General features: G+C 47.2%; 6 protein-coding genes and 1 pseudogene across 8 annotated transcripts; 3 read left to right on the forward strand and 4 right to left on the reverse strand.

The window, feature by feature from the left end:
* Window positions 1–3,045: 3,045 nt before the first annotated feature.
* LOC136660487 (C-signal-like) lies at window positions 3,046–17,007 on the forward strand. Of its 2 annotated transcripts, XM_066637692.1 has the most exons (6): window positions 3,046–3,248; window positions 7,367–7,418; window positions 9,015–9,202; window positions 9,538–9,696; window positions 11,805–11,915; window positions 16,301–17,007. In XM_066637692.1, exons 1-6 carry the CDS (start codon window positions 3,102–3,104, stop codon window positions 16,418–16,420), a joined length of 777 nt encoding a protein of 258 aa, XP_066493789.1. In that variant the 5' UTR covers window positions 3,046–3,101; the 3' UTR covers window positions 16,421–17,007. The 2 variants fall into 2 exon arrangements, with proteins under 2 accessions (XP_066493789.1, XP_066493790.1); XM_066637693.1 differs by lacking the exon at window positions 11,805–11,915.
* A 3,804-nt stretch (window positions 17,008–20,811) lies between these two features.
* On the reverse strand, window positions 20,812–27,698 carry LOC136660434 (C-signal-like). Its single transcript, XM_066637612.1, has 6 exons — window positions 27,555–27,698; window positions 27,208–27,259; window positions 24,831–25,018; window positions 22,915–23,073; window positions 22,569–22,679; window positions 20,812–20,925 (listed from the first exon to the last, which is right to left on the reverse strand). The coding sequence occupies exons 1-6, from the start codon at window positions 27,696–27,698 to the stop codon at window positions 20,812–20,814; spliced, it is 768 nt and encodes a 255-aa protein (XP_066493709.1).
* Window positions 27,699–30,493: 2,795 nt separating this feature from the next.
* AARS1 (alanyl-tRNA synthetase 1) lies at window positions 30,494–54,493 on the forward strand. Its single transcript, XM_066637316.1, has 21 exons — window positions 30,494–30,563; window positions 33,948–34,111; window positions 35,907–36,095; window positions 36,830–36,975; window positions 37,587–37,778; window positions 38,516–38,660; window positions 39,120–39,265; window positions 40,231–40,339; window positions 40,451–40,601; window positions 41,375–41,499; window positions 42,489–42,633; window positions 43,610–43,788; window positions 45,268–45,381; window positions 46,193–46,399; window positions 47,156–47,340; window positions 48,513–48,621; window positions 48,903–49,016; window positions 50,737–50,856; window positions 52,129–52,215; window positions 52,753–52,866; window positions 53,699–54,493. Exons 2-21 carry the CDS (start codon window positions 33,968–33,970, stop codon window positions 53,882–53,884), a joined length of 2,907 nt encoding a protein of 968 aa, XP_066493413.1. The 5' UTR covers window positions 30,494–30,563; window positions 33,948–33,967; the 3' UTR covers window positions 53,885–54,493.
* Window positions 54,494–59,862: 5,369 nt separating this feature from the next.
* On the forward strand, window positions 59,863–60,714 carry EXOSC6 (exosome component 6). The gene has a single exon (XM_066637990.1). The coding sequence runs from the start codon at window positions 59,863–59,865 to the stop codon at window positions 60,712–60,714; it is 852 nt and encodes a 283-aa protein (XP_066494087.1).
* A 3,199-nt stretch (window positions 60,715–63,913) lies between these two features.
* Window positions 63,914–92,231, reverse strand: LOC136660400 (RNA-binding Raly-like protein). 2 transcript variants are annotated; one of them, XM_066637549.1, is made up of 7 exons: window positions 92,009–92,231; window positions 89,435–89,516; window positions 75,858–75,902; window positions 75,551–75,699; window positions 67,592–67,705; window positions 66,247–66,401; window positions 63,914–64,260 (listed from the first exon to the last, which is right to left on the reverse strand). In XM_066637549.1, the coding sequence occupies exons 1-7, from the start codon at window positions 92,214–92,216 to the stop codon at window positions 64,222–64,224; spliced, it is 792 nt and encodes a 263-aa protein (XP_066493646.1). In that variant the 5' UTR covers window positions 92,217–92,231; the 3' UTR covers window positions 63,914–64,221. The 2 variants fall into 2 exon arrangements, with proteins under 2 accessions (XP_066493646.1, XP_066493645.1); XM_066637548.1 differs by having other exon boundaries at window positions 75,858–75,905.
* Window positions 92,232–117,935: 25,704 nt separating this feature from the next.
* LOC136660508 (dipeptidase 2-like) lies at window positions 117,936–141,412 on the reverse strand. The gene is made up of 11 exons (XM_066637725.1): window positions 141,009–141,412; window positions 136,420–136,707; window positions 134,373–134,499; window positions 131,761–131,890; window positions 130,038–130,179; window positions 127,982–128,051; window positions 126,095–126,271; window positions 125,003–125,090; window positions 123,016–123,091; window positions 121,006–121,141; window positions 117,936–119,744 (listed from the first exon to the last, which is right to left on the reverse strand). Exons 2-11 carry the CDS (start codon window positions 136,596–136,598, stop codon window positions 119,559–119,561), a joined length of 1,311 nt encoding a protein of 436 aa, XP_066493822.1. The 5' UTR covers window positions 136,599–136,707; window positions 141,009–141,412; the 3' UTR covers window positions 117,936–119,558.
* LOC136660703 (5S ribosomal RNA) lies at window positions 123,239–123,358 on the reverse strand (annotated as a pseudogene).
* Window positions 141,413–141,458: the final 46 nt, after the last annotated feature.

The raw sequence follows: 141,458 nt of genomic DNA on the forward strand, positions 1-141,458 counted from the left end.
ATTCTCTCGATACTGAGCTAAACAAGCGCATTGGTAAAGCAGCTACCACGTTTTCCAGACTCACAAAGAGAGTCTGGTCCAACAAGAAGCTGATGGAACATACCAAGATCCAGGTCTACAGAGCTTGCGTCCTGAGTACACTTCTGTACTGCAGCGAGTCATGGACTCTTCGCTCACAACAGGAGAGGAAACTGAGCGCTTTCCACATGCGCTGCCTCCGATGCATCCTCGGCATCACCTGGCAGGACAAAGTTCCAAACAACACAGTCCTGGAACGTGCTGGAATCCCTAGCATGTATTCACTGCTGAAACAGAGATGCCTGCGTTGGCTTGGTCATGTCGTGAGAATGGATGATGGCTGGATCCCAAAGGATCTCCTCTATGGAGAACTCGTGCAAGGAAAGCGCCCTACAGGTAGACCACAGCTGCGATACAAGGACATCTGCAAGAGGGATCTGAAGGCCTTAGGAGTGGACCTGAACAGGTGGGAAACCCTGGCCTCTGAGCGGCCCACTTGGAGGCAGGCTGTGCGCATGGCCTTTCCAGTTTGAAGAGACACTTGGCCAACAGTCTGAGGCAAAGAAGGAAGGCCCATAGCCAGGGAGACAGACCAGGGACAGACTGCACTTGCTCCCGGCGTGGAAGGGATTGTCACTCCCGGATTGGCCTTTTCAGCCACACTAGACGCTGTGCCAGAACCACCTTTCAGAGCGCGATACCATAGTCTTTCGAGACTGAAGGTTGCCAATACAAGTTATATGATCTTTTCTTGTTTTTAGCTACTGTAATTCATGTAAATATGTTTTTTGGAGCACTTGAAGCTCCCTTAAAGTTATAATAAAAATCTTATACATGAAAATTGAGTGCAATAATTGACCAAGGAAATGTATGTTGTCCATGTCCTCCTGTCCAGGGCAGGAGGTCTGGTCTAGAGGGTAGAGCCTCCATTTGCCTGAAGATTAACATCCACAAGGTCGCCAGTTCGAGGCCACCGGCACCGTGCGACCTTGAAGCAGCTGACAAGCTGCAGCTGAGCTGTTCTATCTGCTCGGAGCGTGGGAGGATGGAGGCCAGAATGTCAAACCAGATCGGAGTGTAACACCTTGAATGTAGTGGTTCTTGAAAGAAAGAACCTTCTTTCAATTTGTAAAAATCCCTGCGTGGATTTAATAAGCCTGCCTATGTAAACCGCCTTGAATAAAGTCTTGAATAAAGACCAAGAAAGGCGGTATATAAATACTGTATATTATTATTATTATTATATTATGTTAATAGGACCTGGGGCTTGAAGGAAGCAAAATAGAAAACATTGCCCTTGGGGGTTGGTGGAGGAGGGTTAAATCCTGCATGACTTGGGACCTTCCCTACCCCAAGGGTGATGTTTGTGACAGTCTAGTCCATCTATGAGGCTGAATGGAACAAGTGTCTCAGGCAGTAGACTGATGGGGAACATCCATCTCTGTCTACCTACCTGCCCCTATTTCTCCTACTTCTTTCTACTCCCTGGTGTGAAAAAGGAAGAGGGGGATTGAGAGCAAATTTGGAAGGGACAAGACTGCTGAACTAGAGCATTGAAGAACGGGAGGAGCAGAGGCTGCACATCATTGAGTAAGAGGGCAGCATTTGGCACAGCTCCTGAGGTATCGGGAGGTCACGATTCAGCTCTGCATTTTTCAGTGCTCCTAGGCCCCTCCTGCAACTGCCTTTTTCTGAACTGAACATCCCCAATCTTGTACACTTTTGTTGAATGGAATGTGCTCTAGCCCCTTGTAGTGGAAATGAGGAAGATTTTCCCCGAGGAGATAGTGTGTGGGGTCAGCAGTAGCCCCTTGTGTTGACAGGTCTGGGAAGTATAGAGTTAAAGCCAGGATTTTTCTTGCAGTTGGTGTGGTTTACAGCTGTAACCTAGTAGGGATAATAAGGTCTTTGGAGGTAAAGGTGAAAGAATCATTACCAGAGGATGTGGGGGCTATAGTGAGAAAGATGTGTGGGTGGGACTGCTACAGTGCGGACAAGAGAGATTGCTAGAGACTGTTGTGTGGCTGCTGAGCACAAGACAGTGGAGAGCCAAGGAGTTGCTACTGTGGCTGGAGAACCTGCTGACTGGAACAGGGAAGCAGAAGGAGGGCCTCTGCAGCTTTTTGGGTTGGTCAGTTGTGGCGGAGAAAGAAAGCTGTAGCAGGAAAACCTAGAGGGGAGGAGAAGATGCAGACTGAGTAGATCCATATCCTTCTCCATAGAGAGAGCTTAGGATAGTGATATTGCTCTCTAGGTGCTAGATCAGGGCTGTCAAACATAAGGCCCAGAGGCAAGATGTGGCCCCTGCAAGCTCTTTATTTGGCCCCCACCTTCTCCCAGCACCACCATCAGCTGCAGCAGTGCTGAGGTGTCACTGCCTGCATGATAATTGGTCTCTCTCATATCTTGAAAAAGATTTGCATATTTTTTCACATCTGTCATTTACAGCTAATGAGTTCTAAAGTGAGAAAAAGTACTTATCTCTGGTCATGGCCTGCTTAACGACATCACTCCCTGCTTAATGACATCATTTATAGCAGGCATCATGAATGCTATTTTGCTCACTGTATGAAATGGGTTTGACACCCACCATTTTAGTGGTGACCTTTTCCCTCTTGTGTTTCTACTGCTGCGACTTAACTGATGCCTGCTTGGTGAATTTACTTTCCTTAGCCTTGATCTAGGTCTTAAGCCTTGTCCTAGGTATAATCCTTCAACTTTGCTAGTTGCCAGTCTTCTTTGTCTGTGTTCTTGTTTCACTGGGCGTGGTGTGGGTGCGGAGTCCTCAGGGCAAAGGATTTTGCTAACATAACCTGCTTTGTGGCTTCCATAGGGCACCTGGAGTGAGAGCAACCAGCACAGGTTTGCAGGCAATCAGTCTCTCCCCCTCTCCCTTTCTCTCTTCTGAGTTAGTTATTCAGGTCTTTGCCAGTTGGCCAGAAGCCATCCTTCCCCAGCTCTGAACCAGCGGAGCATTGAAAAATGCAGACTCTGAGCTGATGTAGGAGCTAGTAGATTACACAAACATTAACAGAGAGGTTGCACAGAGGGTTCTGCTAGTCGATCACAGGACTGTGAGAGAGATGGCAGCACTGGAGCCACGGAGCGTTCTGGTAACTGGAACTAACCAGGGTATTGGCTTGGAGCTGGTCAGGCAACTGGCTGAGAAAAAGAACCGGCCAGAATGGATCTTTGCCACCTGCCTGTACCCAGAAGGACCACGTGCTCAGGTGAGCCCAGGTAGTTGAACCTTAGGATGGGTGCCTAAAGAAGGGAATTTCTCTTGGTGCCAAGGAAATTGTGCCCAGGAAAGTTGAGTTCTCTTGCAAGTCTCCTTCAATTCCCATTGGTAGACAAAGTTACCCTATCTTGGAACACTGATGTAGAAAGGATTTGGATGGTTGCACTGTGTTTTGGGGAGGGGAATCGGGTAACTGAGTGGTAAGTCAGAAAAAAACCATCTAATCCAGCCTGAAGTGAACACCTGGATCAACCGACACAATAGCCTTATATGGGCATTGCCTGCCACATAAGTATGTAAGGGGGGAAGGAGGCTCTGTGAGGTAGAGCAGTTGCAATATTCAAGGGCATTCGATGCACACACTGTTCCCTTATTCATGAGTAAAGTTCCTATTGGGTTGATACTCCACCTATGTATGTTAGTGGCCACGCACCAGGCAAATCTACATATTGGGTGTCCAGCAATTTTGCTAAAATCAATGTTCTTTGGTGATCTTATTCCCAGGGCAGGAATGATACCCCGGGGGAAATGTTCACAAGGTCATATAAACATGGATCAATTCCCCTTGATGTGCTTTGTTGCTTTGTCAGTCTCCTAGACAAGCAGCAAACAAGCGTTTAAAAGGTGGAGAAGAGACTGACCAAAGTGATCTGTGGGCTGGAGCACACACTCCCCCCCTTAGGAAGAAAGGCAACAGCGTTTGAGACTCTTCAGTCTAGAAAGAAGGCACCTGAGGGGGGGGGGTATGAGTGAGACATACAAAATTATGCAGAGGATCAATAGAGTGGCTAGAGGGTGTTCTTTTTCCCTCTTGCCCAACACCAGAAGCAGGAGACATCCTCTGAAATTGAGTGGTGGGAGAGTTAGATGAAAGGAAAGCATTTCTTTATCCAGCATGTAATCTGTGGAGCTGCTTGCCGCTGGGTCCCTGACTGGAGATCAGAGGGTCAAGCAAACAAGTACAGTGACCGTTCCAAGAACCTACAGATCATCTGGCCAGGAGTTCCACATTTATGATCTTGCATTGGAACCATTGGAAGGCCCATAGCCAGGGAGACAGACCAGGGACAGACTGCTCCCGGTGTGGAAGGGATTGTCACTCCCGGATTGGCCTTTTCAGCCACACTAGACGCTGTTCCAGAACCACCATTCAGAGCGCGATACCAGAGTCTTTTGAGACTGAAGGTTGCCAATACATTGGAACCATGTAATAACTCTCCTCCACACACACACACACCCCTTAAGTGATCTTTGGAGCTGAATACTTCAGTAAATAAGGGCACAATCCTAACCCACTTTCCAGCAGTGGCATAGCTGTGCCAATGGGGCATGTGCTGCATCCTGCAGTTTGGGGGCAGTCACCCAGGTGTCCTCAAGGTAAGGCAATGCTTGTTCCCTTACCTCAGAGTTGCATTGCCCTTAACTTGCAGCTGGAAAGTGGGTTAGGATTGGTTAGGACCCTAAGCCTGTTAACTGATTAAATGCTAACGTGGTTTTCACACCTCCAAAAGGAAGGTGAAGCTTTCCAGCTCTAGATCCTGCTGGCTCAGCAGATTTAATAGTTTGTGACCCTGGCCACTCCTCCCCCCTCCCATCTCCTACTCTCTGTTCTAACTGTTTTCCTGAGGCTCCATCATGTCTGCATGTCAGCAATACAACTACTTAGAGCCCAATCCTATGCATGTCTACTTGGAAGTAAGCCTCATTATAGTCAATGGGGCTTACTCTCAGGAACGTGTGGAGAGGATTGCAGCCATTGTGTGGTAGCATTACAGTTCAAACTCCCTGTTTTAGTTCTTAAGAACTCTTTAATAAACTTTGTCACTCATTAACTTTTGCCTGGGTCATTTCCAAAGTACTGTATATAGACATGCTTCGACACAGGATCCCTGCATGATTGCTCACCCCATAGTGCACAGGTGTTCCAGAAGCTTTAAGAAGTGCACCTGGTAACATCTTCAGCAGTCTACACTTTTCTTTGCACAATTTGGGTGGTTAAAATACAGGAAAGGGGTTAATTCTCCTATTCTTCTGAAGAGCAGTTACAGGTTTATTTTCATGGGTGTGAGGAAAATAAAGAAAATACCCTGATGCAACCTTCTGAAATACGTAAAGGGGATATGTGACACTAAATAGTGTCATTGAATTTGGACTTACTTTAGAGTAAACATGCTTAGGATTGCTGCCTTTGATGCGAGGGAGGACACCAGGATGCAGGTCTCCTGTTGTCTTGAGTGCTTCCTGAGGTATCTGGTGGGCCCCTGTGAGATACAGGAGGCTGGACTAGGTGGGCTTTTGGCCTGATCCAGCCAGGCTTTTCTTATGTTCTTAAAAGGTACTGAAGAAATGGAGGGGAACACTCTCACAGCTTGGTAAGGGGGAATGGTTGAGTATTAACTGATTGTTGGAACATGCTCAAAGCATAAGGCCAGAGTTCCCAAACTTTACAGGAGAATTGTAAGCACCATAAATAGTTGCAGGGGAAGGAGACAGCAGCAACAGCACTTCCAAGATTACACCACTGCCGATAAAAAGGGGGTTTCCCACGTATGTGGGGGTCATGCTGGCCCTCTGGAGGATGCAGGGGTCCTGTGGCCACCTCTGCAGGCCTCCCCACCTCTCAGAACAGCTCCCTGATGTGATCGCGAGCCACTTCCAGTTTCACAATGAAAACCTGAAGTGGGTTGTGATCATGTCAGGGAACTGTTCTGAGGCATAGGGAGGCCCACAGCGTTGGCCATGCCTTCACACTCTCCAGAGGGCCAGCACAACCCCCAGGTAAGTGGGAAAGCCTCCCTTTTTCTCGGTCGCAGAGTGATCCTGGAAGTGTTGTTGACACCATTGTGACGTCGCTATGCACCTAAGGGGATAGCGCCCAGTTCCTACTAGCTGAGGTGTCATGATGTCCCAGTTTGGGAACCTCTGCATTAATGACTATGCATACCAGCCCATTGAGTGGGTAGGTTGTGCTTTTGCAGAGTTTTTTTTTTTCCCCAGACTTTGTTCTCTACCAAATCAGTTGCACAATACGAACGCTGCCCACTCAGAGCAAAGCCACTGTCAAACCTTGAGGTTGAGCCCAAAATACTTTCTGCAGGATATTCTTGTAAAGTCACAATGTTGACGAGACACACTCCAATTTGACCCCTAGACAAATTCGGTCTGGCAACATTCTCAATCCTTCCCCCGTCAAGCTCTGTTTGTGTGAAATATGCAAGCTGGTTAGAATCAAGGACCACAGAAAGCAGCCAGAACTGGCTAAGCTGGGACAGGTGCCAGTTAGAGGGTACTTGCTGAAATTATGTTGCAAGTAGGGTACAATGCTAACTGAACTATATAATGGAACTGCTTATGCTCTCTTATGAGTTCCTCACCCTGCGGGGAGGGGGAACTACCTTTGAAAAAAAAATACATCTTTCCTTGCCAAATCCACCTTTCGACTCAGCCTTCTTTATTTCTGCACATCATTTGTGAATGTAGGCTCAGAATTGGGGGACTTCCCTCTTTCGGCTATAACAGCAGTGCAGTAGACATACGGTGTGGGGACACAAGCACATAAATAATTGGGTGAGATTTAGAGCCCAGTCCTATCCATGTCCTCAGCAGTTAGTCCCATTATAGCCAATGGGGCTTAATCCCAGGAAAGTGTGGATAGGATTGCAGCCTAAGGGCCCAATCCTATTCAATTTTCCAGTGCAGCCATGCCAATGGGGGCATGCACTACATCCTGTGATGGGGAGGTAGTCACAGAGGCCCCCTTAAGGATGGGAATATTTGTTCCCTTACCATGGGGTTGCATTGCAGCTGCATTGGTGCTGGAAAATTGGATAGGATCGGGCCCTTAGGCCCAAATCCTAACCAACTTTCCAGCACTGGCATAGCGGTGCCAATGGGACGTGTACTGCATCCTGCAGTTGGGTGGCACTCACAGAGGCCTCTTCAAAGTAAGGGAATGTTTGTTCCCTTATCTTGGAGCTGCGTTGCCCTTATGTTGCTGCTGGAAAATTGGATAGGATTGGGCCCTTCGTCACCTTCAGTTTTCCATTTCATCTCACTGCAGTTGTGTCTGCAGACTTGCATGACAGTGTCTGTTTTTTGGATTTTCAGGAGTTGGAGAATTTGGCTGCCAAACATCAGGGTGTGGTGATCGTCCCACTGGGTATGTGGCTACTGCTCTCCCTGCCCCCCCCCACTGACATTGTGTACATTAGTGGGGGTAGGAGGTGAGATATGGGGGGGGCTGAGTCACACTATCAGTTCAAAGTGTTCAGAAAAAGAGTCTCTTGAGAATATTATTTCTTTACATCTTATGACTCTTAATATGCACTTCTGAAATTAGGTTTAAAGGACTTCATTGTGTTCTTGTTTATCCATCCCTTCCCCTTCAACATATTCCTTACGCTTCTAATTCCTGGAGGGGGGCAAAATACATTTTCCAGGCAGCTAAACCCTGGTGTGAAGCAGCCCCTTCCCCTTGGTGGCAGAGCCATTCAGGCAGGAGCAAAGTGGAGGAGAAATTGCTCCGCTCAACTCTTAAACTTAATGTTTTTTGCCCCCGAACACCAGTGACATCACTACAATTACTTCCGAATTTTGTCATATGGGGAGGTGTCAAATTTTTGGTATCCCAGGGAGTCAGATGCCTTAGCTATGCCACTGCTGTGGATATGAGAAGGGAGAGGGGAACACAGCAGAGATGTAAGTGTGGGGGAGAAGAGAGTGATGAGACAGAACATCTCCTGGAGAGTATAGAATAAATCAGGGCTACTTCATATGTTCAAGAGGAGCATTGACATTTGCCACTGTGTTTACCCAAGAGAGGGAGTCACAGCATGTCTGTGTATAATACAAATTGTACAGCCCAACATATGTGTGTCAATGACATGATTTCATTAGCATACATCAGGGGTGCCCAAACCCCAGCCCAGGAGCCACTTGCGGCCCTCAGGGACTCCCAATCTGATCTGAGGGACCCTCCAGTCTCCAATGAGCCTCTGGCCCCCCCAGAGACTTGCTGGAGCCCGCACTGGCCCAACGCAACTGCTCTCAGCATGATGGGGACTGTTCAACCTCTCACATGAGCTGTGGGACGAGGGCTCCCTCCACTGCTTGCTGTTTCACATCTGTGAAGCAGCAGTGGCAGCAAAGGAAAGGTCGGCCTTTTATAGGCCTTGAGCTATTGCAAGACCTTCATTCATTCATATAAGTTCCATCTCTAATATATTCATTTATTCAAATTTTAATTGTAAATTAATCCTTTTTTCCCTGGCCTCTGTCACAGTGTCAGAGAGATGATGTGGCCCTCCTGCCAAAAAGTTTGGACACCCCTGGCATACATAAATACATACATAAACCCTCGATGGCAGAGAGGAGTTGCTGTCAAGTGGAGCGTGGGAGGCGAAGGGCCAGAAAGAGGCCAGACTGGGAAGGAATCCAGCTGGAAGGAGGAGTTCTATGAAAGTCTAGAACTATTCAATTGTAAAAATTCATATGGGGGTTTAGAACAGCCTGCCTATGTAAACCACCTTGGATGAAAGTCTGAGGAGAAATCTGAAGACCAAAGAAAGGCAGTAAATAAATACCTGTATAAATAAATAAAATAAATAAATGCAAGTATGCCTAAGAAAAATGATGTGTGACATTCACTTAAAGTCCAGAGAGCCAAGAGTATAGTGAGGCAATAGTGTAGGTTGGATGGGTTCTGGGTAAGGATAGCAGATTCTGATTGCTGCTGAAATGTTCTGTGCTGCTGTAGATGTTTCTGACCCATCCAGCGTCAAGGCTGCTGCAGCCCGAGTCACTGAGCAACTGAAAGGCGCTGGGCTGAATCTGCTGATCAACAATGCTGGGATTGCAAAGTCATCTACTGTGGAGACCGAAACACCAGAGAACATGTCTGAGGTGTATAAGATCAATGCAATAGGGCCCATGATGGTGAGCCAGGTAAGGGAGTCCCGAGGAAAGTTCTCATTGGCTTACAAGTCACAGGTATTCTCACAAAGGACAATGTGGCTGTTCCTTTAACAGCTGCATGACAGACAGAAATTCAGCAGATGATGGTTCTATTGTGCAGGTGAATTGTTGAGAGAAAGTTGTACCCTTTGAATCAGGATTGCTAGCAGCTGCCATGTGGGTGATCCACATGAGACTCTTGGCACCACACTGGCAAGCAACTGCTGAACTTACATTTGGATTCATAGCTGATGATGGATTGTCCACTCCTCCGACCCCTGCCACAGAACGATATGACTGCTTGATTTGTTTCTCTCTGTCTCCAGGCCTTCCTGCCCTTGCTGAGGAAGGCAGCTCAAGAGAGCCCCCAGAAAGAGATGAGCTGCAGCAAAGCTGCCATTGTGAACATATCCAGTATTTGTGGCTCCATCAGCAGCATCTCTACATTGGATCCCAAAGCTCTCACTTCTTACCGCTGCAGCAAAGTATGTATATATTGGGAGTGCAAACTGTGAAGGGTTAGCTACCCTGACAGAACCAACGCACAAAGAAACTGTCTTTCCATTACATTCATTTGTTCCACTTTTACCTAAATTATTCTTCTTTCTCCTCATTGTCTGTTTTTCCCACTGTGAAGAGGAAGTAAATTCATACGGGCAGGTTTTTTTCTTCTCTTTATGTACACTGATGCTGCTGTAAATTATGGACCTTGCTTCAATAATAATAATAGCAATTGCTAACAATTCAGAGGCAATTCACAACATCTGTCGTGAAAAACTTTGTTCAGGGCCATATATACTTACTTACCATATATACAGGATTATGGGATCCTGTGAAAAGCAGCCAATGATGATCTTACAACACAATCTTATCTTATGCATGTCTACTCAGAAGAAAAATCCCATTGATTTTAAGGGAGCTATTCCCAAGTAAGTGGAAGATTGCAGCCTTGGACCTACAATGTCAGCCTTTAGGCCTGCAGATTTTAGTGGTTGTGTTAGAGCCCAATCTTATACACACCATGGTGATCTCCACAGCATCAGTCCTCTTCTTACGCTGGCGCTGACTGCCATAAAGCAGTCAGTACTAGTTGCAAAAGGTGCTCCATCAGCACGCAGCTTAGTGCACTGCCAGCACAAACTCTCTAGGAGTTTGGAAACTGCTGTAAGTTTTTGCAGGGGAGGGGCAAAGGTGGTGATGCAGTTGCCAGGATCAGGCTGCTGCCAGGGACAAAGGGACACTTTTAGCTATCATGACCCACTTCCACTTTCGCAAACCAGAAGTGGATCATGATCACTATTCTTAGCTATCCCAAGACTTGGGGAGCACTACACAGATAGGCTCCTCATGGGTTCCCCACACACCCTGGAAGTTTAAAAAAAAATGAAACCAAGGTCCCTGGCAGCAGAATGATCCTGGCAATCACATCACTGGTTTTGTAATCACCCCACCCTTAAGGAAACAGAGACAGGGCTTCCCTGGTTGGGGTGGCACAACCCCCTAGTCTGGGAACCTCTGGCCCTTCCCACCCCATCTTTGATTCTCCTGTGGATCACTGATGAAGGTAAGTCAATGGGAGAGGAGGGTGGTGGGAGGGAGGAACAGGAGCAGGGAGGGGTAAAATTGGGCAGTGGGCATAGGATGGGAGGATCAGCCTGGGAGGGAGGCAGGACCGGTGTTGCCAGCTCGACTGATATCATATCCTAACCTCCTCCTAGACCCAATCCTGAGGCACATCTGCACAGACCTGTGCCAGTTATTTAGCTGTTGCAGGTCTAAATAACGCCCCCCCCCATGCCATGGGATTGGGGCTTACCTCTGGGTAAAGGAACAAATGTTTCCTTAGCTTGAAGAGAGCTTTGGAATTGCTCCCCACCATAGGTCACCATTTGCTCCCCACCAGTGGTCACCATTTTGGCACAGCTGCATCAGTGGGGGAGGGTAGTAGATAGGATTGGGTTGTCAGTGTGTGTTTTATTTTAAAGCTCTCTGTAAATTCATTTTGAAAAGTGTCATTAATACATGAAGAGAAGAGAAATACAATAAAAGAGTTTCTCACACACACTCTCTCAATCCTTGATCAACTGAATTCAACGTCTTTCCCCTGCCCCTGTTGTTTACCACCACCACTGTCAGAATGTACTAGATTCCTGCTTACCTCATCAGAAGGGAAAACATGAGCTGCTTGATGGAAGGGACCCACAACCCAATCCTAACCACAATTTCCTGGGAGTAAGCCCCATTGACTGCAATGGAACTTACTTCTGAGTAGATATGCAGAGGATTGGGCTCCCAGTCTTGGAGGGAAGAAGAGGGGCTCACAAAACTGCACAGGCACAGACTTTGTAGTTATTTCTCAATGTCTGTATAAAAGCAGACATTGAGGGCAGTGCTGAAATTTAAATTTGCTTTTGTAAGTTAGAAATGGATATCTTAGTTCAATGACATGTATACCTCTTCATGAGATAGAAAAAACAAAAACCTGTCTGTAGAAAGTGTCCCAAATAAACTCTCTTGGTCTCCTCGAGTTATCCTTTGATCTGCTGTCTTCTCATTGAACTGGGATGCATCATTCTGCTATGTCTCCCCCCAGACTGCTCTGAACATGCTCACCCGGTGCATGTCGCTGGGCTTTGCAGTAGACGAGATCTTGTGCATAGCGTTGCATCCTGGGTGGGTGCAGACAGAGATGGGAAACTCAGTGGTAAGTGATTCATTATGGAATTTATCCTGACATTAATGCAATCAAATCTATTTAACTGCTTGAGCCAATGTCCAAGTAATATTTCAGAAATATTTCCAAACATTTAACAGATTTATTTTAAAACCTGCCACAAATGTTGCATCTCAAGCCTAGTAATCAATTGACCCAAGCAGCCAATTCCATCTTTCCCAGTGTTCACCTCTTCTTTTTTCCCAACTGACACTTCAACATTCTGAGTCTATTGGGGGGGGGGGGGCAGGGGATATGAAGGTTTCCCTTCTTTCATTTACTAAAATATCCACTTCTGCGTACTGAGGGTGTAAGTATGCGATTCTTCCTGAATGTGTAGAAAGCACAACTATGTTCGTAAGTGGCTCTGTTTTACTTGCGGCACTCAACCGTCTGAGCTCCATGTTCGTACCCTAATATGCTATCCTGTCTATTTAAAAATGTCAGAATTGCCTTTAGTCTGATCCAGCAACAAAATCTACAACCACTCGCTCACTGGCCAGTATATAAGACAGAGTTTGGCGTATTGAAACACATTTTTTGAATTCTTTGGAAAGGTCAACAGGCATGTGGACACAGGGGAACCTGTTGATATATATGTAGAATTTCAGAAGGTGTTTGACATGGTCCCTCACCGATGGTTCCTGAGCGAACTCCACAATCAGGGAATAAGAGGGCAGGTCCTCTTATGGATTAGGACCTGGTTGAAGACCAGGAAACAGAAAGTGGGTGTCACTGGGCAATTTTCACAATAGAGAGAGGTGAAAAGTGGTGTGCCTCAGGGATCTGTCCTGGGACAGGTGCTTTTCCATTTGTTCATAAATGACCTGGAGTCAGAAATAAGCAGCAAGGTGCCAAGTCTGCAGATGACACTAAACTTTTCCAGGTGGTGAAGACAAGAAAGGATTGTAAAGAGCTCCAGAAGGATTGTTAATTGCTGTTCGCCACCTTGGGTGCTCTCCAGGGAGAAAGGCGGGTTATAAATTGAATAAATAATAATAATACATAATAAAATCTCTCCAAAATGGGAGAATAGGCAGCAAAACGGTAGGTGCGCTTCAATGAAAGAAAGTGTAAAGTAATGCACATTGGGGATAGAAATCAAAATTTCACATATGCGCTAATGGGTTCTGAGCTGTCTGTGACAGATCAGGAGAGAGATCTTGGGGTGCTGGTGGGCAGCTCAATGAAAGTGTCGACCCAGTGTGCAGCGGCTGTGAAGAAGGCTAATTCCATGCTCCAGTCCAGATCATTAAAAAGGAATTGAGAATAAAACTGCTATATAATGCTGTCGGGGTTCCCCTCCTCCCCCCGAGTCCCCAGCTTACCCAGGGAGGAGGCCTCTGGACCAGAGCAGAGGCAGCAGCCTTCCCAGCCCTCTCTGGAACAACCCTGGCAGCTCCAGGTGAGAGGAGGTGGGAGGGAAACGGAGAGGAAGGGGAGGAGGTGTGGTAAGCCCAGGGGAGGGCAGGCCCTGAGACAGGCCCTATTTGTACCCTCCCTGTGAGGGGAGGGGCCAAAGGGGAGGGGTCTGCCCTACATAAACCTGGAGGCCAGGGATGACAAGGCAGTTGGGAGTTAGGAGAGCAGGCAGGAGGATCTGCTGCTAGCAGCCCCTGCTCCTGACTAATGAATGCTGCCAACCCAAAGAAGGGGAACCGGGTGACGCAACCCCCCCTTCTTGTGGGGAACGAGTCTGAGGCCTCCACAAGGGGTCTCCCTCGGAAAGGCCGGGCGGGCCCTCCCCTCCCCCACAGGGAGGCCTCACAAATGCCATTGTACAAATCATGGTAAGGCCATATCTGGAGTATTGTGTGCTGTTCTGGTCGCCACATCTCAAAAAGGATATTGTGGAACTGGAAAAGGTGCAGAAGAGAGCGACCAAAATTATTACTGGGCTGGGGAACCTCCCTTATGAGGAAAGGCTACAGTGTTTGGGACTCTACAGCCTAGAAAAGAGACGCCTGAGGGGGGACATGACTGAGGCATATAAAATTATGCATGGGATGGACTGAGTGGATAGAGCATAAGAACAGCCCCACTGGATCAGGCCATAGGCCCATCTAGTCCAGCTTCCTGTATCTCACAGCGGCCCACCAAATGCCCCAGGGAGCACACCAGATAACAAGAGACCTGCAAGGCCTCCTGGGAATTGTAGTTAAGAACATAAGAACAGCCCCACTGGATCAGGCCACAGGCCCATCTAGTCCAGCTTCCTGTATCTCACAGCGGCCCACCAAATGCCCCAGGGAGCACACCAGATAACAAGAGACCTGCAAGGCCTCCTGGGAATTGTAGTTAAGAACATAAGAACAGCCCCACTGGATCAGGCCACAGGCCCATCTAGTCCAGCTTCCTGTATCTCACAGCGGCCCACCAAATGTCCCAGGGAGCACACCAGACAACAAGAGACCTGCAAGGCCTCCTGGGAATTGTAGTTAAGAACATAAGAACAGCCCCACTGGATCAGGCCACAGGCCCATCTAGTCCAGCTTCCTGTATCTCACTGCGGCCCACCAAATGTCCCAGGGAGCACACCAGACAACAAGAGACCTGCAAGGCCTCCTGGGAATTGTAGTTAAGAACATAAGAACAGCCCCACTGGATCAGGCCACAGGCCCATCTAGTCCAGCTTCCTGTATCTCACTGCGGCCCACCAAATGCTCCAGGGAGCACACCAGATAACAAGAGACCTCATCCTGGTGCCCTCCCTTGCATCTGACATTCTGACATAGCCCATTTCTAAAATCAGGAGGTTGCACATACACATCATGGCTTGTAACCTGTAATGGACTTCTCCTCCAGAAACGTGTCCAATCCCCTTTTAAAGGCAGCCAGGCCAGACGCCGTCACCACATCCTTTGGCAAGGAGTTCCACAGACCAACCACACGCTGAGTAAAGAAGGATGTTATTTTCCCTCTCACAACACCAAAACCAGGGGTCATCCACTAAAATTGAGTTTCAGGAAAGTTAGACAAAATAAAATATTTACCCAATGTGTAATTAATCTGTGGAACTCATTGCTACAAGATGTGGTGATGGCACCTGGCCTAGATGCCTTTAAAAAGAATTGGACAATTTTTTGGAGGAAAATTCCATCACAGGTTACAAGCCATGATGGGTATATCTCCTGGATCTAGGATGCAGGTAATGTTGTTCTGTGGACTCCTTGAAGCATCTGGTGGGCTGCTGTGAGACACAGGAAACTGGACTAGATGGGCCTTTGGCATGATCTGGTGAGGTTCTTCATATGTTCTTATTTTTATTTCAGCTCTGTGCTGCATCTCCGAGTGTGACTTGAGAAATGCTCTTTGGAAGTTTGCAAGTAGCTGTGAAAGCAGTGACCATCCCCTGTTATTTGACACCAGCATGAAGCCTTCAGAGATATACTGCTTTTGGATGAAGAGGCTCTCTTCCTGGCTGTAATGGCTAAAATCTATTTCTCCAGGGCCATGCACCATGTGCCACACTGCCAGAAAGTGGACTGTCCTCCAATGGGAGGACAAAAGTTTACAGGGATAGAAAACATTTTGAAGCTAAAATCTAATGTTGAGCCTGCAGGCCAGTTCAGGTCAATCAAGTTCTTTGCTGAGGCAATAGGCAGCTGTCCTCCGCTCCCATTGCCAAACACCTGTCCCGGGAGACAAAAGGCAACCTGCACAAGTTATGCAGTGCTATTGAAAGGACAGCTGGTGATGGGGGTGGGGTGGGGAATCTGAGTTGGCCAAGGGAAGCAAGCCCTGGGATCAAGTGAAATAAGGGTGCATCAACCCATCTCCTCTTGCCACACGGGTCTGAGAAACTGGTCAGAAGGGATCCCAGAGCACCTCCAATAGCCTCAATATTCACACTATTTGTAGCACTCATGAATTTGTCTCTGTGCAAAACAAGGTAGGCTTGTGGTCAGCAGAAGAGTGCATTCCAAATACCTGGAAGGTTTGCTTCATTTTGTCTAAAACAGGGATCTTCAAACCCCAGCCTGGGGGCCAGATGTGGCCCGCAGCGAGCTCTATCTGGCCCGCGGCCAGCCTCTTGTCCCCAGAAAGAGAACTGAACACTCAACTGAACATGACCAGAGCTGTGCTTTGATTGCATCTGGAGGGTGTTCTGAGGGCCAGAGAGGCTGAGTGAATGAGTCCATTCATTCATTTATTCATTCATCTATGTTCCATCCCTAATTTATTTATTTAAATTTTATATTTAAAGTTTTTTCCAGCCCTCAGCACTGCGCCAGATATTTCATGCAGCCCTCTGGCCAAAATGTTTCGAGACCCCTGGTCTAAAAGATGCTTAACTCCCTGATCACCACTCAGCTGAGCTCCTTCATTTTTGGTAACTCTTTGCACAATTCTTGTGTCATCTTCTTTCTTTCCAGGGATTGGCCCCACAGAGAGTGGATGAAACTGTGCAGGGGATCCTGACTACCCTTGGACGTCTCTCTGAGAAAGACAATGGCACTTTTGTGGATTGGGAAGGGAATGTCCTTCCCTGGTGAGACACCAGAATGCCCGCTTGCATGCACTGCAGAAGCAAACCTTGCTAGGTCGTGTGCAAGCTTTGAGCATTTGAATGAAGCTATGCAGCAAGCTCCTGCAAATTACTCAAATGAACTGGACTTTGCATGTCGCTTTGAGCAGCTTCTGAGGTCATCCTTTTGATCTTCTAATGATATTTTTTCAACATCAATTCAAGTACCCAAGTCGTTAACCTCTTTTCAGAAACATCTATAGGTCTTCATGGCCAGCACACGACTTCCCAGCAGTCACTGGATCACAGGAGGAGGAGAGGAAGCGTCTTAGTTCATTTTCTCAAATGGATGCCCAAGGTCTTTAGGATTCCTGACAGAACCTCCCATCCAAAGAGTTTCTTGGTCATTGACATTTGCTGACTTGCTTTGGGCCATTCCATGGAACTGGGTAAGCATAGCTTCAGGGCTAGACTCTTGAGCTGTGTTCATTGACAATATGAAATCACAACTGTACCTTGTAGGTCTAATAGCATCTGTAAGCAGAAACTTGAAGTATTAGGGGGATCCATTGCAGGCCCTTCATGTTGGGAAGCTTTGGATATTTTGTGTTCATGCCTACACTGTGATCTACATGATCTTGTGCTTTGGAATGGCAGAAATTATGGCTTTTGTTAAATTCTTTTACAATAAATGACAACTGCTTTGCAATGTGTAAGTTGTACTCCATGTACATTTAACAACAACATTTCCTTATAATTGTAAACTGTGGAAGAATCCTGCACATCAGAATTCGTATCCCAAAAATTTGGGAACACTAGGTTTAAGAAACAAGCAAGTGCAAGGAATCTACCTTAGCCTCATATACTTAGGGTATATTTTCCAAATACTGGGAAACTTCCCTGCCTACTTGGAGAAGAAAAGTAGCCTTGCTCAACTGAGATGGGGATTGGACTGATGAAAGAAACATGATCTGTAGAGCCAAAGTAGGTCTGTTTGAACTTTTAGCAATAACTGGGAGTAGGAAGCCATAGGATTTGATACTTGATGTGATGAACACACTAGATCAGCATTTCTCAAACTGTGGGTCAAGACCCACTTGGTGGGTCGTGACCTGATTTATAGTGGGTCCCGCAGAGACCCCCAATGAAAACATGGGTGGTGGAAAGATCAGATAATGAATTGCCTCAAGCCCTGAGGCTATTCAAAAATCGGATTGCTGCTAACTTCCCTGCAAAGAGCTGAGCTCCTGCAGTTTGCAAGCTTGTATAAATATAGGGATATCACTGTTTGTCTTTCTTCTGGTGTGCTTTTTTCCCCCAAGTCCATCAATGACAGATACTGGAGGTAGGAGAAGGCTGGATCACATAACTAAGCCCATCAAGCCTTGAAGCTATTCATTAGGGCTGCTCATTATGATAAATAGATCAAGTTTTTTTGCAAACAAACAAATATTATTTGTAAGTAAATTTCTTTCTAGATTACCTTTTTAAAAAAAAGTCTCATGAAGACGTAGGTTCCGCTAAAGTGTCATTTTAAAAAGTGGGTTCCAGTGCTAAAAGTGTGTGGGAACCACTGTGCTAGATTACTGTCGTCCCCCCCCCCCCCCCATTCCCTTTATGGTAATCCCTAAGAAGGTTTAGACTCAAACTAGCTCAACTGAGCCTTTCTGGGCTCCACCTGTAAGACTGGCCACATGATCTGTCAAAACATAACCAGTTTATTAACACTTATTAACAGCTATTCATTTTCCAAGGAAAAGGGTAAGAACATAAGAACAGCCCCACTGGATCAGGCCATAGGCCCATCTAGTCCAGCTTCCTGTATCTCACAGCGGCCCAACAAAGGCCCCAGGGAGCACACCTGATAACAAGAGACCTGCAAGGCTTCCTGGGAATTGTAGTTAAGAACATAAGAACAGCCCCACTGGATCAGGCCATAGGCCCATCTAGTCCAGCTTCCTGTATCTCACAGCAGCCCAACAAAGACCCCAGGGAGCACACCAGATAACAAGAGATCTCATCCTGGTGCCCTCCCCTGCACCTGACATAGCCCATTTCTAAAATCAGGAGGTTGCATATGCACATGATGGCTTGTAACCCGTAATGGATTTTTCCTCCAGAAACTTGTCCAATCCCCTTTTAAAGGCGTCCAGGCCAGATGCCATCACAACATCCTGTGGCAAGGAGTTCCACAGACCGACCACACGCTGACTAAAGTAATGTTTTCTTTTGTCTGTCCTAACTCTCCCAACACTCAATTTGAGTGGATGTCCCCTGGTTCTGGTGTTATGTGAGAGTATAAAGAACATCTCTCTATCCACTGTATCCTTCCCATGCATAATTTTGTATGTCTCAATCATGTCCCCCCTCAGGTGTCTTTTTTCTAGGCTGAAGAGGCCCAAATGCCGTAGCCTTTCCTCAAAAGGAAGGTGCCCCAGCCCAGCAATCATCTTAGTTGCTCTCTTTTGCAGTTTTTCCATTTCCACTATGTCCTTTTTGAGATGTGGCGACCAGAACTGGGCACAATACTCCAGGTGCGGCCTTACCATCGATTTGTACAACGACATTATAATATTAGCTGTTTTGTTCTCAATACCTTTTCTAATGACCCCAAGCATAGAATTGGCCTTCTTCACTGCCGCCGCACATTGAGTCGACATTTTCATCGACCTGTGCACCACCACCCCAAGATCTCTCTCCTGATCTGTCACAGACAGCTCAGAACTCATCAGCCTATGTTTGAAGTTTTGATTTTTTGCCCCAATGTGCATGACTTTACACTTACATTGAAACACATCTGCCATTTTGCTGCGCATTCTGCCAGTCCGGAGAGATCCTTCTGGAGCTCCTCACAATCGCTTTTGGTCTTCACCATTTGGAAAAGTTTGGTGTCATCTGCAAACTTAGCCACCTCACTGCTCACCCCTGTCTCCAGGTCATTTATGAAGAGGTTGAAGAGAACTGGTCCCAGGACAGATCCTTGGGGCACACCGCTTTTCACCTCTCTCCAGTGTGAAAATTGCCCATTGACACCCACTCTCTGTTTCCTGGCCTCCAACCAGTTCTCAATCCATGAGAGGACCTGCCCTCTAATTCCCCGACTGTGGAGTTTTTTCAGTAGCGTTTTTTCAGTAGAGTTTTTTCACGGTGAGGGAATGTATCGAATGCCTTCTGAAAGTCCAGATATATAATGTCTACAGATTCTCCTGCATCCACATGCCTGTTGACCTTTTCAAAGAATTCTAAAAGGTTTGTGAGGCAAGGCTTACCCTTACAGAAGCCATGCTGATTCTCCCTCAGCAAGGCCTGTTCATCTGTGTGAAGCAAAATGGGAAAGGTGCAAAGGAAGCAAAATGGGGAAGGGGAACAAGCCTGGGCTTGTCTAGGTGGCTTGACAAAACTGGATGAAGTAATTTGTGACACCCACCAGGTGAAGCCAGCAACTATTTGAAAGAAAAGCACAGGAAAAACAACAACACCTCAGCTGCTACATGGTAGGAGGTTTCCAGGTTGGCCTGGAGTCAAAACAGCAACCTAAACAAAAGGGCTTCAGATGGTGCAATCAATGGCAGTTTCACATCGGGGGCCACTGCAGAGAAGGCCATGTTCTGTGTTTCTCTTTCTTTGTGTCTCTTTTCCACTAACGCTTTTGGCATTGGCCAGTTAAACAATGTGGTGTTCTGGGAAACAAAGGACATAATGATGTCAGCAGAACATTACATTTTTTGCAGACAAATGCACAGGTAGGCAGATATTTGCATCACATCAAGTGAGTTTTCCCTACAGTGCAAACTACTGAACCAATCAGACCTACTCCTGTTGAATCAGAACAATGGCTCTGGAAGACATATTTGCCTTTTTAATCATATGATATAAAATCTAGAATGTACTATAAGAAACAAATTATCCTTCTAATTTGTTTCTTTTATTGGTAAACATTCTTTTTGCCCATTCCTGTTATGTGCTGTTATCTCAGACTAAATCTAACCTACTCCCTGCTCGACTATTCTTAGGATCCAATCCTATCCAACTTTCCAGTGCTGAAGCAGCTGCAATGCAACCCCAAGGAGGCCTCCACCCTCCCATCACAGGGTGCAGCGCATGGCTACATCAGGGCTGGAAAGTTGGATAGCATTTGGCCCTTAGTCCTACTAGAAAATGAATTCAGGCATGATATAGGTCCAGGTTGGTAAAATGAAGAAACATGGATGTGACATGCTGTGCATTTGTTTAATTGTGGGAAGTCTTCATGTTCCTCTGTGCCATGCTCTAAGAATGCAAATAACAGAAACCAGCATTTTAAAGATCAGGCACTTCTTAATAAGTTGTCAGGATTTCAAAGTCAAAACTCAAGATTCATGAAAGCTTCTGGTGCTTGGGGACTTGTGGGCCAGCACTGGATTTCTGACCAGAGCCCTCTCACCAGGGTATGTTCTTCCCTTCCCAGTCCAGAAAGGCTCCTGATGAGGAGGATGATAACTTAGCAAGCACCTTGAGGATGCCCTCCACGCTGCACTGCACGGTCAAAGGTGCCTGTGGGAGGAGGGGAAAGAGGGCAGGATTACTGTTTGGAGGAAAGAGAGCTTTAGGGACTGTGCAGATCACCCAGTCTGCAGAATGACTATTGAAGGAGCTCCCTAGCCCAAATCCAGCACTCTGTTGCAAAAAACATTCACTGCCCTCATTATTCCAACCATGGGATGCCTCTGATTAAATCCCTACACTGGCTTCCTAGCTGCTCCTGGATCCTCCACCAGCTTCTCATCTTCAAAATTCTCTACAGCCTCACCCCCCTCTCTATCTGCCTACTCTTGCATCCTTCCCTATGATGGTAGATCAGACTGTTCTGCATCCCTCAGTTGTCCCAATATACCCTGCTTCCTTAAACGACTCCACCCTTTCTCTCATGTTGCCCCATAGGCCTGCAACTGCTTCCTGGAACATCTCCACAAACATCTCCTATCTCTTCTTGACGTCCTTGATGACCTTTTCCTTGAACCTTTAGCATTAGCCCCCTTGTCCCCATACTGTGCTATGACTAAACCTAAGTATATATCCATGAAATCATCACATATTCCACCCCAAACTATCCTTTTTCCCACTTCCTTCTTCCCCATTGTACCATTTGTGAAAGCAAACCTAACTGCGCTCTCAGCTGAAGACATAGCTGCCTGTGCTACCCCACCAGTGTTGCATCTAGAGACCCAGCTGCCAATGCAAGCAAGTAAGGCACCAAGGGGTACAGGGTGTGGGGAGGGTGGTAGGGAGGCAGGGAGGGGTGTTTTGGGGCAAGGGAGCAGGCTGCCCTACGGAGCTTCTCAGATTTGAGCCAGCTATTTAGCAGGCACAAATCTAGGAACCCTGGTGTAATGCCAGGAGGGAGGTTAGGACAGAGTGGAGGAGGTCTCCTTAAATACCCCATTACCCCAAGTAGACCTCTAGCTTCCTCCTAACCTGCACTGAATACAGCACAGGCCATGCAGCCTGGCTGGGCCAGCACAGGTTAGGATTGGGCTGTGAGAATTTTGAGATTGTGAGTCCGTTGAGAAAAGGATCTGTCTTCCCACATTTTTTCTCTCTCAAAAGTAACAATATTGACCACCATCATTTGCCCCACATCTATAAAATCTGGAGCCTGGAGCACGTGAAACCAGTCATGAGGTTCCTGTCTTCGCCCAGTCAACGCATATTCATGATCCACAAAGTCAAAATTGGAACAAAGAAGGACAGACCAGGTATGGTAAAAAATAATAATAATAATCCAGAGTAGCTCCAGGAAATAAAGTGACTTTATACTGAAACTTAAGTCTAGTTGTCACAAATAGGAGATGAGATGGTGGTAAACTCCTATATGGACTGTACCACTGCAGGTCTGGGATCATTTGATGGAATGCTCTTTCATGTGAAACTATTTCCATGCACATATAAAACTTAAATGCTAGACAGAAGGTTATTCCCTGACATGCAAACTTTTTTAAATGTGTGGGATTGGTTTTATTTAGTTTTGTGGGTGCATTCCACAGAGTCCCTGTCTGTAGTTGGAAATGGTATACTTCAGACACAGACATACCACCTCATCTGCTGTTTATGAGAGTGAGGCCTCAAGGTCTTTTCAACACCATGGCTTCTGGGGCTGTCTACAAATATATTTCCCCTTCTAGAACCCCCAATAATACCTGCTCTGTTCCCATGTCTGTTTTTACCCAACCAGGATGAATCGACGTGCACAAGATCCCATCACCTTTTAGTTCCTCAGCCATGCATACAGTTACCATGTTCAGAGCAGCCTGCAACATGAAAACAATCTTTAACCTGGACAACTCTTGGCACCACTTCTTTCTCTGAAGTGCACTACTGAATCCTTGATCCACTGGCCAGTTTTAGCTCTCAAAGGCTCTCAACTGATCGAGGGATACTGGAGCTAAGGGTTGGCCAACTGGCTGGCTGACAATGGCCATTGCTCCCATGGGGTGACTATTTACAGCCAATGGGATGTCCCATCTCCTTAAAGAAAAGGCTTACCTTGCTCGTTCGGTACGGGTACATTGAGAATGGCCAATCTTTCAAGCCCCTTTCAAGGGAGCCTGCTATGGAGGACATGTTGATGATAGCTGCCTTGCTGCAGCTCAGCTCTTGTGTGGGTGACTCCTTGGCTGCTTTCTTCAGTAGGGACAGGAATTCCTAAAATGCACATTAAACAGCAGGCCACAAAAATTAGGACTCTGAAACACTTAGTTTAGAAAGCTCCTAGCTAATATTAACTTCATACAATAACGCCATTTCTGCTAAACGTGGCATATACGCAACAGGGACCAAATGTGTATACCTGTGGGCCGGGCAAAAATGGGTTAACATATGTATTTCATTAGCTTTATACTAATCCCCACCAATTAGGGCTGGCATCAACCACATCAGTCACTGACCAAGGGGCCAGTCCCATCAGAGAGCCTACCTGGTCAGGCTAACCCATGAACCCCCAGCAGTGGTAGTAGTGATGGCAACCAATATATCACCAGAGACAGAAGAGGGGCACCACAGAGAGCCAGTGCAGGGCTGACCCCAGGCTTCCCAGCACCTGATATGATCCAGCTGATCAAGACCTGATCCTATTTCTGTTCTGCTACATCCTGGTCCAGCATCACTCTCCCTCTGAACTTTTTCTTATCCCAACCGCAGCCTCACTCCGATCCTGTTGACTGAGGCCTGGACTCAACAGTACTTTGATTAGTTTCTTTTCACTCCTGTTGATTACTGACCATATGATATATCCCCTGTTGCCTCTAGCATACCTGAGGGGGGCAGGGAGGACAGGGCCCCATGGCGACATGCCTGGGGGGGCAGCATCCACTGCTCCCTCGCAGGCACTTAGAGTGGCCTTTTCCTTTTTTTTGTGCTTAGAAACAAAAACAAAAGAAGCGGGTGACTGTTCAGAGCTGCGCACAAGCATTACAAGTGGCCGTGAGGGTGGCAGTAGGATGTGCCCCATCACAGCCATGTGGAGTAGTTGTGCATCGCTCTGAGCAGCCACCTGCTTCCTTCACTTTCTTTTTAAAGCAAAAAATAAAAAAGCAAACAGCCACTCAGAGCAATGCGCTAAGAGCGTCCTGGGAGGAACTGTGATGACATCAACGTATCAGAGCCAGGGTGGTGTAGTGGTTTGGGAGGTGGAGGTGGATCCAGGTCCAAATCCCCCCTCAGCCACAAAGCTTCCTGGGTGACCTTGGGCCAGTCACTTTCTCTCAGCCTCACCTACCTCACAGGGTCGTTGTGAGGACAAGAAGGACGGGAGCACTGTGTACACCGTCCTGAGCTCTTTGGAGGAAGGGCGGGATAAAAATGTGAAAAATAAATATCACCACAATTACTTCCAGGTCAGGCAGGGGGTGGCATTTGAAGGCATGGCCCCAGGCGCCTGCCCGCCTCTTTTTTCATTTCTCATGGCATGTCACCGTCTCCAAACCTCCTGAAAACTGTTCAGTCCTAGACCTGTTCTTGCTCACCATTATTTATTTATTTATTTATTTATTTATTTATTTATTTATTTCCTGCCTTTCTTCTTAGGGCAATCAAGGCAACTTACAGAATTAAAACAACAACAACAACAATAAAACATTAAAAAATTGAAACAATAAAAACAAAACAAACCCCAATGGATTAAAATTACATTTTGATTAAAATGCCAGCCCACCAAATGCAAATTCTATCAAATTCATCTATCAAACGCAATTCTAAATTTAAAAAATCTTAAAGCCCTGCTCAAAGGTCTCCAGGGAGGGAGGGAATTCCAAAATAGGGGTGCCACCACTGAGAAGGCCCTATCCCTTACCTCTGCTACCAATGTCTCCTAATCTTCATCTCTGGTACCCTTTAAGTAGCACACAACTCAGTTTCCTACAAATTTCCCACTGCCCCGAAAAGGAGGAAAAAGATACTTTCACCTTGACCAAGAGGATGGGCCCCACTACATTGGTGTTGAACACTGACAATAGCTCTTGTTGCTCCACAGTCTCCAGGTTGGCCATGGAGTGAACACCCGCATTGTTGATGAGCAGATTCAGGCCTTTATCTTTCAGATGAGACCCCACCACTGACACAGCAGCTTTCACACTGGATTGGTTTTCTACCTCTGACATGAGCAAACAAGAGCAAATGAGGAAGGGATCAGACTGAACATGGAAGGAAAGAAGAGCTATTCAAAATTCAGCTATACCAGGGTAGACCTGCTAATTGGGTAAGAGGCACTTTGTCAAGTGGGTGCTCCTCTTTTTAGCAGGGGGAGAGTAACTGGCCCACCTCACCCCAGCAGTGTCTTTTCTAGCCAGCTAGAAAGTGTCTTTTCTAGCCAGCTTTTCTAGCTGTCTGCTGGTGTTCTTTTTGCATCTTTTTAGATTGTGAGCCCTTTTGGGACAGGGAGCCATTAGTTATGTGATTTTTCTCTGTAAACCGCTTTGTGAACTTTTAGTTGAAAAGCAGTATATAAATACTGAATAATAATAATTAATAATAGACCTGTGTAGCCAGGAACAATCATTGTCAGTCGGTACCTGTGTACATTTATTCACACATCCCATTCAAATGTAACTGTAATCTGTGTACAGTGCACCTGGATTGTTGATTTGTGAAAATGAAGAAAGGTACAGACATTTACACAGGTATATTCTGTACCTGGGTGCAGCATAGCATGAGAACAGCCTTTATGCAGTACAGTGGCAAGAGTGTTAGATTTAGATGGGTGTTCAAAACCTAGGCTTATATCCCCATGAAACTATTTCAAACTTCCCATTTTTGACTCAGGTGGCAAAGTGCTCATGTTTCATTATCTGGGACCCGGGTACCTCATGACTGATTTCTTCTACAGGAACCTACCTGCAGACTGACATCACCTATGAGAGTCTTTGCTCCATGTTTCACCTCTATCAGAGGTGTGGATGAAGATATTTTCACTTTTAGGCCAGGCTGGTTAAAATTAGTTTGTATTTTGGACTTCCCATTTCAAGCATATGTCAAGGGAGTAGTTTTTGGTCACAATTCCATGCATGTGTATGTGTATGTGTATGCCATAGAAACCTTTGAACATGCCTATATGTGATGCGGGAGGCAACATCCATAATCCCTCCCCCAATGATGAAATGTTATTCCATTTTTGTTTTCTTATGTTTTACTTTTGCAAGACACTTTTGGAATTCATGTTGATCAGATAGTGGATGAATGAATGAATGAATGAATGAATGAATGAGTGAACCTTTATTAGGCATAGATAGAGAAATCATAAAAGCAAACATAATTAGTCCTAATCCCGTTTATCAAAAACGGAGTTAAGATACTAAATTACTAATAAAACATTTACAGTTCAACATAAAATATCAACATTTTTGACAAATTACATTAAGAAGGCTTGGAAATCACCAAAAGTAAAAATTTAGAAATTCCCTCTAGCACATCTGGTGAGCAGTCATTTAGGAGACACCTCAGTTTTGCCTCATCCGAAAGCCCATTCATTTTGCCGAGAAGTGGAGTCATGTAAGTGTGGCGGGATCTAGTGTGCCGAGGACAATAAAAAAGAATGTGTATGATTGATTCAACATTTCCCAAATTACAAGGGCAGAGGCGTTCTTTATATGGTATTTGCCTATATCTGCCTTCTGTGACCTTGGATGGAAACACATTGAATCTTGCCAAAGAGATTGCACGAAGTTCAGAGGGGTTGATCAGAATACTCAGATAAGGAGCCATTTGCCCATACTTTAGCAGGATAGAGAAATTAAGAGGGGAGCAACTTCTAGAAGCAAGTTCAAAGAGGTTTTGTGCCTCAATGTCTACCATTCTTTGCTTTACCCTTTGATAAACTTCAGGGAATGGATAGAAACTTAAAAAATCCAATGAAAAACCAATTGATTCGATTTTTGATTTAATTTGGCTATACCATTTAGAAGAACCAGACTCAGATAGCATTCTGGATAGGAGACTGCCTGGTTTCACGTTATAATGTAATTGCAGCCAATAGCGTATGGTTAAAAGCCATGCTCTTGATACTAAGAGCGATTGTCTGGTCTCCAAACATAATGCAGAGTATGGTACAGATTTAGGTAAACCCAGGATAGCCCTCAAAAATTTAGCTTGGATACTCTCAAGGGTCAGATAGTGGATTAGAAATATCTCAAATACATAAAAACGCAAATAAATACATGTGTGTCTGGAGCCATAGCACTTATGCATTGAATGGCCAGCTTTCTCTGCATTAAACAGAAATTGAGTATGGCATTCAAGAGGATTGGGACCCCACTGGGGCAGAAAGGGAAGGGATACATTCTGTACCTAATTTAATCACACAGATGCTGGGATGCTTCTTAGCCAGTTCGTGCAGTGCCTGGAATTGGAAACGGAAAGATAGTTGAAAAAAGAGCAGAAGGTCAGAAGATGGACAGTGGGAAACCCCTACTTTTCATTACATTGATGAGGCCTCCATGACTGCCCCTGCCCCAAAGCGGAATACAGTGTTTACCCCATTGGCATGGCTTCATCAGCGCTGGAAAGTTAGATAGGATTGGGCCCTGTGTCAGAAAGTCCTTTAAGGCCTTTCACTAAGAAACTCTGACTGCACCAGGACACACCAACCAAGATGCATTCTCATGCCCTATTGCGTGCTTTGACTTTCTACAGACCTTTACTCGGGGTCCATCAGGGTCACGGCAGGTGGCAAAGATGTGTTCCGGAGGATTCGTCACCTCCACCAGCTGTCGCACCAGTTCCAGCCCAATTCCCCGGCTGGAACCTGTTATGAGGACACTGAGGGCCAGGGGAGCCATCCTATTGCTTAAAATGTCTGCCAGTTACAGTCCCTTGCTCCCTCTCATCAACTGCCCATCACTTTGGAACCAGCCAGAGCATCAAATTCTGTTTCAGGAGGCTCCGCCCACAAAGGAATCTCCAACTGCCTCCCAGCCTGCTGCTGTCTTCCCTTCCTGCATGGATGGAAGAGGCTCTTTGCATACTTGTTTATCACTGTTTGCAGTTTAATAATGATCCAGGACATGAAGGCATGCTGTCAATCACAAGAATACAGAGGAGGCTGCCTCTTCTTAGTTCAGCGATTAGCACTGGGCCAAGCTTATCAAACCCCAACTCAGCCATGAAGCTTTACTTGGACCAGTCACTGTCTTCCACTCTAACCTTCCTCACAGGGTTGTTGTGAGAGTAAAAAAGGGGGGGGGAATGTACACTAATCTGAGCTCCCTGGAGGAAAAGCCAGATATACAGGTTGAGTCTCATTATTCACAGTGGGCTCCATTCCAAGTGCTCAAGTGGATAAAAAAAAAACACACTATAGCAAATCAATTTAAAAAACCAAGTTTCTTTGCTCCAGTGATTGAAAAACAGCCTTGCTGACCTTTTGACTCTAAGATAAGAGTCATTAAGAAGACAATCCATCAGCACTTCACTCAGCCCCTCCCTTCAACAATGCCAAATGATCACGTTTCTTTCATGTGCTGGGGAAGGGAGTGGTCCAAAGGAGAGAGAAGGATTGATGGAGCCTGCTGCTCTCTCTCTCTCTCTCTCTCTCTCTCTCATTAAGGAGGCTGTTGTTAAAGGACTGTTCAGTTTTTAAAACTGATTTTAAAGGGATGCATTTTTCCCCTTCTCCAGGGATCAGCACATTCCTTCTCATTTGCAGGGGCCATTTGTGTTGAGTCAAATCCATGTATAAAAAATCCATGTATAAATAGGCTGGGCCTGTACATGTGATAAACATGTCACGCACCCATTTGGGCCACCTGCCTCTTGTAGCCTCTCATGAATGTTCTGAGACAGACTTAGGCCTTCTTATCAGGGTGGCAGTTTCTTCAGCATCAACATCATTCAGTCCAGTAACTGCTGTAAATAAAGCCCATTGCAAAATGATGTAGTAAAATGAATGAAAAGATGGTTTCAAATAAAACCTGCAAAAATAAAATAAACCAACCATCACTGGAGGAAAAAAGTGCTATACTGGGGTGACTTTGACTTAGAGGTCAGTTACTCTTGCCCCTAACTCCATGATAAAGTGCATACAGTCCTATACATGTCTACTCAGAAGTAAGTCCCATTACATTCATTGGCGTTTAGTCCCAGGAGAGTGTTATGGGATTGCAGCCTAAGTTTGAAAGACTTTTGTTAAATTGCACATCCACTACAAAGGTTTAGTTTCACAATGATACAGTGTAATGATTAATGAATCCCTGGAGAAAGCAGATAGTAGGGACACTTAGCATGGGGGAAAGACCTGTCCATCAACATTGCACCACATCCATTGGCAGGTTTGTAATGAATCAAGGATTAAATAATTTTTCCCAGTATCATGGGCCTGCCCTGTTCAATATGAGGTCTATTGCACTGGGTAGGTAGTGGCAACTGTTACCCTGCACATGGCCAATCTCTGATCTTGCACATGCCCATGTCTGCACATGCCCATATCTGATCTTGGAAGCTAAGCAGGGTCAGGCCTGGTTAGTACTTGGATGGGAGACTGTCTGGGAACAGTGGGTGCTGTAGGCTTATACCATAGTCTTTTGAGACTGAAGGTTGTTGGGCTGGGTAGGTAGGGTGTGGTGTGGTGTGGTGTGGTGTGAGGCTCTGTTGTACTGTGTAGGTAGGGGGCAGTGTGGTGTGAGGCTCCGTTGCTCTGGGTTAGGGGATAGCGTGGTGTGAGGTCTGTTGCACTGTGTAGGTAGGGGGTAGTGTGGTGTGAGGCTCTGTTGCTCTGGGTTGGCAGGGGTAGTGTGGTGTGAGGTCTGTTGCACTGGGTAGGTAGGGGGCAGTGTGGTCTGAGGCTCTGTTACTCTGGGTTGGTAGGGGGGTAGCATGGTGTGAGGTCTGTTGTGCTGGGTAGGTAGGGGGCAGTGCCATGTGAGGCTTTGTTGCAGTGGGTAGGTGGGGGCAGTGTGGGGAGGCGGCATTGCAGACCTTTGCATAATGTGGGGCAGATCTGTAACTGGTGTGCATTGTCAATTGTCAAACAATTGATGGTGTGTCCTGAAAATGTAGCACCTTGTTGGTGTGTCGGGAGATTAAAAAAACGGTTGGAAGTCACTGGTTAGGAGGGTTATTTTTTATTTTTAATAAATGTTTATACTGATTGTAAACTTTTAATGTAGTTGATTGACTGATTGATTTGATTTTGTGTTAAAAATTCTCCTGCTTGATGATGTCACTACTGGCTATGACGTCACTCCCAGGTTAATGACATCACAAATAGAAGTATTTATTAGCTTCTCACAGGAAGAAAGCAAAAGGGGGTCTTGTTCTTGTGGCACCAACACAGGCTAAGCCAGAACCAGCCTTGTTAGCCTTAGAGGTGCCTCCACCTTCCCTATTTGCTGCACCGACTCCTGCCAACTCCTCCCCTCAGACTGTGCCCTTCCCTTAATGGCGGCCCCCAGGTCGCCCTCAGCCCTTTCCCTGGAAACCACGTGACTTCGTTTCAGGGCCGTTGCATCAGCCGCTCTGAGCGCCCCGCCTCTCGGTGACGTTAGCAACTCGGCTGACGGTCAGCGCCTTGGACCAATCGCAAGCCGGCTCTGAGCCTGACAAATGGGTAGGGCTAAAAAAAATCCGCAGTAGGTTTGGTTGCGCGGTGGAAGCAGTGCTGCAGCTGAGGCTGGTAAGGCTGCGTTGAGAGGGGAAGTAGAGGGAAGGTAGGTATGGTGGCTATGGATGTGAGCTGTATATATGAATGAATGAAGGGAGGCTGGCTGGCTGGCTGGGGTGCCTTTTGAATGCTTTCCTTTCATTGTAAGGTCAGGCTCGTCCCCAGCTAGCCAAAGGCTTCCCTTGAGGGCCACAGCTGCCAAGGATTCTGGGAGTCTGGTTCATGGCCAAGAGGTCTTGGTGGTGACTTGAGGGCTTCACAACTCCACCCAGATATGGCCCATTTGTGGGGGCTGGAGTGGGGTGTGTCTCTAAAGTAGGGACATGCAGTGGGTGGGGAGGCAGGTTGAGGCAGAGCCCACCAGAGTCACACTCTGTGCATGGGTTGTGACTGCTTATGCACCTCACATGGTAGCAGCGCTTTTCAAAGGACTCCAGTGGGATGCGTGGTGGTTGGGGAGGCAGGTGAGGCAGAGCCTCCCTACCAGAGTCCTTTGAAAAGCACTGCCGCCCTGTGAGCTGCGCAAGCAGTCACAACTCACACACAGATCCCAGACCCCACAGAGCTCATGGGACACCCTGGACCCGAGACCCCGCAGAGCATGTGGGTTGTGGGTGCTTGGGCACCTCACACAGCGGCAGCACTTTTCAAAGGACGGGGGGAGGGCTCTGCCTCACCCGCCTCCCCACCCACCACACATCCCACTGAAAAGCGCTGCCGCCATGTGAGGTGCATAAGCAGTCCCAACCCATGCTCAGAGCATGACCCTGGACCCCAGATCCTGCAGAGCGCATGGGTTGTGGGTGCTTGGGTGCCTCACACTGCGGCTGTGCTTTTCGAAGGACTCTGGTGGGGAGACTCTGCCTCACCTGCTTCCCCACCCACTGCATGCCCATGCTCTCAAGACAGTAGGACATGCTTGTCACTTGATTTCATTGTGGCACCAAGGCAGAGACGGGTGCATGCCTGGGGGAACACAGGGGACTCCTTGTCATGTCGTAACTCAACCACAGTGTTTCTGTAACTCCTAGGCAAGCTGGTTGTCTTTATTCCCTTGCCATGTGTGGAAGAGACTCTTGTTGCACTCCTACAGCTGTTTGTTTCCAATTAGTAAGATAGGGGATTACAGCCTCAGTCTTACTTTCAAACACTTCTACCGATTGGAAATTAAGTGGAGTGATAGAGTGGTGAGTTTCTCCTTACCTCTGAGCAATACAGACACGTAGTTTACTAAGCACATCTTATGTGTGTATCATGGTTAAATCACTGCCTGGAGAATGGCCTTGTATATTCATTCACCCAGTGAAATCTATTTTTTGTTTTGGTGCTTCGGTTGCAGTTTAGGGTCATTCAGGATGGCTTTTTTTTTCACTTGAATGTAGTCTTATTTTCCCATCCCTGCCACTTCTTGCCATGGGAGAAAGAAAAATCAGAAGCAATAGGTTAACTGACATTGACTTACACAACAAATTTTCCCTTATGATGACTTGCAGGGTGGATTTAACTTACTGTATAATCATATCTGATGTGCTTCTAGTATTTGGAGATTACGAGGGACCCCTTTCAGTATCTATATGGGATAGTACTAGTAGGGAGCCCGTGCTTCACTGGAAACATGGCATGGATTTTTGCTTGAGACATTAGGAGCTGTTTCAGTTCTATGGGTGCTATGGGCAGTGTGACCTGGGAAGTTTGCTGCCTTTGGCTTCATTTGGTAAGCTCCAGCACAGACAAAATCTGTTTTCATTGTTTATTCTTCCTGCTCTCCTCCCCTGAATGGTGCTGTGTAACTGTCTCATCTTCTGCATAGGCATCAGGTAAATAGCTGCAGTGTATGGCAAGAAGGGCTAAAGAGCGATCAGGGATGTCCCACCAGAGCCATGACTGGCTGTCAAGTTATCATAGCTGTTGCAGAAAAGCAACAGTACCTGCAGCGTGCTGTCTGGTTCTTGATCACTAAGCTACAGTTTGTCCCTTGTTTGCTGTTTATTTTGAGAAAATGGTGCCTATATGGTGTACTTATGTAAATTTTCATCCAGTTCCCATACTATTGTTAAAACAAATGTCCAGAGCTATGCAATGCATCATCATTGATCATCTGTGAAATTACAGTACATTAAAACCATGCTAGTGGCCCCACTCAGTCTTGAGTTTTGTGTCCTCTGGCTTTTTAAATATGTGTGATATGCAGTTTTAGCTGTTTGTTACCCTTAAATTTGATTTGTTGTTAGCCACCTTGGGAATCCCAGCAATGGAGCATAGGCCTATCCATGGCTACTAATCATGTTGTCTACGTGCTACCTCTGATTCAGTGGCAGGGTGCTTCTGAATATCACTTGCAGGGATCAATGGCAAAAGAGAAGGCCTTTTTTTCACCTCCTTGTGGGCTTTCCAAAGTCAGCTGATGGGCCCCTGCAAGATATAGGATGCTGGACTAGATGATCCATCAGGGTTTTTCTTATCTAATGCAAGATATAAGCAAGGTGCAAATATTTTAAATAAATGTATACCATAAAAGTTCTACAGTCTGTCCCCTAAAATGCTAGCCCCTAAATTAAAATTGTGGCAGAACTTCTAGGAAGTGCATTGATGATACAAGAGTAGAGAATTTCAGTGTTGTGGAGGTGATATCAAGGATGTATCTTTTATGCATCCTTCTTTTTAGAAGGACTAGGTTCACAAATTGCATAGACTGGAGGATGCTGTTAAGTTGACTTGGAGGTGATGGGGAGGAACTCCCTCTCTGGGAACAGCCTGATTGGAGATAGGTGGTCATTAGCTTCAAATTGTGCAAGGGCTGTTGCAACACCTTGGCAGATGCAATTGGAGCAAATGCTCTGGGCAGCTGTAGTGACCTCAGTTTGTTGGTTTTATTTATAAAATGTTAGCCTTTAGGAGGCTTATGTGGCATCAGTTTGAAAAAAAAGGAAAATAATAATAATAGTAACACGGTATTTATACCGCCTTTCTGGTCATCGAATTACTCCTCTGACTTTATTCAAAGCGGTTTACATAGGCAGGCGTTTCTAAATCCCTCAAGGGGATTTTTACAATCATAGAGGTTCTCTCTTTCAAGAACCAACAACATTTCAGAATGGGTCTTCCTGGTTTGGCCTCACTTCTGGCCTCCAGTTCTCCTATGCAGGAAAACACAGTCCATACAATGAAATCCACAATAGTTGCATGAAATCACAATAGTAGTTCCAGCTGTGGCTGTTGCAACTCCACCTTATAAAGGAGTTTTATTTATTCTTGCAATTTATCACCCTGCCTTCCCCCTCCAGAATTAGGCACTTGAGGCAGCTTATCATAAAAATACAATATAAAAGAGCCTCTCCAATCAACCACAAGAGATAGGCAGCCCCATATACATGGCGTTTAGTGATTCCTTTGAGCCTTGCAATTCCTTGTTCATCCTTTTCACTTCCAGTGCTGAGTGGTGATTCCAAGATGGAGACAACGTTGACAGCCAGCGAGATCCGGCAGCGGTTCATCGACTTCTTTGTCAAAAATCAGCACACCTATGTTCATTCTTCTGCCACTATCCCCCTGGATGATCCTACTCTGCTTTTTGCCAATGCTGGCATGAATCAGGTTAGAGATAATATAGATTTCTATAAACATGACATGTATATAGGAACATGTCTGAGGACATGACTGAGGAACTCTCTCCCTCTTGAGGCCCACGTAGCCCCCTTCATTGTCAGCCTTTTGCCACCTACTCAGAACTGTTCTTGTTTAGGCAGGCATTCCATTTGATGCCCTCCCCCCAATATTCTGTCATATTCTCTGTACCATGAACTAGTTTTTAATCTCTCTTGGGAATGGTTTTTAAATCGTGTTTGAAGTGTTGTGGTTTTCTTTATTTTTTCATATTATTTCCTCTCCCTTGGATATTTTTTAAACCAACTTGAGGGTCACTTTGAGGCAAGAATGGTAAGGTTAAAAATCCCTGGATGGATAGATGAATTCAACAAATACCCTGGCTTTTTCACAAGCTTTTGTACGAACAAGCTAGGATTTGTCAGGTTTGGACAAAATAGTAAATCCTGGTTTGTGTCAAAGCAGGAGTGGGAAGTTGCAAATCTTCTCTTGTGCACAAAGGGGAAGGAAGAGCATGTGAATCATGTTTGCTATGTAAACCGCTTTAATTATTTTTTATTGAAAAGAAGCATATAAATAATAATATATGTGAATTATTATAGCCTATGTATGATAGCACTAGCTGATGATATTGTTGCTTTGATGCATTCTGGGGAACAGTGGTAGATTGTGATTTGCCTAAGTCCACCCACTCAGTCTGTTGCAGAGGCAGATCTTGAACTTGAGCCTCCCATTTCCAAACTTGGGTTGGTTTCAAGGTGGCTGAGTGGTCTACGATGCCAGGCTGAAGGTACAACCTTGCTCCCATTGTGACATTCTGGTCTCCGAAGGGAGGTGTGGTCCGTCCTGTTCAGGGTGGAGCTATAGCTATGGCTCCAGGTGGACAAGGACTTACTCTGATTGCTGAAGGCCCCAGGTTCATTCCCTGTCACCTCTAGGTATGGCAGAGAAAAATTCCTAACTGAATTGCTAAACAGATGCTGTCAGTCAGTGCTGAGAATCCTGTGTTGGATGACCCAAAGATCCAACTCACTTCCTATGAGTTGGCAACCTTCAGTCTCAAAAGACTATGGTATCGCGCTCTGGATGGTGGTTCTGGCACAGCGTCTAGTGTGACTGAAAAGGCTGATTCGGGAGTGACAATCCCTTCCACACTGGGAGCAAGTGTAGTGTGTCCCTGGTCTGTCTCCCTGGCTATGGGCCTTCCTTCTTTGCCTCTTTGCCTCAGCCTGTTGGCCAACTATCTCTTCAAACTGGGAAACATGCTGCACAGCCTGCCTCCAAGCAGGCCGCTCAGAGGCCAGGGTTTCCCATCTGTTGAGGTCCACTCCTAAGGCCTTCAGATCCCTCTTGCAGATGTCCTTGTATTGCAGCTGTGGTCTACCTGTAGGGCGCTTTCCTTGCACGAGTTCTCCATAGAGGAGATCCTTTGGGATCCGGCCATCATCCATTCTCATGACATGACCGAGCCAACGCAGACGTCTCTGTTTCAGCAGTGCATACATGCTAGGGATTCCAGCTCGTTCCAGGACTGTGTTGTTTGGAACTTTGTCCTGCCAGGTGATGCCGAGGATGTGTTGGAGGCAGTGCATGTGGAATGCGTTCAGTTTCCTCTCCTGTTGTGAGCGAAGAGTCCATGACTCGCTGCCTATTTTCTCGTTATTTAGCTATCTACATTGGCCCAGGTGCACTAATAGGCAGGTCTCTCCTTTGAAGTTTTAACCTGCCTGGTTTGTATGGAATTCCTGAGAGTTAAAACTTGTCTGATGTCTTGCCTCTCTATCAGTTCAAGCCCATCTTTCTGAACACAATTGATCCCTCTCACCCCATGGCGAAGCTGACAAGAGCAGCCAACACTCAGAAGTGCATCCGGGCAGGAGGGAAGCACAATGACCTGGACGATGTCGGCAAAGATGTCTACCATCACACCTTTTTTGAGATGCTGGGCTCCTGGTCTTTTGGAGACTACTTCAAGGTACATCTGGGACTTTGAGGGGTGATGGTGCAGGTGGTGTATATCTCTTAATTCGAACTCCAGGTAGCTGGCTGATTGTATTTCCTTCTTTAACAAAATTGTAGTAAGATGAGGATAGACATAAACAGATATAAATATAAAAAAAAAGATTGCAAACCAGACATTCAGCTTAATGTTAGGGAGTTCATAAAATATTATTATTAACAGTATTTACTATGTATTGACATATAGTCATACAGGCAGGCCCCCTTATCTGGGTTCAGTTATTCATGGATCTGGGAACGTCAGTGGCTGTCAGTGTTGACAATCCTTAGCTAAATGGACCAGCAGCTTCCTACATTGCTATTATGTATTTCCTTTCCTCCCAAAGGCTTAGGGCAGCATACCTGACTCTTCCCATCCTCTGTTTATCCTAACAACCCTGTAATGTAGGTTAGACTGAGAAATCTTGACTCGCCCAAAGGCACCCAGTTGAGCCTCATGGTTGGTGAGGTTTGAATGTGGCTCTTTCCAACATCTTAACCAGTATAGCATGTTAGCTCTCATCCACATAGCTACAGAGAAGGGTGTGTTTAATGTTTCAAAGTGTTTGTCAAAACCTTTCATTCCCTGGTTCAGTTTACCCGAGTCAATGCCTTTGCTGACGACAGCGGAGTTTGGTGAAACGAGTCATTTTTAGAGGATGGCACCATAAATCCCCCCTTTCTAAAGCTGTGCTTTTTTTCTTCACTTAGGAATTGGCTTGCAAGTTTGCTCTTGACCTGCTCACTAGAGAGTTTGGCATCCCTGTTGACCGATTGTACGTCACATACTTTGGCGGTAATGAGGCAGCTGGTTTGCAGCCAGATTTAGACTGCAAACAAATCTGGCTGGATCTAGGGTGAGTGTCTGGGTGTCTGTTCCAGGGGTGCAGAAAGAGATCTGTGTCTCGGAGACTGTTCTTCCAAGAAGAGATGGGACACCACCAGGGCAACCCCTCTGATTTTTCTGTTATCTTGCATAGAAAATGGGAACAAAGAAAGGCAAGGAGGTGCAAACAAACTAATGTTCTAAAACATCTTTTGACCATCTCCAATGATCCTCTTTGGCATATTCTTTCTTCCAGGCCAGGCAACAATCTGGTTCAGTCATGTAAACCAGAATCAACTTGTGGATTCTGTAAACCAGAGTTTATACACTCTGTGGAACTGTGGCTTGTGTCAAAGCAAAAGTACAAGCTCTCCTCGTCCTCCCTCTCATATGTGAACAAGAGGGAGCGGGAGGGAGTCCACAGTTTGCAGAGATTCGTTTTTGTAGCAGGATTCCATAGTTTCCCGCCGTCTGAACCAAGCCAATGTCTTACAAAGCATCTCGTCAGTGTGGTGCCTGTTTGAAAAAGTAGAAAACAATAGAGCATCTCGGCATTGTTTTCTCCTTTCAAGGAGCCTGGTAAATAGCCCCTTCCCTCCCTTGTGCTACCCTATCGCCTAGTGGGCATTTCCTTCTTTGCAGTCTTCCAGAGAGCAGAATTCTTCCAGGCAGCATGAAGGATAACTTCTGGGAAATGGGGGACACGGGGCCATGTGGACCTTGCAGCGAGATGCATTATGACCGGATTGGGGACCGGGATGCTTCACACCTCGTCAATGAGGACGATCCCAACGTGCTGGAGATCTGGAATCTGGTGTTCATACAGTTCAACAGGTGATGCAGGAATTTTTTTTTCCTTTGCCCCTACGTGTTCCATTCCTGTGTGTCTGTTCCCCTTTGCCTTGCTTTCAGTGTGAGCACAATGCAGGATTCTGCTCTTGCCCACCCAACATCTCTTGTGTCTCCAAGCATCTATTGAGCAACTTTTTGTATCTGCCTGCAGGTCTGGGTGTTGAAGATAATGGATCATGATGCTTTATTTTTCCATTGTTGGTTTCAAACAGTGATCTATTCGAAAACTTTGAAATGGTGCTAAAATGGGGGGAAAAATCCCTTCCAAGGAATGTAGCAGAGTAGCCTCTTCTGGGTTACGTTGTTCCCTGCAGTTCTTCCTCAAATATCAGTAGATAAGTCCTCCAAAACCCTTATTTCCTTTTTCATTCTTGTTTATCTGCCCCAGAGCCTGACATCATGTTGTCAGCAGAGCTGACTGCTTTGTCGTGAGGTGTCATAAACCATATTTCATGATCTTAGGAGGCTCACCATGGCAAAGGTCAAATGCATCTTGCCCTGGAGTTCTTGCTCCATAGGTCAGGTTTTTCTTGTAAATATCCAAGGAGAGGGGAGGCTGTTTTGCACTGTGTTGGCTTTGATTTTCAGCTTCCTTACAGTTCTCCCAAGCCATACATATTTGTCAGTCCAGTGTTGTTGTTGTTGTTGAAAGTGTGAAATCAGGGGAGAAGTGGATCCCATTCACACATTACAATGGTGTATTTTTCTTTCGTGTACAGAGAGGCCAATGGGACCCTGAAACCTCTTCCCAAGAAGAGCATTGACACTGGAATGGGCCTGGAGAGGCTGGTGTCTGTGCTGCAGAACAAGATGTCCAACTATGACACAGATCTCTTTGTCCCCTACTTTGAGGCTATCCAGAAGGTACTCACCCAGATGCGTTGTGGGTGAATAAGTCAATATGTGGATTAGCAATGGGTGATGACTCCCTAGTTGCCTGGAGAGCAAGTCCTGAGGCTAGATCCCCTTGGCTGGAATGGTACTGACTTGGCTTGCTTGCCTTCCACTTCCCCAGGCAAATCCTTCCCAACTCTGTATTATCTGCTAGTTTTAATGTTATTGTGGTATTGCATTAAGTGTGTGCGTTCTCATCAGTTTTTTGTAAACCACTTTGATCTCTGGGGAAACATCAAGTTCTAAATATCTAAACATCAAGTTCAATTTAAAAAGAAATTGGCACTACTGTTGGGAGCTACGAAGTCAGAGAACTTCATGAAAAGCATCAATTTCCAGGTGTCTTCTGGAATGCTTCCTGATCTTTGTTTGTCCTAAGCTGCATGTTTCTCCCCATCTCTTTCATGCTGCTGTCTTTCTTCTTCACAGGGCACTGGCTGCAGGCCATACACTGGTAAGGTTGGTGAGGAAGATGCTGATGGCATAGATATGGCATATCGGGTCCTGGCAGACCATGCGCGAACCATCACTATTGCCCTTTCGGATGGTGGAAGGCCTGATAACACTGGCAGGGGGTGAGGGTGCTTCTGATTCAGCTATTTGGTGTGGGGCTCAGGTGTCAACAGAAGGCAGGGTTGGGTGAAAATAGTGCATTTGGCTTGGCAAAATAGGGTTGATGTTAAGGATCATGGAAATATTCGTCCAATACAGAATCCTTATAGAATGAAGCATAAGAGATTTCTATTTTAGATGCATTCTCCCAGGGTGAGTCTTTCCATGAATCTGACTTTGGTGGCCACCTAGACAGCAGATTGGTGGGGAAACTTACTACCTTCACCCACCTGCTGTTCTTTGCATTTCCTGGATTTGAAAAGAAAGGGGGGAACAGAGTGCATGTGGAAGTGCAGAGGATAGGAGAGAGGTGAGCTAGATTGTCTCTAATGTACGATGAAGAAGTATGTTAGAGGCACTCTAGCCCTCCACTCTCTTCTCCACGCTTCCTCTGCCACTTCGTTCACCTCTTTTTGAATACAGAAAATGAGAGAGCGAGAAAGACCATTGCTGGGTGAGGGGTGTGGTATTTGGCATAGTGAAATTCTGGGAAAGGGGGGACAATATATGTTGTACCATGCCAGGAGGGTTTGGGTAGACTGCATTATTGTGAGGTAACAACTCCTGTGTTTGTGAGCTAAGAATTCCAGGTGTATCAATCATGGTTTGATTGTCTTGGGTCTCTGGCATGCCATTGTGTGCCTTTTTATATCCAAGTGTGACTCTACCGACTAGAAGTGATATTGTTCACATGTCTGAACATGAAACGGGTGTATCGAGTGCTCTTGATCTTGCCAGGAGTCATCAGCTTTCAAGTCACTTCAGAGGTTGTTGTCCCAGGATACTAGATGGTGTGAATGTCCTTCAGTTGTTTAGCAAGAAGATGGGGTTAGGCATTATTGGTGAATCCTAGTTTGGATTCAATGTAGATTTCACTGTATTGGCTATAAATGAGACCAACCCCCTGACTTATCTTCCCTTTGTGAAGGTATGTTCTGAGGCGTATCCTTCGACGTGCCGTTCGGTATGCTCATGAGAAGCTCAATGCCCCCAAGGGGTTCTTTGCCTCACTAGTGGACGTGGTGGTACAGTCTCTGGTAAGTTCTTGATTGCTTTCTCTCACTGCTGCCTTTGAGGCTATCAGGTTGCACAGGAGGGAATTGAGGGAGGGTTTGTTCACACTGGCCTGATGACTCCTGTCCTGTCAGGGTGGTGCCTTCCCTGAACTGAAGAAAGACCCAGAGATGGTGAAAGACATCGTCAATGAAGAGGAGGTTCAGTTCTTGAAGACGCTGAACAGAGGCCGCCGTATCCTCGACAGGAAGATTCAGAGTCTGGGAGAAAACAAAACTATTCCTGGTATGAAATCGAAGGTCCATCACACAGTTTTCCCTGCTAACTGAGCAAAGCAACACTTTTAAACAGTGATGTTATAACTCTGTCCCTGCTACATATTAGAGAACAATCTGTTTCCTATGGGTTTTTTGCTGGTGTGATATGGGGGTGTTGTTTCATGTCTCTCTTAAAATGACAAGCAATGGGATGGGACTTGGATGGGACTTGGAACCATCTTATCATTTCTTTTGCTCTGTAAATTACTTGGTGAACCATATTTTATTGCTGAAAAGCAATATTAAATATTCTTATACATAAGAAGGATATTTTACTTCAGGCCGCCCGAGCAAGTGAACCAGGCCACATGCTGCCAGGAAAGCCGTGCCCCACCGCCACCCAATCTAGGAGGAGAGTTCCTTCCTGGCTTCAAATATTGTGATCAGTGGAGTCTTGAGCAGGAATTATCTTGGCCAAAGCTACTGGATTGGAGGGCTGGGGGGAAAAAGAAGCTGATGCTTGATTCAGGTCTGTCCCAGCCATCAAGAGGGAAGTTCTTCCTTAACTGTCAAATATAATAGAGAAGAGCCATCTCTGTGGGTCACTTGGCTCTCTCTGCAACTCTGAGCATGCATCAGAAACCAAGTGGCCACATGACGTTGTGTGCTCTTTTGTTTGGGTTCCTTTTTCACTGTACTTTAATTCCAGACCACAAATTCCACAAAAGAATTTGAGTTGATCTGGTGTGGTCTCTCTCTCTCTCTCTCTCTCTCTGATTCCCCCCCCCCCCATCTCTCCAGGAGACACTGCCTGGCTGCTGTACGACACCTATGGTTTCCCAGTGGATCTCACTGGGCTCATTGCAGAGGAGAAGGGCTTGAAAGTTGACCTGGAAGGCTTTGAAGAGGAGAGGAAGACTGCTCAGGTAGGCCTTGGTGATCAATAAGAGGACAATATCAGGCTTGCTAAGTGGCTGCCATAACATGTGATTCATCCTTTGGGTTGAATTTGTAGACCTAGATAGTTTTATTCCAAACGTTGAACCTAGTCAGTTTGGAACTGTTAAAATAAAACAAACTAAAACACAGAAGTGGTAAACAATAGATATAAAATTATTTAATTATAAAGTCAAGTATTGTGAAACATAAATACTTAGCAGAATAAGCCAAATGATGTGGATCCAGGCATGTTAGCTTTTTCATTTGTTGTCTTAAAAATCACCAGTTTTGCTTACAGGCCCCTCCAAATAAGAAAGCTGCTTGCATAGATTTTCTTGGCCACTACTGCAGGGAACGTTGCACTATAATTCACAGTGCACAATTCTCTTCTTCAAAAGCCAGGAGTAGGTGAAGTGTTAACAGGATACCTGTAAATGGTCTGGGAACACAAAACATTGTAATACTGCCAAACCTGAGCAGACGTGGATCTGATCAGAAGTCTGGGTGTAGGGTAATATCTTTCATTTGGATTTTTGTCTTATGGAGCAGAACACTCTGTGTTTGTTTTGGGGTGGGTGGATAAATGTGTATTCCTTTGTGCCAGTCTGTGGGAACCTTCATGTTTACAAGGAAATAAGTCTTGTCTAAAAACCGACCATTAACTGCCCTGTATCCCTTCTTCTATAGTTGATAGACAAACCTGCCATGCTGTAGCGCTCCCAGCTCAGAACAGCTTTCAGTTCAGAAATATCCAGTTTAGATTCATTTGCTGGTCTAGTTTCTTGGCAATTTGTGGAAAACAAAGATGGGCGTTTGAAGCTCTCTTGCTGTGAATGTCCAAGTCTGGCTTTATTAGTCAAATGACCCAGCTTTTCCAGTTCATTAACTGGGAAAATGCAGAACGTGTCAGAGATATCGGTGGCATACAAAGGACTCTGTTGCCCCCTCTCATGCTTGGGTTTGTTGCTGTTCCCAGTTAAAATCCCAGGGCAAGGGAAGTGGTGATGAAGATTTAATCATGTTGGACATTTACGCTATTGAAGAACTCCGCTCCAGGGGACTGGAGGCCACAGATGACACTCTCAAGTACAACTACACATCAGATTCCAGTGGCACTTATGGTAGGTTCTCATTCAGCATGTCCTCTCTCACTGTATTGGCACAGTGTCTATCTCTGCCTGGCAGAAGGAACCGGTTTCCAGTTACCAAACGTTATATAACTTTTATCGGAAATCTGTGCCTCGTTGGCAATATGGACAATGCTTGAATTAGGAGATTATACGTTTGAATTTCTAATATGCCAAGCTGAGTGAGAAGACTTGGCTTTAGAATGTTACTCTTAAATCTGCTCTTGTCTGTAGTTAAGACAGATGTTTTTAAGGGGGGTGCAAACAAAGAGTAATGCTTGAAATTGATCCCATTAATGGATCTCCATTAGTCAGTGTTTTGACCTATTTGTCTCAGAGTTCTTAGGAGTTCTCTGGTGATGCACAAGTCCCTGAATATTCAGAAGACTATCCAAAAGGCAATAGATTACTTGCTCGCACTGAGGAGCAGTTTCTGTAGCTATGGCTTTAGAAGACCTAGTGGAGAGGGATTGGCCTTTGGGGATCAGCTGATGGAATGCTACTGCAGACTAGGTGGCACCTCTGAAGCATTGAGTTCAATCTGCCAGACATAGTGGGCCCTCCTTATCCACAGGCTCAGCATTTGCAGATTTCAGTAGGCCAAAAGGCACTTACAGTTCATGCCGGAAACTTCCAGTCACGCGTGGGATGCCCTCTGAGGCCCAACTGCTGACTTAATAATCTGCAGAATTTGGTATCCACAGAGGGTCCTGTCATGGATCCCCTGTAGATACTGGTCGCACTGCATGAGGTTGACACAGATAACCGGTGGCACAAGCACGAATGTGCCAGAACCTGGCTGGGAGACATGGCTATAGACTCGTGTGCTCCAGTGTCTTCCAGAATATTATATTTTGTCAACAGAACTCCCCTCCCCCATTGCCAGTCTCTGGTTTTCCACTTCTTCTGGCCTAAGCATGCTAAAGAGGCTTTGGTCTCCTCTACCTTTTTTTTTCTTCCTACCCTACAGTGTTTGATAGTCCTGTGGCCACCGTGAAAGCCCTCCGTCGGGACAAGAAGTTTGTGGAGGAGGTGTCTACAGGCCAAGAGTGTGGAGTTGTGCTGGACTGCACCTGCTTCTATGCCGAGCAGGGAGGACAAATCTACGATGAGGGCTACCTGGTCAAGGAGGACGAAGGCAGCGACGATGTATGTTGCATCTGCTGGTACCTTGGTGCTTGGTGATTCATGAGAGCTTGGGCCTGGCACGAGAGCTTTGCAGGCCCTGTGGGCCACTGAACATTGGTGCCCTCAGAAGGGTGCTGGTGGCTGTGGCGTGTTTTGCTTATTTAAAGGTTTACATCCTGCAGTTTCCCACCCCGAGTGGGTTCTCGGGCAACTAAAAAAAAAACACAGTTTAAAACAGCTAAAGTGTAAAAACGGACAGAAATGATAACAAAAGGGGAGGAGGCAACAAAGGATACAAATACAGGTAGAAATGAGGAACCCAGTGCTGAACAGAAAAGCCTTTAGTCAGTCCCAAAATTTCACCCAGGGAGGCACCAACCTTGAAACCTTGAAAGTCTATCTGCTACCACCTGATAGACTTTTGCTGCTGGTGGTACATGTAAAAGAGCCCTCTCAAAAGACCTTAAGGGGGATGGACATTCTGGTCCTAACCTGTTTGTGTTGCCTGTTTCTACCCCAGTATAGTGGCTGTGGTCCATAATAGGTTCTGAAACCTAGTGCTCACCAAATTTCTCTCATTACTGCCAGTCTCCTTTATTAGGTTGCCCAAGGTTTAAGATCTGCAGCAGGGCCCCCCTTTTTTTTGGAGATTAGCTGGGTGGTGGCCAGAGGAGAGGCCTTCTCGGTAGAAGTGCCTCCTCTATGAAATGCCTCTAATGTATGAAAGGCATTAATTCGTACTCCAGATCAAGTTGTCCTGTTCTGCTCTTGTTGATGTTGATAGTATTTATATACTGCTTTTCAACTAAAAGTTCACAAAGCAGTTTATAGTGAAAATCAAATAACGAATGGCTCCCTGTCCCAAAAGGGCTCACAATCTAAAAAGATGCAAAAGAACACCAGCAGGCAGCCACTAGAAGACACGGGTGAGGTGGGTCAGTTACTCTCCCCCTGCTAAAAAGAGGAGCACCCACTTGAAAGAGTGCCTCTTACCCAGTTAGCAGGGGTAGCTCTTATGTCAATTGACTGCTGCTTTGCTATCAGTTCATTGCTGTTTGGTGCTGGTGGTATCTGGCTGGTGCTCTATTAATTTTCCCTTTTCTGTTCACCATGGAAAACAAAAATTGTCGAATTTTGTGTCTTTATCCTACTGCCTAATGCACTGTAATACATGTGTTATACAATTGCATAGCATTCATTATGGCTAAACTATTGATGCTATGCCAAAAATAGGGGCGTTTTTTAAAATTCTCACACCAAAATTAATATATAAACATCGGAATATTCGGATAAACACAACGTTATGCATAAGAATGCAGTGTTTTTAATGTGGATTTGCAGTATTGATTTTACTTTCAAATGTCACTCAGTGGACTAGAAAGAGGTAAAACAGGATATAATCTTTGCAGCTGCTTAGATGACTGGTTGAAAGGGCCATTTTCTCAGACTCTCTTCTTACTCTTGCCAACCATTGGTTATTGCTTTTTTTCTTTTTTGCAGAAGACGGAGTTTACGGTGAAGAATGTACAAGTGCGTGGTGGATATGTGCTCCATGTTGGCACAGTGTATGGGAGCCTGAAGGTGGGGGACACAGTTAAGTTGCACATCGACGAGGTGAGTAAATGGTGACAGCAGAGAGAAACTGCATTGTTTAATACTGACTTGATCCTGACATAGTTCAGAGAATTTTCAGCGAGGCCAAGGTGGCCAGTTCTGTATTCTTACCAGCCACTTTGATCTTCAAACAACAGTTTAGAAGTTGCAAATATATTGCGTTATCTAACTCTGGTCGCAATCCTAACCCACTTTCTAGCACCAACATATGGGCAATGCAGCCCCAAGGTAGGGAACAAACATTCCCTTACTCTGAGGAGGCCTCTGGGCCACCCAACTGCAGGATGCAGCACATGTCCCATTGGCACTGCTATGCCAGTGTTGGAAAGTTGGTTAGGATTTGGGCCTCTGTCTCCTTGATGGATGGCTGGTCTCTAGTCTGTTTAACCCATAAGAACTTCATAGTTATGGAACATTACCTAGAATACTCAAAGAGAGTTGTAACATGGAAGTAACCTTCAGCCTCATTCGGACATGCATGTTTCTTATCACACGTGTATGTTACTTTTATGGCTGGCAGCTGATTGCACCAAAAATGATTAAGGGCAGTGAAATCCAAGCAATATATTATCTCCTAAATTCTGAAAACAATAGTTCTCCTTACTAGTAAGAAAGACTTGATACCTTGATTGAATCATCTTTAACATTTGTTGAGGCCACCAGAAGTTTAGACAGTACTGCTTATTGGGCCAGATTTGATCTGCAGTTGACAGCCTGAAGTTTGGGCTACACATAACAAGTCACTCTTTTTTTTTTTTTCCTTCTCCTCTTTCCCACCCCTTACCTATTTGTGCCCATATTTGCCTTGCAGCCCAGACGAAGGCCAGTCATGAGTAACCACACTGCAACTCACATCCTCAACTTTGCCTTACGTGCTGTGCTAGGGGAGGCTGACCAGCGAGGGTCCCTGGTTGCTCCAGACAGGCTGCGATTTGACTTCACCGCCAAAGGAGCCATGTCCACTCAGGAGATCAAAAAGGCAGAAAAGATTGTCAATCAGATGATTCAGGAAGCCAAGGTATGGTTGAGTAGAGCTGGGTTATGGTTAGTGGGTTAGTCTGCAGAATGTTCTGCAGCTGTCCTGCACCATGAGGGTGTGAAACAGTTGGAAATATACTGCAGGTTTTGATCTCATGACCTTAACAGTTTTGGGTAGCCTCCTGTTCCTCAGGGTGTTTCACTGCCATGTATAAGCAGGCACACGTATATGTGACAAAGTGGGCCCCAGACCATAGAAGCTTCTGCCACAATATATGTTTTAGCCTTAAAGGTGTTGGAAGATTGTTTGTGTTTGATACATGTTTACTAACGTGGCTACCCTTCCAGAACCACTTACCCTTTCTCAAGGCTTGTTTTTAAAAAATAGCTTTTGAAAACATGGCAAGTAACTGCAAATATTTTGATTCAGTGTTGTAGGTTTTAAAACTTTGATTTCATATGAATTTATATAGATGTATGGCATTTAGAGCACAATCCTATGTGTATCTACTCTGCAGTATCTATTTGTAATTTTTTGTATAGGATTACAACTTCAGAGAAACAAAATTTTTATAAAATCCTGAAAAGGGGGGAAGCTTTGACTTCACACAAGTCAAGGGTAGCTCATGCGTAGCACATGTAAAATTGGGCTTCTGATTGGTCGTCTGGAGCATGCACATTGGCAGAGAAGCACCTTATCCTCTGGACACTTGGGGGGACGACGACACTCTGTTTCCCTGGACATAGTTACTGAATTGCCCTTTAAAATGACCACCTCGGCCCTTACTTTGCCCAGGTTGTGTATGCCAAGGAGTGTGCCCTAGCAGCTGCCAAAGCCATCCAGGGCCTGCGTGCTGTCTTTGATGAGACCTACCCTGACCCTGTACGTGTGGTGTCGATTGGCATACCAATTGAAGACATGCTGGCTGACCCCTCCAGTGCTGCAGGTGCCATCACATCTGTGGAGTTCTGCGGGGGAACGTAAGTACAGCTAAAAGGCAAGCAGTGAAGAGAGGATTCAGATCCAGAGAGTGAGAGTTCTGTTTCAAATATGTGCAGCTGCCTGTAGATATTCAGAAGCTGAGGGCCCGATTCTATCCAACTTTACAGCACTGATGTAGCTGTGCTAATGCGATGGGCGCTGCAGTCTGCAGAGAGGGCAGTCATGGAGCCACCCTCAAGATAAGGGAATGTTCGTTCTCTTACCTTGAAGCTGCATCAGTACTGGATAGGATTGGGCCCTGAAGCTCTTGTTTTCTAGTTTTGTGTCAGCATTGTTGTGGCTTGTAAACCCACTAGGGTAGAGACCTTGTCACCACTGTGTTCTAGGGTGCCCTGCTGAAACTCATGTTTTTGCAATAGTGGTGGTGGTTGCAGTGGTAATTTGCTTCTGTGTGGTTTATCCCAAGTTGTGGTAGTTATCTTTTTAAAAGCTAAGCAGCTTGAACCTGGGTATTTTAAGCTACCTCCCTAATAAGATCATCTGGAGAAATGTTGTTCCATGTGCTAACACCTGCAGAGGTTTTATTGGCAATTGGGATAGAGCCCTTTGGTGACCTCACCCAGTCTATACTACCCTGTCTGCCCTGGTTAGTCCAGTAACTCTTGACAACTGGTCTGATCCACCAGGGATTTGGGGCTTGGTGGTTTTGTTTATTTTTGGGCTGGTCTCTTTGTAGATTTGAATGTTTTCTATTTTTCATCTGTTCACATCCTATTTATGTTAATTTGCTGCTTTGGGCAACACCTAGTGATAAAAGCAGCTTTAAAGGTTAAGGCATAAATAAGGTATCTTAGGGCAGCAGAAGCCCAGATGCACTTGTGTATCAGCAGCGTAACTGTGACAACTGGAAGACTGCCCCTCTTCCCCATTTCTAACAGAACTCTCCCTTATTAGGCCACTGCAAGGAAATCGGTGCAGAGCACTTCCAATGAGGTTTTAAAAAAAAAAAATTAACCCAAGCTGACCCCATTACTGAAAACGACTTTCTTTGTAAGAAATGCCTTAAAAATATGGGATGTGTGTTGGAAACCCACTAGCAGAGCTCCAGCATGCTTCCTTTTTCCCAGGGGAAGTGGCAAGTTCTGAAGCCATGCTTCCTTAATTTGCTGGAGGAAAAATGCTGAATGCTCTCATCTAATTGTTTTCACAGCCATTTACAGAACTCTGGTCATGCTGACCATTTTGTGATTGTGTCAGAAGAAGCTATTGCTAAGGGCATCCGAAGGATAGTGGCAGTCACTGGAGCAGAAGCCCAGAAGGTGAGTGGAGAGAAACTGAGTAGGGGTATTAAGATGGGTCAATATCAGGCTTGAAAAACGTACTTACGATACTGCCCATAGTGTTATACACAAACTGAAAATCCAACATATTGAGCCTGTTTAGCTGCAAGGCTGAGAAAGCCAGCTCTTTTCAGTCAACACCAGAGTGATGTTAAGCACTTTGATGTTAAGTTACTTTGTTTAGAGCATAAAAGCTGGTTTCTGTTTAATTGCTATTGAGAAATTTTGAACTCTTTCCTTTTTTCCCCACTTTCCCCAAGGCGTTGAGGAAAGCAGACAGCCTTCAAAAGCTCCTCTCTGACTTGGAAGCCAAGGTGAAAATCCAAACCTCTCCCAACAAAGAAGTCCAGCGTGAGATTGCAGATCTTGGCGAGGTAGGAGACGGCGTTGCCACTATCACCCAGATAGTGCGTTAAATAAATAGGCGTTGCCATTATTGCTGTATCTTACCCAGAATTCTTGGTTGTTTAAGGGCCACAAAGGCAGTACCATTTATCCAAAGGCTTATTTTAGATCTCATTTTTTTCTGTGTGTTTATGCTTCAAAGTGGCTTAAAATTCCTCACCTAGAAAAGCCATATTGTTTAAATGAATTAGTTAGTTCTCTTTATATGCAAATTTGCTATATGCAAATTCACTTACTTACAAGGGGTAGAATAGCTACCTTCTCTTGTTATCCACGCCTCTGTACTCATTATCTGCTATGCAGACACCTTCCAGACGCTGCAGCCACCTTCAGACTGGCACTGACCCCTTTAAAGTGGCTGGTGGAAGCTTCTGCCAGCTATTTTAAAGGGGTCCACACTGGTTGAAGGTGGCATTATGAAGGTGTGTGCAGCATCTGCAAGGTCTCTGTAGCATTCAAAGATCTTCTGGCACTTTCTACTGCACTTTGCTGACTTCGTGAGGGTGTCTGCTGGATTCTTCTGATGGCAGGTAGGGTAACCCGCCTAACTTTTACCTAACTTCATTGATCCCATAGTATCAGTGGTTTGTTATCTGTGGATTCGCTATCCACTAGGATTTCCAGGAGCCTAATCCTAGTGGATAACAAGAATTAATTGCACAGAAGGTGATCATTGTATTACTGCCAGCCATAGAAAAAAGAAACAAGTAGCTATGCAAAACCCTAAAGCAAGGGTCTCCAAACCCCGGCCCGGGGGCCAGATGCGGCCTGCAGCGAGCCTCTATCTGTGCTGTGGTGAGCCTCTTGACCCCTGAAGCCTCTGGCCCATTCAGCTGAATGTGACCAGAGCTGTGCTCTGGTTGTGTCTGGAGGGTGTTCTGAGGGCCGGAAAGGTTGAATGAATGAGCCCACTTATTCACTCATCTAAGTTCCTTCTCTAATTTATTTATTTAAATTTTATAGTTAAATTTTTTTCTGGCCCTCAACACTGCGCCAGATATTTGATGTGGCCCTCTGGCCAAAACGTTTGGAGACCCCTGCCCTAAAGCAAGGGTATCAAACTCGTTTCATACAGAGGGCTGAAGTTAGCATTCAGAGTGCCTGCTGAGGACCAGAAGTGATGTCATTAAGCAGAAAGTGACATTAAGCAGCTGATGGCCAGAAATCAGCACTTTGTTTTCATATAGAAGCTTATTAACTGCAAACGGCAGGAGAGAAAATATGCAAATCTTGTTCGTATTTCAGGATATGGGAAAACCCAATTTTCATGTGGGCTGCTGTTTCAACAGTAATACCTCAGCACCACTCAGCAGCTGAGAACCTGAGGGCCAGATAAAAAGCTTCCAGGGGCCGCATCTGGCCCCCGGGCCTTATGTTTGACACCCCTGCCCTGAAGCATATGCTTAGTGTTGTCCTTAGGCCCTTGAAGGGATTTTACTTAGTGCTTCTCAGCAGTTTTCAAGCTTACTTGTACTATGGTTTCTAGAACCGTAAGGGCTAGAAACTTGTTTGTTTTTAATGAATGCTGAGATTCTCAGGATCTTCATCTCTAGTGTCAAATGCTGCCCTTGTATGCCATGATCACAGGTGTGTGCAAAATGTAGAGCCTTGCTTGCAGGAATGGGAGCACATCAGGTCGGGTGACACATCAGGTCAGGCTCCCACTTCAAGCTCTTCTTCCACTTGCAGAGCCTGGCCACTGCCCTCATTCCCCAATGGCAGAAGGATGAATTCAGAGAGGCTCTCAAAGCACTAAAGAAGGTTATGGATGATCTTGATCGTGCCAGCAAAGCCGATGTCCAGAAACGAGTGAGCATGACTTTGTTTTCTCTCCCTCCCTCCACATCATATGTGAAGAGTGCATGTGTATGATTGCTCAGTTTCCCTTTTGAAAGCTGTGCAAACGATGTGCAGGAAAGGACTTGCCTCCACTTGTGTAGTTTCATAGGCACTGAGGTTATTCAGACAGCCTGCATTTTCTCCTGCCCCTTCTCTCTGGAGTGAGCTGCATCACCAGCTGTCAGAGGAGACACCATCCACATCCCTATGTGTCCTTAATACATTGTACCTTTATAAGAACAGCCCCACTGGATCAGGCCATAGGCCCATCTAGTCCAGCTTCCTGTATCTCACAGCGGCCCACCAAATGCCCCAGGGAGCACACCAGATAACAAGAGACATCATCCTGGTGCCCTCCCTTGCATTGGCATTCTGACAAAGCCCATTTCTAAAATCAGGAGGTTGCACATACACATCATGGCTTGTAACCTATAATGGATTTTTCCTCCAGAAACTTGTCCAATCCCCTTTTAACCTTTGGCTCATTTTTAATTGTCAGCTGTTCTAGGAGCCAGTCTTGGCTAGAAAGCAGGGTATTTTGTTTACTCACTCCATTTATATCTAGCATTTCAGTCACAGACATACCAAAGCAACTTGGAGCCTAATCCTGAGCTCTTCAGTGCCAGCAGTATGCTTGTAGATACCCTGCTTCTGGTTACTGTGAACTGCCAAAGTTGCCCTGCTTCTGGTTATTGCCAGCTGCCCTTCTGAAGTGGAGGGTCTGCAAGCAGGGCCTCTCTGGCTGATCTTAAAACCTGGGCAAGTGCATAGTTGAGGAGGCAGTCCTTAAATATAGTGGGGCCCTTGGTATCCATCAGGGGATCTGTTCCAGGACCCCCTGCAGAAACAGAAATCCGTGGCTATTCAAATCCACAGGGAGGCCTTTGGAACACCTCTTGGACATGATTGAAAGGGTTATGCCTGGAGGCTTCTGCTGTGGGTCAGCACCTAGTTAGTCAAATCCGCAGGTGCCAAGCCCACAAGTAAGGAAGGCCAACTGTATAATGCAATTCATGTTTCCCCAATATACTTGCAATATTTACCATGCTTGATAACTTGGTCACAACAGACATTAATACCAGAATATAAGTAAAAAATAAAAATGTAATTTGAAGAGGGACTCTTGGCATCTGACAAAAACTTGAACACTGGAACTGAAAACTTGAACACTTGAAAACTTGAACTGGAACACTGTCACTGGCATTCTGGCCTCTCTGATTGAATATTTTCTTGTTTCCTCAGGTTTTGGACAAAACAAAACAACTCATTGAGTCTCACCCCAACCAACCGCTGGTCATCCTAGAAATGGAAAATGGTGCTTCTGCAAAGGTACCCTAACCACATGGCAACAACAGCCTTTCTCCTTTTCTATTGGGAGCACCTCCTGTGAGTTGAGTGGGTGGCAAGAGAATCTGCAGATTTGTTCACATGCTTCCATTCTGGTGCAAACTGTTACGTAGGCCTGGCAAGATGAGAATGCGGTGGAAGTGCAACAGCTTCTCCATTTTTGATCTGGGAGTGTCTTGCTCCTTTTTGGCTGAGTATAGTTACATCTGTTGATCCAAGGACATGTAAGTGGCATCTGACAGTGGACTTCTGCAGAAAGTGCCCTGTGAAAAGGCAATGCTTCTCATCCCCAGGATCCCCTGGCACTTGTCATGGAGAAGTGGAGACATGCCCTCCACTGGTCCCTGGCAGCCATTGATCCCAGTGCAGAGGTTCACACATTGGCTGCTGCACACAGGCAGGAGATTCTGTTGTGGGTCAATTCTCCTCACCCGGTTCCTGCCCTGGATTCGGATACTAGGCTCATTCCTAGAAAGCTGGCACAGCCGCTTCTGTAACTGTTTACTTATCCTTCTACAGGCACTGAATGAATCCCTGAAGCTGTTAAAAACACACTCTCCTGAGACAGCCGCCATGCTCTTCACGGTGGATAATGAAGCTGGCAAAATTACTTGCTTATGCCAAGTTCCTCAGGTAAATGGGGGGAACCCAAGTTTGTGGGGCACCAGATAGAAAGCCGTTTAGGATCACTCAGAGGGGGAATGGCTGTGTGACTATATTCTCTGTCTGAAGTGTGCAGATGGTGGATTTTGCCACCACTGCTTTGTTCAGATGGCGGAATCTGGATTTGGGAATTGCTTATTGTTACCTGCCTCTTTGTTTTGTGGCCATTATAGAATTTGGGTATCTGGGGGCTTTGTACTGCAGAGCCAGCAACATTGTTTTCTCCATGTTCTCAGCCTATAGATGATGAATGAAAGGAGACACCTGCTTGAGGGGGGGGGGCAGTACTAGCAATGAATGGTTGCATTTCTGCCCCTCTTTTCCTCCAGAGAGCTCAGAGTAGCCTACAAGGTTCTCTTCCACTCCATTTTATACAAACAGTTCTGTAAAGTAGGATCAGTCCAAAGGCTCTTGTACTCTTGACATCCTGCTTTCAGCCTCAGCCTGCCAGATGCTTCGTGCCCTGTTTGTGAGTTTCCTGGAGGAAACACCCCTTCTTCAATATTTGCATTCCAGGAGCTGATATGTAGTGGCCTCTTAATCTTGGAGGTTCCATTTAGCTGTCTGGACAATAACCCATAATAGACCTTCTCCTTCTCCATGAATATGTTAAGGCTTCCTCCCTTAAAGCCACTGAAAATAGTGAGTCATCACATCTTGTCACAGGAAATTGCAATAAATTTAACTTGTAAGTTGTTCCCTCCAGGATCCCTTCTCCATGTGCTACGCCCAGTCAGACCCAGCATTTGGATTAAGCACAAAACTCAGTAATATGCATTCTCTCTCTATCTCTCTCTCTCAGGAAGTTGCCAGCAAAGGACTGAAGGCCAGTGAGTGGGTGCAACAGGTGTCCGGGCTGATGGATGGCAAAGGAGGTGGAAAGGACCTCTCTGCTCAAGCGACAGGCAAAAACACTGACTGTCTCGAGGAAGCCCTGAGGCTGGCTACAGACTTTGCCAAGCTCAAACTGGGAGACCTGAAAAACTGACTCAAGTCCTAGGAGCACATCTGTAGAGGGAATAACTTGTCGTCTTGGGCCATAGGTCAGGAGTTTAATGGCATCTGTGGAGATGGAGACTACACATTATTGTCTCTAAATTCATCCGCTCAGGCACTAACCAAGCAAGGCGGCAGTGTCCAAGCATAGGACAAAACAGCCCAGGACTGCATGAGTTTTATTCCAGACATGGGGTAATAACTGACCCATCTTAGGTTGCCCATTGTTGACTAACTGTTGCCCCACCTCTCTGTGCACAAATGTTTGGTCACATGCTCCCTGCTAGTCTCAATTTACTGCTCAATGCTGCCACCATTGTACAGTTTTAAAGGATCAAAACAGGGACTGCACATGAACCCCCTGTCCATGCTCAAGCACTTGAGCCACTCTGTATAAAGCGAGTGTGTGCAGGGGCGAGCATCGGAGCTGCTCATTGTCCCTCTTTTTTCCTTATCACTGTAGCTGTGGAAACTCATCTCTTCATTCATAGTGTTAACCCTTTGTTTTGTAGCAGTAAAGCCTTAGCTGGGCAGATTTGCCGTGGCATAAGGAGTACTGCTGAAATAGGTTCAGTGCTAAATAAAAAGAACAGATGCTGTGTGTTTTGAACTGAATTTGTTACAAGGGAAAGTGAAGAAAGCACTTTCAGAAGCTGAGAAGAGTTGCATGCATACGTGTTAGCTGGATGTGCCCCCTTTCTATATTGCAACATCTGTCTGTTTAAACATTTATGTGTTGCTTTTCAACACAAGGCCCCAAAGTAGTGTGCAATTCATCAATAAAACACATAAAATCCCAGCATCTTAAAAAGAGCAATATGAAAATCAGAGAAATCCTGTCTGCTGCCACCAAATACAATCAAATAAACAGAGGCTGCAGGATTAATTCAGAATAGTCCTTCTCCTTTGAAGCCCTCATGAAGTAGAACAGTAAAGTCTAGGCACCATAAGTGAAAAGGCCCTGCCTGTGTACCATCTAACCCAGCCATTTTCAACCACTGGGCCGTGGCCCATTGGTGTGCCACAAGTGGTCCACAGGAATTTGGGGGAAGAACATTTATTAGTAGGGCCAATAGGGGATGTAAGCCTCACTAGCAGCATGTTGTGCCTTGTCAATTGTGCCTTGTCAGTATGCTATGAGATGAAAAAAGCTGAAAATGGCTATTCTAACCATTGCCTAACCATTGATTTTGGAGGGTGAGTAGAGCACTATTGAGGACTTTCAGCCCTAATTTTCACACTTCTGGGGTGAAGCAGTTGTGTGGGGGAGTGAGGCTTGTGATTGCAGAGCATTTTAACAGCATGTCACTGAAATGGAGACTAGCACTTAGATCCCTTAAAGCTATTCAATCTGTGCGTCCAGCCTCCCTAGTGAGGTGTGGCTAGCCTCCAGGGGCATTGCCAGGCATCTCGGGGAGAGGGGCTGTGCTGCTCTGCTGCACATGCTGCCTCCTGACTTACTACTTTTCTGCAGCTGTGAACGAGGTGGGTGGGGCAGCGTGAGGCTGGAAGGGTGTGTGAAACATGGTGGGGGGAGGTAGGAGAGAAGGCTGGCTGGGCAGGCAGAGGTGCCGCATCTCATCATGGAGCTCTCCATGTTCAACCTTGCCCCAAGGACTACATTTCCCAGTGTGCCCCTTGCCCTAGGCATCCTGGGATTGGTCAAGGCTGGAGGAGAGAAGAGTGTGAGGTGCTGCATCTCAGCAGCACAGGGCTCACTCCTGGCAGGCTTCAAAGTGGGAGGGAAGAGTTAAGTCCTCGGCTTGGGGACCCCAGCCTGCTCTTAGTGTCCAAATGCCGCAGCCTGCATTCCTCCATCTTGCCTGGGGGGAACGGGTGACATCTGCATGTTGGGTGTAAGTGTGTGAGCAGCCCCCATCTACTTTGGGGTGAGTTGTAACCTTGCTGGGTGTGGCTGCAATCCTTTCCACACTTTCCTGGGAGTAAGCCCCAATGACTCAAATGGGGCTTCTGAGTAGACCTACATAGGCTTGGGGTCTGTGTCAGCTTAACCCAGGATCTTCACCTTTCTCTTTTTCCTCCCCCTTCAAAGCCACTCTTGATGGCTTTGTCTCCAAAAATTGATTAAAAATAAAAATCCCCATTCCTTTTTAGCCATTCCCCTTTTTCCTCCTGCCTCCTTGTGGGGGGGGGGGGGTACTCTGTTGGCTGCTATTGTACGACAAAAGGCACAATCCTAGCTAGGTCTACTCAGAAGCAAATCCCATTGTGTTCAATGGGGCTTACTCCCAGGAAAGTGGGGTTAGTATTCCAGCCAAACAGTCTCTAGGTCTCAGTTTGCATCAGTTTGCAATTAGCAGATACACTCAAAACAAAGTCGTCCCCTCCCTCAGCAAATTCATCACTTTCCCCCCTCTCTTTCCAAAACCTTCCAGTTGTGCTGCTAACAAACTCAAGGCACAATCCTAACCAGGTCTACTCAGAAGTAAGTCCTATTTTGTTCAGTGGGGCTTACTTTCAGGTAAGTGTGGTTAGGATTGCAGCCTCAGAGGGCTGGCAGCCATTTCTAGTGTATAACACCTTCATCCCCATTTTGGGGGTAACTGAGGTGAAGTGTTGTAACGGGAGCCATGGCCAATGGCCACAAGGATCAGGGGAGGCGCAAGCTAGAAAAGTTCAAGAACCACTGCCTTAAAGGAATAGGTAACAACCGAAAAGTTCAGGAAAAGCATAGGAAAACAACATAGGTATGCTCCATGTAGTGATGTTCTGGTGAACAACATACCATGTATCCAGCAGTGGTCCTGCCAAAAACTGGGCTGGCTTCCTGCTGGCTCAAACATTCATGTGCTTTCCATGTACTTTCTGTTGGCACTTTCTCCGGAAGGGACGTAGATAAGTGTTCCTTCCTGCTCCACAAGGCATTCTGGGTGTAAGCCAGCAGCCATTAGCAGTTGTCTATGACCAGCTCACCTAACCATGGGGTTAGCGGAATGGATCCCCATCAGTAGGCAGGGTGCATGCCTGTATTTTCATTTCCAAATGCAGCTATGACTTTGAGGACTGTGCAAACTGCTTACAGTTCCCCCTTGTCAAAAAAACTCCTAAGAAAAAGAAGCATCAAGATGGATATGGTTAAGTAGATGTGATTACTCATTTAAGTGGTCTGAGACAGAATCCTCAGCAGCCCAGATTTATCCTGTGCACTGAGAGGTAAGGCTATAAGCAGCAATGCTGGAAGTAGTGGGAAGTTCTGGTGCAGTTGAGGTACAAGTTAATCCTCCTGATTTAGGTCCATAAGGGGAGAGGGAAAAGCTATCCTGCTGTTTCTCAGAAGTCTGGACCACACACTGGAGCAGTGTGTCTCCTGTGTGGAAGAAATTTACTAGTCAAATTCGGTTGCAACCACTTAACCTTTATCTGTGCCCTGGTAGCCCAGGCAACCCCCCACAATGAAGCACATGAACTACTAGATCAGGGGTAGCCAAACTTTAAAATTTGGGACTCCTGGACATTGAACAATTGGGTAGAAGAGGAAATTTCAGCAGCTGCAGGTTGTCATCTGTGAGATGAGAAGCACCTGCTGGAATTCCCTCTTCTGCACCTTTGTTTCTACATAGTCTTGCTTTTGATATATTTGAAATACATCTAAAGCAACTTACAAAAAGTAACACTATGAAAGCAGGATAAATGGGTGATAGAAGCTTTTGTAAACTTTTGCCAACTTTGTCCCATCATAGTCAACTGGTCTTACTCCAGGGAAGTATGGACAGAGCTTTTAAATGAGAATAAAAAGGAACATAAACTGTGGCAAAAGAAATGTAAGAAGATGATACGGGAGGCCAAGAGAGACTATGAGGAACGCATGGCCAGCAACATTAAGGGGAATAATAAAAGCTTCTTCAAATATGTTAGAAGCAGGAAACCCGCCAGAGAAGCGGTTGGCCCTCTGGATGGTGAGGGAGGGAAAGGGGAGATAAAAGGAGACTTAGAGATGGCAGAGAAATTAAATGAGTTCTTTGCATCTGTCTTCACGGCAGAAGACCTCGGGCAGATACCGCTGCCCGAACGGCCCCTCCTAACTGAGGAGTTAAGTCAGATAGAGGTTAAAAGAGAAGATGTTTCAGACCTCATTGATAAATTAAAGATCAATAAGTCACCGGGCCCTGATGGCATACACCCAAGGGTTATTAAGGAATTGAAGAATGAAGTTGCAGATCTCTTGACTAAGATATGCAACTTGTACCTCAAAACGGCCACGGTGCCAGAAGATTGGAGGATAGCAAATGTCACGCCTATCTTTAAAAAGGGAAAGATGGGGAACCCGGGAAACTATAGGCTGGTCAGCCTAATATCTATACCGGGTAAGATGGTGGAATGCCTCAGCAAATATAGAATCTCAAAACACATAGATGAACAGGCCTTGCTGAGGGAGAATCAGCCTGGCTTCTGTAAGGGTAAGTCTTGCCTCATGAACCTTATAGAATTATTTGAAAAGGTCAACAGGCATATGGATGTGGGAGAACCTGTGGACATTATATATCTGGACTTTCAGAAGGTGTTTGACATGGTCCCCCACCAAAGGCTACTGAGAAAACTCCACAGTCAGGGAATTAGAGGACAGGTCCTCTCCTGGATTGAGACCTGGTTGAAGACCAGGAAACAGAGAGTGGGTGTCAATGGGCAATTTCCACAATGCAGAGAGGTGAAAAGCGGTGTGCCCCAAGGATCTGTCCTGGGACCTGTGCTTTTCATCCTCTTCATAAATGACCTGGAGACAGGGCTGAGCAGTGAGGTGGCTAAGTTTGCAGACGACACCAAACTTTTCCGAGTGGTGAAAACCAGAAGTGACTGTGAGGAGCTCCAGAAGGATCTCTCCAGACTGGCAGAATGGGCAGCAAAATGACAGATGCGCTTCAATGTCAGTAAGTGTAAAGTCATGCACATTGGGGCAAAAAATCAAAACTTCACAAATAGGCTGATGGGTTTTGAGCTGTCTGTGACAGATCAGGAGAGAGATCTTGGGGTGGTGGTGAACAGGTCGATGAAAGTGTCGACCCAATGTGCAGTGGCAGTGAAGGCCAATTCTATGCTTGGGATCATTAGGAAGGGTATTGAGAACAAAACGGTTAGTATTATAATGCCGTTGTACAAATCTATGGTAAGGCCACACCTGGAGTATTGTGTCCAGTTCTGGTCGCCGCATCTCAAAAAAGACATAGTGGAAATGGAAAAGGTGCAAAAGAGGGCAACTAAGATGATTGCTGGGCTGGGGCACCTTCCTTATGAGGAAAGGCTATGGCGTTTGGGCCTCTTCAGCCTAGAAAAGAGACGCCTGAGGGGGGACATGATTGAGACATACAAAATTATGCAGGGGATGGACAGAGTGGATAGGGAGATGCTCTTTACACTCTCACATAACACCAGAACCAGGGGACATCCACTAAAATTGAGCGTTGGGAGGGTTAGGACGGACAAAAGAAAATATTTCTTTACTCAGCGTGTGGTTGGTCTGTGGAACTCCTTGCCACAGGATGTGGTGACGGCATCTGGCCTGGACCCCTTTAAAAGGGGATTGGACTAGTTTCTGGAGGAAAAATCCATTACGGGGTACAAGCCATGATGTGTATGCGCAACCTCCTGATTTTAGAAATGGGCTATGCCAGATGCAAGGGAGGGCACCAGGATGAGGTCTCTTGTTATCTGGTGTGCTCCCTGGGGCATTTGGTGGGCCGCTGAGATCCAGGAAGCTGGACTAGACGGGCCTCTGGCCTGATCCAGTGGGGCGGTTCTCATGTGCTTAGCTGCAGCCTCGGAGCCGACGCTTCTCTACTGGGAAGGAAGCACCACTGCTCCCACGAGGCTTGCTCCCAGGGCAGTGGACGGGAGCGCAGCCCTGCTCGGAAGAGAGTCCGTGGGGCTGGGCGCTGCGCGGCGGGCCGGCAGAGGGCGCGGCGGGCGAGGGCTGCGGGCCTCTTCCGCCCTGCCTTCCGGAGCCGAGCCGCAGCCATGCCGCTGGACCACCGGCGCGTGCCGGGGCCGGAGGAGTCGCAGTCGCCGCTGCTGTTCGCGCGCGGGGGCGGCGAGGCGGGCGCGGGCGCGGGGGGCGTCCCGGGGCCGGCGCGGGACCCGGCGGCGCTGCAGCGGCTGTTCGCGCGCGCGGGGCTGCTGAGCCAGGCGAAGGGCTCGGCCTACGTGGAGCTGGAGGCGGGCACGAAGGTGCTGTGCGCGGTGGCGGGGCCGCGGGAGGCGGCCGGAGCCGGGGCCGGGGCGGGCGAGGCGCGCGGCCGGCTGGTGTGCGAGTTCCGGCGCGCGCCCTTCTGCGGGCCCGGCGCGCGCGGGCGGCCCGGCGAGCGCGAGCCGGAGCTGGGGCAGGCGCTGGCCGAGGCGCTGGGGCCGGCCGTGCGCCTGGCGCGCTACCCGCGCGCGCAGCTGGAGGTGAGCGCGCTGCTGCTGCAGGACGGCGGCTCGGCGCTGGCGGCGGCGCTCTGCGCCTGCGGGCTGGCCCTGGCCGACGCCGGCCTCGAGCTCTACGACCTGCCCGCCGCCTGCGCGCTCTGCCGCGCGCCCGACGGCCGCTGGCTGCTGCAGCCCTGCGCCGCCGAGGAGCGCGCCGCGCGCGCCCGCCTCACCGTCGCGCTCCTGCCCTCGCTGCGCCAGGTCGCCGGCCTGCTGGGCGCCGGCGAGGGCGCGCCCCCCGACGGCTGGGCGCACGCGCTGCGCCTCGCGCTCGACGGCTGCCAGCGCCTGCACGCGCCCCTGCGCCGCTGCCTGCTGGGCGCCGCCCGCCGCGGGGCGCCCGCGCCGCCCCCGGGGAAGGAGGAGCAGGAGGAGGAGGGCGCCGCCGCCGCCGCCGTCTGAGCCCGCCCCGAGCTGGAGCTCCGCAGCCTCCGCCGGTGAGCCCCCTTCTCCTCTCCGGGCACCCCCAGACTGGCTCCCCAAAGACTGGCCACGCTGAGCCTGCACTCCCCTCCCCGCCATTCTCCTGTCCAGGCCTGGCTGCTGGCTCTGCTCTGGGTCCGCGAGCCCAGGAGCTGGAGATCCGCAGCCTCTCCTGGGTGAGCTCCACCTCCAGGGCGCCCCAACAGTCTGACCAGGAAGACGCCAAGGAGTTCTCAAAGATTCCCCAAAGACTGGCTGCGCTGAGCCTGGACTCCCCCCATGCTCCCTTTATCCAGGGATGGCTCCTTCCTCTACGCTGGTTCGGTGCGCCCACCCTGGAGCTGGAGATCTGCAGCCTCTGCTGGGTTAGTCCCTCTTCTCCTCTCCAGAGCACCCTGAGAGCCAAACCAGAAGTACAAGGAGCCCCCCCCATCACCATCAGCTGAGCCTTCGGAAGCACCCCAAAGACTGGTCACGCTGAGCTTGGACTCCCCCCACCCAGGGGTGGCTCCTTTCTTTTGCACCCCACCCTCGGAGCTGGAGATCCACAGCCTCTCCTGGATCAGTTCCTCTTCTCCAGGGCACCCCAAGAGCCAAACCAAAAGGACACCAAGGAGCCCCCCCATCAACACTGTCAGAGCCTTCAAGGACTCCCTCAAGACTGGCGGTGCTGAGCCTGGACTCCACACAGGTGGTGGGTGGGGCAGCAGGTGAGGCAGAGCCTCCCCACTGGAGTCCTTCGAAAAGTGCCACTCCCATGTGAGGTGCACAAGCACCAACAACCCATGCGCAGAGCATGGAGAACGTAGTGCACAGGTTGAGAGTGCTTGTGCACCTCACACAGTGACAGCACTTTTCAAAGAACTCCAGTGGGGAGGCTCTGCCTCATCTGCCTCCCCACCCACTGCACATCCCTGGTCCAGAGGGGGCTTATTTCTCTCCTCTGTGTTGCTGCATCCAGGAGCTGGAGAGTTGCAGCCTCTCTTGGATGAGCCCCTCTTCTCTTCTCCAGGGCTGTGAACCACAGCCAGCTCCATCAAGAGAAAGTCTCCACAGTTCCCCGTTAGGCATCAGCCTTGTGTTTGGCAGCAGAACTGGCAACCCTGGAAATTTGGCTGCAGTTTTGAAGGGAAGCGGAGATTCAAAAGGTGCAGACGCAGACGCAGCATCCTGCAACAGACAGAGCGCACTGGACGGAACATGAATCTGGCCAACTAGACTATGTTCAAGAACTGCTTCATGAGCTTTGCTTTGTGTGTTGCTGTGACCCATTTAGAAAGAATGTTAAAAAAATATTTTGTTCTGTGTATTTTTATATATGGACTGTGTCAAATGAGGTCTCAGGGAAATAAGAAATGAGGCATTTTACTGCTGGTTGAAGTCCAAGGCCACGCCTGTTTTCAGGCTGGTGTTTCAGTGTGGGAATGGTTTCCTTTACTGACCCAAGAAAGCCACCTTTTGGCATGATCCTGCAATTTCTAGGTTTTAAAATGGAAATATTTGGGGAAAGGCTGAGATAAAAGTCTGTTGATCTAAATGGGTGGATTGCTTTCACCCTATTTCTTAACGTGTTTACTTGGAAGCAGGTCTCGTTGATTTCAAGGGAGTTCACATTTTGAATTAAGGCAGTAGTGAACAAAGCAAAATGTTGTCCTTTATTATATTTTTGTTTTGGTTTAAAAAGCAAGAAGATTGGCTGCATTTCCCCCCAAGGACCATTTCCATTTTTTCTTTCTTTCTTTATTTGATTGGCTTCTAGCATGTATCCTTTCACTACTTTTCTGAATCCTCCTTTTGCAGGCTAGTAGCCTCATACATTCCTTTCCTGGTCAACCCTAAATGGGTATCATTTGAAAAAAAAAAAAAACCACTGGTTTCTTCCTGCAGAAGTGAAGGGTGTGAACCAGTTAATCATTGTTGGGTCATGTTGTATGCAGAGAATGTTATGAGAAATTGTAGGCTGATTTTACAGTATTGGATATGGTTACTTCACAGTCTGCTCCTTAACATGGCCTGAGCTTGGTTCCATTAGGACCTGCTTTGTTATTGCAAGACTTGAGAATTTGTTCTTCGTGCTGAAGAGTTCATTGGTTACCTGCGGTAGGGTTTTGCTACAATTAAAAAGTAATTTTCACTTCTGGTGCTGATTTTTATTTCTTCTCTGTTTTTCTTACTGTGGTGTATAAAGTTTATATATGGAACTTTGGAATTGCTCTGGATTCAACTTAATGAAGCAAGAAAGTATTTTATGGGGGAATAATGGAGACAGTAAAACACCCTGTGAAAACTTGCAGGGAGAGAAACACAAGGTTCCAGTAAGGCAGAATTTGGTAGGGCTGAGAAAATAGCTTGATGTGAGCACCAAAACATAGAGCTAGCCCTCTGAAGTTCTTTTATAGGGCCATGAAGGCCTAATCCTATCCAGCACTGGTGCAGTCACAATGCAGCCCTGATGTAAGGGAAAAAAGTTCCCATACCTTGAGCAGGCCTCTGTGACTGCTTCCCCACCACAGGATGCAGTGTATGCCCCTTGGCACAGCTGCACTGGCACTGGAAAATTGGATAGGATTGGACCCTGAGGCTGTTAGGTACTGTTGGTGGAGCAGGTCTGCACTGCACTGACAGATTTCCTAGACCAGTTACTCAAGGGTGGTATAATTAATAAAATGCTTCCACCTTGATCAGCAGCTTTAGGAAGTTTGTGGGCATTGCACATGGCCTGGGAATGTCTACCAGATGTCAAATTTAGGGCTCTGCATTCTATCAGTTGGTAAAAAAAATGCTGGCATGATGGATTTGTTGTGCAATAAAAAAGCTGTCCTTCCCACACAAGGGCATTCCTGATTTTTTTGAATATTTGGAAATATTTGACTGTTCAAAGAATGGACTATCAGTTGCCTGTACAACCTGTCTTTAGCCGGGTTATGTTGAGTCACTTCTCCTGTAATTCTTGGGGTTTCCTAAGCCTCCTAACCTGAAAAAAGTACCAAATGAAGCACATTAGGAAGGTGGGTTGAGTCTTCAGAATTGGGTTTTAGATACAGCCTGATCTCCAGGTCCATGCAGGAGGGATACATTGGGGTAGAGGATCTCTGGTTTGATATGCAATAACCAGATTTGTGGCCAACCGAGGGCCCATGGTTGGCTAGTGAAACAAAAGCAACACATTCAATCTATATGAGACTGCTACTGCTTTATTTCTGCTGAATGGTGAGAGCTGGTTCAATGGTTGCATTGCCCGCTTCTCCCAGATTTTAATTTTAATACCAAGAACACCAAGCTTCTTCTCCCTCGACACGTCATAGGAGTTTCTCTCCGCCAGACCAGGAAAGGTGCTGTTAAGACCTTGATGGGCCCATTCTGCTCCTCTGCACCAGGTAATTGCAGGTAACGGATGTCTGTCGCAGCACCAGCTGGAGGCATTGAAAGAAATACAAACACAGGACAGGAAATGCTAGGCAAGGGGTGGCAGTGCTCTGGATCCTTTTACTGGCTGCCTTCTGGATCCAGCGTGTGATTTCTTGCCTGCAAAAAAGAAAAAGCAAGATGCTTTGTCTTTTTGAGTCATAACTCTGTAGTCTATTCAATGAACGTTTGCTGCTGTTGGCTATTTATGACATTGAAAATAATTTACTACCTGCAAATTTCAAAACTTAAAAGGCACTAAAGTGGTTTCTGTTATAGTAACTAGAATGGTGCCCCCACCTCTGTATACAGGCCAAGATTGCAGCTTTTTCTCTTGGTTTTAACTCACTGTTTTTCAAACCACTTGACCGCTAGGTCCTTTTCTAAAAGTACCGTACTTTCTGCCCCTGAAACTTGGATGAGATCGTAAAACTGGCAAAAGGAGCTGAAATAAGGGAGAAGTCGTAAAACTCCCCAAGAATGCAAAAGTGGATGAATTCCTGGGGAGTCTTTAATAATACCGAGCATTTGTATAGTATTTTCTGCGTGTGTTACACATTTCACAGTCATGTGACTGCTGACTCATGAATTCGATTATCTGAAAGTTCTGTTATCTGTGGGTGGTCCAGGGACGGGCCCCCAACTGCAGTCCAGTTGTACTGTTATCCCCATATTGCAGATGGAGAAGACTGAGGCTGATTGGGGGTCGCTTGCCAGAGGCCACTGGGTGAGTTCCAGGCAGAGATTATACTTGGACCAGGAAGTTCTGATCTGCAGTTCAGTCTGTGCTACATCAGCTGTTTAAACCCGATGTCTAGATTTTTAGAATTTTGCTTTGTTACAGATTCTCTTTATTAGCAAAAAAATAAATAAATCAGATGAGCAGGCAAGAGCTTGCACTTTTAACTGAAAATCCCACTTGACAAAGAATCATGTCAAGTTTAGTGCCACACAGGACCTGTGAAAGAATGCCTTTCTTAAAAAGATGCATGCAACAACACAACACAACATATAAAAACAAAGAGAACTGTATTTTCTTTAGAACTGATGGGAGTTCTCATGCACAAACGTGTGCGAGTTTACAGTGCAATCTTATGCATGACTATTCAGAATTAAGCCCAATGGGGTTAAATGGAACTTACTCCCAGGTGAGTAAGACCATGTTTCTGGTGTGGTCTTCAGTGCTCAAAGACATTGCCTACCCCGGTTTTAGAGGAGTAGGGACTGGATGGCAATAAGGATGGCCAAAAGAGCAAGGTCACGCTGTCCTGACAGACGGGAAGGGAGCAGTGGATGAACAGGTATGCAGTTGGATCCTTAATTCAAAAGCACATATACCATTCAAATATCTCAGTTCAAATACCATTTTGTTTTGTTTCTCACTGCATTGGGAAGGGTGGGTCTGTATCTTCAACCTCTGGGGAACATTAATATCACAGCCTGTTCGTCATCCTTTGATAACTAGTGGAATTATAATCCTCAAACAGCAGGGGGAAAGAGAGATGAGAGAAGACAGCAAACAATTCTCTCTTCAGTTCCTAGACCTGAAAGGCCTGGAGAAAGAGAGGGAGGGAGAGTGTTGGGGCATATAATGAGATGGAAAGCTACAGTCCTTGCTTAATGGGATTTTCCATGCCTCTAATTTGTAACTGAAAGAGCAGGAGCAGGCCTTGGCTAGCATCAGAACACACTTGGGAAAAGGCTGCCTTTGGCTTCATTAGTTCTAAAGAGCCCACAGCCTTAACCCTCTTTGGGAACGGTGAAAGGAGTGGTAATGCACTGGGCAAACTGGAGGGTGGCTGGCAGAGCGCTTAGGAAATACAGGGTCCACCCCCCACACCTCAGCTGCCTGGGAAAGATCCACCTTGTTCATTGGCCCAGTGGGCTTGGCCACTGATGCTCTCTGGTAACTCCAGGCAAGTATTTTCTGCATGAAATACTTTCTGGGCCACAAATGCTCTGGTCAGGTTAGACACTGCTTAGCTTTGGTGGCAACACAGCATCCAGAGGGGGGTGGTCCTGACTCTGCAAAGTAAGAAGAGAGATTACAGGTCCACAATTTCGCAGGTTGAGTTTAACGGCCCAAAGTCCGGCATGGTCTCTTACTGCCTCTTCAGTGTCCGTGCTCTCGTCTGCACTGTCCACGTCCTGCAGCGTAGTGCGGCCATCATTGGCCGTGCTCTCCTTCTTCCTTGAAGGTTCCCCTGCCGCGTATGAGGCCTCTCCGCTGGGTGGGGTTTTTTTCTTGCCCTCCTTGGAACCTATAGGAGGAGGGCAGTTCTGAGTTAGTAGCAGGAGGTATCAGGCTGACACAGTGGCCTAGCCCAGCGTTCTCAAACTTTTTGCACCAGAACCCCCTTTTTAGAATCAGAATCTGTCAGGACCCACCTGAAGTGATGTCATGACAGGAAGTGACATCATTAAGCAGGAAAATTTTTAACAATCCTAGGCTGCAATCCTACCCACACTTACCCAGGAATAAGAACCACTGAGTATCATTGTTAAAAGCATATACTGAGTATCCTGTTAAAAGTACAGATAAGAAACATCTCCCCAAATGCAGTCACATACCAGGGTAGCATCAAGCCTAATATATTAAAAATAAAATATTGAAATGAATGGGGACTCATCTGAAATTGTGATCTCATGAATGGGGACTCATCTGAAATGACCTACACTCATCTGAAGTGTAGGTCGGGACCCACTTAATGGGTCCTGGCCTACAGTTTGAGAAACACTGGCCTAGCCCGTTTGTTGGTTAGATTTATATCCACCCTTCATCATGGAGCTCAGTGTGGCATACATGAGATTCATATAGGCATACAGGTAGTCTCCCATCCACATACTGAGCAGGCCTGCTTAGTTCAGAATGGAGGCCACATCAGAAACTTTGGGACCCAGCTTGTGTACTGGCATGCAGGACTTCAAAGGGCACTCCAGCCCACAAAATTATGTGTGGCTTAGAAAAATCTGCAGAACAGACCCACAGAAACTAGGATTTGCAAATTTAGAAAACCCAGATTTGCAGTCAGAAAAGTCTCATTTCTATTCATTGAGCAAGTTACACCAACAATTATCTTTTAAATCCCATGACACCTGAAAGACTAGCAGATTCCCTGCTGCAAACATTTTCATAGACTAGAGCCCACTTGGTGAGGTTCCTTGTGCCAGGTATGTATAGTCAGCTGTTTAATTTTGTCCCTCCCTTCTCCGTGCTTCTTCTATTGTCTCCCTGTTAAGATGAAGATTGCAGGATGTTTGAAGCAGGGACACCAAAGTTTTGCTGTATGTTCCAGAGCAGGAACTTGTCTTTTTGCCCAAAGGTTCTCCATAAAGTGTTGTGCGTCAATAGATGGTGCTATCTATTTTAAAAAAATACATTGCAATAATAAGGAATGACCCTGGCATTTAAAATATGCATGTACGCACATACACACATATATCATGTCACCTGTGGGATACTCCCGTCGCTGGTCCATCCGATCCAGACTCTCCAGCAAGCTGTCCACCTGGGCTTTGATTTGACTTAGCTCTCCTTTGATGGAGTGCAGCTCCTCTGCTCGCACTGGAAGGAAAAGAGCATGGAAGCAGAGTAAGCTATGCTACTGTTGCCTAGCAGATGTCAGTGGGGTGGGAGGGGAGGGCTATATATAGTTATGCCTGTAGCTCATTCATCCTTCAGCCACTGAGGGGCAAACTACCTGCTACGTGCAACTGAGGGTCATGACCTCCCAAATTCTTACTGTTCTGTAAAATGAAAAGCATCCTCTGGCGGATGTGGCTTTGGGTGAAGAAGCAGTAAAGATATGACTCAGCTGGACCACTGCTTCAGCAGCTACACTGGCTGGCCATTCACTTCTGGTCCCAATTCAAGATGCTAGTTCTAACCTTTAAAGCCTTCCATGATCTGGGTCCAGACTATCTGAAAGACTGTCTCCTTCCATACATTCCAGCCTGCCCTCTTAGGTCATCTGAGGGGACTCTTCTACAAGTACCTCCTGTCCCAAGTGAGCAGGGTGGCAGCTCAGGGGCAAGCCTTCTCTGCAGTGGCACCACAACTATGGAATTCCCTTCCAGGGGAACTGAGAAATACTCTCCCCCTCATTACTTTTCAGTGAGGGCTGAAAACACCCCTGTTCCATCTGGCTTTTGGTTGCTGAGTAGCTATTCGCCCTCTGTGCCTCGCAAATACAGCTGTGACTTGACTGCTACCCAATGATATTAGCCCAATGATATTTGTTAGATTTCTTTCTGTTTTGGTTTACATTTCACTATATGATGTTAAATTAATGTTTTAATTCCTTGTTTGATGTTTTTCTTTTTACCTGCTGTGATACTTTGTACTTTATTATAAAGCTTTGTAAGCCGCCTTGGGCATTTGTAAGCTGCCTTGGGCATGGGAAAGGCAGGATATAAATTTCTTAGGCTGCAATCCTAGATGCACTTTCCTGGGAGTAAACCCCATAAGTACAATAGGACTTACTTCTGAGTAGATATGCATAGGATTGTGCTCTTAATTAAATAAAATAGTTTATTAAAATGAAGTTGCATTATTTGTATGGGAAACTATGAAGGCTGGTACCGAGATAATGAGGGACCAATTGAAACGATTGTAAGTTTGCAGCCAAAATATAATCTGGATAGTTCAAATCAATGCGTTGCATTGCCTGCCACACATTCTGTGCTGCTACACCATCCTGGGGTCAGAGGCTTCACTTTCCATGAGCAAAATACAGTGTAGATGTGATATGGTATAATGCGGCGAAGGGCATTAGTGCCAAGGAGCACCCCAGGCCAAGCAGAAGTGCACCCAGACACCAAAGCAGGGCTTATTCTAATATCCACTTGGGTGCATTTTGTGCAGTGGGGGAAAACTCATGCAGTGGAGACAAGGTTTTTGTGCAGTTGGGAATCTGGGCTTTGATAAGGAACGATGTTGCTTCTTAAAAGAAATAATGAGAAAGTAAGTTAAAGGAATAGGACATTAAGGCTGCAATCCTATCCTCACTTTCCAGGGAGTAAATCCCATTGAACACAATAGGACTTACTTCTGAGTAGACCTGCTTAGGCTTGAGTTCTAAGTTGATTACTGTTTCCTTTCAATCTTCATAACCTGATACTAATGGCAAATTATTGGGACCTACTTGATGAGTCAAAAGCATTTATTAACCCTACATAAAAATAGCATACAAAGGCATACAGCAGTTATATAGCAGTACAAACCAGAAAAGACTACATGTTTGTGCATGTCCCATATTCCTCTCACAGTGATCACGTCAGAATTTCCTTTGTTTCATGAGGACTTTATCATCACCCTCTATGTGGGGTAAACAGTGTTGCTTGCAAGCCTCCTTTGAATGGGAATTCATTTAAGCTACAGCTGTTCTCTTGCTTTAGCTGTGTCTGCTCTTGCTTAGTCATCCATAGGGGCATCGGTGCCCTAGGACAGGGGTGCTCAAACTTTCAACTTTAGGGATGCTGGACCTTTAACAAGTGTATAGAAGAGAGAATTGCAGCAGGTGCAACTTGTCATCCCACAGATGACAAGTTGCACCTGCTGAAATTCTCTCTTCTATACACTTGTTAAAGGTCCAGCATCCCTAAAGTTGAAAGTTTGAGCACCCCTGCCCTAGGATTCCATTTGTTGAGCAGTGACATATTGTGATAGTGAAAGGAGGATTCATTTTCTGCCTCAGCTGAGTGTTTGTTGTGGATTATGCTTAAATCCAAATGTCACTTCTTGTGACACTTGTACTGATGAGATGTTCAACATCAGCTGTATGAATCATGGGCTGCAATCCTGGGAGAAAGTCCCACTGAACTCAGAGGGGCTTACTTCTGAGTAGACATGCACAGGGTTGAGCTGCTAGCCACTCAAAAATGTACCATGAGTGTTGTCACATTTCTGTATTCTCTGGATAATGCCCCCTCCCCAAAATGGACCAACTAGGCCAATGTCACAATGCGGACATCACTAATGTTGTCAAGTTGAAGTATTGTCTCCTATTCTAGAGAGCAGCAGTCTCCTAACTGGCCCACAGCAAGTGCCAGGATCAGCTTTCTGGGCGTTTTATGGCAGGGGTGTACTGTTCTGCACCACAGCCTCCAGTTTTTGCAGCCAATCTTTGCACAACCTGGTGCCAGGTAGCTGCTTCCACTGCCCATCACCCCAGAAGACTCTGCGCCCCGATTTCCAGGGAAAGAAGCTGCCTGGCACAGGGTTGTGCAAAGATCGGCTGTGACAACTGCAGGCTGCAGCATGGAACAGAAGGCTTCACCACCACTGTGCCACACCTGGATGGCTAATCCTGGTGCACTGGATTTGGACCGCAGGCTGGGGTTTGGAGGCCTCTTTTCTAGAGAGTTCTGCCAAATCAAGGTCTGTATCTTGTGAGCTGTTTCCAGCTTTCTTGACATTGTCTAGTGCAGGGGTATCCAAAGTTTTTGGCAGGAGGGCCACATCGTCTCTCTGATACTGTGTCAGGGGCTGGGGGGAAAAAGAATTTACATTTAAAATTTGAATAAATTTACATAAGTTCACATAAATAAATATATTAAAGATGAACTTTTATGAATGAATGAAGGTCTTGCAATAGCTCAAGGCCTATATAAGGCCTTGCACAAAGCAAGGCTGGCCTTTCCTTTGCTGCCGCTACTGCATCACAGACATGAAACAGCAAGCAGTGGAGGAAGCCCTCATCCCACAGCTCACGTGAGTGGTCAAACAGTTGCCCTCATGCTGGGAGCAGTTATGTCAGGCCAGCGTGGGTTCCAACAAATCTCTGGAGGGCCAGAGGCTCATTGGAGACTGGGGGCTCCCTGAGGGCCGCACTGAGAGGCCTAGAGGGCCGCAAGTGGCCCCAGGGCCGGGGTTTGGGCACCCCTGGTGTAGTGGAAAGAGGCTTCACATAAGAGCCAACAGATGAGCATCAACTTCAATGCATTGAAGCAGACAATGCATACAGTGCCAGCATCTCTCCTATCGGGTACATACTTATTCTTCAGATGTTTTTGTATACGATGTACATACTTCATTTGTTTTTGCATCTGAAGATAAGAAAAACCTGGCTGGATCAGGCCAAAGACCCATCTAGTCCAGCATTCTCTTTCCCACAGAAGCTACTAGTTGCCGCTGGGAAGGCTGTTTCTTGCATCTTCATTAGTGTGCAGAAGGAGGGATTCAACACTGCCTGCTAGTCTTTTACTGGCCTTGGCTGTTAGAGGTGGGAGAAAGCAGCTTTATTTTTTCACGAATTTTGTGTTTTCTAAAGTTAGAAATGCAGAAAGCGGTTAGTTTTTTTTATTCAAAATTTACATTATACTTATAAATTATAATCACCTTTAAAGTGTACTAGGTAGGTGATATAGGTGGTATAGTGTCAGCAGATGCAGCCACAGTCATTACCCATGCACCCCTCCCAATTATATATTAAAAATCAAAAGGTTTTATTTTTTCACATTTGGTTTTTTTTTTTTCTTTACAAAAAATGAGACACGCAGAAAGTGTTTTTAGTTCAGTATCACCATTTTCTCCCACCTCCAGCTATTGCTTATCCCAGACAGGAAACCTGTGTTGTTTCCGAAGGTGTCAAGGCTGAGAGTTGGAATGCTTGAATGCTTCTGCTGTGGTAGGACTGTTCCAAATGCTTGTCTTGAAATTAGGCTTAGGTTCTTTTGCAATAGGGGTGTTTGAGTCCTCTCTGAGAACAATTTTGCTGTGTTCAGAAGCTTAAAACATGGTCTACATGCAGTGTTGGCCATTTTGATTGACAGTGTTCAAAGTTGTTATCATTCAGACTGTGTGTGATTAATTGGGAAGCTGGTTTCAAAACACCTTTATGATCTGATGCTCCACCAGACATGGTGGGCTTTGATCCAGCACTTTCAGCATCTCCAACAGCAGCATAAGCTTCCTCAATTTCCTCCTGACTGTTGACAGATTCAAGGGCATCTGAGAGCCTTGCTGGTGCAGCAGGGGGTGTTGTACTGGCATCAACACACACTAGGGGTTCGCCAGCAGGCGCAGCTAAGCGCTTAGCTGTCAATGATGTGCCAGCAGGTGAGGCATGAGGTCTATCAGCTAGCAAAGCTGTTATCGGTGGTGACGCATTGCTGGACAGCCGAAGCCGGCGCTGCAGACAGCTCAGTTTTGTGCCAGCGGTCTTGACCGATGCTTTTTCATTCAGGTACAACCAGTACAACAACGGATTTACTAAAAGGAATTGATATCTAGGAAGGCTATACAAAGGATTTACAACTGACTGACCACATGGGTTTAAAAGAACGCCGAATCTCCTGTGTAGGATGATATAACCCTGCAGACACAGATCTGGTGTGTCTTAACCAGCAAGCAACTCTTTCTAAAGGCAAACTGCTTTAGGCCCCATCGTTTCCAATGTCCAGTGCTGATGCAGCCCCGAGGTAAGGGAGGATATGTTCCCTTACCTTAAAGAGGCCTTTGTGACTGCCCCCCTCCTTGCAGGACGCAGTGCACAGCCTGTTGGTATGTTTGCATCTGCAATGGAAAGTTGGATAGGACTGGGCCCTTAGTGAAGGTTGAGCACCACTCCAGCCACCTGTGGTCCTATTATTGTCTCTGGCAACAACATTTCTCCTTAGCAGAAGCCCTTGAATTGAATTCTTCTGTCTGAGCCCTTCAGCAGAATGTAGCCTGGTTACCACAGTACTCTCCAGTCCAGTGGTTCCCAAACTTCTACAGGGAAGTTGGGAACCACATAAGTAGTTGCAGTGGAGGAGTAAAGGCCTCAACGCAATTGCCAGGATCGCAAAACCAGAAGTGGGTCTTGATCTCGATTTTTAGTCATTCTGAGGTTTGGGGAACCCTGCAGAGACATCCGTGGGATCCCTGCACCACCCCTCCCTTGAAGGCTGGTGCTGCGAAGACTAGGTTTTAAAGTTTCCAGGGTTTCAGACAGGAGCCTTCCCCAGCCCTCCTTGGAGATGCAAGGGATTGAACCTAGTTTAGACGCATTTTCAGCATCACCTGGCAGGACAAAGTTCCAAACAACACAGTCCTGGAACGTGCTGGAATCCCTAGCATTTATGCACTGCTGAAACAGAGACGCCTGCGTTGGCTCGGTCATGTCGTGAGAATGGATGATGGCCGGATCCCAAAGGATCTCCTCTATGGAGAACTCGTGCAAGGAAAGCGCCCTACAGGTAGACCACAGCTGCGATACAAGGACATCTGCAAGAGGGATCTGAAGGCCTTAGGAGTGGACCTCAACAAGTGGGAAACCCTGGCCTCTGAGCGGCCCGCTGGGAGGCAGGCTCTGCAACATGGCCTTTCCCAGTTTGAAGAGACACTTGGCCAACAGTCTGAGGCTAAGAGGCAAAGAAGGAAGGCCCATAGCCAGGGAGACAGACCAGGGATAGACTACATTTGCTCCCAGTGTGGAAGGGATTGTCACTCCCGAATCGGCCTTTTCAGCCACACTAGACGCTGTGCCAGAACCACCACTCAGAGCACAATACCAGAGTCTTTCGGGACTTAAGGTTGCCAACATGAGCAGAGGGAGAGCAGAGCTGTGAGACTAAAGAAGAAGTGCACTGTCATCATCAGGAGGGCTCAAGTGCTGCCTTTGAAATGGTTTTCAAAGGACCACAGCAGAAATGTATTATCAGGTACAACAGGAGGCAAACTGAGAAATTGGCCTAGGGGCATATACTATTGTCTTTTCCAAGGGCTGCCTGAGAGCAGTGGCTTCACTAGGGTTTTCTTCACCTGGTGCAAGAGACCAGCACATCACCCCCATGATGGACTTCTTCTCATGCAGTGGGCAGGGCAACGCCCTGGACGGTGGGTGTGGAGATGCAACTTTGCCCCACCCCTGCTGGTTTTTTGGCTACATCATTTGATAGAATAGAGATATTTCAATGCAGTTTGTTTCATTACATTCCGCATGAAAATATACATTGAACGATATATAACATCATATTATTCAAAAATACCAGATTAAACATTTTGGCTAGTAGTGGTGTCACCCCTCCCTGCACATCACCAGGTGTGGACCGCACTCTAATATACCTTTTACATTTATCTATGATGTTTTAAATTCCATTTTTTCAGTTTTTATACCTTTCTTATAAACTACTGCAACCCACACCCAACAGTCTGAGATGAAATGAGCTAGTTAGGCCTTTAAATGAATAATACATTTCAAAGCAGGAACAAGTGGCAGAAGAAAAAAACAAAATAAGTTGATCTTTTAGTTGTTGCAATTCGCCTTAGTAACTTCTGCATGCAAAGAGCACTGCAGGAGTGTCTCAGTCTGTTTTGCTCCTCTGATAGGATCAATTCAATTCTGGTCTTTTAACTCAGTCTCCTCCCTTCCTGGTAAAGTGCCTGGCTTCTGCAAGGTTCTTGTATAGTTGCTGGTGGATTTATTCCCAAACCTTTACCCTTGAAAGATGCAAATTAGATCTCCTTGTGCTAAAACCAGACCTACTCTCCCTATCACAGCCATTGCTCTTGTGCCCCTTAGAAAACAGATTTGCCCACAAAGTTGATTAAGGCTAATAGTAATATAGTTTCTGAGCATCTATTTTGTGAGATGACTCTGTTGTGTGACAGCTCTAGCATAGGGGTCTCCAAACTATGGCCTGGGGGCCAAATCTGGCCTTCCACAAGATTTTATCTGGCCCACAGCACAGTGGTGGAGAACCCTTAACTTTCTGGCCTGCAGCAACCTGCTGATGCGCTGGATAACCACAGAGCCTTATGCGAGGGAGATGCTTCCACAGAAGATTGCACCAGGAGGCCCTACGCCTGGGGGGATTCCCAAATTTGTAAAATCATATTATGCTGATTATGAAAAAGATCCTAAAGAATTAAAACTTATTCAATCATTTAAATTTTATTTATTTATATGAAACTGATTTTTCAGCCCCCACACATATGTGAAATATACAATGTGGCCCTCATACTGAAGGGTTTGGAGACCCTGCTCTGGCACTTGTTATCCCTAGTATAACATACAGAACCTTCAACATATTTTGAAGGACAGCAACCATCTTATCAGAGAGGATAAATTCTCTCTGTTAATCACCACAGTTAATCAGGGAGGCCCTCAGTTACACTTTCTGTGGAGAGACAGCCTCAGCCCTCAATTATAGTTTAGGGAAGGAAGATAATCTCATCTATTTGTTAAAGGCACTGCCTTCTCTCCCTCTTTCCTGCCTGTCTCTTTCTCTTAATTACTCTATTCATTCTCATTTTCCTGTCCCTCTTTCATTGTTTTCTTTTTCTCAGATAAAAAGAGTTTGAGAGGTACTCACGGATTATGGATGAGGAAGGTTACACTGGCTTCTTGTGCAATAGGATGGGGGAAGCTTAGATTAAACCCTGTAGCAAGGACTATTTCCAAGATCTCAGCCCCAAACCACTTACACTTCGTACGGCCCGTCGTGGAATTGTGGTTGCCTCTCAGACTTGTGTGGGGGCCCAGGCCGGTCTTGCCCCCAGCACCGAGATGACTTCGCCTGGTCTTGACAGGTATGTGACTGATGAGAGGCGGGATCTTCTGATACTCATAGACCCTGCAGGCGAGAAGAGGATATGAGCACAATACCCTCAAGACAACAGCTCAGATCCAAGGCAGATCCATGTTGAGGCCTAGATGTGTGTAAAAGAACTTCCACTCTTGCTATGTTGACATGGGGGTAGGCATGCAGGGAGACCAAAACACCAAACCCACCTGTATGGGAAATCCTCTTTGTAGAGCTCATAGTCCAGGTCACAGCTGCTGCAACAAAAGAGGAAGAATCTAGTGATTCACTGGTATAGGAACTTCTTCTCATTTGCACGTTTCCCAAAACTGGTCTTCTCATCATGTCTCCAACTACACCATCATATACAGCCAGGACTCAGTGTACAAACAAGCACACAGGAAACTACAAGTTCTGTTAAGGTTTCTATTTTTGCTTAACTGTTTTTGCATAAAACTGTGAAGTTTTATGTTTTCAAAAGGGCTTAAGTAGGAACCTCAGCAATTTGACCCCATATCAGGTAGATTCCTATTGTACTTTGTATAAAAGCAGATTGTAAAGATTATAATAATCCTTGCTTGACCACGAAGCTTCCTGAGTGACCTCAGTGGTCAGTCACTATTTCTCAGCCTCACCTACCTCACAGGGCTGTTGTGAGGACAAAAGGAGGGGAGGAACCATGAACACTACCCTGAGATTCTTGGAGGAAGTGTGGTATATAAATGTGAAAAAATAAGTGAAATGATAAGTGAAAAAGCAGCAAAAGAAAAAAAAAACCCAACCTCTGGGAATTATTATTATTAAGAAAAAGAATATGTATATATCACTTTTCAACAAGAGGTATTTCACAAAGCAGTTTACATAGCTAAATAAATCAATATTTGGTAGTAAATCATATATGAGCATCCAAATTATATACAACGACTGAGCAAGTTCTTCAGTTCAGATGAGGAAATGCCTTTTTTTCCATGCCGTGTTTACATCTGGAGTGACACCAGCCCTGCAGTTCCCAAGAACACTTGGTTTATACAAGGAAACTGGTCAGTTTTTTAAAATAACATTTTTATCCCACCCTTTCTTCAAGGAGCTCAGAGTAGCAAACATGCCTCTTCACTCCCACAGTATCCTCACATTAATCCTGCGAAGCGAGTTAGGCCAGACAGATAGCGACACAATACGCTTAATAGCTGAGAACTTTGAACCTTGGTCCTCCCGGTGCCAGTCCATCATTCTATTACATAATACTGACTTGTGAGAGGCATATGCTATGTTAATTCTCACAAAACCTTTGAGATGGATGGGTGTACATGACTAGGCCAAGGTCACCTTCATGGATGAGTGGGATTTGAACCCAGGGCCGCATGGATAACATCCAATGGTCTTGTGGGATCAACTACATTTTAACAAGAACTCAGAAAACTGGAGCCAGCTGCAAAGTAGTGAATTTGGGTGGAGCTCTTTCTGTGACACCCCATGAGTTACACACCTGGGATGACTGAGCTCAAAATCATTTTCACAAAATTCACTCCTGGTTCCCCCACCCCCCCGGGGCAGCTTTAACCATTTCAGCAAGATAATTGGGAGAGGGGGGCTTCTTTGTATTGTTCCAATTGTTAAACAGTTAGGAATCACAGAGTTTGTTGATCTATTGCAAACCAGCAGTAGATCCCAGTCTTCCATGTGGGCAGGCCAAGGACTTCCTCTGGAATGCTAAAAGCATGTACAAAGTGCCCTTATTTCTCCGGAGTGGGGGGATGGGCTGGATAAAACTTCTTTGCCAAAGATTCTCATTCAGTCAGGAGCAGGACAGGCCGCGATGCTCTCTCGACTGATCGTCAGTTAGAGATTTCTGATGTTAAATTTCACGGTTGGTAGTTCTGTGCGAAAACTGCCTGTCCCTAAGACCCAAACGGAGGAGAAAGCTGTCAGCAAGTGCATCTCCCTTGAAGGGAGCTGGCCCGCCTGTAATGAATCGTGCGTTGCACGCTTGGGGGGGCAGGAGAAAACAGAAAGGCAGACTCCAGAAAAGTGCATTTGTGCAGACTTTCTAACAGACAGCAAACAGGGAGCAGTGTGAAGGAGGAGAGGACTCCTGAACCATCAATATCCATGTCAGCGAGGAATTTACGACAGGTGCAGCTTTTTGCAACCATACATGGCAAGCTTTCCCCTGGGGGCTGGGGGATAAGAACAGGCCCTCAGTTTGGCTGTACTTGTCGTAAGAGGTGACTAAACAGCCACTGGGTAGATCCCACCCTTTCTTCAATGGGTAGATGGGACTCGTTAGCCTGAGTCAGCTCACGAGGCAGCTCATCTGAGAGAAGGAAAACTCTGATCCCAAACCTCCACTGCCTTGTGGCTACATCCAGTTATGGAAAAGGCTTCGGAGTCAACCTTGAGGCAAAATCCGGAGCCAGAGTCCCTGAGGCAGTTCATGGCTGAACACAGTCACGTTTTGGCAACTCCTGCGATGCCGCTGGAATCAACCATATTGGCTTCTGCCTTTCCATTGGACCATTTCAGCGACGTGGAGAGGGAGGATTTGCTGCATGGGTAACAGCCTATCCTCCATATCTACCTTACCCAGGCTTCGCACACTGGAAAGGACACTGTTCCGGAACCACTATTCAGAGCGCGATACCATAGTCTTCCGAGACTGAAGGATGCCAACTGACTGACATGGCAAGCTGCACCTGCCAACATTCCCTCCGCTACACAACTATTAAAAGGTACAAAAGCCCTGTAGGGTGTAAGGTTGTGCCTTGGTTTCCTGGGCAACCAGTGATGCTGGCCCCTTTTCTGGATGGAGCAGGAGTGCTCGGTTTCTCTTGCCCTGCCATTCCTCTTGCACAGCACAGATTTCACCCACCACCAAAGGAACCCACCTCACAGCCCAGAGCCAAGGGGGCGAGGACAAGCCCTGGAACCCCCACCCGCAGCTTGCCAACTTCTTTAGCTTGCTCGGGCATTCAGTTTCGGGTTTTTGTTTGGCATGTTGTTCCTTTTAAATCGATCTACGGAGCTGGAAATTGATTGTCATCCCACAGGGGAGTGCGTGGGAGCCAAGTTGCCAGACATCAGCTTGGAATGTGTTGCAGAATAATTGAAATTTTTCAGCTCCACTTCCTCCCGGAAGCCTCCCCCACAGCGTGAATCTCCACCACCGTCAATCTCTGGAGCTTACACAGCAAGGCCCAGAAGAGAACGTTTTGTGCCACTTTTATCTTCTTGTCCACTCAGCAGCTGCTGTTGCTGCAGCAAAACACACTCTGCCCTTGTCCCCAGTGAGAGCAGCCGGAGCTCCTGCTTCATTCTCAAAGACAGGGAAGACCACTGGCCACACCAGGACTCTGAGCAATTATGTGGTCCCTCTCTCGGCCTTTTTCCTGCCTTCGCCCCACCACACGTGGCCAGTGCAATCCATGAGGTGGGATGACAAGTGACAGATCTGGAGGTCCAATTAAAAAGCTGGCAAATACAATCCCCAATAAAGACATTGCAGGCTTCAAAGTGTAATCAGTTGGTGCAGCCAACCATTTTGGGGCCAAGAATTATTGCAGCATAGCTGCAAATTAAATGCAGGTAGCCAAGCGAGTTTAACGGGATGAACAGCGCAATCCTAACCCCGGCACAATTATCAGCCGGCACAAGTCACTTGCGCTGCCGTAAGACACATTTATGCCGACTTTAGAGTTGCCCTCCCCATGCTGGATCCAGTCCTGACAGGGTAAGTTTGCATCAGCCAAGCTTGGCCGACACAGGGGTCGGGTGGGGATGAGGTGGGGAAGAGACATTTCAGGGTAGGGAGAGGACGGGCAGCAGGCATTTCTGTGGAGGGCGGATGGGGAGTGGGAGGCGGGGCCAAGATCCAGTGGTGATGCCAGATCCTGACCCCATTCACGAGCAGCACGAAGCAGTCTCTGGCTGCTCCGCTCTACTTGGAATTGCACCACCTCCTGAGGTGGCTCAGATCCGAGTAGATCTTTTGGGGCCAGTGCAGCACAACACGGGGTAAGGGGAAAGTTTTCCCCTTGCCTCAGGTTGCGCCAATTCTGACCCCAAACTTGCACTGGATGCAGCATAGGCTCATGATTGTGCTGTCCATCATATAACTTCTTAGTGAGCAGGTCCAATACCGTGTTCCTGTTTTTGCTTATATTCCCACATGTAAAAGAGCTGGGATACCTTTTTATCCTGAAAAATTCAGGGGCGGAGGTGGCACCCCTGGAATATCCTTGACAGGGCTGGACCCCCGGTAGCTACAGCCCCAGAGAGGAAAACACATCAACTGATATGCAATAGGAACTTTCAGGAAATGTCTCTTGTCTGGTGGACCTCCCTAATATTTAATACAAACACTATGGAGATCTGTGATGGATGCGGTCAATCTAGCAATGGTCTCTATTAGTTTCAGCACAGAATCTCCACCATTGCTCCCCTGGTACCTTTTGCATAGAATTTCTCTAAATCCCCTTTTAAAACCATCTAAGCTAGTGGCCATCACCACATCTTGTAGCAATGAGTTCTGGTGAGGGCTGGATTGGCACCATAGTGATTGGCACCATAGAAGAGGGGTTAACCCTTTCCCCCTGCCATTTTCTCAATTAGAAACCACCCTTGCCTCAAGCTCCTATTGGCCACATTAGGAAAAAATTAAATGTACACATAAGTGATCTGCCATGGTCTAATCACAGATCTCACAGGCCCTGTCTAATTGAGCTTCCTATTAAAAAGGAAAAAACCCAAGTTGCTAACTTTTTGGCTAGAAAGATTGGCTTGAAGGTGTGTGGAAAAAAACCTGGTGAAACTTCAGAAGGCAAAACAGAAGAAACAGGACTTCCAGTGGTCAAGGGGTTAATGCACAATTTGCCCCACTCTGTGAAAAGCAGAGGCAGATGAAATTATGCAAAACTATTCACACTGCTTTGCTTTGTAATTCTGTAACCACAGAATTCTGTCTTGTTCTGTGCATGATTAATTTCTAGGGCAGCCTGGCTTATGGCACTTTCTTCCCCCCAAAGTTGCATCCTTGCTTCGTCTGGCTCCAGTGTGCTGTTTCTGGATGAGCAGCTGTGTTTAGTCAGTAGTGGCAAAAAAAGGCGGAACACGACCTGTCACATGAGAGACTAAGCGATTTATTGTGGCATGAGTTCCCGTAGGCAAGAGCTACTCTAAGTGACAACCCACCCAGGACGTCTGATGAACCAGGCTTTTGCCTCTGAACATCCATGCCATAATACACCCTGTTGTTTTATTTACCCCCTCCTCCTCTTTCACAGGCTTTTTGTGTGCCTGGGAATGGTGCAGTTCCTCAAGTGCCATCAGTGTCCAATTCAAGCAGTGGCCAAAATGGTGCTGGTGGAGGAGGAGATAGGAAAGCTGGAAGTGCTCCGCTCCCAAGATGTGCTGCCCTGGATCGCAGGACAAAAGAGACGATGGTCTTTCAGAGGGATTTAAGAATGGCTCATGCTGCCGGCAATAGCAACTCCTCTCCTTTTAAAGGCAGACTGGGCGGCTCTTTGGCAGCTATGAGGAAAGCTGAAGCCAGGGATTTGGGGGAAGCTGTTCATATAGCTATTGTTTGTCCCTCAGAGTTATTTTGGGACTCTTTGTTCAGTCCTTTTGTTTTCCAAGTTTCCATCTGTTGGATCAGCAGCCCCATTGCTTGGTTTCTTGCCCTGGCTCTTACGGGGGAGAGTCAGACTTGCAAAGCCCTTGTTCTGTCCCTGAGTGATGCTGTCTGACCTGTCTAGGTGCTCTTTGGTATTTGATATCTGCTGGACCACTCTGGTTCACACCAGGTATGTCTGCACAGCAGTTTGTTACTGCTTTAGCCATTCTCTCTCTCCAGAAAAGCTTGAGGAATTTAACTTTGTGAGGGGGTGAGGATCTCTAACCAGGGCCACCCCAAGATCTCCCAGCAGCTGTGGTATCACGTCAGAAAACACCTGCATTACCCAGCAGCACACCAGCCACTACCTCCACTGCTCTGGATCTAGAAAAGAAGAGGTGATGGAGCAGAAAGGAAGCAAAGGAGAATTGTGGGCTAGAGTGGAAGAGAACTCTAGCCCAGGAATGTTAAATTCATTTCATACAGTGGGCCAAACAGCATTCATGATGCCTGCTAAGGGTCAGAAGTGATGTCATTAAGCAGGAAGTGATGTCATTAAGTAGGAAGTGATGTCATTAAGCAGGCCATGACCAGAAATAAGCAGTTTTTTTCTCACTTAGGAACTCATTAGCTGCAAATGACATTTATTTATTTAGTGTATGGCATATAATACATGGACTTATATAACAACTAAATTAGATCAAATATCAATGTCCAGTTCGTCCAGCCATTCAAGAACAGAGTTACCTTCATTGAAAAAGTCAGACCATGGGCTAGTATACACCCTCAATTTGCAGCCATACACAATGTGGTATATGGTTTGGTGGAAAAACCCGCAATCACACTGTGGGGTAGATACTAGCCCCCATTTAAACATTGAGCCCTGGCAAATACCATGTAGGCGCAAATGACAAGAGAAAATACACAAATCTTGATCATATTTTCAAGGTGTGGAGGGGCCCAATTATTTTGCAGGCTGCCGTTTCATCAGCGACACCTCATTGCATATCAGCAGCTGAAGGTGGTGCTGAGAGAGCCCAAAGACCAGACAAAGAGCTTCCACGGGCAGCATCCATCCCGCAGGCCTTGCGTGTGACACCCTTGTTCAAGTCCATTGCTCTCCTCTATTCCACGTTTCGTCTTGCGCTTGTTTTCCTTTTCCTTTTCAAATTCAGGGAGCAGGAGAAGTGTTTGCTTCCCCCCGCCAAACTGCTACTTGAGGCAGTAATCTCAATCAACCTCATAGACAGGCCAGCACTGTCTTTAACAAAGAGTTCTCTGCACTTTCAGCAAACTACAATTCTCAAGCAACCATGGTGAGGTGGTGCATTGCATATAAATTAGTACAAGAATGATGTTTGTAGATATGTCCAACTACTCAGCAAAAATCATTCACCTGAATTTCAAGAGGGAGGAAAGAATCTGGTACACAATTTAAAACTGTGATAGGCAGGTTCACTGCCAATCACCAACTCAAGAGAGAACACTTTTTGGGCACCTTTTAAGGGTCTTAACTAGGGTTGCCAGATACAAAAGGGGACAGAGTGCCTATACCTTTAGCCATTGTATAGAAGGGGGAATGTTGGCAGGTGCTGCTCAACATGGAAGCATTTTAAAAGCTGCACCTGCCAACATTCCCCCTTCTATACAATGGCTAAAGGTATAGGCACTCTGTCCCCATTTGTATCTGGCAACCCTGGACTTAACCTAAGGCTAATCCTTGTCGTGAGAATGGATGATGGCCGGATCCCAAAGGATCTCCTCTATGGAGAACTCGTGCAAGGAAAGCGCCCTACAGGTAGACCACAGCTGCGATACAAGGACATCTGCAAGAGGGATCTGAAGGCCTTAGGAGTGGACCTCAACAAGTGGGAAACCCTGGCCTCTGAGCGGCCCGCTTGGAGGCAGGCTGTGCAGCATGGCCTTTCCCAGTTTGAAGAGACACTTGGCCAACAGTCTGAGGCTAAGAGGCAAAGAAGGAAGGCCCATAGCCAGGGAGACAGGCCAGGGACAGACTGCACTTGCTCCCAGTGTGGAAGGGATTGTCACTCCCGAATTGGCCTTTTCAGCCACACTAGACGCTGTTCCAGAACCACCTTTCAGAGCACAATACCAGTCTTTCGAGACTGAAGGTTGCCAACATGTAATCCTTGTTTGGACCAGAGGAACCATAAAAATGCTTGACCAGAAAGGCCACTCAAGATAAAAAAAAGTGCCAAGTCTCACTCTCCAACTTTACCAGTGCTTCGATCCTAAAATAAGCCACATGCACAAAACTGCTTCCAAAAGCTTTGCAAAGGGAGCCATTGCTGAAGTAGACAAGCTGTCCTACCACTGAAGCAACCCAATTGCCTCACAGGACCTCCCCACACTCTGGGTTATCTACTTTTCCCTGGTTCCGCTCTTGTGCCTTTAATCTCAACCTGACACACAGAAATAAAGCAGAGAATACTTCATCTCCATGAGGTCAATTTCCACATACCAGGCTGCTTTAAAAGGCACAAGAAATCTTGAAAGCCCTACCTAATGTGCGGCGGCAGTGAAGAAGGCCAATTCTATGCTTGAGATCATTAGGAAGGGTATTGAGAACAAAACACCTAATGTTATAATGCCGTTGTACAAATCGACGGTAAGGCCACACCTGGAGTATTGTGTCCAGTTCTGGTCGCAGCATCTCAAAAAAGACATAGTGGAAATGGAAAAGGTGCAAAAGAGAGCGACTAAGATGATTACGGGGCTGGGGCACCTTCCTTATGAGGAAAGGCTACGGCGTTTGGGCCTCTTCAGCCTAGAAAAGAGACGCCTGAGGGGGGACATGATTGAGACATACAAAATTATGCAGGGGATGGACAGAGTGGATAGGGAGATGCTCTTTACACTCTCACATAACACCAGAACCAGGGGACATCCACTAAAATTGAGCGTTGGGAGGGTTAGGACGGACAAAAGAAAATATTTCTTTACTCAGCGTCTGGTTGGTCTGTGGAGCTCCTTGCCACAGGATGTGGTGACGGCGTCTGGCCTGGACACCTTTAAAAGGGGATTGGACAAATTTCTGGAGGAAAAATCCATTACGGGTTACAAGCCATGATGTGTATGTGCAACCTCCTGATTTTAGAAATGGGCTATGTCAGATGCAAGGGACAGCACCAGGATGAGGTCTCTTGTTATCAGGTGTGCTCCCTGGGGCATTTGGTGGGCCGCTGTGAGATACAGGAAGCTGGACTAGATGGGCCTATGGCCTGATCCAGTGGGGCTGTTCTTAAGTACCAACACCTGTCTTTCACGTCCTTTGACACCTGTCTGCTTCTCATCACCTGATCTTTCTGAGACAAGTTTTTTGCTCCAAATTCAAACTTGATAGGTCACGTAACTTCCTGCAAGGCACGAATGCTTCTGTATCCTGTCTTGTCTGAGGGCCCAATCCTATCCAACTTTCAAGCACCAGTGCAGCCCCAATGCATCCCAGGGGTATGGGAACAAATTTAACTAACATTGAGGAGGCCTCTGTGACTGCCTCTCCATCATAGGATGCAGCACACACCCCATTGGCATGTTTGCACTGGCCCTGGAAAATTGGATAGGATTGGGCCCTGAATCCTGGATCTGATTTGTTAACACCGTACCTGGTGTAATGAAAATTATTCATGCCACAACTAGCCTTTCACCCAGAAGGAGATTAGGCTGAGATTATAGTTAGCTAATCACTCCTGTAATCCACCAAAATCCAAGGAGATGAGGAAACACTCAGGCAGGTACTCTTTCCCTACCTCACCCCCTCCCCAGACTTTGGCTTCCTGACCAAACAGCTGCAGGCAAATCATTTTCATTACCAGCCATATAAATAAATATATGCAATAAAAAACCCCCCACTTAATCTCAGGGTTCTAATCTGTTTTCTTGGCAATGAAACAAGCTTCCTGTGAGGGCCAACAGGAAGAAGCAAAGTAGTGATAAAACAAGCTGCAGTCGATGTTTCTCAACACTCATTTCTGAAAATAAGGGAAATGAGATCGGCCTGTCAAAGGATACACCAGTTTTGCTACCTGCTTTAGGGTTAGTATCTGATCTTGCTACTAATAAGATTTTACACGTACAAAAATGGAGTTTACAGGCTGCCCTGGAGGGCAAAAAACACCCTCAGGGCCTAATCCTATCCAACTTTCCAGCACCAATGAAAACCCAAGGTAAGGGAACAAACCAGTAGCATAGCTAGAGGGGTTGCCAAGCACTAAGTTTTGCATGGTGCCTCACTGTGATGTCCAAGCGACCTCTCCCCTTCGGAGCCATTCTGGGCCGCCAGAACAAAACAGAGACATATGACGGGGAGGTGGAATAGGCTGCTTGCATGGTGCCTCACCATGCAAAACTTAGTGCTTTGCAGCCCCTCTAACTACACTACTGGAACAAACATTTCTTTACCTTGACAAAACCTCCATGACTGTCCCCCCCCCCCCGCCACAGGATGCAGAGCACACTCCATTGGTACAGATGCATCAGCACTAAAACGTTGCATAGGATGGGGCCCTCAGTCTGGATTTACATGGCAGAAGAGAAGAAGAACATCACCTTACTACAGGTATTCAATTTCACCTGATGCTAATGAGACTCTTGCCTGGATAAGAACAGGCCCTCAGTTTGGCTGTACTTGTCATAAGAGGTGACTAAACAGCCACCGGGTAGATGGGACTCATCAGCCTGGGAAGGCAGCTCATCTGAGAGAAGGAAAACTCTGATCCCAAACCTCCACTGCATTGCGGCTACATCCTGTTATGGAAAAGGCTTCAGGAGCAAACCTCGAGGCAAAATCCGCAGCCGGAGTCCCTGAGGCAGTTCATGGCTGAACACAGTCACATTCTGGCAACTCCTGCGACGCCGCTGGAACCAACCGTATTGGCCTCTGCCTTTCCATTGGACCATTTCAGCGACGTGGAGAGGGGGGATTTGCTGCATGGGAAACAGCCTATCCTCCATACCTACTTTACCCAGGCTTCGCGCACTGGAGAGGACACTCTGTTCCAGAACCACCATTCAGAGCGTGACACCATAGTCTTCCGAGACTGAAGGATGCCAACAACAAGTAGCTTTCAAAAGCAAAGTTTGCATTATTTTGCATCTGAACTGATTGCAAAAGTCTACAACTTCAGCCACCCCCTTCTGTGGTGGGAGGACTGTCAACTTTTTAACTGGGCACGCTCCTGTGCTTTTAACAGTCACCCAACACACAGGAACTTAGGCAGGCAAAGTTTTTCCTTGCTTTGTATTCATGCCAGGAAAAGCTTTGGCAGCCAAATTTCCACTTCTCAAAAATAACACTGAAATCCTTGTTCAAGAATCCTGATTCCTTTCTCCCCTACACCATTTATAATTGTCCTCAGGGTGGTTCACAAATCAAGGCCACCTAAAACATATTATTAAGAGCAAACCAACTCAGAACAAACAGTAAAAAGTAGTATAATATCACCATCTTATTTTTGAGGAGAAAAAAGAGATGACAGCAGCACTCCTATGCACACTCAACCTGGGAATAGCTGCCATGGGGTTCCCAGGCAGTGTTCCATCCATATTTACAGCAGTGTAGCTTCAGCAAAGTGTCTGCATCAGGTGCATTCAGGCCATCATGCCCTGGTATGCCATCATGCCCTGGCATGCAGATTTTAACTGAAGAGCAGGTGGCCCTTTAGCACCCTGGCCCCAGACTTTTTAAGGCTTGGTAGGTAAAACCAGTCCTTTGAACTGTGCCCAGGAACCAACTGGGGCTCAGGGCAGATCTTGAATACTGGGGGATTATGTTCTCTGGGGCAAAATCCTGGTGAACCCCCTGGCTGCCATTTTCTAGACCAGCTGAAGTTTCCAAAGAATTTTCAAAGATGAGCCGACATATAACACTTCAGGTGTTCCTGGTGCATGAATCGTTATGACTAGATAACCTTTTTTGTGGCACACAACTGGCACCACCAACCACAGCCAGTGAAAGCTGATCTGTGCTATGGATGCCACTTGTGTGAACAGCAGCAAAGCTGGGTCGAAAAAGCACCCCCAGGCTGCAAACACGGCTTTTTATGGGTAATGCAACCCTGTCCAGCACTGCCCCTTTGGGGAAGGACACATACCAATAGTACAGCACCTACTTTGCATATAGAGTCAATCCCTGGCATTTCCAGGTAGGGCTAGGAAAGACCCCCATCTGAAACCCTGTAGAGCTTCTGCCACTCAGTGACTAGTGACTTGACAGGAGGCAGCTTCCTCTGTTTCATGTTCATAGTCTGGTTAAGCAGAGCAGGCTGGCAATCCGAGCTTTAGGGAACCCACCAATGTGCTTCTACCTTTTTTCCTGGCTCTGTGATTCTACGTACTAGCGGCAAGCCACAAATAAATCAGGAAAATGAAGCTTATCTCACCATTTTCCCCCATGCCAGGGAATGCTTCACCTACAGCATTTCTGTGTGTCCAACTGCTGTTGAATGCAACGGATCAGGGTCAGGAAAAGAAAGTACTTAGAGGGTCTGCTTTATTTTCTGTATTAGCTTATGATTAAACGTATAGCTAAGGTAGCAATAGGAAGCAGGGACACGCAGTGCAAGGTGGCAGGTGAGACAGAACTGCCTCATTGTAGTCAGTGGAAAAGCACCACAGCTACCCCACCCACCTGCAGCCGAGGAGGTTCTCCTTTCAACCGAGAAAGTGGGTGTAAGGAGAGCTTCCTCTGGAGTAAGGAGAACCTCCTTGGGAAAAGCAGCTGCAGTACCTTTCCATAGAAATGATGGGGCAGTTCAGCCTCACCTACTGCCCGAGTTCAGCCCCACTCCAGACCCTGATAGGAAGAAACATTAGAATGTAACTGATAAATCCAAGCCTACCATGTAGCAAAGCTACAGTATAAATGTGCTTAATGCACTAGACACTCATTTAAAATCGTAGAGATCATCGTTTCAGAAAGATCCCCAAGGATCCCGAGCCTCCTTACAGAACTACAATTCCAGGACTCTTTCAAGGGGGCACCATGATGGTTAAACCTGTTTAGCTTTGCAGTGCAGATGTGGCCAGACAGGAACAGTCCGTGGTGCTGGATGCAGAGACACAGCAACTGGGCCAGGAGTAACTGAGGATCCTGCTGTTCCCTGAACTAGCTCACCAAACTTTTGAATTCCCTGCTGCCAAGTACACCACCAGGCCAATGGATGCCACATCCCGAGGCAGGGCTAACCCTGGGCATGCGCTTAGCATGGAGTCCGTTCTGTTTCCCTTGCCCTGCCTCCGTCCAGGCACACTGAAATGGTTAGACAGCTGCATGTCTCAGCCTCACCTACCTCACAGGTTACAGTGAGGACAAAAGGAGGGGAGGAACTAGACACACCACCTTGAGCTCCTTGGAGGAAGGGCAGCAAACAAATGTGAAAAATAAACACGGCAGGCAATGGTAAAGACTGGCAGCCCGATCCTAACCAGTGCCAATGCAGCGAGGCCAGCAGGGCCAAGCTGCAAACGTGTAGGCTTAAGGTTGAGGCTTGCGGCAGAGGCTTGAGGCTGTAGGCTTGAGGCAGTGGTGTCATTATGGTGGTGCAGGTGATGCACTGGGAGGGGATGATGCACTGCCCGCTCGCCTCCCACCCACTGCGCACTTAGGAAGTGCGCACAATGCTATAGAAGCCTCCGGCCAAGTTTGGTGGCTCCTGCCTCTCCTTATGCGCACTTCCAAAGCAGGCAGGAGGGCAGGCTGTGCGTCACCCTCTCCCAGAGCTAGGAGGAGGTGACACGCCGCCCGCTTCTCTCACTCTTAGGAAGCGCACAATGCAACAGGAGTCTCCAGCCGAGTTTGGAGTTTGGCTCTTGCCCTTCTAAGCAAAGGGCCGGAGGAAGGTCTAGGCGTTGCACACTTAGAGACAGATGTGATTCATATGCTGCTGCTGCTGTGACGGCTCTTGCTGATTTTCCTCTGCCTCCACTGTAAGCCAGGCTACCACAGGCCAAGAAAACCCAGTCCACAAGAATGAATAACTTCCAGTTATCATAGGTAGGTCAGACTATGAAATTAATGTGTTCCCCTCCTAATTCTGAACAGAGTCTTCTGTTTTCTCCAGAAGAGCAGCCACTGATCAGGTTCAGATGCAAAAGGAAAAAAAAAAGGACCCATCCCATTCAACAACAGAATGGTCAGTGGTGGAAAGGACTTACGGATACAGGCCTCCACCGTGCTGCCTCTTTTGACCGCTGGGCCTGGAATGACTGAGTTTAGGTTCTCGGGCCATGTCCAGATCTAGGAAAAAGAGAAGGGCATGATAAGGAAGGAGTAATCGCAGAAGACAGAGCAGAAGACAGGTTGGGCGGAGAAGACGAGGAGCGGATCGCTGAGGATGGCACCTGAGTGGAGCGATCCTCCCAAAGTTCAAGGAATGAGGTCACCCAGCTTTCTTCAAATTCACAGCGTTTCACAGGTAAAAATTCATATTTTTTTTTTTTTCATAAAAAGCCCACACTGATGGAGACAGGGAGCCAGAATGCATAACAGCAGCACTGGCAGAGGCTGTTGCACAGGGAAGGGCAAATGCCCACCAGGAAAACTGCCCCCTCCGCCACAACAGGAGTGAGGAAGACTTCCTGGTATTGCTCTGTGTTCAGAAAAGAGACTTGCATTTTAGCTGCACTATCCTAGAGACTGAAACTAAATTTATCAACACAGATCACAAAATTACTATTTTATTCAAGGCTGCAATCCTGAATATAGTTACCTGGGCCTAGCTAGCTAATATTGAAATTGCATTGCGAAAACTAATCAGTCTTTTTCTGCCATCATGTACTACACCATATCATATCAAGCTTATGCTGAAATAGTTCACCCTTAAGGTGCTACCAGTATCTCTGTTTTGGCTGCAAGCGAAGAACGTTTCATCATGAACTCTCTGATACCTGCAACTGAAACCACTGGAACTTAACATTTAGATCAGTGTTTCTCAACCAGCAGTATGGGTACCACCAGTGGTACTTGAGGTGGTGTCAGGTGGTACTTGCGAGACCCCTAGACCCCTGCTGCCCAGCAGCAAGACCAGGACATATAGTGGTAGGAGGTTTGGCTTGGTGAGCAGAGCTCTGAAGCATGCTTCTCTGCATTCAAAACAGCCCTCCCATCCACCCTGATCCTCTTACTGATGTTTGTTGTGGTCACATCTGGCCACAGTAAGTAGAGATTATGTCACTGCCATATTACTTCCAGTGGTACTTTGAATAGGTGAACCATGTGAAGTGGTACAGTGGGGGACTAACAATGAGAAACACTGGTTTAGACTGCAGAATAAATGTGAATTATAGAGAGGTTATCTGCGTGGGAAGATTTCATGTGTGAATCAAAGGTTATCTATTTATTTAAAATATTTTGATCCCATTCTCGTGGTCCCACTTAAGAGTGAACTCTTAACTGTCATTTCTGGGGAAGAACTGTAACTTGGAAACACAGAACATGCTTAGCAGTTTCAGTGGCCAGCATCTCCTGCTGGGGCAGAGAAAAATTCCAGACTGAAATCCTGAAAAGCTGCTAACATCAGATAGTGAATCTGACCCAGTAGATGAGACCCTCAGAGTTCAGAGGGATGCACACTAACAACTTATATAAAAACAGACAAGGCAAATGCAGTAAGAACACATGAAGGTCCAATTAATCAAACACAAACTGGATTAAAAACATGAGCCTTAACGGTCTATCTAAAAGCCAACAGTGGGGGAGTTAACCATGTCTTTTGGTGGGGGGTAGTTTGCCTGATCTGCGCTCTGTTCCAAGAAGGCCCTGCCTCACATCTCTGCCTACCAGACTTCTAAACCTCTGCTTGATGGTATGGTACACTTTGCCAATCCGAAGGTATATTTTTAATCTAATGCCACCAGTATCACCACCGGTGTGAACTGCAGTGGTAGGATTTCTGTCTGCTGAAAGATAGCTTCAAGGGGCATAGAGCAGTTGCTGCTTTTGTTGTTGTGGATACTAACCTCGTCCATCATCTCTGCAACTGAATCTCCACTCTTTGGGGCTGATCGCCTAAGATTACACGGCATGCTCAAATCATTGGCATCAAGGGCCTGGCCCAAGACCTTCCAGTAAGTCAGTGTCACAACAACAACAACAAAATAACAGAAGTCAGATATTTTGAGCCACTTTTACTGCAAGGCACTTAGAGCTGTAGATCTCACCTGTGTTCAGCTCAGGATGCATTCTTTGGCATGGCAAGGTTATGGTATATGTTTTCATTATATGAGGAAGGCAAATTCCAGGGCTATAAGCGAATGGCTGCAAATGGATGGGTAGGGATGATGCCAGCATTCCCAAGCATGCCGAGGTTTCGAGTGGGCATCTCAGCGACGTCCCCTCCTTGCTGAAGCCCTGTGCCCCCCCTTATGCTACCCCTCTCAGGCCGGTCTCTGGCAGCAAGACCTCGACCACGTTCAGAGCCTCTGCAGGCGAACTTTCTTTCTCGGAGAGTTGGCGATTTTCTGCAGGAATGACCCCGGCAGCTTTTGCTGCAAGAGGCCATCAAGGCAAAATCCCTTTTCCTCCAAGGGGGAGACGCAGCACATTGCTGAGCGCAGGAGTGGAGGGGGCCATGGAGAGGGAGGCGGCAGCAGGGAAGGGGGGGAGTGCTGGGGCCTCGGCTTCCTCGTCCTGCCCCCCACGCCCCCTGCCAGCCCTTTTGCCATCTTGCCTGGTGGTGGAAGGCGAGAGGGAGCCCATCACGCGCAGAGCGGAGCGCAGCCACTACTCACATCTCCAGCAGGCTTCTCTGCTCCCGAAGAGTGTCATGCCACCCTGGAGAGGCGGGGGCCTGGTGCCAGGCTCCGAATCAGCACCGGCGAGGCCGGCCAGCCAGGAGAGAAGGGACCGCGCAGCTGAGCGCTCTCGCAGAGGAATGGACCATCTGTGCTGGAGGGGGGGGGAGCAGAGCGGAGGCGAAGCAAACCATCTCCGCCCCATGCGCAGGGGTGCGCGTCGAGACCCGAGCATGAGTGGCGGAAGATTCCTGGCGCGGTGATCTCAGGATCTGCTGCTTCCAGGGAGGAGGGAGTCCAGCAGGAGGGGGCTGGCTATACTTTGGGAGGCCGAAAGCAAGCCGACCCCCAAAAATAGGGAGCCCAGGAGGGGCAAGGTGCATCTGGGGGTGCAGGAGTGCCCTCCATTGTGCATTTTCCGGAAAAAGAACTCCGGTGGCTGTATGTGCTGCACTGAGGCTGCCAACCAAAATCTATTTACCCCCCTCCTAAAGTCAGTCCTGTGGCCTGGGATGGAGTTAATTTAGAAGCAGGCGTGTGCGGGATTGCAGGCTGATTTTAACTGCCAGTTATGATTCAGCAACAAGTCCAATAGGAAGCAGTGGCCTCACTGGGGTTCGCTTCACCCGGTGCAAGAGCTCAATGCGGCACCCCCATGGTTTCTCCTCCAGTACCAGATTAATTGCAATCTCATTTGCACAGCCCAAGTGCTCTTGGCACCTCTAGGGGTGGGGTAACCCCCATTCACTTTATTTAGTTGAATATATATCGATGAAAGTGTCCACCCCATGTGCGGCGGCAGTGAAGAAGGCCAATTCTATGCTTGGGATCATTAGGAAAGGTATTGAGAACAAAACGGCTAGTATTATAATGCCGTTGTACAAATCTATGGTAAGGCCACACCTGGAGTATTGTGTCCAGTTCTGGTCGCCGCATCTCAAAAAAGACATAGTGGAAATGGAAAAGGTGCAAAAGAGAGCGACTAAGATGATTATGGGGCTGGGGCATCTTCCTTATGAGGAAAGGCTACGGCGTTTGGGCCTCTTCAGCCTAGAAAAGAGATGCCTGAGGGGGGACATGATTGAGACATACAATATTATGCAGGGGATGGACAGAGTGGATAGAGAGATGCTCTTTACACTCTCACATAATACCAGAACCAGGGGACATCCACTAAAATTGAGTGTTGGGCGGGTTAGGACAGACAAAAGAAAATATTCCTTTACTCAGCCTGTGGTTGGTCTGTTGAACTCCTTGCCACAGAATGTGGTGATGGCATCTAGCCTGGACGCCTTTAAAAGGGGATTGGACAAGTTTCTGGAGGAAAAATCAACCTCCTGATTTTAGAAATGGGCTATGTCAGAATGCCAGATGCAAGGGAGGGCACCAGGATGAGGTCTCTTGTTATCTGGTGTGCTCCCTGGGGCATTTGGTGGGCCGCTGTGAGATACAGGAAGCTGGACTAGATGGGCCTATGGCCTGATCCAGTGGGGCTGTTCTTATGTTCTTATGTTCTTATCATGGTACAGGTCACCCATCAAATCAGTAACCAATAAAAAGCCAGTGGCCAACTTGATGACACTCACACTCACACAACTGAATAAGAGCATTACCTCCGATCCACAGAAATGAGGGCTGACTCATACTAATTGGTTCCATGCTATGTCATAATAACGGCTTCCTGGCTCTCAGAACAGTCTCATTAGTCAGTTTTGGGTTAGGGAAATCCACTTTTTGTTTCAAAAAGCAGTTGTATTACCCTTTTCTGGTTATTTGTCCAGATCATTTGATGGAATACAGATATTTCCAAGTGGTTTGTTTCATTATATTCCTCATTAAATTACCGATCAAATGATATATATAACATGATCATATTATTCAAAAATATCAAATTTAAAATTTTTTGGCCAGTAGTAGTGTCACACCCCCTGAGTACGTCACCCAGTGCGATCTGCACCCTCCACCGCACTGATCATAGGTGCAGGGGGACGACGACTCTTGTCTCCTCATCCTTGTCCTGGCACCAAGAGTGGCTATGCACATGTTTTCAGAAGGAGAGCAAACTGAAGCAGAACACATGTGCTAGTCTGAGGAAAAATCTGACGACCATGAAAGTTGAGTTGGAGAGTGAGACTTGGCACTTTTTTTTTTTATCTTGAGTGGCCTTTCTGGTCAAGCATTTTTATGGTTCCTCTGGTCCAAACAAGGATTACATGTTGGCAACCTTCAGTCTCGAAAGACTCTGGTATCGCACTCTGAGTGGTGGTTCTGGAACAGCGTCTAGTGTGGCTGAAAAGGCCAATTCAGGAGTGACAATCCCTTCCACACTGGGAGCAAGTGCAGTCTGTCCCTGGTCTGTCTCCCTGGCTGTGGGCCTTCCTTCTTTGCCTCATACTGTTGGCCAAGTGTCTCTTCAAACTGGGAAAGGCCATGCTGCACAGCCTGCCTCCAAGTGGGCCGCTCAGAGGCCAGGGTTTCCCACCTGTTGAGGTCCACTCCTAAGGCCTTCAGATCCCTCTTGCAGATGTCCTTGTATCGCAGCTGTGGTCTACCTGTAGGGCGCTTTCCTTGCACGAGTTCTCCATAGAGGAGATCCTTTGGGATCCGGCCATCATCCATTCTCACGACATGACTGAGCCAACGCAGGCGTCTCTGTATTATTATTATTATTATTATTATTATTATTATTATTATTATTATTATTATTATTATTATTAATTTATAGAAGCTGATGGGTCTCTTGATTCTGTATTTGAAAAATAACTAACATCAGCCCCAAGGTCTGGGTCATTGGAGAAACTATTTTTGATTGCTAACCTGGCAATATTGCTTTGGCGTTCGTCACCTGTGCTTGACTGGTGTTGCACAGGGATCACAGGGGAGAGGTGCACAATGGCTAGTAGTCATGGTGGCTACGTACTACCATGGCCAGCCCATCCATGAGGCCAACTGAAGCGGTTGCCTAAGTCAGCAGATTCATAGGGGGGCACTCATCTCTGTCCGCCAACTTGCCTCCATCACTCCACCTTCTCCTTCCATTCCCTGGAATGGAAAAAGGTCAGAGAGGAAGAGGGAGGGGAGGAGAGTGCTGAGCTGGAGCACTGGAGACCAGCAGAGGCCAGCACATCATTGCATATGGGGGGGCAGCGTTTGGCAGGCTGCCACAGGCATCAGAAGCTTGGGCCAGCTCTGCTCGCTACCTCCGCATTCCAGGCAGTGTCTTTTCTAGTGGCTGTTTGCTGGTGTTCTTCTGCAGCATTTTAGATTGTGAGCCCTTTAGGAATAGGGAGCCATTTCATTATTTGGTTTTATCTGTTAACATTTTTTGTTGAAAAGTGGTATATAAATACAGTTAATGATAATTCCACTTGCAGGGGAGTGACCTGCTTTCATCTCCTTTCTGGTGATGAGCCACTATGGGAAAGTCTGATTTGATGGAGCGGGACTCATGTTCTTAGGACAAGCAGCAGAGCCCCCCACTTTCCCAGGCCACTACTGTGACCCTGATGTTACTTCAGGAGTGGCCAAAGGAGCTGGTGGACCCAGTGGCATAGCTAGAGGGGGTGCAAAGCACTAAGTTTTGCAGGAAGCCTCACCACGGTGTGCATGCAGCTCCTCCCCCCTTTGGAGCCATTCTGGGTGAGGGGAGACAAGTGGAGGCTTTTCACATCCATTTTGCCCCCCCCTCCCCACCCAGAATGGCTCCGAAAGGGAGAACATAAGAACAGCCCCGCTGGATCAGGCCATAGGCCCATCTAGTCCAGCTTCCTGTATCTCACAGCGGCCCACCAAATGCCCCAGGGAGCACACCAGACAACAAGAGACCTGCAAGGCCTCCTGGGAATTGTAGTTTAAGAACATAAGAACAGCCCCACTGGATCAGGCCATAGGCCCATCTAGTCCAGCTTCCTGTATCTCACAGCGGCCCACCAAATGCCCCAGGGAGCACACCAGACAACAAGAGACCTGCAAGGCCTCCTGGGAATTGTAGTTAAGAACATAAGAACAGCCCCACTGGATCAGGCCATAGGCCCATCTAGTCCAGCTTCCTGTATCTCACAGCGGCCCACCAAATGCCCCAGGGAGCACACCAGATAACAAGAGACCTGCAAGGCTTCCTGGGAATTGTAGTTAAGAACATAAGACCAGCCCCACTGGATCAGGCCATAGGCCCATCTAGTCCAGCTTCCTGTATCTCACAGCGGCCCACCAAATGCCCCAGGGAGCACACCAGATAACAAGAGACCTGCAAGGCTTCCTGGGAATTGTAGTTAAGAACATCAGAACAGCCCCACTGGATCAGGCCCTAGGCCCATCTAGTCCAGCTTCCTGTATCTCACAGCGGCCCACCAAATGCCCCAGGGAGCACACCAGACAACAAGAGACCTGCAAGGCCTCCTGGGAATTGTAGTTTAAGAACATAAGAACAGCCCCACTGGATCAGGCCATAGGCCCATCTAGTCCAGCTTCCTGTATCTCACAGCGGCCCACCAAATGCCCCAGGGAGCACACCAGACAACAAGAGACCTGCAAGGCCTCCTGGGAATTGTAGTTAAGAACATAAGAACAGCCCCACTGGATCAGGCCATAGGCCCATCTAGTCCAGCTTCCTGTATCTCACAGCGGCCCACCAAATGCCCCAGGGAGCACACCAGATAACAAGAGACCTGCAAGGCTTCCTGGGAATTGTAGTTAAGAACATAAGACCAGCCCCACTGGATCAGGCCATAGGCCCATCTAGTCCAGCTTCCTGTATCTCACAGCGGCCCACCAAATGCCCCAGGGAGCACACCAGATAACAAGAGACCTGCAAGGCTTCCTGGGAATTGTAGTTAAGAACATAAGACCAGCCCCGCTGGATCAGGCCATAGGCCCATCTAGTCCAGCTTCCTGTATCTCACAGCGGCCCACCAAATGCCCCAGGGAGCACACCAGATAACAAGGGACCTGCAAGGCCTCCTGGGAATTGTAGTTAAGAACATAAGAACAGCCCCACTGGATCAGGCCATAGGCCCACCTAGTCCAGCTTCCTGTATCTCACAGCGGCCCACCAAATGCCCCAGGGAGCACACCAGATAACAAGAGACCTGCAAGGCTTCCTGGGAATTGTAGTTAAGAACATAAGAACAGCCCCACTGGATCAGGCCATAGGCCCATCTAGTCCAGCTTCCTGTATCTCACAGCGGCCCACCAAATGCCCCAGGGAGCACACCAGATAACAAGAGACCTGCAAGGCTTCCTGGGAATTGTAGTTAAGAACATAAGACCAGCCCCACTGGATCAGGCCATAGGCCCATCTAGTCCAGCTTCCTGTATCTCACAGCGGCCCACCAAATGCCCCAGGGAGCACACCAGATAACAAGAGACCTGCAAGGCTTCCTGGGAATTGTAGTTAAGAACATAAGACCAGCCCCGCTGGATCAGGCCATAGGCCCATCTAGTCCAGCTTCCTGTATCTCACAGCGGCCCACCAAACGCCCCAGGGAGCACACCAGATAACAAGAGACCTGCAAGGCTTCCTGGGAATTGTAGTTAAGAACATAAGAACAGCCCCACTGGATCAGGCCATAGGCCCATCTAGTCCAGCTTCCTGTATCTCACAGCGGCCCACCAAATGCCCCAGGAAGATAACAGGAGACCTGCATCCTGGTGCCCTCCCTTGCATCTGGCATTCTGACATAACCCATTTCTAAAGATGGAGGGGTCGCTTGCATGAGATTCCCTGCAAAACTTAGTGCTTTGCACTCCCTCTCACTATGCTACTGGGTGGACCATGAGGGAGGGGCACTTGCTTCATGCCTCAGGCACCAGGAGTTCTTGGGTTGGCCTTGATTTGATTGCTTTTTACTTCCTTCTCCTTTCACATCCAGTCATCTGTCCAGCACCTCAGGAGAGGCAATTTACCACCTCACGGGTGGGGGGGGGGAGCGAAAAAGCAAACTGAGTGCAGGGCTTCACTTTGCGTAGCTCAGTATGCATGAGAAGCAGCGAAACAGAAGATGAGAAAGCCAAAGGGAGACAAGGAGGAGATTAAAAAATCACTGACAATTTGCACAAGGAAGGGCAACAGCCCTGCCTCCACCAGAACGGGGCATCCGTCTTCATAAGGAGTCCTCAGCATTAATGCAGGGCCCTGTCAGTCATCGGAATAAGCCAAGCTTCAGGAAGCAGTGCTTATGTTTGGGTCACACAGGCTAAGTGGTGGTGGTGGGCAGAACAGAGAGGGGGAAATGCAGGTTAAATACTAGCCTGGAGGCTTCCCAGAGCCCCACTGTAGTGGCAAAGACGTTAAACCACATTAAACTCAGCCCAGGTCCTGTGAGTGCATCGGCACTCCAAAAGTCCAAACCACCTGACCTGTCCTGGCTCCTTTATGACATGCAGTCCAAGGGCATGTGGTCTATTTGGCCTTCTGTGTGCATTTTAAATCCCCATGGGGGAGGTTGAACAGGAGTGGAACTGGGAGAGAGGGCTTCACCGCAGACCAGTCCATGGCACCCTCTGAGTTTCTTTCCCAAGGCAAATGGCAGCCACAGGAAGGTCCTGATTCGAATCATGGCTGCAGCTGCAGAGCCTTTCCATGCCTATCACCCGAGGGCAATGGCGTAGCTAGAGGGGTTGCAAAGTATGTACTGAGTTTTGCAGGGAGCCCACTGCGGTGTGCAAGAGGCCTCTCCCTTTGGAACCATTCTAGGTGGGGGAGCACCTCCATTTTGCTCCGCTGCCTGGAAATACTCCGAAGAGGAGGGTGCACACCATGGTGAGGCCCCCTGCAAAACCCAGTGCTTTGCACCCCTTCTAGCTACGCCACTGCCTAAGGACGTGAGGGGCTTGCTAGCAGGAAATGTTTTAGCGGCCTCCCAGTTTCCAGTGCAGGAGAGAAGCCCAGCTGCTCTGAAAGCAGGTGAAAGTTTGCCATGTAAACACACAGCCCCCCTCTACCCCACCCCACCCCACCCGGCACAAAGAATGAGTCTTCTGCAGGAAGTGATCTGCTGCACTCCCAGCTGCTGCTTTAAACCTCTCAGCACTATTTATTGCCATGGGGATGATGCAGGATTAGTTTCCAAGAGCAGCCGGAGCAGCATTATCTTGCTCTAGGTTTGGAGATTGCCTGGAGAATCTGGGAGGCAGATTTGGGGGAGGCAGTTACAAGATCTATGGCAGATCTCCTGAAAAGGAGAAAGGTCTGTGTGATGGATGAGCTGGCATAAACTCCTAGCAAAGAGGGTGCTGTTTTGTGGTCCCTGGTACATCAGGGCTCCTATTTTTGTTAGAGATGAATGTGCTCACCTTAGATTAGGCGCATAGGCAGCTGCTTCATACCGAGTCACATCATTGATCCATCTTCTGTTTTGTTGACACAGTTGCAGCTGCAGCACCCGGCGGGTGCCCTCCAAGGTGCCGGGCATGAATTTTTCTCTGCCCTCCCTGGAGATGCTGGAGATTGAACCTGGGACCATTTTCATGCCAAGCATGTAGTCAACCAGGGCTGGCTCAAGAACTTCTGGCGCCTGAGTGGGCCAGATGCTGCTCCCCCTTACTTGGTGATGTGCCAACTTCTGCTCCTCCCATTACCTGGATTAGAAAAGCGAAGAGGAAATTCTTGACGCCCTGAACCGTCTGAAGCACGACCTCGTGATCCTGCAGGAGCTAAATTTTAAGGCTGAAGAGGACAGGAGCAATGCTCAGAGGTTCTGGATGTGAGGTCCATCCATTTGGTCCTATAAGACTGAGGGGACGGGAGGAGTGGCTATTTTAGCGCGAAACCGAGATGACCTGCAAATTCAGAGGTCGGTGGAATTGGTCCCAGGCCACCTAGTCGTCCTTGATTTTAACATCATCGGGATGCAGAGGGGTGGGAAGGAATATCTGAAGCGCTATAGACTTCGTGCGATCTATGCCCCGATCCAGGCCGGACCTAGGAAAGAACTGTGGGCCAAACTCAAAGATTACGCAATCACCAACAGGTCCCTCATAGTCGCCGGAGACTTCAATAACAGGTCGAGAATAGAAGACAGGTGTAATCTGAGAGATATGACAACGGGACGCCTGGCTAAAGATCGTCCTCTGACTCCGGAAGAAAGGAACCTAAACACCTTTTTGCTTAATTTAGATTTAGAAGATAAAGCGCTTTTAATTGATAATGGGTTAGATTTTTTTCCTTTAAGTTGCAGGAAGGTTTATAAGAGTAATTTTCCACGGATGGCAGGCGGACGTTTTACTTACTATTACCCGATGGTGGCCAGCAGAATAGACAGGGTGTGGGCGGAGAAGGACTGGACGGTGCAATCTTGCAGGATAGGACTGACCCCTTGGTCAGATCACTGGTACCTTTCCATAGAGTTGTACGGCAATCGCCTGACCCTTCGTGGCAAACCAAAGTGGAGACTGCACCCCTCTATGCTGCGTGAGCAGGAATATAAAGAACTAATAGAGAAATGTATTATCAATTGGAGAGAATTAACTGAGGTCAGAAGGAACGACCCGATCAGATGGTGGGAGGAGCTAAAGAGGGAAACTAAGCAGAAGTGCATCGCGATGTCATCGCACATGTACAGGAAAGAACTGGCCCAGTACCATAGAGGCCTTTTTGGCTTTCTGAAGGCCCATCAGAGGATCAACAAAGGACTGGCATGGAATAAGAAGAAATTAGAGAGGGATATCTCTGGGTCCTGATGGACTAAATTGCACCTTTTATAAGTTGTTTCAGAAAGAACTGGCCGTACCCCTAGCCTTGGCTTTTAGTAGAGCCTTACGGGAGGAGGACAAATTTAGAGATACTTTTTATGGAGGAATCTTAACCTTCATTTATAAAGAGGGGGACCCTACTCTGCTTAAAAACTGGAGGCCCATTACTCTGACAAACATCGACTATAGGATTTTAGCAAGGATTTTGAATGACAGACTTTCCAAAATAGCCCCTAAGTTGATTATGAGGACCCAGACTAGTGCTGTCCCAGGGAGGAAGATGACCGATTCCTTAGTTCTGGTTAGAGAGATCTTTCAGATGGTGGAGAAGGGAGAGTGGAAAGGGATAGTTCTACAAATGGACCAATCTAAGGCCTTTGACAGAATAAACAGGAAGTATCTCTGGCAAACACTGATGGCAAAGGGTGTCCCAGAGGTTTTCATAAACTATATAAAAACTCTGTATGAGCAGGCATCGGTTATGCCGCAGGTAAACGGATGGAAGGGAAAAATCATACCCATAGAATCAGGGATACGCCAAGGATGTCCATTGAGCCCACTCCTCTATGTTTTGGCATTAGATCCATTGCTGGCCATACTCCAGGCAGAGCCCAGAATAAAGGGAATCACCATAGGCGGGGAAGGGAATAGCGCAGAGGCTGGGAATGCCATAAAAACGGTAGCCCACGCAGATGATGTGTATATTATGGTTAGAGACGTGGGTGAGATGGAGACACTGAAGGGAATAATAGATGAATACAGCAGGACCTTGGGAGCGGTGATAAACGAGGATAAAACCAAATGTTATTCTCTTGGGTCGAGGGGGAAAAACAGAGGTGAGGGTCATGGGGGCTGTTTTTGAAACGGATGAAAGGAAACAAGAGGTTCAAAAGGTGGAATCTGTAAAAGTTTTAGGTATAATTTTTGGACTGAAACACAGAGGGTGGGGAGAGAACTGGAAACTGTGGGCCTTTAAGGTGGAGGAAAAACTGAAGAGGTGGAAAAAATGGAACTTGAACCTGTACCAAAGGGCGCATTATGTCAACGTGTATTGTGTTCCAATGGCGTCCAATTTGGCGGCGATCTATCCCCCGCCGAAACAGGTGGTGGACAAGGTTACCCATCAGGTTTTTGTTTTCTTGTGGGGCACTGCCTTCTTCCCTCTTGCCCGAGCGATGGCATATATGAAAGTGAAAGAAGGAGGACTAGGGGTTTGGGCCCTGGGACCTTGTTCGTGGCAACCTCTGTCTCCTATAACTTTGGCAACTGGGTGAAATGGAGGCAGAGGCCGCAGGAAGGGGGAGCCTCTGCATCTTTATGGGCCCAATTCGGAGACACTTGGGAAAAGATGACCTGGGGACAGAAATGGTGGGCGAAAGAAGAGATGGGATACCTACTCACTCAGGCAATAAAACGGTCTTTGCTGGAGTACATGAGGGAGGCGGTGACTTTGATGAAGGTGACTGGGCTCTCGGCCAAGCCATATAAAACCAGCGGGCTAGAAGGGAAACAACTCAAGCGTTATGTGTATGAAACGACGGTACAGGAGTTTATCATGAGGCCTCACCAAGAGAAACAGCAAAGTAAGACGCACCTTTCTGCGTACCTCTTGCAGGAGCAGGTGGCTCACAGTGCCTTTAGCAAGACGAGAATCTCCTTTAGATTATGGGAATCAAGGTGGAGGGCTTTCCATCAGGTCCTCAGGGTGGGAGCGGCAAACCCATGGTTGCAAGAAGATCAGAAGAGGTGCAAGAGGCCGATAACGAGGGCATTTAAGTGGCCCGAACTGACCCAACAGGCCTGGGAGACCTGTTGTCTCTGGGGAGGAGCCATCAGGAGGTATGAGGGGACCCAGGAGGATGAGTCATGCGGGACAACGGAGGGGAGGAGACGATAGGTGGGAGGTGCTGTGGTCTATGGTAAGATTGATAAATCTGTATGTCCTTTTTGCACTGGGCATCCAAAGGGGCAAAGAAATAAAGGAGAAAAGGTCCACCAACACACAGGGATGGGTCCGCTTTGTGGTCTCCAGAGTATATGATGTTGCGACTTATGAAAGGGTGAGAACAGGTAGAGACAGGTAGAGAAAATGGTGGGAGTGGTTAGGTGGGGTGAATCCACTGATAACACGAGGTCTCTGTGTTCTAGTTAAACAGTTGTTGTAATGTGACTGTGGTTGAAAATGTAAAATGTGATTTCTTTCCTTTGTATTATTTATTGTAGTATGAAACTTTTAAAATAAAAATCTATATTTCCCCCCCCCCCCAAAATCTATATTTCCCTGAGCTAGAGCATCTCCAACACTCTGTCTTCTGCTCTGTCTCCCTTTTCATTTCCAATACAAGGGGTAGGAGGAATAGAAGAAGTGGAGGCGAGCAGTTGGATGCTGGTGGGCACTGCCCACCAACAGTGGTGTAGCTGGAGGGAGGGCAGAGCACTCAGGCTGGCAGCGAGGCGGGCAAGCGCCCGCCCTTTCAGAGCCATTCCCGGCGGGGGGAGCAAAACGGAGCCGTATGGCTCCGTTTTGCTCCCCCCGCCAGGAATGGCTCTGAAGGGGGGACACTTGCCCGCCTCACTGCCAGCCTGAGTGCTCCGCCCCCCCTCCAGCTACACCACCGCCCACCAATCTGCTGCAAAAGGCAAGTCACTTAGGGCCCAATCCTATCCAACTTTCCAGCTCCAATGTAGCCACAATGCAGCCCTATGGTAAGGAAATACATGTTCTCATAACTTGAGAAGGTGCCAGTGTCTGCCCCTCCACCACAGGATGCAGTGCATGCCCCACTGGCACAACTGCACTAGCACTGGAAAAGCCTTAGTTGGCCTCATGGATGGGCCGGTCCTGTACTTGCAGCCTCTCCCTGAAACGAACTTGGAAGTGATTTGAGACCTTCTCCACCCCCAAATGCAGAGAAGTTTGGATCATTTTCCCAACAAAATTCCATATGCCCTTATTCAGTATAAGCAAGTCAAGACACTCCATTATACTCAGAAGGGGTGAATTCACATCCTGCTGAAGTTAGGGAAAGGCGCAAGGCTAGCCCACTTTCCAGCCCCAACATAAGGGCAATGCAACTCCCAGGTAAGGGAACAAACATTGCCTTACCTTGAGGAGGCCTCCGTGACTGCCCCCCAACTGCAGGATGCAGCACATGACCCACGGCACAGCTATGTCAGTGCTGGAAAGTTGGTTAGGATTAAGAGGGGGGACATGAGGGGGGACATGATTGAGACATACAAAATTATGCATGGGAAGGATAGAGTGGATAGAGAGACGCTCTTTACACTCTCACATAACACCAGAACCAGGGGACATCCGCTAAAATTGAATGTTGGGAGGGTTAGGACAGACAAAAGAAAATATTTCTTTAGTCCGCGCGTGGTCGGTATGTGGAACTCCTTGCCACAGGATGTATTGACAGCATAAGAACATAAAAACAGCCCCACTGGATCAGGCCATAGGCCCATCTAGTCCAGCTTCCTGTATCTCACAGCGGCCCACCAAATGCCTCAGGGAGCACACCAGATAACAAGAGACCTCATCCTGGTGCCCTCCCTTGCATCTGGCATTCTGACATAACCCATTTTTAAAATCAGGAAGTTGCGCATACACATCATGGCTTGTACCCCATAATGGATTTTTCCTCCAGAAACTTGTCCAATCCCCTTTTAAAGGCGTCTAGGCTAGACGCCATCACCACATCCTGTGGCAAGGAGTTCCACAGACCGACCACACGCTGAGTAAAGAAATATTTTCTTCTGTCTGTCCTAACCTGCCCAACACTCAATTTTAGTGGATGTCCCCTGGTTCTGGTATTATGTGAGAGTGTAAAGAGCATCTCCCTATCCACTCTGTCCATCCCCTGCATAATTTTGTATGTCTCAATCATGTCCCCCCTCAAGCGTCTCTTTTCTAGGCTGAAGAGGCCCAAACGCCGTAGCCTTTCCTCATAAGGAAGGTGCCCCAGCCCAGTAATCATCTTAGTCGCTCTCTTTTGCACCTTTTCCATTTCCACTATGTCTTTTTTGAGATGCGGCGACCAGAACTGGACACAATACTCCAGGTGTGGCCTTACCATAGATTTGTACAACGGCATTATAATACTAGCCGTTTTGTTCTCAATACCCTTCCTAATGATCCCAAGCATAGAATTGGCCTTCTTCACTGCCGCCGCACATTGGGTCGACACTTTCATCGACCTGTCCACCACTACCCCAAGATCTCTCTCCTGATCTGTCACAGACAGCTCAGAACCCATCAGCCTATATCTAAAGTTTTGATTTTTTGCCCCAATGTGCATGACTTTACACTTACTGACATTGAAGCGCATCTGCCATTTTGCTGCCCATTCTGCCAGTCTGGAGAGATCCTTCTGGAGCTCCTCACAATCACTTCTGGTCTTTACCATTCGGAAAAGTTTGGTGTCATCTGCAAACTTTGCCACTTCACTGCTCAACCCTGTCTCCAGGTCATTTATGAAGAGGTTGAAAAGCACCGGTCCCAGGACAGATCCTTGGGGCACACCGCCTTTCACCTCTCTCCATTGTGAAAATTGCCCATTGACACCCACTCTCTGCTTCCTGGCCTCCAACCAGTTCTCAATCCACGAGAGGACCTGTCCTCTAATTCCCTGACTGTAGAGTTTTTTCAGTAGCCTTTGGTGAGGGACCGTGTCAAACGCCTTCTGAAAGTCCAGATATATAATGTCCACGGGTTCTCCCGCATCCACATGCCTGTTGACCTTTTCAAAGAATTCTATAAGGTTTGTGAGGCAAGACTTACCCTTACAGAAGCCATGCTGACTCTCCCTCAGCAAGGCCTGTTCGTCTATGTGTTTTGAGATCCTATCTTTGATGAGGCATTCCACCATCTTACCCGGTATGGATGTTAGGCTGACCGGCCTATAGTTTCCCGGGTCCCCCCTCTTTCCCTTTTTAAAAATAGGCGTGACATTTGCTATCCTCCAATCTTCTGGCACCGTGGCCGTTTTGAGGGACAAGTTGCATACCTTAGTCAAGAGATCTGCAACTTCATTCTTCAATTCCTTAATAACCCTTGGGTGGATGCCATCAGGGCCCGGTGACTTATTGATCTTTAATTTATCAATGAGGTCTGAAACATCTTCTCTTTTAACCTCTATCTGACTTAACTCCTCGGTCAGGAGGGGCCGTTCGGGCAGCGGTATCTGCCCGAGGTCTTCTGCCGTGAAGACAGATGCAAAGAACTCATTTAATTTCTCTGCCATCTCTAAGTCTCCTTTTATCTCCCCTTTCCCTCCCTCACCATCCAGAGGGCCAACCGCTTCTCTGGCGGGTTTCCTGCTTCTAACATATTTGAAGAAGCTTTTATTATTCCCCTTAATGTTGCTGGCCATGCGTTCCTCATAGTCTCTCTTGGCCTCCCATATCACCTTCTTACATTTCTTTTGCCACAGTTTATGTTCCTTTTTATTCTCCTCATTAGGGCAAGACTTCCATTTACGGAAGGAAGCTTCCTTGCCCTTCACAGCCTCTCTAACTTGGCTGGTTAGCCATGCGGGCACCCTCCTGGATTTAGTGGAACCCTTCTTTCTTTGCGGTATATACCGCTGCTGGGCCTCTATTACTGTTGTTTTAAGCAGCCTCCATGCACTCTGGAGAGATTGGACTCTTTTTACCCTCCCTTTCAACCTCCTTCTAACCAGCCTCCTCATTTGAGGGAAGTCCGCCCGTCGGAAGTCAAGGGTTTTTGTTAGAGATTTGCCTGGTATTCTTCCCCCAATGTGCACGTCAAAACGGATCGCAGCATGATCACTGTTCCCCAATGTCTCAGTAACGTTTACATCTCTAACCAGGTCCTGCATATCGCACAATATTAAATCCAGAGTCACCTGTCCTCTGGTGGGCTCCGTGACTAGCTGATCTAAGCCACAGTCATTTAGCACGTCAAGAAATCCGGTTTCCTTATCATGACCAGAACACAAATTGACCCAGTCAATATGAGGATAATTGAAGTCCCCCATAATTACAACCCTGTCCCTCCTTGTCACCTTGTCATCTGTTTCCTCATTTCAAGGTCCCCATCAGATTTCTGGTCTGGAGGACGATAGCACGCCCCCAGTATTACATCGCTGCACAAGCCTGGTAATTTAACCCACAGAGATTCTACGGTGGAGTCGGACCCACCTTCAATCTCTACTTTGCTGGATTCTATCCCTTCCTTAACATAAAGGGCCACCCCACCTCCAACACGCCCCTGCCTGTCCCTCCTGTAGAGTTTATAGCCCGGGATTGCGGTATCCCACTGATTCTCCGCATTCCACCAGGTTTCCGTTATGCCCACTATGTCAATATTTTCCCTTGTCACCAGACATTCCAGTTCTCCCACCTTTGCTCGTAGACTTCGGGCATTCGCATAAAAGCATTTATACACGGAATGCCCCAGGATGCGCTGCTTATTCACTCCTTTGTCCCCGCATCCTCTCATTGTGCCAAACCGTCTATCACATCCCATCACCCTACCTTTCCCAATTTCTTCTCCTACCCTGCCTTTGTCTTGTTGTTCTCTAACCTCCCCATCCTCATCCCATAGGGATGAGGAGTCCCGAACCGGATGCCCCTCGGCTCCTGTCGACCTTCCCCCAGGGATCAGTTTAAAAGCTGCTCTGCCACCTTTTTAATGTTATGCGCCAGCAGTCTGGTTCCATTCTGGTTCAAATGGAGCCCGTCCCTCTTGTACAGGCCCCGCTTGTCCCAAAAAGTTCCCCAGTGCCTAACGAATCTAAACCCCTCCTCCCTACACCACCGTCTCATCCACGCATTGAGACCCCTGATCTCCGCCTGCCTAGCTGGCCCTGCGCGTGGAACAGGTAGCACTTCAGAGAACACTACCTTTGAGGTCCTGGCTTTCAGCTTCCTGCCTAAAAGCCTAAATTTGGCCTCCAGGACCTCCCAGCTACACTTGCCCACGTCGTTGGTGCCGACATGCACCACAGCCGCTACCTCTCCCCCAGCACTGTCTACTAGCCTGTCTAGACGAGAAGTGATGTCCGCAACCTTCGCACCAGGCAGGCAAGTCACCATGCGGTCCTCACATCCGTCGCAAACCCCCCTCTCTATGTTTCTAATAATCGAATCCCCCACTACAAGAAGCCCCCGACCCCCCTCCCGCCGAGGAGTATCCCGAGCATCTGGCCTGGACGCCTTTAAAAGGGGATTGGACATGTTTCTGGAGGAAAAATCCATTACGGGTCACAAGCCATGATGTGTATGCGCAACCTCCTGATTTTAGAAATGGGCTATGTCAGATGCAAGAGAGGGCACCAGGATGAGGTCTCTTGTTTTCCGCTATGCTCCCTGGGGCATTTGGTGGGCCGCTGTGAGATCCAGGAAGCTGGACTAGATGGGCCTCTGGCCTGATCCAGTGGGGCTGTTCTTATGTTCACTCACAGTCTGATTTTGTCCCCTATTCAGTGAAATGGGGGTTCTGAGATTCTGCATGTGGCACTACCTCAGTGTTACCACAAGATGTCATCGTTGTGTCAAATATTAATTGTGTCCTGCTGCCTCCATAAAGATGCAGGGTGCTCTCAGGTGGGGGGGGGGGGGTAGTTGAGAGCAATTAGTCTAGTAGGCTTAAAGCTGGCCCTGGGTAGGTTCCTCCTCTTCCTCCTCTCACTCCCTCTATTGAAAAAGAGTAAAGGGAGGAGAGCAGAAGAAGAAGTGAGTGATCGTTGGATGGATCACCACTTTCCTCTCTTCCTCCCTTCCTGTTCTGCTTCACATCCCTCTTCCTTTCTGAATGCAGGGAGCAGCTGGAGGTGGGTGGACTGACAGAGGCATGCAGCAGGTGCCTGCACATTCTGAGGGACCTACGGACTCAATTGGCCTCATGGATGGGCCTCATGGATGCAACAAAGTGTACGGAATCTTACAGATCTTCCTTCTGCTACCAAAGTGCCCCATTCACACCCGGGACTGCTCCAGTAGTGAGGCACAGACCAGCGAAGGTCCATCTCCCCAGGCCTCCACGTCCGTCACAGCTGCGCTTGCCACGGTGGGGCAAATGGATTATCTTGTTTGAAGAGGCCGAGGATCCTAGTCTGTGATGCAATGCTAAAGGTTCCAAGCTCAAAGCGCTGATGCCGTGACAAAGGCATTCCGGAGTTGGGACCACTACTACTTCTTCTTGAAAAGCCTCATTCAGGGTTTTGTAAGCAGTCACTCACCTGGCATGGAAGTGGGGAGTCAGAATTGCTTCCAGGAAGAAAACCTGCAAAATGTGGCTGCTCTCCTCTCCCTTTCAGGCTGCAAGCGATTAACATCACAGGCTCATAATTTCCTCCCCCTGCCCTGCACTTATAATGATGGATTTATTTCCAACGCTGAAAGGCACGTGCAGCTGGAAGTGCAAATTCAAAAACATCCTCTTTGCACTGGCTTGTGCATGGTTGGGTCAGGCCATCAGACAATGGCTGAGCATCTTCTGTGCACTAAAAAGGTTCCAAGTTAAATCCCTGGTGGCACCTCCAGCTGGGTCAGAAAGCAAGACCCCATCTGAAACCCTCAATAAACTGTTGGCAGTCACGGTGCCTCACTCTGCCGACCTAAAGAGACCAGTGATCTGGCTTGGTATGTGGCAGCTTCCAGTGCTCCCACTGTTTAAACCCAGTCTTGAGCTATTTGGTTTCCAGGAAAAGTATCATTGCTACTATCAGGTGTCCAGAATCTCCCCACTCTGGACAAAGGGAGAAGAAGGATGCCACACCCCAAACAATCCAATGGCAAGAAGGGACACAGCCGAGGACTCACACTGCAGGCAAACACGTTAAGGAGCGTCAAAAGTTTTCTAGAAGATAAACATGTGCCTAGTGGACATTTAGTCCACTTTCCAGAACACTCTCCCTGAATATAGGGGGTCTGTAGGGCCCAATTGCCACCTTCTGTGCATTTCTCAGCTGGGAACTGCCTGCCTTCCCATTGGACTCTTCTCATGAGAAGCAAGGGAAGTTGGGTCCAAAACAATGACCTCATCAGCTGCAGCGGCCCCATGTTATGAGAATGGCGTGATAGAGAAGCAATCATGAGCATTTACCCCAAATGCTCAAGGTGATGTTTATTCACAGGTATCAACTTAGCTGCACCTGCTTCTCCCAAGTGATGGGAATGTATTTTGGCAGTAAACATTTAGGCGTTTACAGTAAATATACAGTTTTTAGTTGGCAACCTTCAGTCTCGAAAAACTCTGGTATCGCGCTCTGAATGGTGGTTCTGGAACAGTGTCTAGTGTGGCTGAAAAGGCCGATTCGGGAGTGACAATCCTGTCCACGCTGGGAGCAAGTGCAGTCTGTCCCTGGTCTGTCTCCCTGGCTATGGGCCTTCCTTCTTTGCCTCAGTCTGTTGGCCAAGTGTCTCTTCAAACTGGGAAAGGCCATGCTGCACAGCCTACCTCCAAGCGGGCCACTCAGAGGCCAGGGTTTCCCACCTGTTGAGGTCCACTCCTAAGGCCTTCAGAACCCTCTTGCAGATGTCCTGCAGATGTTTACAGTAAATATACAGTAAATTACACTAAATATACTGTATCACTTCGGCAGTAAACATTTAGATCTATATAGGCTCCTGGTCCTTACTGATTACACTAGCAGGCTGCATAGCCCAGTGGGTCAGATTGTTGAGTCTTATGCCTGGAGGTGCTCCTCTAAGCTTGATGCTCTTGGATTTTAGATAAATAAAACTCCTTTATCATAGACTAGACTTTCTTCTTCCTTGGATTCCAAAGAACCTCTAGCCCAAAGAACCTTCAGCTTATGCTCCCTTACCCTGTGTAATCCTCAGGCAGCCCCAATGGGTCTCCTCAGATCTGCACCTGTTGTTGATAGACACAGTTTTGAGGAGACCCATGTTGGGTCTCCTGGGCCAGGAGGGAGGATAGGATATGGCAGTAGGGCTTGCACCCATCTCTGTCCCATTCCCTGACCTGTCACTCTCACCCCACCCTCCTCCAGAATGTCTTCCCACACTCCAACTTACTTCTCCACTACCTGGCGCTCACCTGGAGCTCTGGGCAGCGGTTGTTGCTCGTCAACAGTCAGGGAATTAGAGGACAGGTCCTCTCATGGATTGAGAACTGGTTGAAGGCCAGGAAACAGAGAGTCGGTGTCAGTGGGCAATTTTCACAATGTTGAGAGGTGAAAAGCGTTGTGCCCCAAGGATCTGTCCTGGGATAAATTAAAGATCAATAAGTCACCGGGCCCTGATGGCATCCACCCAAGGGTTATTAAGGAATTGAAGAATGAAGTTGCAGATCTCTTGACTAAGGTATGCAACTTGTCCCTCAAAACGGCCATGGTGCCAGAAGATTGGAGGATAGCAAATGTCACGCCTGTCTTTAAAAAGGGAAAGAGGGGGGACCCGGGAAACTATAGGCCGGTCAGCCTAACATCCATACCGGGTAAGATGGTGGAATGCCTCATCAAAGATAGGATCTCAAAACACATAGACGAACAGGCCTTGCTGAGGGAGAGTCAGCATGGCTTCTGTAAGGGTAAGTCTTGCCTCATGAACCTTATAGAATTCTTTGAAAAGGTCAATAGGCATGTGGATGCGGGAGAACCCGTGGACATTATATATCTGGACTTTCAGAAGGCGTTTGACACGGTCCCTCACCAAAGGCTACTGAAAAAACTCCACAGTCAGGGAATTAGAGGACAGGTCCTCTCATGGCTTGAGAACTGGTTGGAGGCCAGGAAGCAGAGAGTGGGTGTCAATGGGCAATTTTCACAATGGAGAGAGGTGAAAAGCAGTGTGCCCCAAGGATCTGTCCTGGGACCGGTGCTTTTCAACCTCTTCATAAATGACCTGGAGACAGGGTTGAGCAGTGAGGTGGCCAAGTTTGCAGACGACACCAAACTTTTCCGAGTGGTAAAGACCAGAAGTGATTGTGAGGAGCTCCAGAAGGATCTCTCCAGACTGGCAGAATGGGCAGCAAAATGGAAGATGCGCTTCAATGTCAGTAAGTGCAAAATCATGCACATTGGGGCAAAAAATCAAAACTTCACATATAGGCTGATGGGTTCTGAGCTGTCTGTGACAGATTAGGAGAGAGATCTTGGGGTGGTGGTGGACAGGTTGATGAAAGTGTCGACCCAATGTGTGGCGGCAGTAAAGAAGGCCAATTCTATACTTGGGATCATTAGGAAGGGTATTGAGAATAAAACGGTTAGTATTATAATGCCGTTGTACAAATCGATGGTAAGGCCACACCTGGAGTATTGTGTCCAGTTCTGGTTGCCGCATCTCAAAAAGGACATAGTGGAAAAGAAAAAACTGCAAAAGAGAGCGACTAAGATGATTACGGGGCTGGGTCACCTTCCTTATAAGGAAAGGCTACGGCGTTTGGGCCTCTTCAACCTAGAAAAGAGGCGCTCCCTGGGGCATTTGGTGGGCCGCTGTGAGATACAGGAAGCTGGACTAGATGGGCCTAAGGCCTGATCCAGTGGGGCTGTTCTGATGTTCTTAACTACAATTCCCAGGAAGCCTTGCAGGTCTCTTGTTATCTGGTGTGCTCCCTGGGGCATTTGGTGGGCCGCTGTGAGATACAGGAAGCTGGACTAGATGGGCCTCTGGCCTGATCCAGTGGGGCTGTTCTTATGTTCTTAACTACAATTCCCAGAATGCCTTGCAGGTCTCTTGTTATCTGGTGTGCTCCCTGGGGCATTTGGTGGGCCGCTGTGAGATACAGGAAGCTGGACTAGATGGGCCTCTGGCCTGATCCAGTGGGGCTGTTCTTATGTTCTTAACTACAATTCCCAGGAAGCCTTGCAGGTCTCTTGTTATCTGGTGTGCTCCCTGGGGCATTTGGTGGGCCGCTGTGAGATACAGGAAGCTGGACTAGATGGGCCTATGGCCTGATCCAGTGGGGCTCTTCTTATGTTCTTATAACCTGGCACTGGCTCAGCATGGGCGCACACTGAGCCAGCACCCATGCTGGCCCAGCAGTAAGTGTCATAGCCATGCCTTATGGTACATTTGGGACCCTGCACGCCAGTGCTGGGCCAGTGTGGGCCCATAGAAAGCTATCTTACATCAAATCACTTCCTCAGTCCACATAGATCATTATTGTTAACAGCTTTCCAGGAATTTGTCTCTGCCCTAACTTGGAGATGCCAGGCATTGAACTTGGGGCCTTCAGCATGCAAAAGCAGGCACATTCTTTTATCCCTTCCTTGGAATTCTTAAGAGGTGTTCCCTTCCTCTCGCCTCTGGCAGGAACTGAACTGGTAGCAGCATGACCAGGAAAACAGAAGAGTACTCTTCAGGAGCCACCTAGGAATCCTCTCTCCATACTTGGAGATACCAGAGACTCACCCCAGAACCTTCTGCATGCAAATCAGATGCTCTACCCCAAGATATGGCCCCCTCCCAGTTAGAGAAATAATATCTGGCTCACGCGCTAATGGATATTTCCTGGGTTTGTGTACCCCACACTGGTGGCACCACTGCAGAGCAAGTCAGCACCAAGATTATGGCCATTGGAACATGGACTGGCGCTACTGAGAAACCCCCTTCTTCCATATATGCCCCTTTGTCCCCAAAGTCATCCAAAGGGTTTCTCCAATACATGCCTCCTTTGACTGAGGCCAGGTGTACAGCAACAAGGGAGAGGAGCCTTCTTTGCAGCGGCACCACAATTATGAGCTGTTTCAGCTGAGATCTGCGCCCTCCCTTGTGGGTTTACCGACAGGGTTTACACATTTTGTTTCATTTTTAATTGTATTTTTGGTGATTTTTATGCTTTGTATGCTGCCACCACCCCCACTCCCCAAATTATGGACAGGGAAGGTAGGGCAGAAACAGATACATAAACAAGTTACAGGGCCAAAGATAACAACACAATCTGCACAGCCAGACCAACATCATGAGCTGTGAAAAGCAATCGCTGCATTTCCCAAAAGGTACGCAAAGTTGTGAGCTCCCCACACTTCAGGTTCACACCACAAATTGCCAAATGGAGCACAACTGGTCTGGTCTGAACGCCAGCCTGGAAGAGCCCCTCCTAAACCCCCAACAGTAAATCATTTTAACGTACATATAAAGGACAATTTGATGTGTGCATTTACCTCAAACAAGGTCGAGTTTCTGTCACAGTAATCCCCTTTGCCAGCCTCCAAATTGCTGAGGAAAGACTGCTTTCTTTGTGGTTGCCATGACCTGCAGAGAGAAGAGAGGACAGTATTCTTAGTTCGCTGGAGGAAGAAAAGCTCACCGTTCAGAGGAAAGGAAATGGCACCATTTAGATTAGAACACGGGAATCAACTTTAGATTGAGGTTGGCGCTTGGTCCAGCTCTCAGTGTGGCCAGCACAGCAAATGCCAACCCTTCACCAGCAGTACACCAGTTTCCACTTCCACCGTCCCTCCTCCTCCCTGGATACAGAAAGGTAGAAGGAAATGAGGCAGAGGAGAAAGAGCAAAGGAGAGGAGACACCTTTGCCCACATCACTCTTGCCCACCACTCCCATTATGGATGGATTGCCCACCAATCCATTACGGGGTACAAGCCATGATGTGTATGCACAACCTCCTGATTTTAGAAATGGGCTATGTCAGAATGCCAGATGCAAGGGAGGGCACCAGGATGAGGTCTCTTGTTATCTGGCGTGCTCCCTGGGGCATTTGGTGGGCCGCTGTGAGATACAGGAAGCTGGACTAGATGGGCCTATGGCCTGATCCAGTGGGGCTGTTCTTATGTTCCCCTCACCACCTCTTATGCCCTTTTCCCCTCTGCAGAGACATGCCAGGCCCAACCACTCTGCTCTCCTCCTGACTTCCTCATCAGCTCCATTCCTCTTTAAAATTCAGGGAGTGAGAGTAGTGGTTGGGGCAGGAAGAGGTGGGTACTGGACACACACACAGACACTAACCATCAGCCTGCCAGCTACATCAGCCACCTCAGTCAACCACATGGATGGACCAGCACTGGTCAAATTCCTCAGCAAAAAGAGAATGCTTAACTTGCCTACAGCAAATTGTTGAGTACTCTGGGACACTCTATCCAGTACAGACCTTCTGTTCACGTCGAGTTCCAGCCAGGCCTGTGGAACCTCACCATCGCCCTGTGTGATCCGAGAAGACTGAAAATGCACCCTATACTTCCCTTTGGAAGTGCACAGCCAGTGAAGATCCATAGTAGTGGGCCAGCTATCTTTCAGGGAAGCTGCTTTACCATTATGGACCTCCTCACAGATGAAGTTGGCATAAATTTCAAAAGACTCAGGGCTTCTCAGAACACAGACCTTTTTTTCAAACTAAATGAGAAGCTAGATGTTCAGAAGATGCTGGTGGTATTGAATTCTACTCAGAAGTCCAGCAGAACCAACTGTTTCAAGTCAACTAATGCTGCAATCCTATACACACTTACCAGGGAGCAAGTCCATTTAACTCAATGGGACTTCTGAGTAGGCATACACATGGTCACACTGTACGAAGAGTTAGAACAAAACAACTGTGTGCTCTGCTCTCTCCGAACCTCACTAATTATTGAGAGACAAAAAGCCTGCTGGAAAGAAATCAGTCTTCACTGCTCTCCAAGAGGAGAGTGAAGATGGAGACAGGTGGCTCTCTTGGGAGGGCACTCCCAGGCAGCACTACAATTAAAAACCCAGCAGTAGTGATTTGTACACTCAGTTATCCACCATGCAAAGCAACTGTTTTGCCCCATAGATCATTTTCAACACCAGCGAAATGAAGTCAAGTGAGTAGCAAGTGTTGCAATTCCAAGCTGGTTACACACAAAAGTTACTTTTGAGCAACACACAGTAGTGCTTTTGCTTAGTTACGTAAGCCACAGAACTTGATATTGTAAAAGGCTTTATTTTAAGTAACAAAAACACTTCTAATCTGTCTAGCGCTCTTCCGAGAGGGCTGTTTCAGCTGGCATTCAGACATGTCACACTCGCTCCCAAAGTAAACACAAGGAAGAAGAGGAAGGACAATACTGTAAAAATATGCTGTCCGAGTTCCAACAAAGAGATTTTCTCTTCTAGCTTTCAAACAGAAGGTTGTTGCATTTGCCCTCACTCCTGCCAAACGCAAAGATGGAGAAAGGAGAAGGCTCCCATAGATGTGTGAAAACCAAAACATCAATCTCACCTCCCCAAATTGACACATGCCAAGGCAGCCACGTTAGCCAGCAAACAGAAAAGACAAGGCAAAAACTCCTGGGGAAGATGTTTCCACCGACAAAGCGCTTTGTCAGACACTTCCTGCTGTAAGGATGGAAAGACAGTGCATGCAAGCACGAGGGCAAAAGATGACAAGTGTGTACACACAACCATACCTGCAACATACATAGTAGGCCTCTGACAAAGTGGATAACACCCCACCAAAGCTTCTGCCACAATGTATTTGTTAGGATCAAACTATACGTGACATTAAGAGTATCCTTGTGTTCTATAGAGACTTGCCTTTACTTGCAAGTTATTGCTGTGCAGGATCCCAATTTGTATCAGTACAAAGGAAGGGGCATGTTTAATCCTTTGCCTGTCCCACATCCATTTTCTAAAAACAGCCTCCTCTGACAGAAGTGACTGGGGTTGGCACAAGACCCCCTAGTGCCTGAGGTGGCATGCCCAATGCGGCCCCCTCCCTTATCCATTATGCAATCCCAGGCATTTCTTCTCAGAAGTTAAGCCCATTGAGTTCAAGACTTTGCAGAATCACAAGGCAACTAAACTTGACAATAAGGACTGGCAGCCGGAAGCTTCGTGTTCTGGTCCTCCAACAAGTTCAAGGTGGTCTCCAAATGTCAATCTGGAGATAGAAGCAGTGGGAAGCAGGCTACCTCTGCACAAAAGTAACTAGCTTATTGGCCATTGGGGATAGTGGTTTATGCTAAGATGTGAAGCCACCATCTGGAGAGTGGGGCAGGGTGGGGGGAAGGTGGAGGCCCCTGGAAAAGGAGCTCAGGGACTCAGCTGCAAGACTGCAGCTACTGCAGAAGCCAGTTTTGGTGCGCACAGGACACTTCCCATTCTGGTGTGAGCCTCAATACAATAGGGCTGATTTCCCGCAACAATTTTCTATACTTCAGAGAGACTTAGGAGTGGTTTGGTTTTCCATATTACTGCATCCAACTGCCAGTGCCACATGGGTGGGTAGACCTGGGCTCCAAGACTTTTCCAGCTGTCTCCACCTGTTTCATCCCTCCCTGCCCCATTCTGCTCGCCCATCACCACCCTCTGCAAAGGAGCCCCAAAGAAACTCTGCCCCCCCCATGACATTCTTCTCAATCCTGCCAAGCGTTCAGGAGGTGGTGGGTCAAGCGCAGCTCCTCTGACAGCCACTGGAGGGTGGGGCAGGGTGGGGGGAAGATGGCAGGCCTGTAGCCAGATGAGTCTGAACAACTCCAAGGGTTCAAATCCCGCTCGCTACTCCGGCGCATCTCGCTCTGCCAAGCCGGTCTGGTCACTTGGGGCGGCGGACCTTGATGCGCAGGTCCCTGTGACAGGAAGGTCGCTTATGCCCGAAGCGGTTCGGTACTGCGTCGGGGCACCTCGATGCATAGTGGTGTTTTTGCTGCCGCGGGCAGGTGCCCCATGCAGCGCCTCGTGCAGGAGCCCCACGCAATGGCAGCCAGGCTCTGGGACTCACTAGGACTCAAGCACCGCTCCTCCAACCTCCCTCCTGCTCTCCTCGGGGCAGAGCTGGAGCTGGAGACAGGCTTCAGCAGCCGGGGGCTGTTTGCACACCACACCAAGCTCTTCCCAGTGCTGACAACCAGAAGCCTCTGTGAGGGCTCTCTGCCTGGCTCACTGCGGACCCTGCCCTCGGGAGTAGGCATGGGCTCCTCCGACACTTGGCCACCCTCTTCGCACCTTGCACAGCAGTGCCCTCAGGGCAGAGACCCACCCGACACATGCTTTCCCCCTCCTTCACCAGGCCACCAGCGCAGGCTACGAGGCAGGCAGGAGGCCAACCTGGATCCCCCGTCGCTGGCGTAGCTAAGGCAGTGCAGGGGTTAGCAGTTGTGCCAGGCACCAAGCTTTGGGGGGGGGGAGACCAGCTGAGCTTGACACTAGTGACCAGACTTGTGAAAATCTTGGTATGCATGATTAACACCATCATGTTATATATCACGGGAACGGTAATTGACTGCTGAATGCTGAATGCAATGAAACAAACCCCAGTGGAATATCTGTATTCTGTGAAAGGTTATGGCCAATTAACCAGAACATGAAAACACAACTGCCTTGCGGAACAAAAATTGGATTTTAATAACTCAAAACGGACATAGACTGAGTGTTCTGGGAGTCAGTGACATCCTATGCCCTCTTTGGATCTTGCACAGCAGCACCACATTCAGGGCAGAGGCCTGGAGACTGCTTCGCCCCTCCCTGCCCCTTTCCGCTCACCTGCCACAACTCTGTCCCTCTGCAGGGAGGCCCCAAGGAAACTCTGTCGTCGTCCCCCATGACATTCTTCTCAGAGGCCCTGACCCTGTCAAGCGGCCAGGGGGCAGTGGGTCAGAGTGGGGCAGGGTGCGGGGAAGGTGCAGGGCCCTGGAAAAGTCTTTGCAGCGCAGGGCAGGCAGGGCAGGGCGGTTTTCTCTGTTTCAGAGAGACGTAGGAGTGCGCTTGGTTTTCCGTATTCCTGTATGCAGCTGCCATACGAATCTGATCAACTCCAAGGGTTCGAATCCAGCTCGCTGTTCCAGTGTGCCCAAGCTACCCCAAACCTGGCCGATCACCTGCTGCCTCTGTGCCCAGTGGTTCCTTTTGCTGCTGTGGGTAGGCACCCCGCGCAGCTCCTCCTGCAGGAGCCTTGCGCAACAGTAGCCAGGCTCTCGGGCTCTGCCTGGCTCGCGGGCTCAAGTGCTTCTCCTGGACCTTGAGCACAGGCTCAAGTGCTTCTCTGCGCCTCGCACAGCAGCCCCCTCGGGGCAGAGCCCTGGAGACAGGCTTGAGCAGCTCCTTGAGTCTCCAGAAAGAACAATGTTTTCTAGAAAATCAAAACCAGCCATGTTTGGTTAGTCTTCTGCTGCCCTGATGGGTCCACTCAGACCTGTGCCAGTGATCTTGCTGGTGCAAGTTCAAGTGAACCTGGGTAGATGGATTGAGGCCAGGAAGCAGGATAGGATATCGGTGCAGAACTACTGCTACTAATAACTGCCCCCTTCCACTCTTGGCACACACCCCACCTCTGCCTGCTCCATTCCTCCCCTCGCCCGATTCCACGCCCCCTGCTCACTTCCCATCCTCCACACCAACTTAGCAGCTCCAGGGCTCCTGCAGTGGCAGCTATCATGTGGCCGCCTGGCTGTGCTGTATGACGCACTACATTTTGTGACGGCCATAAAGCATGCTGTGTCACCAGAACACACATTCTGGCACTGCGGCAGCCCAATAGGATTAGGAACAATCCTAGGCAAATTTACATGAGTAAGTCCTACTGAATACAGTGCGATTTAGTTCCAACATGCAGAGGCTGGCACTCAAATCCCCCCTTTTCCACATTTGTTTTCAAACTACTGCAACCCACTCAGTTTGAGATGAAACAAGCATAATCTTGGAATGAAGTATAATAAGCAGAAATAAGTGGCAAGAGAGGAAAACACCCTAATGAAGAAATTAGAAGTGCTGTTGGGGGATAGTTGTATATAGAAGGGGGTGACACGGTGAGCTCCTGCACTTTAAAACGAGCACAGCAAGTGCAGTAACTCAGTCCTTGATTCCAAACATAGTTTCCTCCCTTTGTGCCTAGACCTTAAGAAGAGGCTGGAATGGTTTCCACTCACAGCAACGCTGTGTTGCTCTGCACATCACGCTTCATCAACCTCCGCACAGGTAGGTGGAAGCACAAAGCCCAGACCTGAGATGATCTCAGTGCACCATTATAGACATCACAATAGTGAATATTAGGCTGTTCACTTGTCCCCAGAAAGGCAATTTGTAAGCTCTGCTTGCTGGCAGATGAGGGGCTTTCAGAGCTAAGCGGCAGGAATGGTCGATGTTTTCAGGAGAAATTTCCACTTCGCTCGCAGCCTCCGATAAACTCTCATTCCGCACCTAGAAGAATTCAAAAGCAGTGCTAATCAGAAAGAACCGTTGCTCTGTCAGCACAGGGAGCTGCTTGAGACGGAGTCAGACCTCACTCCATCTGGCCCAGTGCTTCCCAAACATTTTAGCACTGCGACCCAATTTCAAAATCTTTTCATGTTCCACCAAAAATTGGCTCGTGACCACTGGTGGGTCGCGACCTACAGTTTGGAAAGCACTGGTCTAGCCCGTGCAAGGACCACCCGCGGTCTGATGAGCCAAGATAATATTTTCTGGTTTGACTGACAGTGGTTCTCCAAAGTGTCAGTCAAAGTTCTTTCCCCATTCTCTTCCTTGTGATCACCTTAACTGCAGGTGTGAAACCATCTGTGTGTGACACATGCACGGTGTATCTTATTGTTCTTTGACATGATGGTTTTAATCTGAGCCAGCCCAAGATCTTCTGGCCTCTGAGGCAGAGCACCAAATGCCTCTCTCCTTGCATGTCGCCCTGCTGTGCCAAAGGCCACCCCACTTACCCAGAAGTGTGTCAGCTGCAACCATCATGGGCTGCTTGGATTAGGAAAGGAAAGGGGGAATGGAATGGATAAGGAAGTGTAGAGTTGACGCTCTAGCCAACCATTCTCTTCTGCACTACACTTCCTCTTCTGCTCCACCCCTTTTCAAATCCAGGGAGTGGGAGGCAGAGTGAAGAAACTGGCTGATGGAGGGAGGCAAGTGGTGAGTATCCCCTGTCAAGCCACTACCATCTCAGTAACCATCTCAGTCAGATCCCACTTAATAATTGTTCTAATAATTTTCTTGGAAGCCAGGCTGGTCAACGCAATGATGAAATATGGAAGTTTCATTTAGGGCAGAGGCATTATGTCTCTAATTAGGTGAAAAGGGTAAACAGGAAGAGATTATGAACTTAATTAGAGGTAGACTGCCACTTACAGAGATGTCCCACCTCAATATGTTCTACAAGCTTCCTGGGAATAGACATTAGTTATTGGATTTTTCTTTGTAAACCGCTTTGTGAACTTTTTGTAGAAAAGCAGTATATAAATACTGTTAACAAATAATAAAAATAAAAATTAAAAATAATAATAATAATAATAATAGCAGCAGCTGATTGACTACTATTAAAGACAGACTTGGACTTGGTAGATCATTTATCTGATCCATCCAGGCAATTATTAAACTTTTCTTCCCATAATGAGGATTGCCTGAACAGGCCTTTGCCTACAAGTCAGCATATGCAATATGCAATGAAGGAAATTGACCTTACTTTTTCTACCTCCCTGAAAGCACGGAGGAAGTTCTCTCTCAAAACTCCCTTCAGTTCTTCTTGGCTCCAGTTTCTCCTCAGCAGTTCCTCGATCAAAGCTGGATATTTGGAAACATCTTCCAGTCCCTCAGGGAACCTGTTAGCGAAGAAATGGGCAGAATGAAATGCTTCCTCTGTTGCAAAGAATTGCAAGAGACGGGATCAAATAGGAGACCTGATTGCGCAAGAGTCATCACTCTGGTCGTGACTTTGAGTGATCAGGACTTAGGCTTGGATGGAAGCTGGGGAGCATCTGGCACCAGCTGTTCAAGTGCAGAAATTAGTCCCTGTGGTTGGGGGTGAACCAGGCAGTGAGAGTTCCCGGAACCTGAACCTCCAGAGGTGGTTCCATCCGAGCCCCACTCTCTCAAGGGTGAGATATCAGTCCCTGCTATGCCAGGAACAGCTTGCTCTTTGCTGCCTGCTCCCCAAAGCAGGGAACACATTTAGGCAAGAAGTGGCTTAGAGGTGGTGGAGTGAAGGCTGCCCCTTTAAGGATCTTCACTCTGATGTGGTCGGGTAGAGCTGGGGAGGGGCAGGCAAGGCTAGGAGAGGTAAAAGAGCTCAGCTGGAGCTGGAGCTCAATCAGATTAAGTTGCTCCTGGGAGCTCTGCACAGCTCTGTACATCTGACCTCTTCTCTTGTCATGAGACCCAGACAAAACGACAGGTGAATGCCCTCTTTGGGGAATTTTCAACTTCAAATTCAAGAGTCCAAATTAAATTGAAGAGTCCTACTGGGGAAGTCATGTTGACCTCTCACTCTGTTCTCTGCTCTGCACTGTGCTGTGTTTTCAGCCATTCATACAGATGGAGAAGAGCATCAAAAGTGCCAGAGATGTAAATTATTTTCAGAAATGTAATTCTGGCCACAGTGAGGTGGTCTTTCAGGGAAGAATATGGACATTTTCATGATTTCTGTCTCTGGTCTACATCACAGGCTGCCATTAGCAGAGATGCAGAAAAGGTAATGGCAGCTCCAGATGTTTTCTTGGGGGAGGGCTGGAGCAAAACCTCTGTCCCTGAATGTCATGCGCCCTCTAATCCAGCAATTCTCAATGTTTTTCTTCTCATGGCACACCAACCTCTATGGTCTTCAGCTCTTGTGATGTCAGTTCTGGCTTCTGGGAGACTCTTCCAGGTTCTGCAGCTCTGTTTCTAGAGCAACTGTCTATAGCAAAGAATTGTCTGTCCCTCTTCCTCCTCTGACAAAGCAGAGGAAGAGGGACAGACAATTTGTTATTACAGACTGCAGCTCTGTAGAAACAGAGCTGCAGAACCTGGAAGAGTTTAAACTGTGCTCCAAACACAGATATTCAACCGCGGGACACCCGTGGACCAATTCACATCTATTTTCTCACTAAAAATCGCTGCTCTAATCTATTGGAAAGCACATGTGTGCATCCCTTGGGGTACTCAGAAACCTATGCCAGGGCAGTGAAAAAGGACTCTTAAATGTTGCTGCCTGATTCTAGGGAACCCAATGGAGAGGCTTAGTGAGATGCGGTGGGAAATAGGATGCATCAGATTATCCTCTTAATTTCCTTAGCAGTGATGGGGGAATTGGATAACTGAGAATTGGAAAATGGTACAAGCGGAAGAAGACGACAGTTTTCTGCTTCTGCCTCTCCCCCACAATCATCTGGCTAGGATCCCCTTGGCCTTGGCTTACCAGCCAGCAGTGAGGAACATCACTGAACCCTCACTGCTCTAGGGGTTAGCTGGGCACAGATGTGGATCCTTGGGTGAGCAACGGTCCCCAGCACATGTCCCACCTCTGGAGCCACCTTTGGCACAAAGGCTCTTCCTAATGACATCAAGGGCCAAGGTATGGGGTAAAGGATCCTGCACTGTATAAGGCAGAATCAAGGATGCCAACTTCTGTAGCATCTCTGAGCCGGGCAGGGCAGTGCTTATGGATAGATTCATCCTGAGGGGCAAATACTTAGCAATAAAGCAAAAGATTACTAACCTATCTTCTCCATCATAATCACCACCAATTCCAATTGATCTGGACCCTGCAGTTTTTCTTATGTGGTCAAAGTGATCTAGAATGACAAGGAAAAGGGATGATGCTGTTTAGAAAGAGCCACATATGTCCCACATGTTATACAAGACTGGTCTAAGACCTCCTGCCACTTGAGGTAAAGTTCTAAATTGGTTGGCAACCTTCAGTCTCGAGAGACTATGGTATAAGCCTACAGCACCAGGTATTCCCAGGCGGTCTCCCATCCAAGTACTAACCAGGCCTGACCCTGCTTAGCTTCCAAGATCAGACAAGATTGGGCATGTGCAGGGTAACAGTTGCTGTAATGTTCTAAATGCTGCCCACTGTAGCTGGTGATGCGCCAGTCTCTGCTTCCCCCACTCCCTGGACTGGAAGAGGGAGTCAATATGCTAGTCTAGCCCACCATTATCCTCTCCTCCACACTTCTGCTCAGTCTCTTTCTTCTTTTTCCAAACATGGAAGAGCAGAGAAGCAGGCAGAGGTGGGGGGTCCCCTGCCAACAAGCTGCCTGAGGCAACTGCTTCACCTGGCCTCAGAGATGGGCTGGCTCTGGTTTTATGGTAGGTCACCAGAAGATAAACTCCATACCAGGATTAGATTGCCCCCCTCCCACACACACACCAGTGTCCATTTCAGCAACGTCTGAAAACATTCCTCTTTTTTTCCTTCCTTTGGTGACTTGATTCCCCTAATATGGAAGGATTTGGGGAGGGGTGTCTCTCCGGCCGGGTGGCAGTTTGCGATAGTTTAATTGAAACTTCTTTTTACTTCATTTGGTTATTGTAAACCACCTTGAACACTTCTGTTTGGAAGGGGAAGAGCAGGATAGAAATGTTCTAAATAAATAATTTGGACTCTCACAGGTTCTACAATTCTTTTATTTATTGGTTTTCATTTAGTTGCTGATTTTCTTTATTATTACATTAAGGGCACAATCCTAGCTTGGGCTGGAAGAGGCAGGCTGACTGGCCAGCACTGTATCCAGCAAGGGTTTGTTGCAGGCTGGGGCGCAACGTGGAGAAAGGGGATTTCTTTCCCCTTAGCAGGGTGATCAGATGCAATGGAGGACAGGGTGCCTCTACCTTTAACCATGGTTTAAAAGAGGGAATCTGGGAAGATGCAGTTTTTTAAGCCCTTCCCTGTGGAGCTGACCCTGTCCAAATTCCCTCTTCTACACAATGCTTAAAGGGAGAGGCACTCTGTCCTCCATTGCATCTGGTCACCTTACCCTGAGAAACGTCGCAGGCAGCTCTATGGGGCTACTTGGGTTTGCACCTGTGATTTCGCTGGTGCGAATCTGAGCAGGCCAAGTAACACTGGTCTGGCCAGGGATGGGGATTGGGATCTGGCCTATGCTACTGTGGCTGGTCCCATCCCCCTCCCAGACCCATTCCACCCCCAGTTCTCCCCCTGCCCGGAAACACCCCCTCCTTGCCTCTGTTCCTCCCTCCCTCCACCCTCTCCCATCCCCTGTGTCGGTCTGCCCAGGCCAGCAAAACCTACCACCTCCAGATGTGGGGCTGGATCCTCAGGGCCAGTGCACATGCTGGCCTATCCTTTTCCCAAGTCCTTACAAATGTGCTTTACAGCACTTTCTTGATAGCTGGGAGCTGGCACAAGGAAGGTGTGCCAGTTTGAGGAGGGAGGGTTGGATTGCGCTTCCCGGATCTCCAACACAAACAGCCTGATTCGAGTTAACTATTTAAGACTGTGGAACACAATTCTACTGTTGTAAATGGCTATAAGGCAACGTGTATATCGCGCCACCAGCAACCATTTTGGAACCACTGCCACAAATGGCAGCGGGGTTGTGACCTGGTGCTGCTACCAGCTCCCCCTGGGATTGCAGGTAAGCTGGCATGGAGGGTGAGAGGTGAGAGGAGGCGGGCATCATTTTTTTTTTTAACAGTCTGAAAGGGATATAAAGAACCACAGTACAGAATTTGCAAACCTGCAACTGTTGAAATGTTTACTATTTGATCACCGCAGGACAAAAATTTGACTGGAAATGTCACCATGATGATTCCACGATTCTCTTTCTTAACGACAGGGAAGAAAAAAAAACAAATTAAGCAAATGAGACAAGAATTGTCTGGCACTCTTGTAAAAAAGATATGTAACACGATGCTATTGCTGTTTGGCCTGTTGAATAGGGGTTTTTCTTATTATTATTATTACGAAATTGGGAGGAAGAAAAATAAAAAAGAAAAGATAGAAAGAAAATAAGAAACAAATGAATCCCAGATTTAGTGTGGAACGATAACCAGGGACTGTAAGTAAAATCTAATGACATATACCAGGGATGTATCTGAAAACTACAATTGTGGGATTCTTTATCCAGCAATAAACAGATACATAATGGTTCCATACCAGTTTAGCGGTCATGGCTTCCCCTAAAGAATCATGGGAATTGTCACTTGGTGACAGTGCGGCAAATTTGTTTGCAGAACCGAGATCCTACACAGAACTACACTTCCCTGGGGAGAGGGTATGTCATCTTAAACCAGTTTATATACAGGCAAACCCTGGTATTCGTGGGGGATACGTTTCTCCCCCCCCCCGCAAATACTAGAAACCAGAGATAAGGGAGAACCCTATCTCCTTGGTCCCCAATGCTCCCCTGCACCCCATTACCTTTGTTAATGTTCATTACAATCACGCGAAATATCTCTTGCTTTAAGCAAACAGTCTCTTGCAATTCCTGTATGTCTCTTGCTTCAACAGAAAAGCAAGCAGGCAGGTTGGAAGGGAGAGTGAATGTTAATAGGAAACTGGAAGCATGAGAGGCAAAGAACAAGAGGTCAGCATGGCATGTCATGAGAAAAAAAAATGTTGAAATCACTGCTCTACAGTCTAACACCCCTCTGGACTTTGGATTCTGTTTAGATCCATCTGTCTGTGACTGGGATGGGAGCCAGGGATAGCTGTTTGCATGCTTTAGAGGGGAAATGCACTGTTCTGATTTTGGAGTAGTGGAATGAATCCACCTGTTGTGGCTGTGTACATGATTTTCACAACCCAGAGAGAGATAAATTTCACTTACCAGACTGAGCAGAATATCATCTGGAACATTTCTGAAATGATTGCAGATGGAGAAGGATGATGAATGGCTGAAAATGACTGGGGCTTTAGAGATGTTGAGGACTGCTCTTGCGGTTGCATCAGATGTGTGAGATAAATCAATTATCATACCAAGGCGATTCATCTCCTGGACCACTTCCTAGCACGACATGGACAGAAGGTGTTTTCAGATATAGTAAGCTGGCTTATAGTCAAATGATATTGAATTGGGGCCTTGTCTCTGTCTTCATTCCCGGAACAAGACATTCCACATCACTGCCTTGTCCTGCTCTCTGAGATCTTTGGGCAGGAATTGCAGGCAGGAATTGTACAGCACCAGCAAACTGTTTGCAACAAACAAATGCTAAATAGCTGTAGTAGCGATGGAGAGCCAGGCAGTTGTAATTGCCAAGGGAAATTAGTTTGCTATTTGAAAAAAATTACTAGTGATGTACTCTAAGAGTTGTATTCTGTGTTATCAATGTGTGTTCATAAGGGATCTCCTGCACACCAACAAGAGAGCACTTGGGTCTTGCACGACACACAAAAACCCAAATGGACTCCTGACTTGGCCTTCAGCTTGTGCAACTCCTTCTGCAAAAGTGTCACACAGTTACCTTATTTCCACATGTGGTCTATAGGATTTAATCCTAAGCATATAGTACCACGTTCCTTTTAGAGTGCTGCAGAGTGGGGGAATGCCTGCTTGATTGCTTGTCTGTGGACTTGCATGTGAAAAATTTGCATGCCAAGGAGAGGACGGGGGCATTCTTTCTTCTTGACATGTTAGTGTTCAGTGTGCAGGGAGGTGGACAAAAGCTATTCTTAAGTTGGGTGCCCTTAAGCAGGGGACTATTTGCAGTCTCTTTCCGTCTGCCACCCATACAACTGGTCTGTCCAGCTGCAACACTCCTTCCATTCTCTGCCTTGGACTACATGACCTTATTGGTCCCTTTCAACTTTATGATTCTATGAATGTTAGAGCTGCCATTAGTAAATGGGGGCTGGGGGCTGGGGATAAGAATAGGCCCTCAGTCTGGCTGTACTTGTCGTAAGAGGCGACTAAACAGCCACCGGGTAGATGGGACTCGATAGCCTGGGAAGGCAGCTCATCTGAGAGAAGGAAAACTCTGACCCCAAACCTCCACTGCCTTGTGGCTACATCCAGTTATGGAAAAGGCTTCAGGAGTCAACCTCGAGGCAAAATCTGGAGCCAGAGTCCTTGAGGCAGTTCATGGCTGAACACAGTCACGTTCTGGCAACTCCTGCGACGCCGCTGGAACCAACCGTATTGGCTTCTGCCTTTCCATTGGACCATTTCAGCAATGTGGAGAGGGGGGATTTGCTGCATGGGTAACAGTCTATCCTCCATATCTACTTTACCCAGGCTTCGCGCACTGGAGAGGACACTCTGTTCCAGAACACTATTCAGAGCGCGATACCATAGTCTTCCGAGACTGAAGGATGCCAAAAGTAAATGGAATGGAGTTTCCATGGCTTCTTGTGTTCCAACGTTCTTTATCAATGCTGTCATGGCTGTTGTTTTAAATTAATGATTTAAAATTATATTTGACCCGACTGGGCACTTCTTTAAGTAAAAGGATTCTAGAAGAACGAGGACCCTTTTGTTTTTGCGGAGAGCCTGTGCTGGCTTCAGTATGTGCATTTGATTTTAAGATCAAGAACCACAGATGGCACTTCAGCATATGGAGACTGAAGTGTTATGGAGTTCAACAAGACAGGGGAAGTACATAAGAACAGCCCCACTGGATCAAGTAATGCGCATGCATCCGCATACAAGACCGGAGAGACTCTTGGGGGTGACTGTTATGCAATCATTTGCTAATTTTCACTGGAAAACTTCACTTACTTTGCCAAAAGTGCTCAAGCCTTTAGTGCTGGGATAAAAAGGATGTTGTTTCTTTGACGATGTTTCTGCCCTACAGAGGAGACAAACGCGCAGGAGAAGGATTCAGTAGAATCATCAGGCTGACATGCAAACTACTTAAACTATCACGGAGCAAAACTACAAATGCATTTGTAATGTAGCATTTGCTACATGATGCAATAAAGCTTGTGTAGTCATAACACCGGAAAAGTGGGCACCAAACTCCAGCCCGCAAGCCGGATCTGGCACCTGTGAAAAATCCCTCCCCTGCATGAACAGAGCTTTCTGTTCTGTGGGGGAGCCTGCTATCTTCCTCTCTGATCTTCCCTAAAGTTCATGCCGGCCAGCTGCTTCCATATTCTTAGCCCCAGCATGCTCTGCTCCTGGATTTCTGAGCAGACACAGCTGGCCAGCGTGAACTTTAGGGGAGATTGGAGCAGAGGATATCAGGCAGAATAGTAAGCTCCATTCGCACCAGGGAAGAGATTTTTGCCACACAGCGGCCTCTAGCTTGGAGACTGCTGCACTAGAACCTAAGGAGAGCGCTGCTGGATCAGGCCAAAAACCCATCTAGTCCAGCATTCTGTTTACTGCAGTGATCCACCAGCTGCCCATAAGCAGGAGAGAAAGGCATGCTCTGTTCGCCTGCAACTAGCATTCAGTGGTACACTAGCCATGCATGTGGAAGTAGTGCATATATATTACCACTTAGCGATTCATAGGCCTCCAATTTGTCCAATCCCCCTTTAAAGCCATACATGCTAGTGCCCATCACACCCTGAATTCCATAGAATAACCCTGCATTGTGTGAAAAAGTAGGGCAAGAAGGAGTCCTGCTCAAGACCTTCAGGATAAGCCAGCAGCAAGCCCACGTGCAGGCCAGGGAAAGATGGAAAGCATCTATTCGTGCTAAATGTCCGGTGAATGCCATTTCCCGGGGCCTCGCACAACAACCTCTTTTGAAAGTGCAAAGGGTTCAATTTCCAAGAATTCAGAGCTTTGGAGTTCCTGGTTCCAGGCCAGAAATGCTGTGCCATGAAGCTCATTTCTGTCATATCTGCATATGCAACCCTGATGCTGAGGCTGAGAAGAGGGAGAAGCTGTGAGCCCCCTTCAGACCACAGAGCCAAACGTCTCCTCCTTACACAGCCTGGATATCTGGGAGAGGAGCCCAGTGAATTGGCTTGACCCTACAGAGATCTGACTCCTAGTGTTAATTGTGGACCACAGAGGAAAATGCCATCTAGCCAAGGGCCCTGGCACCTGGAGCCCATGAAGAGCTCTCCCACATTCATGGCTTGGCTTGGCTATAGGGCCTGATGCCTTAACTATTGTTCTCCTGCAAAATCCACTCCTTCAGTTGCACCTTGGACTGATGAGAATTGAGAGGCAGGGGGTGGGTCTCGGAGGTTTGTTCCCTCGCCTGGGGAGTCAGCCTCCACAATCCAAATAGACCTATACTAGCGATTTTGCTGGCACAAGTCTGAGTTGACAATCTGCTCCCTTCTTGGCCAGGTCTCTGCCCCATTCCTCCCCCTGCCCTATTCCACCCACGCCTCTTGCCTATTGGGGCCATGAGCTGCCTGCCCCCTGTGCTGACTTACTGGTATTGGGGGATGGGTGGCTTACGAAGCTGCTGGCAACATGATCACAGCTGCTTGCTGCTTGTGGAGGCAGCCCAGCCATCCTATCACATTGCTGTTTGTGACAGCTATAATGTCACTTGTGCTGCTGGAACACTAGTTCTAGCAGCACAAGAACCCAATAGGATTGGGGTCTAAGTATACGATTCCAGGGACAGACTGCACTTGCTCCCAGTGTGGAAGGGATTGTCACTCCCGAATTGGCCTTTTCAGCCACACTAGACGCTGTTCCAGAACCACCATTCAGAGCGCGATACCAGAGTCTTTTGAGACTGAAGGTTGCCTACTACTACTATACGATTCCATTGTGACTATTTAACCAATGCTGACTATTTAACCCAGATGCTTCCTCTTGGTGGAGGAAAAGGCTTGAAAAGAAACTGCTTCTGCATTACCAGGGAGTGTTGCAGGTGTGGGTCAATGACATGTACCGAACGCCCAGGTCATAGAACGTCCTCAGAGTCGCAAGACTGCTGTCTATAGAGTGACCCCCTTCGATGCCGATTAAGCAGGCTATCTTTTTGCTGTCAGTGATACCTGGATTTAAACAGAGAGGCAGATCTGAAGTTAACAGGAGACGTCAGTGCAGAACCCTTTACAAGATGGGGCTGGTGGCTTCTAGACATAATGCAATATCACAGGCCACTGAGTGGGAGAATAGAAAGATCCACAGTCCAAAGCAGGATGATGGCAACCAAAAAGATGCCAACAGAATGTGGAAGAGCAGACTTTCAAGTGCTATAGGAGTCTACATCAGGCAGAGAGTAAAGCAAGAACAGGGGGGTGGGAAGAAAAGGCATGTTTGCCTCAATTGCCTGCAGCTTCTTAAATCTACAAATGGAGCCTCAGGGCTTAAGGGTAGGGGCCTCCAAACCTCGGCCCGGGGGCCAGATGCAACTCTTGGCAAGTCTCTATCCAGACCGCGGCTAGCCTCTAGTTCCCTGCAAACCTCTGGCCCACTTGACCAAACATGAGCAGAGCTGTGCTCCGGTTATGTTCGGGGGGGGGGGGGGTGTTCTGAGGGCCTTAAAACAACACTTCCTGGTTTTCCTGAAAATTTGTAAGTCATTTTTTGTGCCTTCTGAAGGCCTTCTGGGGGTCAAGGAGGCCTCCCCCACCCTCAGAACATGCTCAGAGAGTTTCCTGTGATGTGCTGGTTCTGAGATATTTATTCCTGTATATTTAAGGCAGCTGCTTGGAAGATGGGGGGATAGGAGTCCATTTAAGTGTGTGATTTATTTCTGTGGTGTATGTTGGTGCTTGAAGAAATTCTGGAAATTTGAGCCCATTCATTTGTTTATCTAAGTTTCATCCCTAATGTATTAAATTTTATATTTCAAATTTATTTTTTTTCTGGCCCTCAAGACTGTGCCAGATATTTGATGTGGCGCTCTGGCCCTAAAGTTTGGAGACCCCTGTTTTAGGGCACTCTAACCTCAAGGCAGTGTGAAGGACGGGAGGAGGAGGGGCTAGACCAGGAGGGGGTGACACTTGGAGCTGGTGTGCTGCTGATTAAGGAGGGGTGGCATGTGAACTAGGCAATGGAAATAAGGAGGCATTTGACGTACCTCCTCACAAGCCAGGAGATCTTGTGTTGATCCTGGTGAAGTCTGAGTACAAATACCCACCAAGAGAAGAGTTGAGAAGTTGATCTCAAACATGTATATGCATGAAATCTCAAACATGTGTATGCATGCATGCTCACATCCATGTGTACAATCACATACATGCACTTGTTTGAGATCTCATGCATATGACATGCATGCACACACATGCATGTCTCCAAATAACGAATCATTGTGGCTTGTGACAACAGTGTCAGCCTCCAGCCACGCTCTCTTGTGTATCCTGTCACCCTCCAAGTTTCAACTGATGCTGTCTCATTGGAAGATCTTCTCACTGTGCTGCCCCCCAAATGTGGGGCCCTGCTTTGCAGTGCACAGCGACCTCCCTCCTCCCTGCCTGCCAGTATCTCACCAGAATGTGAAGGCCTGACTTTTAGTGCAGGGAACTTCTGAGCCTGTGATGCCTTGTTCCTCTGTGCGAATGAATGGAGAGGCGCACTCCCTTCGTTTCCATCCTGCTGCCTGAACTTTCACTGTTAGGGTGGGGCGTTACCTTGAGCAGCGGTCACCAGCTCAAGCTCCTCATAGGCTCCGCACATCCGCTTGACCACGTCAATCTGTTCCAATGTCAAGCGCACTACGTCTTTGTTCTGCGCACCGCAGGGAACATACACGGACCAAAACTGAAAGAAATTGCGACAACAAATATTCTTCGAAATCACACATGTAAGTAACTCTCAGGTACAGACAGACATGCAGAATTGTGTTTGATTTGTATTCCACCACACAACTGCCTCCCTGTTGGTTCTGTGACTTTCATTTGTCTGCACCCTCCTTTGGCGTAGGGAGTGGGTGTGGCAGTCAGTGGCTGCTGGGAAGACGAGGCGCTGCCCGAGCAGCTGGAAGGTGGGTCAGTGGCTGATGATCTAAGTGACTGTCAACAGCTTCCAGTCAGGGATGGAGGCAACTGGCAGCTTTCAGCTGCCACAGCTTGGGTGGGGTTGGTACCAGCTCATGAATGCTGCTGTGGCTGCAAAGGAAGAAGGGAGAAAGACAGAAGAACAAGACAGGAAGGAGAAGAAGGAGGGAAAGAACAAGAGGAGGGGAGAGGAAAAGAAGGACTCAAAGGAGGATAACGGAAAGGCAGGAAGGAAGAAGGGCCAGGAACAGGCAAGGAGGAAGGCAGTGCTGCCAGGCGGAAGGGGAGTCAGCGGGAATGGGAAACGGACTCCTGTGTTGTTTGGCTGAGAGCACAGCTGCAGCCAGAGCCAGGGCAGCACAGCTCCTGACCCAAGGGCCCTCCCATGCCAGCAGACTTCATGGGCCTTCTGCAATGCTGGGCAGCCTTAGTGCCTGGCAGAAGAGCATCTACAAAGTCTGAGACCACCACAGGGCAGGCTGGGACCAAAGAACTGCAGCCAGACTTGGGCGAAACAACCCCTGGCACAGATGTTAGCAACCCTCCAGGAACTTTGTTGCAGTTTCTGGTTTGTTTCGTTAATAAAATGCTACAGTTCTGAACTTTACTGCAGCCCCGTTGTGTTTTCTGCTTCCTCATGGCATTCTAAAACCCTTTAGATGTTAAGTAATCCCCCCCCCCAAGAGGAGATGGAGAGCAAAATTGGACTAGTGAATAACAACTATTAATCATTGCCCATTGATTGGCTGATTAAAAAAAAATCTCTCCTGTCTTTTACTGCACAGTCTCAGTGCAGCCAACTAGCTGCAGACTGAAAAAGCAGGCAACAATGGATCACAAAAACAAGCTCAGGGATTTAAAAATAAACAGAGACACATTTGAAAAATAAAACATCATTCCAGCAGCAGACATCAGAAGTGCCCAGCTTCCCACCCAAAAGATGGCAGAAGAGTACCAAGAGTTTTGAGTGCCTCTTTAAACAAAAACAGAGAAGGAGTCTCCTGAACTTCATGAGGCAGGGAATTCCACCCCCTGGGGCTGATCACTTCTCTAGGCTATGCATATGCCAATGGAGCATCTGACAGCACATGTAACAGCTCCTCCTTGGAAGATCGTAACAGCCAGTAAGTGTCTAGGGCTGCCTGGGAGGGAAGTGGATTGGTGGCCCTGGCGTGCCCCATTTCCTATCCCCCTTCCCAGGTCAGATCTGTGGATAGGGATCTACTCAGATTTGCACAAGTGAATTAGCAGGCATAGGCCTGAATAGACCTGTTGCCGCGGCTGGCATATGGGGAAAAATGTCCCCTTACCTCAAGGACACCTCCAGCCTGATCATAGGATGCAATCCAGCCTTGCTGGCCCTGCTGCATTGGCACAGGAAAACTTCAATACGATTGGGCTGTTAGGCCCTCAGGCCAATGAGGCCCTTCTCACCCAGCATCCTGTTCCCACAGTGGCCACCGGCTGTCTCTAGGAAGCCCAGAAACAGGTAACAAAGACACACCTGTCCCCTGCCATTGGATCCCTTTAGGGTGTTCAGATGCATCTTGCCCCTGAATCTGGGGCAGCATTCAGCTGCCATGGGTGGGAGCTACTGATAGATTTGTCATCTGAGAACGTGTCCAAGCTCACGGCCATCACCAGATCCTGTGGCAGTGAATTCCACAGACGAATTATGCACTGTATGAAAGAAGACTTCCTTTGGTCTGTCTTGAATCTCCTGCTGACCAGCTTCACTGGCTGACCCTGGTTCTAGTTTTGTGCAGAAGGGAGGGAAACCTCTTTTACCACAGCATGAATAATGTTATTTATTCAATCTCATGTCCCCACCCTCAGTTACCTTTTCTTTATACTAAAACACTCACAACAATCATAGCCTTTCCTATTAAGAAAGGTTTTCCAGCCCCCCTGAGTGCATTGGCTGCCCTCTCCTGCTCCTTTTTCCTGTTCCACAATATCCTTTTATAGATGTGGCTGCCAGAATGGTACAGAGTATTCCAAATGTGGCTGCACCATAGATTTGAATCAGGGCATTAGAGTACTGGCTGTCTTACTACATCCCCTTCTCTTCTCACGTCCAGTAACTGCACAGTTTCTCTCCTCCCACTCTTTCTTACTTGTGATCATGCAGATATTTCTCAGCCACGTAAAACAAACTCCGGTCCCAGAGAAAGGCTCTGAGTTAATTCAGAAACAATCAGCCCCCTGATCTTACCAATACAGGTGTGGATACCACCACCACCTACCTGAGCGCCAACATGGCCAGACTGAAGCTTCTCAATGTTCGTGGCAGTCGTGTTGAGTGTCTTCAAGTCAATGTTACTCAGCTTGTTTTTGTAGAGCCATCTCAGTTTTAGTGGCAGATCATTGTGTCTGAATGGCAAATGAGAGGCTGTTATCACCTTTGAGCCCTTCTGAAAAGCATGACCATGTGTTCCGCCACAGCTCTTTCACTGTGGGAGCAGGTGGGAGGAGAGATTGAATCAACACATGTTTATCTGCAGAGGCGTAACTAGGGTGGAGCCTGAGGGAGATCTACCCTGGGTGCTATGCTAAGGGGGGTGCATGACTGCCTCTCAGGCTCCACTCTAGTTGCAGATGAGGCTTTGGCAGCTTCGTGCCCCCATTCCTTCTCCTTCAAAGAGCAGCTTCTGCAAAAGAAGGAACAGGGGGGAGGGTGTGAAGATGCACCCTCTGGGGAGGACCTGGAAGTATCATCATGGATGTGACATGTACTGCCCCGGATACAGGGGCAGAGCATTACACCTCTGTTCCTCTGTATATACTGGTCCATACTTGCATCCGGGGATGGCACATCTACGAGGCCAGTTGAGGTGGTTGCTTCAGGCAGCAGTCTGGAGGGAGGGGCACCCTCTGTGCACCTCTGTCTGCCCACCTCTCTCACTTCCTGGATTCAGAAAGGGGAATTAAGCAGAAGCAGAAGTGTGGCGGATAAGAGAGCGGTGCGAAAGACAGTTCCTCATTTCTGTTTCACATCCAGGGCGTGAAAGAAAGAGGTGCATGGCAGGTGGTGGTTGGTGACCTGCTGAGTAAGCAGGAGTGAATTTTGGGATGCCACCTAAGGTACCAAAATAGCTGGCCCTGCATACAAGCTCAACAGAGGTAGTGGCATACATTCCGCCCCCCCATCACAATGATCTGGAGTGCAGCCTTGGCATATTCTCCATCAATGGTTCAGAGGATCCAATATTTTTCCCTCCATTAATTCCTATTACCTCTTGTTTATTCAAGCCACTGATAAATTTACAGTTCTGCTAACCTCCCAATAAAACTGGGACAAATCCTTTTTCTTCCATTTTTGCATAGTTTTTTGCAAATCAAGAAATTTGCATTTGTAATTTATTTGCATGCTTTATTTTGAATGTTCTGGGTTCACTGAAGGCTGGGATGGAAGCTAAGAGAGAGAGAGAGAGAGAGAGAGAGAGAGAGAGAGAGAGAGAGAGAGAGAGAGAGAGAGCACCAAGATCAAAAGCATGTTTCGGGGTGCAAGCCTGCCTTCTGGGGATCTGTCCAGCACTACATGAAAGGGGTGCTCTGTTATCAGACTCCATCCAAATCTCCACACTTATATTTGTAAATGAAACAGATAAAAGTGACTGCAAGGCTCCAGTGTTCTCTTCTGCAAAAGAAACCAGAATCAAGGTAACAACAGCTCATCCCTGCAACTTCTAATACTGCTAAGGAAAGTCGGATGTGAGTATGTCACAGTACGGTTAGTTTTTGGTATCTGCTAGGGTTAGATTCCTGGAAAGCCTAGTGAATAGCAAATCTGCAGGGTACGAGGGGTACCCTGGGGGCGGAAAGGGTACTATCAGAAGAATCCAGCAGAGACCCTCAGGAAGCCAGCAGAGTGTAGCCGAAGGTGCCAAAGTATCTCTGACTGCTGCAGAGACCTTCTGGAGGCTGCAGGGACCTTCAGAATGCTGCCTGCAACCAGCACAGACCCCTTAAAAATTAGTGGCAGAAGCTTCTGCTGGCCATTTTAAAGGGGTCCGCACTGGTCACAGATGCCATTCTGAAAGTCCCTGCAGCCGCCAGAAGATCTCTCATGACAGATAATGAGAACAGAGTTGTGAATAATGAAAGTAGCAATTCTGCCTCTCGCAGATAAGTGAATTTGCAGATGGGGAATTCACGTATAAAGAGAACTGACTGTATATATACTTGCAAGTCTTCTTTCAATAAATGAACATACCAGCATACATAAAACTGTGTCACAGTTCAGACCATTCTGTTGTTGGAATATCTTTGTAAGCAGGACATTTCACATACCCATCAATCAAAGGGGCTTGCTTCATAAGGTCAAGAGCCTTCTCTCTCCAAGACGCATCAGCTCTGGATCCCAAAATATCAGAATGTAACAGCAGCAATAACCACAAAAGGATCTTCTGCGGGTTCCTCTTCAGCTCCCCAAGCATGTTCTCTGCACAGAGATGTTGGTGACCTTGCATCTTGGAAAAGAAGGAGCAGGCTGCCAGGATCTCAAGCTTGAGAAGGGTTTCACAGGCAGTGATGTCATGCACAGAGCATGGCCATTACCCATCTTTCATGGGTTTGCCACTGAAAAGGAAAGAACAAGGAATTGTCAAATTGAATCTTGCCTCTCCAAAGCGGTTGCAAACAGTTTCTTTATGTTGAAACTCAAGCTGAACTAAGTCACGGCTCTCTCTCAACCAGAAAGCAGCACAACGCCAAAGATCATATTTCATGCAAACAACTGGATGGCCCCTCCAGACAGAAAACACTGTTGGAAACCAATATCCCATTTTAGAAAGTCTTTACTCTCACTTGAGTTTAGCCATGTTTCCTTTCCTGGCAGGTCTGACTCAGATTGTGTTCAAATAGCTATGACTGGTTTATGTATTGCACTACACCAGGGATACACACTATGAGGTTGTAAAAGAAAAGATGTTTAAAATCTCATCAAGGTCTTAGAAGAGATGAATTTTGGAGAGAATCTTACTAAACAGAGAAAATCAGTTTATACATCACAAATTGTACAGGTGGTAGTGAATGGAGAATTGTCAAAGGTTTTGAGATTCAAAAGGGAACATGACAAGGCTATCCTTTATCACCACTGTTGTTTTTACTTATCCTGGAAGTTTTGTGTGGAGTCATTAGACAAGAGGAAAGAACACAGGGTGCAAAGATTAAGAATGAACATTTTAAAATAAGAGCATTTGTGGACGAGATGGTTCTAATTTTAGAAAAACCATGAAAAAGGGTTCTTGCCTTACCCGGGGAAGGGGACGAAAGTGGCGGCGGCTGCCTGGGGGGCTCTGGATACAGCAACAGCCATTTTTGGCACTGCTGAGCCCCGTGCACTCGGCAGCTCAGGACTGGGCTGCCCCTCTCTCACAAACCATTTAAAAGATATGGCAGAAAGATGTGGCAAAATTTATACAGCAAGAGAAAAAATTAAGAGTAAAGTGTAAGATTTTGCAGGATGCAAATGAAAGAGGAGGACTAGGGTTGCCCAATTTGAAAATTTACTACATACCATGTTGTTTTCTGTGAATTAAAGAATGGTTGTTATTGTGAAATAGAAAATGGTTGAATGTAGAAGGACATGATTCAAGTTTTGGTTAGCATGGATTAGCCTGGATAAAGTAAAACTAAATGCTGAATTTAAGAATCATTATGTTAGACACAAATTGTGGAGGAGATGGAACTGATATAGAAATAGGTTTTACAGTAAAATTCATTATCAACTTCACCACAAGAAGCACAGGATACAGTACAGGCAGACAAATGGTTAATATATAGAAATATATTGAGTCTTACATAGGGATAATATAAGTTGAAATCTAGTGAAGAATTAATAGAAGAAGGTTTAAATTGTCAATGGTTTTTATTTGTACAAATATCAGAAAGATTTAAAATTGATAAAAAAAAGTTATATTGATTTAAAGAGGAAGAGTCAATACTGGAAAAACAATTAGAATCAGAAGAGCAGATAATCTCTAAGATTTATAAGCTGTTGCTGAAATTTGAAACAGAAGATGCACAGGTAAAAGAAAATATGATTCAATGGGCTAAAAATGTGGGTCATGAACTTTCAATAGAAAAATGGAAGAAACTGTGGACAAAGCATATGAAATTTACTTTAACTGTTAACATCAAGGAAAATGTATATAAGATTATTTTATAGATGGTACATGAAGTCAAATAGGTTAGCAAAGATGTATGAAAATATGTCAAATAAGTGTTGGAAATTAAAAAACAGGAGGTATCGTTTAATATACATATCATATGTGATAGACATTTACTAAAGCAAAAAAGCATTGGATACAAATCAGATAAAGCTGATTTTAAGAACAAATGTGCAAATGTAGCCTGAAGTCTTTTGGCTGGGTATGATAGATTAATACATGAATATGTGGGGGAAAAATTAGAAATTTTACTTTTATGAATGATAAGTGCAGCTAGAATACTGTATGCACAATACTGGAAATTAACAGACATTCCATCAATAGAAGAATGGTGAATGAAAGTTATGGACTTTGCAGAAATGGACAAATAAATTATTAGAAAATTAATTATTGACTTTCTGCATGAGAGAGAATAATGAATGAATGAGTTGTGGATTTGAAGATTAGATTGAAAGGAATAGAGAACATTAATCTGAAATAATAATCTGAAATGAAATATTTATAATGAGAAGATAAGAGGAGCTGTTAGAGATATAACATATATATGAGTGGAAATTTATTAAGATATAAAGCTGTAAGTAATTAGAATATTTGACTTTGCCTGTGCTACATTATTAGAGATATTCTTTGAATTTTTAATAGTCTTTTTATGTATCATTAATGTTGTTGTTTGTCTTTTTTCTTTTTTAAATCCTTTTACTGTGTTTTTTCTTTCTTTTTTCCTTTATTATTATAAATACATAAAATTATGAAAAAATAAAAAAAAAAGATGTTCAAAGTCTGGTTGGAGTTGCAGAAGTTTATGAAGTGATATGTTAGGAATGTAAACTTTGAGAATGCAAATGTGAAAGTTAGGCCCACACTCAAGCAAAGAGAAATATTAGAACAGGGATTAGTTTTCCATAGTCAAGCATACAGAAGAATATTAACAGGGATTAAGACTCCACAGGTTGCATCATCGGTGAAAAGGATGAGGAAATTTGTCAGGAAAAGGCTCTGTTGTTTTGCAAAAAAAAAAGTAAACAGCACACCCTCCAATTTTAACGATGAAAATTGGGGCATTCTTGTAGAACCCCCTTCTCACAGAGAGGATTATTCCCTGCTACATGCCAAATATCACCCCCCCCCTCGCCTGGTGGCACACTAACCACTGCCTCTTTTGCTCTCCCTCTGGCTCCTGCCAAGTTTGAAAAAGAGGAGGAGGATGGAGCAAAAGAGGAAATATAGAAAAGAGGGGAGTTGTGGGCTAGAGTATCAGGTCCACTCTAGCCCACCACTCTCTTCCAAACTTCCTCTCTAGCTCCTTTCCCCTCTTCCTTTTCAAATTTAGGGCATGGAAGCAGGAGAAAGAACACAGGGGTGGATGGGTGAGTGGAGGCAGTGCTTCCTGCTAATTTGTTGCCTGAGAAGTGACCATCGTGGTCAGCCTCATGAAGCTCCTGATATTCCTTCAATGGGACAGAAATTTTGTGGGATACAGATACTTTCAAGGACTGAAAAGTGGTCCTTCCTACTTTGGGCGAAAAGATACAGGAAAGAAGACATGCCACTCTTACAGTATGCAACCAACCATTCCAGATGAATCTCAGTAGCAGAGGTGAGTGACACTGCAAACTGTGGCCTGCATGGTATACTTGGGGTTGAAGAGGACCACAAACACTGGAGGAAATGCATCTCCCCCCCCCCCCCCCCGGAATCTAATTCCTAGAGACTCTGGGGAAAAGGACTCAAACTGGAGGAACTGCAATTGTGACAGTTCCCACTGAGAGCATAAGGTTAAGGAGGGTCTGCCATTTATTAGGGCCTGCTGGCACCAGAGAACTGGGTGAGCCATTTGGCCGCCTCCCACCCACATATGTGTTAACAGCTGGAAACAATTTATATGTTTTCAATCTAGTATGAAGTCATTCTTTCTTGACAAACGACTTCTCCCTCCCCATCCCGGCATGTGTCATTTCACTTCCTTCATCTCTTGTGTCCTCCTTCCTTCTGGTCGATTGAGGAGACTTTGAAAACTCCTGCTCCATCATTCCAGTCTGCTAGGACTGGCCCACCTGTCACTTGTCACCTGTCACTTGTCACTCCATCATGTCCAGTCTGCTAGGACTGGCCCACAGGTCACTTGTCACCTGAGACGGTGTGTCCTTTCCTGCCCTCCCTCAACCTGGCAAGGTACCAGCTACCACCTCCACTACTTCTCCTCCTCCCCCAGACACCCACTCCAGTCAAAAAGGAAGAGAGGAAGTTTGAAGGACAAGAGAATGATGGGCTAGAACACCACTATCCTGTCCTCCATGCCTCCTCTACTGGGGAGGTGAATGGAGCCAGGTGCCTTCAGCCAGTCCACCACATAAGCAACCATCTGCTTCTTTCTCTTCATATCTCAGGCTGTCCTCAAGCCTTGGATCATGGATCACCCTTTACCACAAACAGCTCTTCGCTAGATCCATCTCCTCTCTCAAAAACCCTCCTGCTTTTTTCAGCAACGCAGCCCCCTCCCAACATTAAGTTTGTCACTGATCTAATAGTCATTGCTGTTGTCTTTCTTCAGGGAATTCTGGGCTTCTGCAAGGAGGGCGAGGGACTCTCTCATGGAAAATACTTAGTATTCTTAGCAAAATATAACTGCCAAATTCTTTGGGAGAAACCTGCCATATCAATACAAAACTGATACCTATTTGTTGTTGCTAGATGGGGGCATAGACTTACCTTTGCTTCCATATAAACATTCCTCTTAGACTTTCTCTTCTCCATCTAATGTCAGATTTCAGCCATTTGTGAACAAAAGCTTAGTGCTTTCCCTTGGAACTAAATAAACTTTAAGCAACTAATCAGGATAAGTACACGACATAACAAAACAGAACAATTAGGTTCGTCTAATCATTGCAGTCCTCTGGTAAGCCTGTTGAAGTAGCTCAGGTTGCTGGTGCACTCTGAATCTGCCCTCTTTCTCCACTTTCTGTCATTTCCTGTGACGTCTTATCCATCCTCGGCATCCATCACACACACAGGAACTTACACCCTGTGTATTTATCTCAGAATTGGCTCTTTCTTTTTCTCAGGTTGCCCATGAGTCTGAACCCAGCAGCATCAAACAGCAGCTACAAAAGGAAGTTCATTTTAGGAAGCTGAACCTGTGCCACTTCTGTTGAGCTAGCA

This window comes from Tiliqua scincoides, chromosome 9 (assembly GCF_035046505.1).
Source record: "Tiliqua scincoides isolate rTilSci1 chromosome 9, rTilSci1.hap2, whole genome shotgun sequence".
Lineage (NCBI taxonomy): Eukaryota > Metazoa > Chordata > Lepidosauria > Squamata > Scincidae > Tiliqua > Tiliqua scincoides.

What these genes read in the sequence shown, in the direction of transcription:
- LOC136660434 (XM_066637612.1), bottom strand. Translation starts at nt 27,698, where the DNA reads ATGGCTCCCCTGGCCCTCAGTGTCCTCATAACAGGTTCCAGCCGGGGA. An exon ending in GGCCCATCCTCTTGGTCAAG is followed by an intron (nt 23,074 to 24,830) that starts GTGAAAGTATCT and finishes TGTGCATTTTAG; the next exon opens with GAATTCCTGTCCCTACTGAA. An exon ending in ACCCGTACCGAACGAGCAAG is followed by an intron (nt 22,680 to 22,914) that starts GTAAGCCTTTTC and finishes TTCATGTTGCAG; the next exon opens with GCTGCTCTGAACATGGTAAC.
- LOC136660487 (XM_066637692.1), top strand. Translation starts at nt 3,102, where the DNA reads ATGGCAGCACTGGAGCCACGGAGCGTTCTGGTAACTGGAACTAACCAG. An exon ending in TGTGGTGATCGTCCCACTGG is followed by an intron (nt 7,419 to 9,014) that starts GTATGTGGCTAC and finishes GTGCTGCTGTAG; the next exon opens with ATGTTTCTGACCCATCCAGC. An exon ending in CAGAGATGGGAAACTCAGTG is followed by an intron (nt 11,916 to 16,300) that starts GTAAGTGATTCA and finishes CTTTCTTTCCAG; the next exon opens with GGATTGGCCCCACAGAGAGT.
- EXOSC6 (XM_066637990.1), top strand. Translation starts at nt 59,863, where the DNA reads ATGCCGCTGGACCACCGGCGCGTGCCGGGGCCGGAGGAGTCGCAGTCG.
- LOC136660508 (XM_066637725.1), bottom strand. Translation starts at nt 136,598, where the DNA reads ATGCAAGGTCACCAACATCTCTGTGCAGAGAACATGCTTGGGGAGCTG. An exon ending in GCTGGTGACCGCTGCTCAAG is followed by an intron (nt 130,180 to 131,760) that starts GTAACGCCCCAC and finishes GTTTAAATCCAG; the next exon opens with GTATCACTGACAGCAAAAAG. An exon ending in CACACCTGCAACACTCCCTG is followed by an intron (nt 128,052 to 130,037) that starts GTAATGCAGAAG and finishes TCTCCTCTGTAG; the next exon opens with GGCAGAAACATCGTCAAAGA.
- LOC136660400 (XM_066637548.1), bottom strand. Translation starts at nt 92,216, where the DNA reads ATGGGGCGGAGATGGTTTGCTTCGCCTCCGCTCTGCTCCCCCCCCCTC. An exon ending in CAGAGAAGCCTGCTGGAGAT is followed by an intron (nt 89,517 to 92,008) that starts GTGAGTAGTGGC and finishes TCTTTTTCCTAG; the next exon opens with ATCTGGACATGGCCCGAGAA. An exon ending in CACGACGGGCCGTACGAAGT is followed by an intron (nt 67,706 to 75,550) that starts GTAAGTGGTTTG and finishes TTTTCCTTCCAG; the next exon opens with TGCGAGCAGAGGAGCTGCAC.
- AARS1 (XM_066637316.1), top strand. Translation starts at nt 33,968, where the DNA reads ATGGAGACAACGTTGACAGCCAGCGAGATCCGGCAGCGGTTCATCGAC. An exon ending in CAAATCTGGCTGGATCTAGG is followed by an intron (nt 36,976 to 37,586) that starts GTGAGTGTCTGG and finishes CCTTCTTTGCAG; the next exon opens with TCTTCCAGAGAGCAGAATTC. An exon ending in ACGTGGTGGTACAGTCTCTG is followed by an intron (nt 40,340 to 40,450) that starts GTAAGTTCTTGA and finishes CTGTCCTGTCAG; the next exon opens with GGTGGTGCCTTCCCTGAACT.